Genomic DNA, 144,179 nt, shown 5'->3' on the forward strand with positions numbered 1-144,179 from the left:
GTCTTCACAAGGTTTTCACACACTGTTGCTGGTGTTTTGGACCATTCCTCCATGCAGATCTCCTCTAGAGCAGTGATGTTTTGGGGCTGCCGCTGGGCAACATGGACTTTCAACTCTCTCCAAAGGTTTTCTATGGGGTTGAGATCTGGAGACTGGCTAGGCCACTCCAGGACCTTGAAATGCTTCTTACGAAGCCACTCCTTCGTTGCCCGGGCGGTGTGTTTGGGATCACTGTCATACTGAAAGACCCAGCCACGTTTCATCTTCAATGCCCTTGCTGATGGAAGGAGGTTTTCACTCAAAATCTCACGATACATGGCCCCATTCATTCTTTCCTTTACATGGATCAGTCGTCCTGGTCCCTTTGCATCAAAACAGCCCCAAACCATGATGTTTCCACCCCCATGCTTTACCGTAGGTATGGTGTTCTTTGGATGCAACTCAGCATTCTTTCTCCTCCAAACATGACGAGTTGAGTTTCTACCAAAAAGTTCTACCTTGGTTTCATCTGACCATATGACATTCGCCCAATCCTCTTCTGGATCATCCAAATGCTCTCTAGCAAACTTCAGACGGGCCTGGACATGTACTGGCTTAAGCAGGGGGACACGTCTGGCACTGCATGATTTGAGTCCCTGGCGGCGTAGTGTGTTAATGATGGTAGCCTTTGTTACTTTGGTCCCAGCTCTCTGCAGGTCCCCCCCGTGTGGTTCTGGGATTTTTGCTCACCGTTCTTGTGATCATTTTGACACCACGGGGTGAGATCTTGCATGGAGCCCCAGATCGAGGGAGATTATCAGTGGTCCTCTATGTCTTCCATTTTCGAATAATTGCTCCCACAGTTGATTTCTTCACACCAAGCTGCTTGCCTATTGCAGATTCAGTCTTCCCAGCCTGGTGCAGGTTTACAGTTTTGTTTCTGGTGTCCTTCGACAGCTCTTTGGTCTTGGCCATAGTGGAGTTTGGAGTGTGACTGTTTGAGGTTGTGGACAGGTGTCTTTTATACTGATAACAAGCTTAAACAGGTGCCATTAATACAGGTAACGAGTGGAGGACAGAGGAGACTCTTAAAGAAGATGTTACAGGTCTGTGAGAGCCAGATATCTTGCTTGTTTGTTGGTGACCAAATACTTATTTTACCGAGGAATTTACCAATGAATTCATTAGAAATCCTACAATGTGATTTCCTGTATTCTTTCCCCCCCATTCTGGCTCTTATCGTTGAAGTGTACCTATGGTGAAAATTACAGGCCTCTCATCTTTTTAAGAGAACTTGCACAATTGGTGGCTGACTAAATACTTTTTTGCCCCACTGTACACATTCACAGATATACTCATTGATACACCCTCCCTTACCTCCTTAACTGAACTGCAGAGCTCTCGGTGCAGCTTGCAGATTTCCGCAGGGACGGCTGCTTCCCTGTGTTTCTCGCACTCTGTGCGAACAACTTCTATTGTCCCGCCCAGGGGAAGCAGGAACGGAGAAGGGTCCTGCGACGTGACATAAATTAACGTGACTCTGCTGGGTTCCTGCTTCCCCTGGGCGGTACAAGAGATGCTGCTCACACAGTGTGTGCGAGTAACACACGGGTAAGCAGCAGGGCCCCTGCAGAAGTGATTGCAGGCTTTTGCCCCCAGCCCGCCCCTGGTGTGTGTATGCCCATGGCACTGACATCCAATGGCAGAATAAGCCACATGTCCGGTGTCGCGTTACTCGCTCACAAGAGACTGCGGCCCACTTGACTTGAATTCCTCACATCCAGTCACTCACCAAATTAGGCCATGTTCAACTGAAAAACATCTCCAGAATCATTTCAAAATCCATTCCTCACACTAGAAACAGTCAAAATACAGCCTGATTAATCTTTCTCTGTGTTATGGCCTAGCTGCTTTTCTGCCGCATTGCTGGAGGCTAATACAGCCTGGCTGGGTTGCCATGGCTACACTCCTGTCACTCCTGGGACTCGGCCCACTGCCAGCCCCTTTTTGGCTATTTAAGCATCTAGACTTCACGTCCTCCTTGCCCTTGTGTTGTTTCCGGCTGCAAGTGCTATCTCTGTGTTCCTGAATTCCTGTGTATGACCTGGCTTTCTCTGACGTCCCTCCCGGCTCCTGATTTCTGGCTTGTTCCTGACTTCGCTGATCTCCGTATTCCTGACCCCGGCTTGTCTGAGTACCCGTCTTGGTTCCTGACCCCAGCTTGTCTTTTGGTATATGGTTTTGGATCACGATTTGGCTTTGTTCACTATTGTCATTACAATAAAGTTGATTGCATTTTACATTTTGTGTCCGTCTGGTTCCTGGTCCCTAACGCTCTGTCACTGTTCTTATCTGCCACTCCTCTGTGCCAATTACTCCACTGGCTCCCCATATCCTTCAGAGACAAATTCAAGCTCCTGACCCAGAGAGCCTTTAACAACTCTGCACCTCCTTGTATCTCTACCCTCCTATCCAAAATACATACCTAACCGCTCTCTTCATTCTCTCATGACCTTTATCAATCTTCTACCCTCATTACCTCTTCCCACTCCTGCATCCAGGATTTCTCCAGTGCTGTACCTCTTCTCTAGAATTCCCTTCCCCGTTCTGTAAGATTTTCTCCACCTCTTTCAAGAAGCATTCAACCTTTCCTCATAACACTCTTAGCCAACATCCTGTTTAAGCCACCTGAACAACCAACAACCTCGGCAGCTCATCCAGACTCGACCAACTCATCCAAGCAGTCATCTCGTAATGTTTCAATTTCCCCTCAACAGACTAGATTGTAATCTCCCAGGACCAGGGACCTCTTCTCATCTTGTACTAGTTTGTTATTGTTTATGATTTTTAAACATATCCTGCCAACTTTTGACTGTAAAGCACTATGAAATCTGCTGGCGCTATATACAGTGTAATGTGTAATGTATTATATATATAATTGTGGCAAGGTAACGGAGTCTGTCTATATCAGTGGCAGGTTGGAACGCTTAATATTCCCAGCATGAGGGGGTTAGTTGCTGGAAGTCAGCAGGTGGATCCAATTAACCTGCACTGAGGTGTTTAAAGGGCGGTCGTTAGAGGCATTAGTTGTCTGAAACAGGGAGAGAGGCAGTCAAGCCAGGGCCCTAAGACTTTATGAGAAAGGTATGGTCCAAACAAACTAGTGTTGTGCTGTTACTACTTTATGATTGGGACTGGATTAGCTGGTCAGTTGGTTAGTGAGAGAATAATTTTGTATAGGTAGTCTTTAAAATGGAGTAGGATTTTGTTTTTGTTTTGTTTATTTACACTGTGAAGCGCAACACTGTGGACCTGAAAGAAAGCTACAATAAACAACATTTTGCTTTTATTCTGCTGGTGTTTGGAGTTTCTTGTTTTTAACCGGGCCATCCTGCCACAATATATAATCTATGACCGGGATCGCCGAACAGTGTGTTGTCTGCCTGGCACTCGAGTTCGGCACGTCGCGGATCGGGTTGACAGATTACTGGAAGGGGCTGGAGAAGACCCAGCAGTCATGGTGCACATTGGCACCAATGACAAAGTGAGAGGTAGGCGGAGTGTCCTTAAAAATGATTTCAGGGACTTAGGTAGCAAGCTTAAGGCCTCCAAGGTAGTATTTTCTGAAATATTACCTGTGCCACACCAGAGAGTCAGCAGGAGATTAGGGAGCTAAACAAGTGGCTCAGAAGCTGGTGTAGGAAGGAGGGGTTTGGGTTCATGGAGAACTGGGCCGACTTCTCTGTCGGATACAGGCTCTACGGTAGGGACGGGCTGCACCTCAATGGGGAGGGTGCAGCTGTGCTCGGGGAGAAGATGGCCAGAAGGGTGGAGGAGTGTTTAAACTAGGGAAAGGGGGGAGGGAAACTACAATATAGAAGGGGAAGATAGTGTAGATAGAGAGCTGGGGCTTATAAATGTACCTGGGGGTGGGGTGGAGCGGAGGGAGGGGTTAGAATAGTTAATAGGGATAGGCTTCATAGGGAAAAAAACATACACCTCTAAATTGTATGCTTACTAATGCCAGAAGTCTGACCAATAAAACTGACGAACTGGAGTTCATAATGTCTGAAGAAAATACTGGCCCTATTACTGGACAGCCCTACTGGACTTAATATTAACCAACAGACCTGACAGAGTAACTAATATGCAGGTCAGGGGGCATCTAGGAAATAGTGATCACAATATAATACATTATAACTTGTCCTTCAATAAGGGAACTCTTAGAGGAGCCACAAGAACTATGAACTTTAGGAAGGCAAAGTTTGCTCAACTAAGAGAAGCCCTTGACACTGTAAATTGTGGAAAATGTCCTCAAAAACAAGAGTACAGACACTCAATGGGAGATTTTTAAGAATATCTTTGTGACAGAACCCTCCATCACTGGGGTCCCTGGAGAGGCCTGAGAGCCAGCCTCCTCCCTTTCGACTATGGGCCCAGGCCTTGTAGAGACTTCTGTGTGTGGATACAGGGGTTCAGTCTGCTGATGTACCCCATGTTTTAGTCTCAGAACTGTAACGTCAGCTGGACATCCTGTGGTAGGAAGAAGGCTGATTGTCTGTGCATTGTTAATTGTATAGGTGTGAAGTGTTTCCCCTGTTATTGTGTGAGTTGGCCCTTGTCTTAAGACCCCTTGTAGGTATGACTGTGTCACTGCTGCATACCTAATTATCAATTACATAACAAGTAGCTGTTAATCTTGTGAGCTCCTGTGATCCCTGTGTCCTGGCCATTTTCTGTCTTAAACCACGTCTACGTCCCCAATTAATGTAATTATTTATGTCTCATGTCATTCTGTCCTTCACCCGGGTATTGTGTTGCAGGATTTGATCTAATTACTTCCTTCCTGCCATGGTAATTAGATCATGTGATATTTGTCTTGCCCCTTTTCTGCTTGTGTGTGTATATATGTATGTATGTGTATATATATATATATATATATATATAGCTCTGTCTTTGGTTTTAATAAATGAGTCCTGTTTTCACCTCAACATGAGTGTTGCCTGATGTTTGGGGTGGGCTGTAGCCTCGCTGTGTAGCTAAGCTTCGGATAGCCACAGTGCAGCTACGGTGCAGCGACGTCCCCCCCTTCTATCTACAACGCTGGTTCTGCCTGGTGCTGAAGGGGTTACTTGTTGGTGTCCCGTCAGGAGGAAGCAACGTTTGGCGGGAGTACCCAGTCGGGGTACAGGTCGGTCCCGTCACAATCTTAAATTCTCACTGTGAAAGGTACATACCGCATGGGAATAAAAGAGTCAGGAACAAGAGAAAACCATGTGGATAAATAAAAATGTAAAGGGGGCAATAAATGGCAAAAAAAGGCATTTAAGCTACTAAAACAGGAAGGCAGTGAGGAAGCACTAAAAAGCTATCGGGGGAAAAAAAATTAAATATGTAAAAATCAGATAAAAGCAGCGAAAGTGGAAACAGAAAGACTCATTGCCAAAGAGAGTAAAACAAACCCCAAAATGTTCTTTAACTATATAAATAGTAAAAAGGTTAAAAATGAAAGCGTTGGCCCCTTAAAAAGTAATGAGGGAGAAGTTATAGACGGGGATCAGGAAAAAGCTAATCTATTAAATATATTCTTCTCTGCTGTATTCACAGAGGAAAATGAAATGCCAGGTAATATACAGCAGGATGAGATAAAAGCCCCAGTACATGTCGCCTGTCTAACCCAGGAAGAAGTGCAGTGCCGCCTAAAAAAATCAAAATAGACAAATCACCAGGTCCAGATGGCATTCACCCCCGCGTTCTAAGGGAGTTAAGTAATGTAATAGACAGACCCCTATTTCTAATATTCAAGGACTCTATAGTGACAGGGTCTGTTCCCCAGGACTGGCCCATAGCAAATGTTGTGCCAATATTCAAAAATGGGACAAAAGTGACCCGGGGAATTATAGGCCTGTTAGTTTAACTTCTGTTGTGTGTAAACTGTTTGAGGGTTTCCTAAGAGATGCTATTTTGGAGTATCTCAATGAAAATAAATGTATGACTCCATATCAGCATGGGTTTACAAGGGATCGGTCCTGTCAGACTAACCTGATCAGCTTTTATGAGGAGGTGAGCTCAAGACTGGATCAGGGTGAATCGCTGAATGTGATATATCTTGATTTTTCCAAAGCATTTGATACGGTGCCACATAAAAGGCTGGTACATAAAATGAGAATGCTTGGGCTGGGGGAGAATGTGTGTATGTGGGTAAGTAACTGGCTCAGTGATAGGAAACAGAGGGTGGTTATTAATGGTACATACTCTGAGTGGGTTACTGTTGCTAGTGGGGTACCACAGGGGTCTGTTTTGGGTCCTATTCTTTTTAATATTTATTAATGACCTTGTAGAGGGATTGTATAGTAAAGTATCAATCTTTGCAGACGATACTAAGCTCTGTAACGTGGTTAACACAATAGAGGACAGTGCACGATTACAAATGGATCTGCATAGGTTGGAGGCTTGGGCTGGGATGTGGCAGATGAGGTTCAACACAGATAAATGTAAGGTTATGCACATGGGGAAGAAAAATCCAGGCTGGGAATATGTATTAAATGGGAAAACACTGGGGACGACTGACATGGAAAAGGACTTAGGAGTTTTAGTTAACAGTAAATTTACCTGTAGTGACCAGTGTCAGGCAGCTGCTGCTAAGGCAAATAAAATCATGGGGTGCATCAAAAGGGGCATAGATGCCCACGACAAGGAAATAATTCTACCACTGTACAAGTCACTAGTCAGACCACACATGGAATACTGTGTACAGTGCTGGGCACCAGTGTACAAGAAAGATATAGTGGAGCTGGAGAGATGGGAGGACTACAGTACCCAGAAAGATTATCAGAATTACGGTTTAGTTTGGAAAAAAGACGGCTTAGGGGGGACTTAATAACTATGTATAAATATATAAGGGGGCAGTACAGAGATCACTCCCAGGACCTATTTATACCCAGGACTGTATCTATAACAAGGGGACATCCTCTACGGCTGGAGGAAAGAAAGTTTCTACACCAGCACAGATGGGGGTTCTTTACAGTAAGAGTGGTGAGATTATGGAACTCTCTGCCAGAGGAAGTGGTAATGGTAAACTCAATAAAAGAGTTCAAAAGGAGCCTGGACGTGTTTCTTGAAAGCAATAATATTACAAGTTATGGATATTAGATTAATAGGGACAGAACGTTGATCCAGGGATTTATTCTGATTGCCATATTTGGAGTCGGGAAGGAATTTTCCCCCTGGTATGGGGCAATTGGCATCTGCTTCATAATGGTTTTTTGCCTTCCTCTGGATCAACACAGTAGGGAAACAATATGTTTATAGGTTGAACTTGATGGACTTTGGTCTTTTTTCAACCTTATGAACTATGTTACTATGTTTCTTCCTCCCACTAGATCGATCTATAACTGCAGCCAGTTCTTGTGGATCATGTTTTGAAGATGACTACCTCTTCCGAGATGTTTCTATATAATAGGTCTGCTCCAAACTTTTGAAAGTTATTCAAAATAAACTTGCACATTGTCTGTTGGGATCCGAGAGATCAATCCTTCAGAGAAAAATCAAACCAATGTATGGAGTAAATTGTAATTTTAAGGGTGAACATACATGCTACTAAAGAAATATTGTATCCCCACCAATCTGCATAGTTCTTCTTGTGTCTAGTAATCACAGGAAGGTAATAAATTGAGTATGGTAATTTAGTGTTCTGGGTAAGTAAATCTACAGGGATTTGAATGAGGCGGATTGACACTTAAAGTTTGAATAAGGATTAACAAAGAACCTCAGATTTGAAATTATTGATTCTGAAACCAGACGGTCTTGAGAACTTTTGGAGATAAGTGAATAGGTCAGGGAGTGAGTGGTGTGGGGAGATCTTATGTATCATGTACTAAACTTATATTTCTCATCTCCTCTTTAATACCCCTGATTTTTTTTTTTCTTTCTCTCAAGATGACCACCAAGGGCTCAATGCTCAGAGCTTTATTTCTAATCTGAAATCTTTGAGATATTGCGGATCCTATGTCTATCTGACCAAAAGTATTTTTTGTACAAAGCTAGATTTCCTTAACAGAAATTGAGTGAAAAATAAGACCATAAATATAACCAATCCACTTCTAAAAATAGCATGCACCCTCTGTGTGTTGTTTACCTGTATAACATGCTCATACAATGTCCAGTTCCTTTTTTCCTGTATTGTGTACAGTTCTGGAGACCCCATCTCCAAAAGGATATAGACATTTTAGAGAGAGTTGAGTGGCTACTAAAATGATGAATGGTTAACAGGAAAAAAATTCCTCAGGGGAATCAGAAAAGACTACAGGACCAGGGTCTCTTGCCGGCCGTGTCCAGCTACAGGTCTGCCTTGGATATGTATAGCTTTTAAGGACAATAGAAAGAAAGCATGGATAATAGGAGCATTAACATTCACAAAAGGATTTAAAAGTACAAGGTATGAGAAACGTGAGGAAAATGGGTCATACTCTCAAGGTATGCGCAGTTCGTATTGCCTGATGTCCGGGAAGAGCAGTTCCAGGTGCTGGGGGGTAGTTTTTCTTTTTCATTTAGCCCGACCTGGATCCTTCTCTCCGCTGCCGGCACTTCAGCTGGTGCTCCAGCATAGAAGCTAGGCGGAAGTGCCGGCAGCAGAGGTTGTCTACGCGTATCACGCAGACGCTTACCGGCTGCGGCGCAGCACGTAGACAACCTCCGCTGCAGCCACTTCCGCAGGTGCCTCTCCATCACAGAAGCCCCAGCGGAAGGGCCAGCAGCAGAGGTTATCTGCGTGCATCGCACATACGCCCACCAGCCGGCCCCGCTAGACACGGAGTCTGGGGGTGCATTGGTAAATCGGGGGGGGGGGGGAGTGGCTCTTCTAGGAAGCAGAAGTGCCACTTCTGGGCATTTCTTGGGGGCATAAGGCATATCTGGGGTGTCAAGAGTGGCATATCTGGGGGCATAAAGCATTTCAGGGGTTATAAAGCATATTAGGGGCAGAGTGGCATATCTGGGGCAGAGTGGCATAACGGGTTATAAAGCATATCTGCAGGACAGAGTGGCATATCAGGGGGCAAAGAGGCATATCTATAAGTAAACTGCATTATGAATTAAGGGGGGGGGGACCTTAAAATGGCTATTGGCTTTCTGTTTATATATATATATAACATATCCCGACAAACTGTATAATAGATGTATGGCTGTTCATTAGATAAAATACTGCTTTGCCATTCAACTAATTTTGTATTTTTTCTTCAAAATAGCACCAAACTTTAAGGGTGCGGCCTATATTTGAGCCAATACGGTAAATAAATGAAAATTCTGAGCTCTCTGCTTTGTTTTTGTTTCATTGGGGCCCTCCTCATTTTCGGGCATCTGAAAACAAATGCACAAATGGCAATGTAGAAGTCTATTATGTACCATAAGATATCAACCAAACTTATACTCTTGCACTACTTTCACATCACTAAGCATACTTAAAACCTATTGACTGTCAAAGGCATATCACATACACAAACATGTGTATGCACATACATAGCACCTTAATTTCTTGCATGTAATAACATGATATTCATGTGACATGGGTATCCATATAGGACCCTGACAAGGACTGGTGTCGAGACAGTATCAGATTGGCACTGTACTTGCAGCTAATCCATGCGCTGCTGTAGGGACTGGAGACCCTATCTGTTGCTAGATGCCTCCTTTCCCAAGCCTGACTCTGGTCTCGTGTTCCTGAGTTTCTTCTCCATGTCTGTCTAAACAAGTATCCTCTCTCACCCTACTGCTGTCCTGCTCTTCTGTCCATATCCCCCTAGTTTCCATCTGCACTCTGGTCCATCTTATCATCTTCCTCCCTCCTTTACACCCCACTCACGTATTCCCAGTCAAACTCTCACTCCAAATCAATCCGTCAGTTGCAAATAAAAACGTGGTGTTTGTGATGTGCCGAGGTGTATAACGTGTCATTTGTTACACAATGCTCTCCTCCTGTACCCATATACCAGTGTTAACTCTCATTCTCACCTCCACTTCTTAGCTTGTGGTTTAGCTCAACAAAGGCCCATACACAGGCCATGGGCTAAGAGTTTTGCAGGCGTTTTATATAGTTTATTTGGAAGGGTCGTTGCCAGTTTCCTATCCCAGGGCTGGCTGTTGTTAGAACTCCCTATGGCAATCAGAATGCTCCAATGTTGTTTTGTATTTTCCTTTGATATGATTGGTGGTTAAGTGATTTGGCCTTTTTGCGCATGTTGTGGTGTGATTATATCATATATACACTTGTGGCTTACTTGTATTTTGGCTGAGAAGGTTGTTCGGTTTGTTTTCGTCAGGGGTATTTAATTGCTCCACACCATTCTGTACACAGTAGAACATTCTATATTTTTTTTTACAAAGACTAAATTTTGCCAGGTCCATTGACTCAAGGCTATTATATCAAACATTTTAAAGTGGCATTTTTTCAGTTTCAATCAAACTTGTCAAGTTTAGAACAGAGATTCAGAACTGTGTTCGTCTAGCACACCCCCAACTGCGTTGTTTTTTGTTTATTCATAAATAAGTACAGGTGATTAAGACAGCAGGGAAAAAATCAAACACTGACAGGTCAACATGTGGTCATTTGAAAATATTTTAAAACACGTATGCTTTTAGACATACTTGTTGACTGTATGATGTGAATGTGCTAATGTTGTCTTTCTTTTTGTGCTGTCCTCCCAAAACTATAGCTCACATGTGAGGGGGGAAAGGGCATTTGTTTTATTTTACATATAAAATGTAAATATGCAGTAATAATATTGCTAAATGTATCCTACTATAAGCTGTTTACTTAATTAACTCAGAATTTCCCAAATCTAGATAAATTAAAAACATATATTCCTTATTAAAAGTTCTAAGTTTTATTCAATTTACACCATAATTTCAATAGTATACCAATTTGTGCATTTTGAGTAAAAAACAGCTTGAATACATGTGGTAGAAAAACGGTAAGTCCAAACTGCTTACATATGCAATTTTCCTGAAATAACAAGGCAGAAATGTTTTTCTTGTGTGTAAATTGACAAAATTCTGAAGAAAAAAAAATAAAATAATCAGCTTGTAAGGGCAGAGGTTCCACATTATTTCAACTAGAAGTGTCTCTCCACGTAACTAATTTCGACGTAGATATACAAAAACATTTTCAAAAAGTGCTCAATGCTATTGTGATTAGTTTATAACGCCAAATCCTAAAACAGAAAGCCGAGAAGGATTTTGCCAGCAGTAAGAGTAGTGGACATGCTTGTATTGCAAAGAGACGTAAAGTATTCTTCGTAGAAAGAAATACTTTCCAATTATAAAGGTTGTCCACATTTCTGCAGATGAGGGTACTATTTTTGTCATTATAGTAATCTGTAGTTACTATATATATTATAGTATATATAATCTGGTCTTTCTTCTATGCAATCCAGAGTACTTGAGTCCAGTACGAGAAATGTTGGGTATTTTTTTTTTTTATGTTTTAAAAGGCATAAAAGCGGCGATGAGTGTTAATCTAATTTTTGATTTTTAGAATGCATACGGTACATTTGGGTTCAAATGCAGGAAAACATAACGTGTTTGCTGAATATCATCAAATCCACTGCAGTCAGTGGTAGGTAAACAAACGTTTCCTGAAGAAAAAGTGGACAGAATGTTTAAACGTGGAGGATAGCTGCCCCACAATCTTCTGGTTCTGTGTAGTATGAAGAATTTGTGTCAGAGTGATGAATTCCAAGAACTTCTTTACTGTCCAGATTGGGCTCAATAATTACAGTTTTTTCAAATATTTTCTTTTTACAAGTTTCTGGACAGTTCTGAACATAGATGACCCTGTTATATGCTTTTAGTCGTTTCCATAACTGTACGTACACCTTGCATTGCACATACATAAACAAAAGTCCACCAGTGAAGCCAATTGCAACTACCACCAATTTTGTCCAAAATGGCCATTCCAGAATACCTGGGAAAAAAGGACACATGTTTAAATAAACTCCATACATTTCATAATCAGGTATATTCTTCTACTACTTCACATCTACATCATGTGGTTAAACCCACTCTGCCCTTATAGTTTCATGCTGGATAGCCGGCTTTATTACCAATTGATATATAGTATATCAATAGATTTTTGGCTATAATATACCATATATTATATTAACCCCTGAATGACAAAGCCCGTACATGTGTGTCATTTCTTCAGTGTTGTCACATGAAAAGATATGAAAATATTTACAAAAATGTGAGGGGTGTACTCACTTTTGTGAGATATTGTATGTATGGGCATACATATTTAAGAATATTACCATACAATCTCAAATATACAACAAATCCTAATGTCCCCTTCATATATTTAATATAGTGTGTGTGTGTGTGTATATATAATATATATATCTCAGTGTGACGGAATCCTCCATTACTGGGACCACTGGAGAGGCCTGACAGCCAGTCTCCTCCCTACTGACTATGGGTCTTGACTTTGAAAAGACTTCTGTGGCTGTTGTCTCTGGGAGGCAGATTAAGGGAGGCGGTTTGCATCCCAATATCTTGTTTTATGTTAATGTGTGATTTACTGGCTATATCCAGCCCTTTGTGTGAAAAATAAATCAGTCTTTGTTTTGGTTATACCCTACACTGAGTCCAGGCTGGTGACTGGGAAACCAGGGAAACAGTGTGTTGTCCCAGGCTAAGGCAGCACCAGTCAGCGGAGGTAGTCGGTGGGACTATCCAGCTCTGTGACAATCAGTAATATAGCACACAGGTGGCCAGTGTTGCTTAAACACAGTGCTCTTGAATGCAAAGGAGAAAATAGCACCTTAATCAAAAATATCTGCTTGTGGTTCCTTAAATAACCTTTATAGAAATTACTACAAGATGTATTAATACATAAGTGTGTTCCCATTATAGCTCATATTGGTATTATATTGCTATTCTATTATCAAAATCATTTGAGTACTGGAATAAGTGATCACAAAACCTCTGAGAGCATATTCAGTTTAACAGATGGGCAATTTCTTTTTGTTAACACATCTTTCAATGACTGCAGCAAAAAAATAGAAAACCCACCTGTTGTTTGGCCCAACTTGATCTCCTCTGCTGTGCGGTCTATCAGTACATATAATGACCAAACCACACAGGTTATTGCGATGACATGGAATGTTACGGAACACAATATCTTCCTCCTTTCACTCGCTGTCATCTGCAGCTTTTCCCACTAGAATAAAGAGAAGCAGACAATGTTTACTATTCAGGCTGATGTTGGCATTCATGCAGGCTGAGCATTTTGGCAACTAAAAAAATAGTAGTCGTCTAGAGTATGTACTAAAACACTATTATTACACGGTACCATTTGTACTTCACAAATGTCTCAGTAATAGCAGTTTAGATGGATTTAATATTACACAAAAATTATGGCATGTCATTATAAATACAAAGAGGTTAAACAGCTTTTGTCTCACTGGAATACGACCTAGGCAAACCTGACACAATATCCATATCATTTATTTTAAAATAATAATACATTGCAAAATCTGTTTTGGTTTGTTTCTTTGGGACCCCTAACATCCTAGAGCTGATCCTTTCTTCAAACAATCAATAATTGGAACAAATATTTCCCTGAGATTCTGTTGTATCGGAAACACCTATTTTGCTTCAAATATTATAATGTGTTAAACTAAAAGGAAAACCGCATATATCCATCAAGAAGTCACCAAAAGGCATAACACTTCTGCCTCATCACAAAGAATGACTGCTTAAATACTGATACTGTTGTTTTTTTAATCTAGAAATTAACTACATTGGGAAAGGCAATTTGATCGAGTCAAATAAAACAAACAGAATGACCATAGACTAGTATAAAGCTCCCCAATGATGTGCTCCTTAATGCTTCACCCTCCTAAGAACTCCGTACCACTTACTTTTCTTAAAGGCTTCAGTTTGGTTTCCATGATGAACTCAAACTTGCAGAGTTCACAGCATCGTGTATCTGAGCTCTTGATCCATTGTTGTAGGCAGGCCTGGTGCACAAAGTGAAGGCTCCCTGTACAATGGCAGGGTGTAATCAGAGGACTCTCATCATCACCTTCACAGTGACATATCCTAAATTAAAGATAAAACATTCTACTATCAATAATTTCTGTAAAGATATAATTTAGGATATTAAAAAATATTCCTATTATGAAGCAATGTACCTACTGATGGCACGACAATGATGTCTCTAGGGCAGTGGATTATTGCAGATTTATATTGCACTAGAATAGAATATTTTGCATTCTTGGACATTCTTGGACGAGTGGGTTTACAACAATAGCATGCAGTGTATATACTTCATTCATTCTACATCAGTGTGTCTAGGATGATTGTGAGTGGTCACTAGGGTCTCACTTAATCATTATATTACTTATAACATAGATTTTAGTAATAATCATATGGAAGCAGTAGCACGTCCAGTAGATAACTCTACATGTTACAAAGCTCCCACAATGCTATTCAGTCAAAATGTCTGACTCCTCTTTATGGTATTTCGTTCAACAACATCTGGTGTTCAAATGCAAAATTGCTTGGTTTAATATTTTTGTATGCTTCCCAGGGCCTACAAGAGTGTATAAATGCTGTTCTTGTGGTATTTTCTTGATAATGTAGTACTATGTAGTACTGTGAAAAATGACATGAAAATAGCAAATAATAATAACTAACACATAAGGGCTAATGTACAAAGCATATGATAAAGACATACAACATGGTAATACAGCTAAATTACTGCAAATACACACATAAACCCAACACAGACTACAGCGAATAATCTAACAAATCAGAGAAATTTACAGAAATAAAATTGCAGTAGGTAAAAGAGAAAGCAGTTTTCTGCAACAGTTGGTGATAGAGTAAATGAGCAATTTATACTACTGATCAACCTCAAAATGTTTTTTTTTGTTTTGCCTTGTTTTATTTTTTTTGGGAGGAGGGTACATTTTTCTTTTCTACTGAATTCATCTGCATAGAGAGTTCCTGAATATCTATGTTTTTGTGAATATAATACCGTATTTGCTCGATTATACCCCTCGTCTAATATTCAAGGTCATCTTATATATACCTCAAATAGAGGTCTGACTACAAGACTTAGATCCAAATCCCCTGCAGTGCGGCCGTCACTTCCTCTGGGGTTTCTAAAACAGAGCTCCGGCGTCACATAACTTTCCGGTGCTCCATTACAGACGCCGATGGAAGTGCTGGCAGCAGTGGAGGTTGTCTGCGCACATTGCTGAAGAAGTCTGAAGAAGGGAGGACAAGACTAGGGATGCATTGGTTTAGTCGAGGGGGCTGAGTGGCATATGGGGGGTATAAGGCATATCAGGGGGCAGAGTGGCATATAGCAGGGTATAAGGCATCTCTGGGGGGCAGAGTCGCAAGCCGTAGGACAGATGTGCATAACTGGGGGGTGCAGGTTGGCAAAAAAAAATGTTTTTCTCAATCATAGTTTTTATTAAATATGAAAAAATAGTTTACATTTATTAATATTTACTAGTAAAACATTTTTTCCCTATATGGTTGTCTTATATTCAGCCCCCCCCCCCCTTCTAATCAGGGTTGTTTTATAATCGAGCAAATATGGTAATTCAGACTGCTGAGGAATTTGGAGTGTAAATAAGAGGAAATTATGTCTTTGAATTATGGATTAAAGTATACACATAATTTGACAGGCTTAAGTTAAAGAGAAGCTACGATAAGAAAAAATGCTTTGATGTCTATGTGCCTTAAATATATGGACAGTATTTGTCTATGAACAGAGCCACACATCCTCTACAAAATAACATGTATTCGGCTTAAGCCCACAGGTACACTTAGATTTTTTTGCAAACATGAAACGGGGCAGGCACTATGAAATTTTTTTTCCAACAAGTTTGTTTAGACACTGTCCTATTATCTTTAAGGGCAGTAAAGGAACATGAGTTTACCATACATGGTGGTGACTGTGAAGCTAAGACTTACACCCCCTGCCAAGTGGGAACCATAATATAACATTCTAGATGCATTATTATTTATTATAATTTTGGTGTCTATGACAGACATATTCTAGATGTATGATTATTTATTATAGTTTTGGTGTCTATTCCAGAAACGAAAGTTCCAAGGGAAGGAAGTACTGTTATATATCATCCACAGCAATCCGAAAAAATATTTTCCATAAACTCTGACAGATATTCAGGTGATAATCAAACTCTCTTTGTTCTGCACATGATATAGTAAACAAAAACAAAGGTTGATTGAATAAATCAGAAACTACAGCCCAAGAGATGCAGTCCTGTCATCACTAGCATCAATCACTGACAAGCATATGTGTAATAAATTACTACAAAAGACTAAAGCCCTAAGTGCTATATGGCATCTACTCTGAAAGGTGTTTATTCTGACACTGTAAAATATTTTATTATATTTACTTTAACAAGAAATAGATCAATGAACATCAGTATAGCATTTCTACTAAAAACGTAAGAGGCTCTTAGCAGGAAGTTGTAATGTATTTTGCATATGTGTCAATAATTCAGTTAGATTTGATGTGGGTCTGCATCTCTCAAGAGGGCACTTCTCCCAGAAACCAACCTGCATAAGTCCCCAGAAGCTGAAATAGGGGATGCTGGGGGCATTTTTTTTGAATAGGGAGAAGTACATTCAAGATCACTGTCCTCAACGGAACACAGCGGAGCTCTTTGTTCTTGAAGATTTTCTTGGAGAGATGCACTGTCCTCAAACACATCATCATCTCCTATATCATTAGAACAGAGGTCTGTGCTTCCCAAAAGCATACTGGAAAATGTACCTGCATGTAGACTTCTAGAGAGGCCATCAATCTGCTGGAACCTTTGTAAACTATGAGCACTAGAACTTGGAGAGAAAGAAAATATATAGTGCAGCAGGGTCTTGCTTTTAGAGGACTCGCTGTCGGCCTTCTCATCCATAAGAGGTATACATACACATTCAGGACTACTGTTCACTCCTAGGAAACTTAAGGTGGGAGAAATAGACCGTCCATGAGCAACATTAGAGTTGGTCAAAGTAATGGGAACAATATGCTTAGCTCCATTTTCCTGAAATCTGTTCATCTCGAGGCAATGATCTTTAATTGGAAGTAATTGTCCTTCCGAGGTAGTACGCTCCACATAATCACTGCTTTCAGATATATTCTGGGCTTTCTGGTCCACATCATTTAGTGATTTTGAGAAGGGAAAGGCCAGCTTGGCCTTAGATGATTTGAAGGGGCTACTGCAGTTCTTAGCATTAAGATTTGTCTTTGAAAAACCATCTTGCGATATTATTGTCACAGTGACACCTTGTGTCCTAGAACTTTGGCAGTGCGGGGTTTTCAAGAAAACTGCAGACTGTACTGGACTTTGACAACATTCAGAGAATACAGGACTGGAACTGCATGCAGAACAATGGGAGGAAAAAGCACAGAAAGTAAAAAAAGGAATGAAAACAACAGACATTCAATGAAGTAAAACATGAGAACAAACCATACAGTGACAAGTGGGCAATGAATCGACTGGATGTTATGAATAAAAGCTACTATCAGATTTCAAGTCTACATGTTTGTGCAAAATAATTACTAAAAAGTACCTGCAAATGTCTTGACTGGACGGAGTTACTGATGTCCGAGGAAAGCTGTTAGGAGCAGAAACTGAAGTTGGACTCCCAGCCTGTAATATCAAAATATCAGGAAAGGGTGACTAGTTAGAGAAGACAGTCAGAAAAAAGGGTGTAACACTAATGAGATTAAGAGCGCCACCACAAGGGAACTAAGAAAAATACCTGTACAGACAGAATACAAAATATGAATCTAGTTGGCAGTACAAGTATGAAAAAGCAATAAAACATGAAACGTTGAAATAATATCCCAAATTTCCCTATATCTCCTATAAATGCTGAGACACAACTCTGATAAGAGAGAGACAAAACAGTAGGCATAGCCAAAAATGAAGTCACAAGGTCAAAACACAAGCAGTCCTTGAAGAGCGCACCCATAGTAGCACATGTTCTCTTTAAACAGGCAGTCTTTCAGTCTGATGCCTTTTAAAAGGATGTCCTTAGTCATGTGATCCAAGACAACCAATGACATCATGCGTCAAAGGTATAAACTATTTAGTTTCTAGAAGGCAGTGGAACCTGAATGTGAACAGAGTACCTGTTCAGGAGGAGCTGTTGCTGTAAGTATTTAGCAGGTTTTCCTCTTATAGGGTTAAGGAGCTTCCCTAAGTAGCCTTCTGCTAATGCATGATGGGGCATCAGGAATAGCTGTCTTTGGATTTCACCCGGGACAAGTAAGGAGAGCAACAAGTGTCACAAAAACAACTCTCATGCCCTCTCAAAACTTAATGCAAAAGCATCTACCTTCCCTTACACAGAGGGTGACATACAGTCGATATTCTCCCTCTCAGTCACTCTGAACATGTTTAATAAATAATCAAGTTTACTTGGCTCTTGTCTATACCACCAAACACAGAAAGATGGTTTCTTTTAATGTTAGAAGGCAAGCAAAAGGAGTGAGTGAAGTGAGTCAGAACTGTATATTAATAGGTTGTCATGGCAGCATATGATTTCAGTGAACGCAGCAGCAATTTTATTTTTCCTTTTGATGGCAATGGTAGGTGTATTTTGTTTTGTTTTGTTTTGTTACCCACTGACGAATTTCTAAGGCATTTTCCAATTTTGAATGTACAAAATGTCAAAACAGTTTTGAAACATTTTAAACTACTGTTTAAAATGTTGCTCTTTTGTTGTTTAAAAGAACACTGTGCCCATACATATTTAAAAATATATATTTCTGATACCTATGTCTGTTATTTAAGCATACATAGATTTGCTTTTTACACCCGTTTAAAGTCGTGACTGGCCGGGCACGTCAATTGTCGCCAATGGGATGTTTTTCCGAGACGTGCCTGGCATGTCAATTGTCGTGAAGGGGTTAATTCCAATCATGTTTGGACAATTGTTTTTCACATCACTGTAGACCAGTATGTTTCAACATGAGAGTTATGTGAGACACCGTGACAATAAAAAACTGATTAGAATAAACCAAAATATACATTTGTCCATAAAAGAAATGGTGCATGTGTGTGAAGATTACTTTGCCATCTTTGAAGTCTGTCAAGTGACAAGGGCCAGTGGTCTAGGCAGGTCTCACCATGGTGGATGATACAGAGCCCTATCATAGCTGCTCATTTATTCGATGTAACAATATGTTATGTCATAAGATTCACATAGAAGAGTAAAAACAGAAAGAAAATCTCTTTAAGTGGCTGAGAGCTATAGTTATTTTGGGAATCCCTATCAGCTACATCAAAAGAATAGAGAATATTACAATTACTTAATACATCTTAAAAACAAGCAGAATCTTCCTACAGTTTTATTGCTTCAGATGTCAGTCACCCTCTTTTTTCCAAAGAATCTGTGCTTCGTGGGTCATCTCCTAAGTCTACAAATCTCGAGCACATACGTACTTTAACGTATGTTAACGTACTGTCACCCAGATGTAATGCTCAATGTTGAAAGCCATATGAATACCAATATGAATACCAATGCCATGGAGAAGAGAATTTACAAGTCACAGTAAATTAGAAGACAAAGTTGTAGTTGCGGGAACAAACCAGGCCTAGTACTGTGAAGCACACATAACTAAACATGCCAAATCAGGAGACAAGGTCACAAAAATGAAGCTGGGTCTAATACCGTTAAACACGAGTAACTGAACAAGCCGAATCAGGAGACAAGGTTGAGTTCACGACAACAAGCCGGGTCTAATGTAGTGGAGAATATAAGGCGCAAACCGGCTGAGAACACAAGCCTTACCAACGAAGAGCAAGGTAGGCTGAAGGTCCAGTGGTTATATAGGAACTTCCTGGCAGGAAGTAATGTCATCAGGGTCATGTGGTCAATATATAAACAAGGGCAACAGGAAGGTCATGCATGTGCATGAAGCGCAAAAGTTTGCCTACACGATGCTGTGCAGTCACTTTGAATTGTCCTTCTCACAATAGGTGCAGGATGAGGCAGCACTAGAGGTAGCAGGTCATTGCAGGGATCTCCAGCCACCATAGAGGTGAGGTCTGACACACACATGAGCAGAGGCATGTACATAATGTCAACTCCCGTCCTCCATGCTGAACATTATTCTCTATATGCTGCGAGTTCTAGGGCCATGATAACAGTCAGTTTCCCGGTTTTCACAGGAAAGCCAAGATTTGAGCCTCTGAGCCTGTCATCATATTCATTCTTATCAACTTCCACTGTGTATTCAATACAGTGCAATTGAAGTCTCTGGCTAAGGGTTGATATTTGCAGCATTTGTATAGTTCCCTGTCATTCCCATGGCACTGTATCTAATGAGATGCTGAGGTTTAATTGTTCCATAGAGGGAAGCGATACAAAACTGCCTACGGAACAATACTGCACTGTGCCATCTCACTTGTACTTTGTATCTCTTTGGCTCTGCAAAAAAAAGAAGTTGCTTTTCTGATAATTTTTTGTGCTAACAAAACATTTAAAAAGGTGAAAAATACCCTTATTATTGCAACCACCTGAAGCACTTAAAACTATTTGGCAGTAAGGATGGTATATAGCTAGTTTAAAACTCTCAACAAGTTAAATGAGAAATATATTGTTGTCAGACAATGGAAGAATATAAATCTGTATATGTTATCTTTTCTTAAATTATCTTTTTACCTGCCATTTATCAAGTCTAGCAATATTAAAAGAGCAATATTGCACAACAACTCACCTTGAGCCATATCATCAAAAAGAGTATAGGCTGTTACAGGATGTGAAATAAAATAAAAGATGCTGCAGCTATTCACTGAAGTTGTGTCAAAAACAGTAAAAATCAACTGAGGTATGTACTACTGTGACTTCAATGTCACCACATTGAATGTGACCACAAGAGTTGATAAGGTCAACTAAACAACACATGACAACTCACTAATGGTCACTTTGACTCAATTTGAAGGAAATCAACTATGAATCATGTTGTTTTCACAGATGAGTCACTTTTAATGGTGTCCGGATCCCTCCCCTTACATGTTTCTCAGAAGTATACAGCAACCAGTCATTGTAAACCTGTACTTCTACATGGTAGACCACCATTAAATTAAAATGAAAAAACAAAACACATAAGCAACAGTGCATGCGATGGAATTTCAATATTTTTATACTTTGTGGATTGTTAAATACCTTACGTGACACGTATCAATATAAACCAAATGTTTGCACCATTATACCTCCATTGTGGAATTAACCAACCAGCAGAGATCTGAAGTAAGCTGGAAAGTGATAATGTTTCAAGTTGGGTAATGTAAAAAACGAATATGGTGTCAAAAACATCTATATGGCTAAATTCCCATTAAGATATGTGAACCATGTAGATTTTTTAGTGTGGTGTAGAAAATAGTTTAGCGTAAATATTTTTCTAGCAACATCCAAACATAAATCATTTAGTGGTATTTGAGTACACTGCAGACTGTTTAGGCTCATTTGATATAGTTAATTTCAAACAATGCAGCTAAAACCTCCTAATGGACATTAGTGACTTTATTATAAATAAAGCTACAGGGAGGCTCGTCTTGCCTGTCTAGCGAGTGTCCTGCAGAGAATATAACATTAGTCGTAAAGTAATGTATAAACAAAAATATACGATCATTCTTTTTTTACCGGCAACATATACAACTTAAACAAATTTTTTGTTTAGCTTGCAATGATAAAATCTACAATAACGTAAAGAGTTATTATTAAATATTATTAAATATTTTTAAACTTTAATAAATTCTGACTTTTATAGTTTATAGAAGCTGACCTCTCTCAAGTGAACATGGTATTTGGCCACCAACAGGGCATTACTCCTGATCTACCACTAACTTCTACTAACCTAGAATCTTGCAATGCTTTTAAGTGGAAATGAGGGACAGAAGAATCAATATAGTGGGCAAGACATGATGAATTTAATACTACAGAAGGGAACAGTCCCTGGGTTGCGCTCACTTTAACAGTGCTGTGCAGGATAAAATAGGTAGTCTCAGGTGTATATATTTTCTGCCTCAAAATCTTGGCAAGTTTATACCAGCAGATGGACACATAAATGTTTAATTTATTTTGTATACAAAAAGCCAAAAGAAACAGCTTAACAAAAGTACTTTGTAAACAAATGTACTCACACTAAACAGCTATTTAAAAAATAGGCCAACACTAAAGCGTGGGCAGATTTATTTAATTTATGCCATGAAATCTTGCAAAGGTTTCATGAAGTTCAACACCGGGTATAAAAAAAAGGAAAATAGAGGTACTGTGTTGCATGTGTCCACTTCCACAAATAAATAAATTTAAAAAATGAACAAATAAAAGTTAATTTCCCCATGCTGTGCAATAAAGCTGCTGTCATTAAAACAAAACTTTGGAATAATTAATGTAGCATTGGTGTAGAGTTTTAGGATGTCATGTGTATATATCTTATTAGATTGTTGTAATAAAAGGCAATCCACTCTATTTACGGTTATATACTTATGCAATTAAATATAAATACACATAGTTGAAAAGATGTTAAATAAGCAGCCAATCAGGAAAGGGGAGGTAATCTGCCTACCGAGCTACACATTCTTAACGAATAAACGGGGCATGTTAGTGAAAATGTATTGAAAATATTTTTATAATGCAATACGTATTACATATTAATACATATTACTTCAGTGACTAATGTTAAATATGTTTTTGGCAACAGTGGCGATTGTTTAGGAAAAGAAACGAAAAAAAGACAGAGATAAAGAGTGGGAGACTGGACCGTTCTTTGTACAGGGCAAAAGTTGTTACATGAAGCCCATGGAGAAGAGCACTATGATTATTTTACTGCTTGTAATTTTAATTTTCAGATGCAAAAGATTTATATTTGATTGTGAGTTGCTGTCTCATCCTTAAGCACTGTCCCCATAGCAGCTGCGCCAAACTCCACAAAAGTCCATGCTACCCCTCTAGTATGATGCATTTAAGTGAACTGGATTTTATGTATTCATTGCTACACTATATGGACAAAAGTATTGGGACACCTTACCATTACACCTATAGGGACTTTTATGACATTGCATTCTAAATACATAGACATTCATATGTAGTTGGTCCCCCTTTTGCAGCTTTAACAGCTTCTATTCTTTTAGGAAGGCTTTCCACAAGATTTTGGAGTATTTCTGTGGGAATATTTACCCATTCATTCAGTAGAGCATTTGTGGGGTCAGGCACTAATGTTGGACAAGAAGGCCTGGCTCGCAATCTCCGTACCAGTTCATCAATGTTTGATGGGGTTGAGATTAGGGCTCTGTGCGGGCCTGTCAAGTTCCTCCACACCAAAATCATCCAACCAAACAAAGTTGGAAGCGTAGCATTGTCCAAAATGTCTTGGTATCCTGAAGTCATGCCCGAAAGAAAAAGGGCCTAGCCGAACCCCTGAAAAACAGCTCCATACCATTGTTTCTTCTCCACCAAACTCAGTTGGCCCAATGCAGTCAGTCAGGCAGGTAATGTTCTCCTGGCATCCGCCAAACCCTGACCCGCCCATCAGACTGCCAAACAGAGAAGGTGATTCGTCACTCCACGGAACACATTTTCCACTGCTACCACTCGTTCCAACTCTTGGCATTGTACTTGGTGGTGTGAGGCTTGCATGCACCTGCTTGGCCATGGAAAACCATTCCATGAAGCTCCCGCCACACAGTTTTTATGCTTATATTAATGCCAGTGGAAATTTAGAACTCTTCGGCTATGGAATCAGCAGAGTGTTAGCGACTTTTAAGCGTCATGCACCTCAGCACTTGGTGACCCCGCTCTGTGACGTTAAGTCGTCTTCCCCTTTGTGTCTGAGTTGCTGCTGTCCCTAAACGTTTCCACTTTCCAATAATACCACTAAGAGTTGAACATGGAATATCTATCAGGGATGAAATTTCACAAACTGACTTATTACAAAGGTGGCATCCTATCATAGTACCACTCTTGAATTCACTGACCTCTTCAGAATGATCCATTTTTTTCACCAATGTTTGTAATTGCAGACTGGATGGCTAGGTGCTTGATTTTATACACTTGTGGCAAAGGGTCTGATTGAAACACCTGAATTCAATAATAAACCCCTTCAGTCCCAGGGGTTTTTGGTACCTCAAAACCCGGAGCAATTTTGCCATTTTTGCAGTATGTCGGTTCAGAGATTATTCTCCTTTCCTGCAAATAGTGTACCCATGTAAAATATATATTGTTTTTTCAAGGAGAGATAGAGCTTTCTTTTGATACCATAGTTAGATGATTAGCTGAAAATTTAGGATGAGAAATTTAGTAAAAACTAGCGAGAATCATCACAAAATTAGGTAAAGTGATGGAAAATCCCCTCCAAGGTTTTCAATTCAGGTGTCCTGATTTCAGAAATACCTAATTTATATAGATTTTCCATACTTTCCCAGCACTTATAGGGAACATAATATAAGGTGTACATTATTCGTAGAATGTTTATGCTTATGGCTTAATGGGTTTGGGGGTTGTGAACGGGGGTTATACTTTAGATGTTGTGTTAGGGCAATGGGATGTAAGGGGTTTTTTTCTTTTTTTTATTATTATTATCTTTTTTATATATATATATTTTTTTATTTTTTTTTATTATTATTTTTTGTAATGCACTGTGGGTAACAGTGCATAAAAAAAAAATTATAATAAAAAAAAATACCTTACTGAGTGCAGTATGGTTAGAGGTCCTCTTAGGGACCTCTTGAACATGTTTTTCATGCCAGTGATGTCACGATGACATCACTTAGCTCACTTTATTTAAATTATTATTTATTGTATTATTTTTTTTTCTTCGTTTCATTTTTCAGCATGGGAGAAGAGTGAAAATTATAGTATGATTTATTATTGTTTTATTACTGTGGAGCTATACACACTGCACAAAAAATATCCACAATGAGAAGCAAACAATAACAAAACACAGATTATAAGGGACAGACAGATTTGACACAGTGGATACTGCCATTTAGTGCAATTGATATTACCTTTGAAATATTACTGGAACGGCTAACTGAACGCCCCAATGTCTTCTCATTCTGAAAAACAAAGAATATTACGGTAGTTAGATTTGTTAACACAGTGTTTACGCCTACAAAAACACATACAACCAGTTGCAGTGCAATCATAATATTTAATTCATAACATGTTACAATATAAATATATATTTATTTTTTTTTACTTACTTGCAAAATGCATATAAACTATCATTAAAATATTATTATTACATATTTTGTGAGCTATATATGTAATTAGGGAAAACAAACAAGAAGGACAGTGTTAACATACAAAAATCGTGTAGGGGGCTGAAAAACAAGAGAACGATGGGGCATTAAGTGTAATGGGCACAAAAATGTAGTGACCCTGGATTCAGGGCTGGTGCAAGGATTTTTGCCACCCTAGGCAAAACATAATTTTGCTGCCTCCTGGCTCCACAAGCCCCTCCCCTTTTGCCCACTCATCCCCATGGTGACTGCGAGCCGCCGCTGCGCTTCTAAGGAGTCTTGATTGCTGCACGACCCAATCCAGGCAGGGCGGGTGCCTACTTTGCCTATAGGTGGCGCTGGCCCAGGCTGGATTGGGACATGCAGCAATCATGCCAGGTGGGTAAGCACAATGAAGTGACACAAAACTGCATGCGCATGCTTTTATTATAAGTGTATTTGTCCAATACAGCATACGTATGGTTAAGCCTTGCATTGTACCATTCTAATATAATTGTAGCCCTAGCCCGGGAAAGTTCACGTGAGAGTAGCTTCAGTGCATTCCCACACAAGCTAAAGTGGTATATATGTTTGGAATGAAACCACCAGAGGGGGAAATCGATAATTGGTTGCAAAAATTTGCGGATCTTTATAAGCCTCTCAACGGAAGAATTACCAAAAATCATACCATCTTATAAAACCACAGGGCTCTGAAAGCTACTTCAGTCACTGAAAAGATGCTATCAAGTCAAGGCTTTTCTCTTCTGTAAAAATAATCGGTACACTTCTATGTAGCCACTGTTCAGACAGATCATAGTAATTTTCTTTTGATTCAGCAGGATAAAACCTTGTATAATTTGCTCACAAAGCCTTCGTTTTAGGTCTTAAAGTTCAAGGATCGGCCATTTTTCACATTGGCCACTTATTTCAAGAGCAATGGCCAGCTGTTAAGTGTAACGAGATTTAACTTCCCCAATCATTAAAATGATATACAAAAATATATATTACAGTCATAGAGAAAAGGTAGAAGATCACGTCATCTTCTACCTTGTTCCTTGTTAGGTGTCACCTCTGTGGGGGTAGCTGTGTAGCAGGAGGGACCAGGGCAGGCCCAAGACATAGTGCCACCTGGGGCGAAGTTTAAAATGACGCCCCCCTGCCGACGCCAGGGGTCATTATCTACCCTTCTCTCCCTCCTTATTATCTACCCTATTCCCCCCCCTTTGTACTTCACTTACCTTTTTAGCAGTCCTGTGGCGAATCTCCCTCCTCTGCCACGCGCACTGCTTTACTGCTGAGTGCCGGAAATGACGTCATATTCCGGCGCTCAGTATTACAAGCCAGCACCGAGACCGAGCTACATTCGCTGCATGCTTTGTTGTGTTATTTGTCCCACGTTTAAAAACAAACAAAATGGACATTTCTATTACTCAGCGTTCAAACCATAATGAACTGTTTCTTAGTTGCGGGTGGAAGCGAGTTTACATTTAATAGCAGCTGGCTTATAGCTAACACTGTGGGCTAAAAATACATCATGTTAAAGCTTTGTTGCCCCTAACACAAATGTTTAATTAAGCCTGTACTTTTTCATGTAGAATCAAATGCAGATGTTGATTCTTGAACGATGCTTGACTTACGCAACACATGCAATTAACCTTGGTTAAGCACATAATTTTAATATGCTTTTAGAAACAGGCTCAAGGGAATTTAACATTACAAAAGCCAACCACTTCTTTGCAGATTTTCCATATTGAATGGTTCTTATTTATATTACATAAAACAGCAGTCTTAAAACAACATGTCTTTTTAAATTATAATTAAAATGATTATTTCTAATAACTAATTTAGGCGTAAGAGCGAATAAGAAAACTGAGCCTGATGCTATGCGTCATTAATTAAAGAGCATGATTTGATAAACCATAAATGTGTTCTCTTTAAGTACGTAATGACCATACTTACCCCTGGTCCCAACCACACAGTAATAATTTGCTCTCTAAATAGGTTAAGCCGTATTAGTTCAGTAGACACGATATTGTATATATGTATATTTATATATATTGCAAAGCCAACCTAAGTCTGCAAAAATATAAATTTATAAAGTGACAGATACACTTGAAGTGGATCCGGTAAATTAACACTGCAATGTTATTGACTATTATCACCAACAGACATATGATAATTATTTGCTGTGAGTCACTGAAAGGTTACTTTTTTGTTTTTAGTGGTAACTAAATCTCTAAAAAGTTTTGTCTGTTATGCGAGACTGACCCGATGAAACTGCTGATGGACTGGTTTGTATAAACATGTTTTGCTTATGTAAGGGGAATATGTAACACACTTAGGATTCTCCTTGGATGACATTAAACAATAAATAACCTATTATTCACTTTTGTGATTTGACTATGTGAAAAACACAGGAAATATGTATATCCTGATCTACAATTAAGCTGGCTGCATTACAGACTTTCCGAGGCCTACAAAGACATGGTTATTAGTAAGTATGATGCAATGTTTTAATTAAATATTTACTATGTGTTGTTAGTTGACAATATGTACAGTACATAAAGGAAGGATGTAGCCTGCTTTTTAAATAAAGTATTTTATAAGATGGTAAACACATTTTTACAGTTTATGCAACGTATGCATTTTTCATGATTCTATTTCACACCTTGGATAAACTCCAAGTCACTGGTGACTGCTGGTGGTACAGATAACGCTAGTGGACTGGGAGGGGCATTTCCTATTTGGGTTCCAATTCCAATTCAATGCTTTCCAACTATTTGTTCAACAATATTAATCAGGGATTTAACCATATACTCTATAAATATACGCTGATCAGCCATGACTACTGACAGGTAACTTTGGCGGAATTTATTAGGCAGCATGTGAACGCCTTAAAGTTGATGTGTTAGAAGCAGGAAAAATGGGTAAGCATAACGATCTGAGCAACTTTGACAAGGGCCAAGTTGTGATGGCTAGACGACTGAGTCAGAGCATCTGCAAAAATTGTAGCTCTTGTTGGGTTTTCCTGGTCTGCAGTGGCCAGTAAAAGCAATCCAAGGAGGGGAAAGCGACGAACCAGTGACAGGGTCATGGGCAGCCAAGGCTCATTGATGCACATGGGAGGTGGTAATGTGGTCAAATCCAACAGAAGAGCTACTATAGCTCAAATTGCTGAAAATGTTAATTCTGGTTCTGAAAGGTGTCAGAACACACAGCGCATTGCAATTTGTTGCATACAGGGCTGCGTAGCTGCAGACCAGTCAGTGTGCCCATGCTGACCCCCGTCCACTGCCAAAAGCACCTACAATGGGCACATGACCATAAGAACTGGACCACGGAAAGGTAACCTGGTCTGATGAATCATCTTTTCTTTTACATTACGTGGATGGCCAATTGCGTGTGCATTGCTTACCTGGAGAACACATGGCATCAGGATGCATCCATTGAGGCCCCACCTTGTAAGTTACAGGATATAAAGGATCTAGTGCTAAAGTATTGGTGCCAGATACCACAGCACACCTTCAGAGGCCTAGTGGAGTCCATGCCTCGACAGGTCAGGGCTGTTTTGGCTGCAAAAGGAGGACCTACACAATATTAGGCAGGTGGTCACAATGCTATGGCTGATAGATGTATTTCTTGCCTTTGCAGTATAACGGTAAATGTTTGCTTGTTTTAAATGTGGTAATTTTATTGCACTTTATAGCCATTCAACAACATTTACAATTTTGTATGTAAGAAGCATACCTGTGAACTTCCCAGAGTAGGCTACCCAGAGCTCTCCCACTTCTGGGACGTGGAACTTGCCACATGTAGAGGCAGGGCTAGCCCTAGACGGCCTTAAGTGGGTGGGAAGTGGGAGGGAAATGAGCATGGCCAACCCAGTTACCCTGCCCAGAGAAAGAAGAAACTGACTAATTCATGGATTATATGCATAAAAGTGATTGCACACATAAACCAAAAAGGAACAAAAAAAATAAGGAATAAAGATACTCCCTGAAAACTGCATCTAAAACCTCAAAGACAAAAAACAACATAAAAGTCCATATACAAGGTAGTATATCCAAATGCAACGAGAAAGGCTGTCAAAAGATGAGAGACTCTTACTAAAAAAAAAAAAAAGCAGGCTCATCAAGGGTGTCCTCAAGACAAAATCAGAACTTTGTTCTACAGGTGGCGCTTTTGGATTATCCTTACAGGAAACTGGTGCCCACTTGGTGCTTGTAAGTAGAAAATAAATGTAGGCAGTGCGGAGCGTGCCCAGTTTAAAAGTAATTAAAGAAATAGTAAAAAAAACAACAACAAAAAGACAATCTCCATATAGGGCTAATAACAAAAGTAATAATGGAGAAGTCCCCACAAAAGAATCGCCGTACAGTGGTATCGGCACTGCAAACGGGTCTTCCTAGTTGTTAGGCTCCTTCCCTGACATCACAAGCTTAAGGCATAAAGACTTAAGTAAAGAAAACATTATCAAACAAAATCTTATATAGAACTTAATAAAAAAAAAAAGAAATAATTTAAATAATAATAAAAAAATTATTATATCTGTCTAAATATATGGAATGGTTATGCTTATTATACTATTTATCAATATTCATCAGTATTTTATTAAAATATTTAAACATTTTCATTAAGTATTTTAATTATAACTAGTACAGCTCACCAAGACACTTGACACACCATATAACAACAATTTAAATACTATTTTCAAAAGAAAGAAAACTATACGCGAGGCTTAAAAATTCAAAAGCTTAAACAACCACAACAGCAAGATCGTTTAAGTGAAGAAAGTGATCGTTGCTCACTTTCTAAGCTTGCTTAATGCCATGATGTGCCAGGCACGTCATTGGTCATTAACTGTTTTTGCGTGACGTGCCTGGCCCGTAAAAGGTCGCTAAGAGGTTAAAAATAGCTGGAGTGTTGTTTTAGTAACCACGGCTCTATATTTTTTCCTCATTGGCAGCATAGTTATTGAGTGAGTGTACCGCCTTTGTATTTACACAATTATTTTGCACACCGAGTTGTGTGTCACACAATCAGTGCCAGTGTCCAATCTCCAGCAGGCTTCCAGGGCACAACGATAGACCTAAAGAGTGCCATGGTGGGTAGGTGAGTACTGAAAATATTTAGGTAAGTAAACAATTTTTGGGGTTTAGGGTAAACCGTTAAATATATATATACTACTTACATACTATATGCTTTTTTAAGAAAAATATTATAGAGGATGGTGGGAAATTTAACCCCTTAAGGACCGGGATCGTTTTTTCTTTTTGTACCCTGTGGGGCCGAGGCTGTTTTGACACTTTTGTGGTGCTTGTGTTTTAATTTTTGTCTGTAATTTTCTCCTCACCCATTTAGTGTACCCACATAAGTTATATATTGTTTTTTTCAGGATAAGATGGGCTTTCTTCAGATACCATTATTTTGATCGTATCATCTTATTTACTATAAAAAAAATAAAAAAACATGGTGAAAAATTTAACACATTTTATGACTTTTATTTGAAAAATCTTTTACTCACCTAAAAAAGCAAGTAAAAAAACTAGCTAAATAAATTCTACTACTTGTCCTGAGTTTAGAAATACCCAATGTTTTTATGTTTTTTTGCTGTTTTTTGTAAGTTATAGGGCAATAAGTACAAGCAGCGTTTTATGATTTCCAAACCTTTTTTAAAAAATCTGGTCAGTCTGCCTCCATCTCCTCTTTGGAACATCTTTGAAGCCGGTTAACTCAATTTAACCCATTCAAACCATATATTTTTAAAAACTAGACACCCCAGGGTATTTCAAATGCTGTTATTTTAACCCTTTCCATGCAACAGTTATACAACTACACTTTGTCAAACTTTGTAATAGTAATTTTTTTTATTTTTTTTTTCACACAAATTGTACTTTAGTTATAGATATACAGGTCCTGGTATATGTCACTGTCAAACAACCCCCCAATATGTGTTCAGGAACATCTCCTGAGTACAGCGATACCCCACATGCATGGGTTTGTTAGATTGTTTGGCTGGCAAAGGGCTACTTTTGAGGCAACACAGACTTTTAGCATCTGGTCATTCTGCCTCCATCTCCTCTTTGGAATATCTTTGAATCTGGTTAACTCAATTTAACCCCGTCAAACCATATATTTTTGAAAACTAGACACCCCAGGGTATTCAAATTGCTGTTATTTTAACCCTTTCCATGCACCAATTATACAACTACACTTTGTCAAACTTTGTAATAGTAATTTGTTTTATTTATTTTTTTCACACAAATTGTACTTTAGTTATAGATATACAGGTTCTGGTATATGTCACTGTCAAACAACACCCCAATGTGTGTTCAGGAACATCTCCTGAGTGCAGTGATACCCGACATGCATGGGTTTGTCGTGTTGTTTGAGATTTAAAATGCCACATTTGGGAAGTGCGCTTTTTTTCTCCATTTTGGTCAGTCTGTACCTATGCCCTATCTTTGAGCTCGGCCACTCCAATTTACCCCATCAGCCATTTTTTTTTATATTAGACACCCCTTGGGTATTTGAAGCGCTTTTATTTTAACTCTTTTTTTTTTAGCACTTGCTCAAAATAATAAACTTTATTTTTTTATTTTATTTTTTTAATACTTTTTTTTATATTTTTTTACACATTTTGCTGGTACTGGATGGTTCATCTAGTGACATCACTGCATAATTATTTTTAAATGTTAGCAATTTTTATTTTTTTTTTCCCCCATTTTTTTATTTTTTGAATATTTTACTAATCACATTGTGATTAGAAAGCTGGGCTCCATTGACTTGCATGGTTGAGTGCAGTACCTGTATTCAACCTACAAGTGGAGCCAGAGTTCTCTAGAATATCTCTCTTTATTGTTTTTTTTCCCGGGCCGCCGCCATCTTGCTGATGGCGAAGATCACCGGCAGCTGCGGCTGTGACCGCTCTCCGGAGCGGTCACAGCCCATCCAGAGGTAAGTGTTTGGTGTCGCTGGATGCTTCCTGATCGCGGCATTCCAGCGACACCATTTAAGTTTAGGAGGCGATCGTTGATCGCCTCCTAAACGCTTTTAAAACGGGCGTCCGCCGCCATACAATGTATGGCGGCTGTTGACGCCCCGGGGAGGGGCCAGACATGGCCCCCGATGCCGATCTCGGCCTTGCTGAATGCCTCGACATCGAGGCATTACAGTAACGCCGTTTAAGCGAAGAAAGTGATCGTTGATCACTTTCTAAGCTTATTTAATTTTTTGACGGTTCAGGACCGTCAAATGTCATTAAGCGACCGTTTTTCCATGACGGTCCTGAACCGGCAAAGGTCGTTAAGGGGTTAAAGTACTCTAATTGGTTTTTTTTATATATCATATATTAACTTCTCATTCCATTGATTGTAAATGCTCTCTAAAAGCAATTTTTCTGCTCTGCAACTTTCCATGATTGAAAACTTTTGCAATTATGCTAGCTAGACACTCTGAAAAGCTGTATGTTTATATATATATATATATATATATATATATATATATATATATATATATATATATATAGCGCGGCATGCAAATAATCTAGGCTTACACGTGAGCGCTGTTACAATCCTTAATGTGGGTCACTGAAACTGTCACATTGATAAAGCAGGATTTCAATATGGACATGGTGATTTAATTGTCAAAGTTATTGTTTTGTGTGCATTAACCCACTGCATGCAAATTTACACATGAAATTATATCATTCAGATATGTAACAGAAGTATGTGGACACCTGGCCACCGCACCTATATGAGCTTGTTAGACATCCCATTCTAAAACCATGAGCATTAATAAGGAGTTCCCTTCCCCTCTCTTTGAAGTTATAACTGCCTCTACTCTTATGGGTACTCTCTCCACAAGATTTTGAAGTGTGTCTCTATGAACTGCTCCCCATGCAGCCAAAAGAGCATTTATGAGGTCAGGCAATGATGTTGAAAAAAAGCCCGGCTCACAATCAGCATTCCAATTCATCCCAATGGTGTTTAATGGGTTTAAGGTCTGAGCTGGATTTCTGCGGGCACCTGTGAACTCTCCAGGTTTGACCCAGAGATCGCCGGGTAAGCACTGCTTCTCCGGGTCAAGACCCGAATCCTCTGGGTCACGGGAGCGGGGTCTTGACGCTCCCTGCCCATTTTTCCTTTAAATGGTGGTGTTTCCCACTGCCATCAGCAGGAACGCCCCCAACGTCACGGGACCGCCCACTGTCATGGGACCGCCCGCTGACGTCAGTGTGCAGTCCTGGCCGCGTCCCGCAAGGGAAGGCTCCGGGTAGCCGGAGCCCAGAAGTTCCCAGGTATGGTTATGATGGAACAAGAAAAAGCCTTCCCCAAACTGGTGACACTAAGCATACAATTGTCTAAAATTGTCTTTGTATGCTATAACAGCAACAATGCCCTTCGCTGGAAATAAAGGGCCTCACCCAAACGTTGAAAAACAGCCCTAGACCACTATACCTCCTCCACTAAAATTTACAACAGGCACTATGCATTCGGGTATGTAGCATTCTCCTGGCATCCGATAAACTCAGATTCATCATAGAATGCAACATAGAAACTTAGCAAGTGACGGCAGATAAGAACCATTCCGCCCATCTAGTCTGCCCAACCTCTGAATACTTTCCTTAGTGCCTGGCTATATCTAGCCCAGCCTTATGCCTATGCCATGCTACTATGCCCTCATGTTGATTCCATTTAAGTATTTAAATATTTCTATCATATCCTCCATGTCATGTCTTTCTTCCAAGCTATACATGTTAAGATCCTTTAACCTTTCCTGGTAAGTTTTATCAAGTACAGATATGAACATTCTCCATTGACTACAACCCTTTTTTGACTGTCACTGCCACTGCCTAATCCATTCAACAATATTAGGATCTAAAACTAATAAATCTTCTATAGTGTCAAAAGCCTTACTGAAATCTATATATTTCAACTGCACCACCTTGATCAATAAGATTAGTCTAACATGATCTTCCTGAAGTAAACCCACATCTTGAAACTCAAGCGATTTTAGATGTTTAACAATCCTAATTTCCCCACTACTGATGTAAGACTCACAGGCCTGTAGTTGTTTGACGCTCCATACTGCCTCTCTTGTGAATGGGCACAACATTCGCTAATTTCTAATCTTCTGTGACTACATTTGTTAACAAGGATTGGTTAAATAAACCTGTTAACAGTTTTGCTAGTACACCATCAAGCTCTTTTAATAACTGGGTATATCCTATCAGGCCCCATGAATATACCTGGGAACTTCTTAGCTCCGGCTACCCAGAGCTTTCCCTTGTGGGACGCGGCCAGGACTGTACGCTGATGTCAGCGGACGTTCCCTCTGCTGTCAGTAGGCGTTCCCTCTGCTGTCAGCGGGCGTTCCCTCTGCTGTCAGCGGGCGTTCCCGGTGATGTCAGTGGGCGTTCCTGCTGACAACACAGGAAACACACACACACACACCAGGACAGGCTCTGGCACCCACATCTGAATGGGCTAAGCTACAACAATAAAAACAGCAATAACAAAAAAGAGTTGACCCCCCCTTTCGTGTTTTTGCCCCTTTGTGTATCACCCCCAGCCAGCACTATGTGTATTTATGCCCCCAGCCTTTTATGTAATGGCCCCAGCTAGCTGCCACCCTTGTGTATTGATGCCTCCAGCACAGATTAAATGCTGCCCTGCAACTAGCCAGATATGCATCCCCCATACTGTAGGCCAGCACCCCCTTGTGAATTAATGTCCCCATACCCTTGCATATTGCCCCCAACCTTAGTATCATGTCAGCCCTGGCATCCAGATTGAATCCACATGACCTGCCCAATACCTATATTGGAAGAATAGGACTTGCCATTTTTGCCCCCAAAGATGCCTGTGGCATCCTAGCCTCAAACAGCCACCATGCAGCATCCTAGCCTCAGACAACCTCACTGTGCCATGCTTTCCCCTTACACATCCATGCTATCACACACATATTCATTCATTTACTCATTCACAAACATTAATTCACTCATTCATATACTCATTCACATACACATTCATTCACTCCTTCATTCACAGATACTCCTTCATTCACAGATAGTCATTCATTCCCTCAATCATGCATATTTGTTCATACATACTTTCAGCATATGCCAGCCGTAGTCTGTGAGTGTGCATGGCCTACTGCTTACTGGCTGAGCTGTTGCTACTCCTAGACACTTCCACTTTACAACAATAGCACTTACAGTGGACAAGGGAAGATCTAGCAGGGCACAAGTTTCAGGAACTGACATGACAGTGCCACTGAGCACTTAAGTATGACTTAATCCAATGTTTGTCTATGAAGATGGCATGCCTACATATACATATAAGGAAATCAGGGTGTTTGGTTTGTAAATTACAATACAATAACAGAGCCAGAACTGATACAAATTGCTAATATGCAGCTGTGTGAAAGTATTATATTATGCACAAACTACAACTGTTTTAAAAAGAAAACAGCATAGTATCATTAAAAATATATTTTTATATACTTGATACTAGTAATAAAAATGGTGATACCCCCCCCTTAAAATATGCTGTGGTTTAGTACTAAACATGTACCCAGGTTAAAATCTGTGAGTTGCACTTTACTTATTATCGAATTACTGTACATGTTTAATTCAAATATTAGTAGTACAAGACAGAATTTAAAAAAATGTTACTAATTGACCTTTTGTTCAGTTTTCCCAGTGCATTTTTTTTATTAAGCTGCCTCATTATTTTATTAATCTTTAGGAAAATAGTTTTGCCCTTATTATTAAAGTTAATCTGTAATGCCATTATAACAATCATCTATTGATGGGTTAACAATTTTTACAATATGTACTTCATTTTGCTATAAGAAGGATCTATAAAACACAAATTTATATTTAGAAATAGAAAATGCAAAATCAGGAAAATTGGGCAGACTAGATGGGCCAAACGGTTCTTATCTGCCATTATTTTTATTTTTTTATGAATTCTCCTTAAGTTCACATAATACCTGTAGATAGGATATTGGATCCCCATGTTGCTCATGTACATTATCACTGGCGCAGTGTCCTGGATTGGATCCATGGAGTAATAGTGTGAGTTTTTGTGATTGATTAAAACCTTATTTGTATTCCTTGTCAAACAGCAATAAATACAAAGCTTTTCTTGCAATGATTTATCAGTTTGCATACACATTAAGGAATAACCCCAAAGTTCACTAAAACAGAAGTTCTTGGTTTTTGTACTTAGATATCTATTCTCCATTACTGTAACCAAAGCACATTACTTTGCACTTAGGCTCAATAAAGATGATCATCCGGTATTGATTTACCCATTTACAGTGCCCTTTGGAAAGATCTGTACATCCTTTTTTTGGTTTCGTCTGAAAGGAACACGTTTTGGGGGAATTAGTGATGACAGTGTAATTTATTACCATACCCAAAAGAAAATTAATGCAGTTTCAAACACTGACTCTTTTCAGTCAGCATTGTCTTGAATTACATCTAAAGTGATGTATTATTACAGTTTGACTACTACTGGCCCATTAAATTATACAACATTCTTTATAAAAATTGATATGTGGCTAAACAAAACTTCTTACTTGCCAACAATAAATTTGATTATGTTTTATGGTTTTTATGACATTATTTTTACGTCTTCTACTTCTTCCTCTGTAAACACAGCTGTTTTACATGTCATATTTCTCTTGGCTAACAAAGGTCCCTCACCTTCATCTTCTTCTATAAAAACAGAACAGAAGTATTTATTTAGGCAGTCAGCTAGATCTTTATCCTCGTTTATGTAACTCCCTTTATTTGTCTTTAGTTTAATTATTCCTGGTTTATGTTTTCTTCTCTTATTTATGTATCTAAAAAAGTTTTTATCACCCTCTGATAACCCAGCAATTATCCTCCTGTGTGCCTTGGCGCATCTAATAATGCGATTTGTTATTCCGTTCTATATTTGCTTGTTTAGATTTTTTCTATAGCTATACTGATCCCAACATTCCTTTCCCAACTTCCCAAAGCTAAGCCCTGCCCTGAAATTACTCTATCTACCCTTGAATGCTATCTTCACAACCCACACACTCTAGGTTAAAATCTCTTCCAACCCACTAATCATCGAGGTACAGTCCATGCCTGCTAGTGTCTGTAGCCGACTGCAAAGTCAGTATTATAGAGGTTACTCACCTAGCTGCTAGGTGAATCAGCCCGGTCTAGTAATGCCAGATCTAAACTATCCTTCCCAGCAGCCTCACATAAACAGGCAAACATATTGGGCTGAGTAAGTCCAAAACTAGCCTCCCTAAACCTATTGCCCCTACTTACCCAGTTTTGTGCTCTAGACGCCTTCTCTGTCCCATCTCTCCTCTTACCAGCACTGACCATAGCCAGTGCTTGCTCAGTGCTCTCTCCATAATGTTAATGTCAAGGTGTATGCAGTTTGCAAAAACAGCATTGGTTTACTGCAGGGAGATCTTGTTAAACTAACTTATTTTTGACTGGATAACTAAAATAATACACCATGGAGGAGCAACAGATATAAATGTTTTTCAGTAATGCATTTAGCACTGTCCCCCCATAAAAGACATAAATAAATTGCAGTGTTTGGATGTTAAAATAATTGAATGGATGAGACAATGGTTGAGTGATAGAGGACAGAAGTTTGAGGTTAATGGTGTATATTTGGAGCAAGGCCTTGCTACCGGTGGGGTACCTCAGGGAGCAGTATGGCACCCATGCATTTTTTATATTTTTATTAGCAATAATACATACAATAAATTGTACAATAAATAATTTTATTAGTAATAAGACATTCCGGGTTGTGTAAGGCAAATGTCAGGCAGTAATTAAGAAGAATGGTCAAGGGTGAGGCAGCTGCAGTTTAATGTTGATAAATGTAAAATAATGGACTTGGGACTGTTCTTCCCTTATCTATGGTCAAGCATTCTGTTAATGACCAAATACATTTATATTTATGTTGCTGTATTTTTCATTTTATCTTTCATACTTAATATTTCTTCCAGCTAATACATGCTTCATATACTATCCTAGTCCTCAAGTAAAGAGTAGGGAAAGAAATATAAAATTATTTGTTCTACAGAATATATTTATTTAGTGGTTTTACCTAGAGATCCCTCATCCTGAGATTAAGAAATAGATGTCTCCCTAGAGTACAACACAGACTGCAGCGTTACCATGGTAACTTCAGACCTCCGACTTAAGGAAAACAATGGTTTTTCATACTAAAAATTAAAAAACAAAACAGGAAAACAGTGTAAACACATCTTGGTATGTTGTGGAGCTTTTGGGTTTATAAGACATGGACATACTTTCAACTTTCTTAACAAGCTGACCAGGAGAATTAGTCCATCACAAAGACTGCTAAATGCAACAACCACTACATGTCAAGAGGTAAAAGTAGTTTGTACTCAAGCAAGGCTTTCAACTGTTCTGTACTAACTAGGATGCTTAGCTTTTGTACATTAGTATTACTGCGTTATGGGGATATAATTGCCTTCTAATATTTTGCATGGATAAGAGGGAAATACAGGTTGATTCTCAGGTGTGCTGATGCCCTCACCCTGCAGCGCTGCAAATTATGATCACCCTATATAATTTGATAAATAGTAACCCGTGTGTTGTAGAGAATTTGACTGTAACTGGAGTACGTGTCTACATACCTGATGCTGCAACTAAAACAACTTAAGTATAATTTTATAATGTGTCGCCATCTTGACTACCCATAAAATAAAGCAGTGGATTTAAAAGTTAGCACTTGCCTAAACATCATCATTTAACCTTCAGAGCTACTTGTATCCCATGAGCATTTGTGATTCCCATAACATGTTTCGGTTGTCAGAGCAAAAGCAGTCAACTGAACGCTGTGAGTGTGTAATGTGAAGTCTCAAGAGCTGCAAACACTGGGGCTCACAGTTAAACAGCATTTTGTCTGGAAGGTTTAACCTTCATACTGCCTTTCCTTGTTTCAGGTGTTCTTTCTCCCCTATGCACACACTATTGGCAGTTCTTACTTCTGTACACAACATTAACTTATAGAGTCATGGTTTAAATGTTTGGTTTCTCAGGGCAGGGCATACATCGAAGGTCTAACTATAGTGCACTTCATTTTACGCCCATCCAGTGTGACAGTGAACAAAACTGGTAAAGGAAAATACATTTACTGTATGTCCTTTTCTTGCGTGTTGGATTTGCCAGTAGTCCCAAATGGACAGGCTGCTGGACTGCCTCAGAATATTGATCACTGATCACTGTTTTGGACTAATTGTTTTTGTGCACAAGTAACAATAAACAAAAGGGTATACATAATACCCTCTATTTCATTGAAAGATAAAAGTTCAGACTGAAACAATATCTTCTGTATCCAAGGGAAACTAGAATGGATGATTTTCCAATTGCGGGATTAAGGAGTCTAAAATTCTGGAATTCAAGTGCTTACTATAGAGGCTTTGAACATAACTGCAATGAGCCACCTATATCTTCTGCCTTTTAATTGTCATATAATTGGACCACTGTGTTGTTAAAATGGACACAGGCATATAGCTGTAGTTATGCAACACCTACAAGCCACCCACAATTACTGTGTAGACAGGTAGGGGTGAACAGGTTTGAGGATATAGAAATTACACTTTCATTCAATGCATGAAATCATTTATTCATTTATTAACCGAAACAAAATACATGGAAAATAACCAGCTGAAATACGAATAAACAGATTATGCTTTACATCCCTTCCTGTACTGGAGACCCTCAAAGCTCTGCTTCACAGTGCGAGACAAGCTGCAGGGCTAAACGGCAAGCACCATCCATTGATTCGAGTCTCGACATTGCTGGAAGGGTCCCGCTTATATATCTTTTATTAATACCTAAAACCATATTTAAGGGTAACCGTTCCGTAAGTATTCATTCAGAAACCTTGAACCTCTCTTTCTCTACACATTCCAATTCTGCCAATAGGACACTAAATAGAGGGCTTACAGAGAAAGCACTCACCTCCGAGCCAACTGCCCTAGCCAAGACTTCATGAACATTTCAGAGAGAAGTGAGAAAGTTGGCCATAAGTATCTAAAAATCAGACACTGCTTTTGTAAGAACAGTATTTATGCTGTGCTCTATAAACTGCAGCACATCTACACCGCCTTTATGGAAATTTGGACATCTTAAAATATAGTGTTAGAACTCTTGTGTTTAAAGGTTTTTGTCTCTCTGTGTGTATATAATGATGGACCCATGGGTTCCCAAGCTAGTGTGTTCCTTGGTTAATAATTTTATTTTTGTCTTTATCTCAAATACCACTTTCTGCAAGACAGGAGGAGTCACAGTTTTACTGCATTACGGCCCTAAGACAAATGGGTCTATGGGATACAAGTTTGCAGGAGACCTGATGTTTAAATTCCCCCATTTTACTATTCATTAAGAAAGGCCAACACTGGCAGGTTCCTCCTTCTAGAAGACCTCTACATAATGCAAAGAGACTTTCGAGAAATGTTGATGAACTGACACCGCGCCAGCCAAGCTCTTCCTGTAACAGAAGCTTATTGGGGATTGGCCTTCATACCGTATACCGTATAATGGAGTCAAGAAACTGAAGCCACATCTCTCGTACCAGTTCTCCTCCTATTAAATAAACCCCAAACATGCTGTACCTAAATATCAATATGTAACAGTTTCTAAGGTTTATTCACTAATGGGCATTGTTACAATTCATGTCACCAAGTTAATAATGCATCAGGGTACCACTGACAGGGTACCACTGCTTACAATTAATCCGTTCTTGGCCACTCACCAAGCCTGTCAGCAAGAAATCATAATGCAAGCTCTTGAGGGGTAGCTGATGTGAAGCAGATCAACTTAGGGAGAAAATTTGTTGTGTTTTACCCATGTTTATTTACAACATTGGCATCTAAATACTAGAAACTCACTGTATAGTGCTACCAAACATATCAGAACTATAGTAACAAATGATCAGTTTTGATATTTATATATACAGAACTAGTAACTGAGAAAAAGGCACTTCCTGATCACAGCTCTCCATCTTTCCCAATCTCCATCACTGCTATCACTCTTACAGGTCTCCATTTCTCTCTCTGTCTCTCGCTCCATGACAGCTCTCCTACTCCTCCAATTCTCACAGTTTACCCTTTTCTGATCTCCCTCTATCACAGCTTTCTCTATGACATCGGTCCTCCCCTTCCTTCTCCCTTTTACCTCCCGGATTATGTGACTCTGCTGGTCGCCTTGGTTACCAGGGCAACCGGGAGCAGGAGTGGTGCAGCATCGACCCTTGATTCAGGCACGCCAGGCAGCTGCCTAGATCACCTGGTACTGTGACCAGCCTTGTGGGTTTTAAACTCTTGATTTTAAATATGATGCCTAGTAGCCTGAAATGTAAATTGCTATGGGTAGATTGCTTATCAGGACATCTGACCATGATATCCTCAAGGTTAAAGGTACACTTCAGCCATCATATACATTTTAATGCATATGATACCCGACTGTTACCGTATAATTTATGTTGTGTTTATTATTTGTTGTTTTTTTTCCTCTAAGCATTTGTCATCCATCTCTGCCCCTCAGAAGATGTATGTGTGCAGTATATGCATGCCAGCTCCAGTGCTGGCTAACCCGAGAATTCCAAGGGAGTGTGACAAGACTGCATGACATCAATGGGAGAGCCTTCCTTCCAGCGATAGGCTTTTTCGGGCAGCCAAGACTGGCTCAAAATGCAGACAGCATATGTAGTGTTAGCAAGGTGTTTTTGTCTTCTTTACCAGATACAACAATGCATATAAAGTACTGTCAAAGTACTTCAATACATGTTCTTTGTTGGTAGGAACTAAACTGTAGAAGCTAAAATATTTATCATTGCTGGGGCACTAAACTCTTCCTTTAAAGTAAGAAAAACAATGCCATAGAACAGATATGTTATGCTGATACCAATGACCAACTTAGCAGCTGAACATGTTAATGTTCAAATTCTCAATATTAAACTGTGAAGAAGGTCTAATGGTTATACTGTATGCAAGTATATATAAATATTTGTGTGTGTAATCCATTAATGTAATAGTTATGCATTTGTGCATTATAGAGTGACATATTTTAGTTAAATTATTGATTATGTGTAACTTCTGAGGAAGTTGCAAAATAGAATTGAGGTCTGGCAGCACTGATTGAATTTGGCTGATAAAGTGGATGCACGTTTCTGTGAAATTGTTTTTGTCTCAGTCAACACAATGAAATGCATTTTTATTCAGCGCATCTATGGAGTGCCATTGTCCTAAAAAGAATAGGTTAAGAAAGAATGTGAGACACAAATAATGTATAGTATCTTCAACTTCATCTGTCAAGTCAAACCATAAACTGGATTTTAAATTGGATTAATTAGATGGTGTAAACCATAATCTTGCTTGTAAGATACAGGCTTACATAGGAACAACTAATGTCAGTGCTAAATACAATACTTTAGTACAAAGAGATAAAAACCCATATAAAACCACACTTGAATTAGTTTTCCTTTGTCCATTGTCTTATACCCAATGGTGTCTCACAGATTCAAGACTGACTGCATTGTTTGCGTCACGGTATTGATAAATTAATCAGCCATATGTGGTCCATTGAAGAACCTCACGCATACATTGACCAAAGGTTTATACAATATTTACTTGACAGGAACTCAAAAAAAATGTGACATCACCACAACTTCATCAAATATGGGATACTTGAGAAACCTAATTAGAAATGTTTGCATGTTTGTAACGTGCCTGTTTACCATAACAGGAGATTGACTTAACTTTGTTTTTACTGTGGTGTGAGCCCTTTAATGTGATTAAGTCTCAGGCTTCCCCTCCTGTGGCAACATAGTCTCGTAAACTCTGAGTAGTACTCCTTACCTGAATGTAAATAGCTAGGAACTTTGAAACAGTGGTTTGAGAATGGGGAATACCAAAACTTGTCAAGTCGAGGAACTTGTCTGAACCACCATGTCAATAAACCTATGCACAGTCATGGTCATATTTATGATTTAGAGTGTCTTTTTTTACTATTTTACACATCCACAAAAGGTTAATTTACATAGATTGCAGTATCTAAAATCAATGCTTTGTTGCGTGAATTGTTGCAATGTTTGTCAAGCCTACTGTAAACTGCTTTCTAGGTAAACAATGTGTCAAACACAGGAAGCACGGTTGACAAAAAGTTGGGATTGCATATAATATAATGGCGGATCAGATAAAAATCTAGCTATTTCCATTTAAATAGGTAAAATCAAGCACACAAGTGGCATTGTACAATTTACTAGCACCCTACCAGATGAGGAAATCAGAAGCCATTGCAAAGTTAAAACCCAGAATTTTGTGTGCCAGACACATGTTTAAGTAACAATGTCAAAACTGTAATAGGATGAAGGAGGAAAGGAGACACAATGCATGAGCCGTGCACAGTACTAATGCTGTAGTCTTACTAGTGTTGTCACAATGATGCATTCTGCACATAACACTAATCCCCACCAGGCCATGTGATCATCAAGCCTTTCTCTCGGGGGATTTAACACAAAGCTAACATGTTTTTTTTTTCCATGCTGCAGTGATGTCATTATTTTTCTCCTATACTGGCAGCAAATAAAAGAGAAACAACAAGTCCATGTTCCACCGGGTAAACACAGTACATGTCTCCCAGTGCCATGTCCAAAACATGTTTGGTTTTTTTTTCCTTTTTTTTCCAAATGTCACCGCCTGCATGAGCCGGCAACCCCAATTAATACAAGAAAAGGGAAAAAAAACCACAAACAAAGCAGGCAAAGATATTTCTCTCAGCAAATGTGATGTCTGTGCCGAGTCTAAGCCGCCAGCATGTAACATACAAACACAGAACAAAGAGCCTTTGTTTATACGAAGAGATGTAAGGATTTCAGGGGAACTCATTTAATCTCAAAGTAGCGTTTCACACAAATCAAAATGTCATATCTACTGTACTGGCTCAGAAAACATGATTTATAACATTAACTGCAGGTGGTACTAATTATATATATATATATATATATATATATATATATATATATATTGTTTATGATTATGGACACAGATATACTAATTCCTAGTAACAAAAATATGCAGGAAAAATTGTCAAAAATAAAAAATGTTGTTCACCATTGTAAATAAATACCTAAATTAAAGTACTGACCTTTTAGAATATTGTGGCACTGTTTGCAACCAGCAAAATTCTAGGCCAATTACTTCAGCAAGTGCTGGGAAACAAATTGCATTGTTCTCTTTAACTTAGCAATATCTCTGCCAGTTAAATAATAAATCAAAGATTTCTTTGCTGACAAAGCATTGCCCTACCTGAAGCTTCATTTTCCAGCACGGATGCATTAGTGTATCCTTTTTAGAGCCTCCTCTTCTTGCATGACTCCTATAATCCAGACTAAAGAGATGAGGGTTATCCACATCTGCTGTTTGCTTTGCTTGTATTTGCTACAGAGGAGAACTTGACTTGCCTGGGCTTGTTAAAGCCCACTAAGGCTATCATGGGGAGAGTGTCAGGAGAAGCACTTCCTGCAGCTGATTCCAAAGAGAAGCAGCAATGGATGAATAATTTATATGCTCTTCTTTATCCTCCTTCAAGCCCTGCTGCCCCCGCCTCCAACTAGAGATCTCAAACACTACACAGAGCTACAGAGAACCATGGAGTTACCTCTAGCCCCGTGCTAGAAAAGGCACTATAAACGTACTGCAAGTTTAATATAATACATATAACTCCTATAAAATACATAACTCCTTCACTGCCATGGACATAAGCGTCAATGGATCACTTGTTAAATTGTTAATAAATTGCTAATGCAGAAATATTTAAATGGCCAAAATGTATTTATGTCCTTTTTGTAACCCACATTTAGGAACCCATCAGTATAATATGTTCATATGTACAAATATTAAGACATACTTGTATTTGGCACTACACAACACAAACAGAACAGAACTGTGCAGATACTACAATTATGATGTGGAAATCAGTTGTCTCCTAATAACACTGCAAGGCTCTAGTTGTCCTTGTAGTAGATGCCAATATCCATCTAAATTCTGTCTGTATGGCAAGTAAATGGGCAATGATATTCGAAGATGATAAAATGTTTGAATGCAATGTACAATTGTGCCAGGGGTCTCTTTCAAAAAATTTGTTGAAGAACATGATTACATTAAATATACTACATCAAATTGTAAAACCTATATTTTTCTGCAGGTGCAGGTACACATATAGGGAAGCTATGGCCTACAAGATTCTATACTCTGCTAGAGGATATCTGAAACATCTGGCAGCCTTTTCTCAATCAGCTAAAATGGCCAGTAAAAGTCGGTGTTTCCTTTACAGTTGCTCAGCCACTGTTTTAACGTGAACACCATTCAGACATTTGATTAAAACAATATTAGCCAGTGGCAAAGGATGTGCGTGTCAATTCTGTCTGCCACCCCATCACCATGTTTGTTGTAATGTGAGCTGGAACTCACTAGCCAAATCCTTGATTTGAGAGTACACGGATACAAAAGCCAGCAATAATGGTTAACAGAGACACCAACAGAAACAATGCAAACATACTAACCAAATGTTATTTTGGGGTGCACATCACAGGGAAGTCAAGCTGTCTTATAGCCTCTGCCATTATACAAACAACAAAAGAGCTTATTACCACTAGACTTGTGATGGGCACTTCTTCTTCGCTGCTGTTACGACACTATAATGAAGCTTTAAAACAAAGCACTGTTTCGTAAAAGGACAGTGCTCCAGTGGAGTTCCAAACAAGAGGTTCCGTCTTATTGTCAGAGAGATGTACATAAGGCTTTGCTTACATTTCCACAAATAAAATGTCTTGTGTTACTGTGAATTAAAACGTAAATGATTATAAACCTAAGCTTTTGACAAATCATACCTAGAGTAGTTCAAATACATTTGTAAATATTACAGGGATCTGGTATTTTTAGCTTTTTTGTTCTGCTTTGTAAAAGACATACCAGTAGTTTCTTCTTGTCAGGTCATTTTCTGGTCAGTAACCATCATTTGAACTCTATCTGCTCTACTGAAAACCCCAGGACAACACTGTTGTAATGCAGATATTCTTGCAGCAATAAACAGGTACAACAGTCAATCTTATACCTTTTACATGTCTATATGAACTTCTCTTTGTGTGATATTTTATACAAAAGTAATCTCAATAATAAGACAAACTTGAGCAACTAAGTAACGCAATATGTAATTGCACCGTTTTCAAACCGAAGAGCTCAGTAATGGCTTTGGCTTCTTAAAAAACTAAATTAACAGCCAAATTAAAATGCACTGTTGAAAATAATTGACAACCAGTGTCATGCAATTTTACCGGCAATCTCCCCTTACATCCTTGAGCCAAATGTACCGGCATTATACCGCGATTAGCCTTTAAAGCTAAAAATATTTGGTTGTAACTACATACCGTTGTTTTAAATGTCAGGTTATCTAAATGATTCAGAATCTGCGGCCATAGACACTCTTGGTTACAGTTTCACGGATACCATGTCGATTGGCACCCCCAGATTTTAATTTCAAAACAAAGACAATTTCCAATACATTTACATTTTGAAATGAGCATAAACAAAATTCAGACTTTAAGTAAGGTTGGAATATATTTGTCCCATGGACAATTATATGTCAGCTTTCTAGAGCCACAGCTGAGAAGGCAGTCAAGGTGAAAATTCTTCATACTCTCACTGAGGATTGCTCGGTACCCTCAAGTACAACAGTTTACCCCAAATGGTTACAAAGAGATTTTTGATAAATAAGAATTATAATCCTGTCCACTCCATCCACAGTACCATGTTTTATTTTATGGTATACAATAAATCATTACTGCCATTGTAACATAAACACAAGAGGCATATTTATTAGTTAAACTAGATTTAAAAAACTATACTAAAATAGAAAACAAAAATCAATTTGTATTTTTGCTTAAAATTTCTTTTACACTGTAGGTGCCACAGCTGACCCAATGTACAGTATGTTTAGCAAAATCTACTGATTACAGTCACACCTCCCATATATTTATTTTTATATAAATAAAGGGCCAAATCCATGCTTTACCCTTAATCACATGCTTTTTTAAATACTATTGGCTTAAGGGGTTTGGGGGTAAACTGTTGAATATAGCTCAAGATCCCTCTGGGAACCTCTCATACATTTTTAATCTCAGTGATGTCATAGTGATAGATAGGACTTGCCAAACTTGGTGTACTTTGACGTATTGGCGGGCTAAGTAATTTGTGGCCATATAGTGCAACGGAATCGACAATATTTATGCCTTAGGTAGGTGATTTTTGAATGGTATTTGCTGGGTATGCTCTGAATTGTTTCTTTTATTATGTAGTTATTGGTCAGTATAATTCTTGCAGCAACCCAGGAATTTCATTGTGTATGCCTTTTATGCTTTTTAGGTTGTGCACTCCCCTATTTTGTATATATTTTTTGTGCTGTGCTTATTTGCCTCCCTCCTGCCACATAGGTGCCTCATTAATGTTGTCCAAAGAAGGCTTTAAATTGCTTGAGAGTCTTTATTAAGTTAAAATGCAAAGCAGTCCCGCTGATTCAGCTCCTTGGTAAGCAATAAAGCCATGAAAAAATAGACAGAACTTGCCAAACCTGGAGTACTTTGATGTAGTGGTGGGCTAAGCTATATATGACCATATGGTATGACTATAATCCTCAATATTAATGCTTTAAATAATTCTTGACATTTGTCCTGCCCCTCTCACCCTTACCTGCTCTTCACAGCTGTCCTCCGTCCCTGCAGGCCCTCCTAAAGCTCTGCGGAGTAGGCCGAAGCCGCAGCCTGTAGTAGCGGCATCTACCCGCGATCGCGGTAGCCCAAAACCACTGGGCAAAAGGTCCAGCAAACCCAGGGAGGACTTCCAGGTGTTGCCCAGACATCAGCATAATGTTGCACACCTGTGGAGGGGAGGTGAAGCCTGCCTCCACCATCAACTATCCACCAATAATGTTCACACACATAAACAATGAACCAGGTGCTTTGGAATCACTCCCCTCTGACAACCAATCCAGTGAGGAGCTTGTTCAACACAGGGGAGAAGTAGATACCTGCAGCACTAAAAAAAAAAACCCTCAGACTGTGACCACTTTACTCCAATGTTCCAGAACTTTGGTTCCTGTAGGTCCTTGGACTCCAGATTCTTGTTCTTCTCCTTCCTTGCTACAGACCCTTTTTTGGATTCTCTGTTATTTGACCTCTACTCTCCTCTAGGACCACCCGGCTTGTCTGTTTCCTGACCCTAGCTTGGACTAACGTTTTATCTGCTGATCCAATGTTGTGTGTATAAATATCTGTGCTGTTTCCAATAAAGTCGGTTCCTGTTTTACCTCAATAAAAGTTCTGTCTTGTTATTGGGGTAAGTCTCGGTGTTGTATTTCTGGTGGCTATGGGGAGAAGGAAGCAGCGTCTCGCAGGTGTACCTAGTTGGGTTACGGGCCGGTCCCGCCATACTAATTGCCGCATTTACTACAATAAATTTGCAATTTGTACAAATCTGAATGCACAAGTTTAATAAAAATTACGAATACAAATGATCATTACAGAAACAGGGCACTGTGTTATCAAGAAATGGATTCACTTTCATGGGGTCCCAAGGAGTGAGCCCACAGTACCTGATGCCTAGGTGTCGGAAATTATTTGAGGTCCTCCTTTTCTTTTACCCCACAACATTCTATTTCCAGGATGCCTGAAGAACCCATTACCTTGAAAGCTTACATTCAGATTCTACTTAAAATACACTCACTTTATGTATCTCCAGCCTCTAACTCCTTTATCTACCCAAAGTTCATCTTCTTTTTCTTTCCATAATTCTGTTTCATGGGTTGTTCTATGTATTTATGTTTTTGTACTTTTCCACTAGTGTCCTTGCAGCTCGCTAGAATAGGTTATGCATCTCTGTTACCACTGCATTTTTCTTACTCTCTCTTTTATATCCCCCCAATCAATTTCTTTGTATCCCTTGGTCTCTTTTAGGATAGCTTCAAGTTAGTCCCATATATGTTTAAATTTCCTCACTATACTAGCCTCTACCACTTCTGCTGGAAGGCTTTCCCACTTATCTGCCATAAAGTAAAACTTCCCTATATTACATAATTTTCCACCATCTACTTTGTTTTTGTTTAGCTCTTTTTCCCTGCTAATGGCTTACCTCTCTCATCCTCAATATCTTTCCCTCAATCTTCTTTTCATGTCTTTTCTTTGATTTTTTTTCTCCCATCTATCTTCTCTGCTATATACCCAATTTGAAATGGCTACATCCCCTTTGCCTAGATTATCTTGTATAGCAATGTATAGCAAACCTAGACCACCAGAAGGGTAGTCTCTAGTGGAGTGGTCTGTGCGGACCTTCACCTTGACCATACCATGGCAGGTAGAACTGGTTTGGGAGAACTAGGGGAAGCTTGCCTAGAGCCTCATTATTAATAAAAACTTCCCTGTTGCTACATGTCAAGCCTTAGAGCAGCATCATGTCAAGGTTTAGGAAGAGATCCAAGCTTGGTTCCTCACTGCAGAACCATCAGCACCAGGAGCAGCACTGAACCAATGAATACACACATTTCCAAGAATTACATCATTTTAATGAATTGATCCCCCATAGTAAAAATTGTGATAAGGTGGCAGCAGCAGCACTAATAGTAAACAGTGATTAACCATTAAACATTGGCAGAAGACACACATCCTAACTCATGTGAGTGGTCATACTGCTGGGAATTGCCTACTCCTGCATCTCTACTTAGCTTGGCATGCCCCAACTGTGCTGCATTTCATGCACCCTATGAAAAAACATGAACCTCCAAGACTACAAATTAATTTTGGTCTTAACCTTTGTGTCACAAAGCACAGCATGTACCATGATGTGTCCATGATGGCTTGCATGCGACCTGTCAGCTTTTCTATTAGCCTTCTGATCAGCTTTTCAACCTCCATGTGTAATCTGCAGCCCAGGATGACCTCATTTTGTTCCAGGAAGTCATGCATGGTGAAATTTTATCACCAATATTTTTAATGATTTATTGTATATCTGTCTCCTTTGTTTTTATATATTATTTTTAGCTAACTCTTCTGCTTCCAGATCACATGGTGGGAGGTATACACCATAACGTTCTGAAGAATCCATAACTTAAGTAAAAGAGGTTTATACCTCATCAATGGAAAATATCAGGTTGTTATCCTATTTATTTATAGATTCATCATTTTCCTTGCTTGTACATCACCTGTTGCCCGGTTGCAGCTGTGGAAACATGCCAAAAGCATAGACCATTATGAAGAAGCTCTCTGCAAAAACTTTAAACATTTGTATCATCTACTGTTCTTCTAGCACAATAGGGCTTACCATATGTATATTAACGTATATATAAAACTCTATGCAGTCTCCACAGAGATGAAATATAATACGTACAGCGACAGCAAAACACAACAGGAATAAGAGAACAATACTAATTAGCATCGCTTTTAACAATTCAAAGCAACACACACTCGTCTGGTGTATCGCTTATCAGTATTATGATGCACTGATGTGGCAGTTCTATGATGTGCCTTACTCTGCTATAGTTTTGAATGTAATGCATTAAGCAGTAGGGTTTTGAGGTTTTAGGTATGGGACTAAGCACCCTATGTAAACCTTGGTAAACGTGACCATGGGGATGTTTAAGATACCTTTATATTAACATCTTGAATTACAGAAATGATGACCGGTGAGACAGCTTTATAAAAAAATTATAGTTCATTCATTCAAAAAAGTCAAACAAATAGCAAATATTTACCAAAATATGTGGTCTCTCTGTCAAATTGGGGACTGTATTACATTTAGTGAGATTTCAAGTGAAGTTGTTTACATAAAGCATACATAACCTATAATAATAGGATGACATTTTAGAACATCTTACTATTTGACCTGCCTGTATGGTAAATACCACAATTAGGTCTATTCACTAAAGGGTGAGTTGGTAGAAGAGATTTAGCTTTCACTTCCTCACTTCACTATTCATTAGGAAGTGCCAACAATGACCTGTTTCTCAAGCAAGAAGGGATGAGATGGGGCCGTATGCTGTATAATGGGATAATATGGAGATTTTGAAGAAACGTCACTGGTTTAACTATGCACTATACAGGGCCAACCAAGATCTTCCTGCACTTGATGTCTCATACCAGCTCTCCATTTAGGTTCCAATTATATTCTACATTAAGATAGCATTTTTCCATTGAGGAGACACTGATGTAAATCGTAATAAACACATTACATTTTCTTATGTTAATGTGTTCAGATACAGATTTAGATGTGTCTGTTTTGTTCTCCGTTATCCAAAACGTAACAAAAAAAAAAACAACAAACAGAAAAAAAAACAAAGAACATTCGGCCATCTCTGTAATTATTCAGCTGATTACATACTCTGATGATAGTTTCTCCCATATGTTGAATATAATAGTTAATGGATAGGGAAGGAGTTAGAGCAAGATGACAAGGAGGAGCACAGAGGAGACAGAGATAAAATCCACTGCTATTTCCAAACACCAAGCCTCCAAATAACAGCAGAGTTTTCCGTAGCCTCCAGAGGACACACTGAATATTAGATTGATAGACAAATTATATATACATACAGCTGTATGTAAAATATGTAATATTATTATTATATTCTAAATCTAAATACTTCAGCTCTTCTACAACCCACAGCCTCCAGATGGACAGCCTTTGCATTATTGTCATTATTTAAAAGACCAGGTGATTCATTAGTTATAAACTACAGCATATAAGGATTTAATAAATACTACTTAGCAGTGGCGTCGCTACAGGGGGGCAAGGGGGGGCAATTGCCCCCCCTAGGTTAATCCTTGCCCCCCCTGTTGCCCCCCTGCCGAAATTGGAATAAAGTCGCAATGCGACTTTAAATCCCGTCTTTTTTTTTTTTTCTTTTTTTTTTAATGTGGAGGAGAGAGAGGGTGCGGCCCGCGTAAGATCGGCAGCCAGGGCAACCGATCTTACTTGGGCCGCACCTCGAGCCCTGCTACTTACCTGTGGGAGGGTCTTCTGTACTGCAAAGAGGAAGCGGAAGCTAGCAGAGAAGGCAGAGGGAGGCCGCGCCCCCTGCTGAAGTCTGTCAGCGGCATCGAGGAGCTGCAGTGCAGGTAAGGGGGTGGGGAGGGAGTTTGAATGAGAATGTATGATTGAGGGAATGAATCTGTGAATGAAGTGTGTGATAGCATGGATGTGTAAGTGCTGGAACCTAGGCATGATGGGACTGTGATTGCTGTTAGCAATCACACTCCTATCATGCCAAGTCAGCCAGTACATGCTGAAACCTGGCCAGCTGCCCCCCTTGTGTAGTGATAATGCCAGCAGTATGGGGTCTGCACTTACAGCCACCCTGTACCAGCATGTACTGGCTGACTTGGCATGATAGGAGTGTGATTGCTAACAGCAATCACAGTCCCATCATGCCTAGGTTCCAGCATTTACTGGTTGGATGTGTAAGTGCTGGAACCTAGGCATGATAAGACTTTGATTGCTGTTAGCAATCACACTCCTATCATGCCAAGTCAGCCAGTACATGCTGAAACCTAGCTAGCTGCCCCCTTGTGTATTGATGCTGCCAGCAGTATGGGGTCTACACATCACTTACAGCCACCCTGTACCATCATGTACTGGCTGACCTGGCATGATAGGAGTGTGATTGCTAACAGCAATCACAGCAAGCACAGTCCCATCTTGCCTAGGTACCAGCATTTACTGGTTGCCTTGGTATGATAGGAGTGTGATTGCTGTGTGGGCAGTGTGGACGCAACTTGTGATCTATGCCTGTAATTTAGGGGGTTTTAAATATACCTTTTAATGCCGTGTTTTTATGTGAATTCCAGTTGATCTATGCCTGCAAAGCTGGGTTTTTGCGTTATTCTGTAGAGCCATATCTATATATTTCCATACATTATTTATGTATACCTGCAAATACAGGGTTTGTATGTCTTATTCAGTTGATTAATACCTGCAATGCTGTTTCCATGTATTTATTTGATCTATACCTGCAATGCTACGTTTCATATATTATTATTGTATACCTGCAAATACAGGATTTGTATGTCTGATTCTGTTTATTTGATATATACCTTCAGTGCTGAGATCACAAGTGAATATCAGTTGATCTATACATGTAAAGCTTGGTTTGTGTGTTAATGTGTTGATCTATACCTGCTATCAGCAACTGGGGCTAATATTAATATATATATATGGGCAGCAGAGGCATCAATACACAAGGGGCAAAAACACTAAGGGGGGTATAAACGACAATGCAGTGTGAAAAATCCATCCTGATGTAGACGTCTGTGACGTAGATTGTGTCCTGCTGTTTGTGTGTTTTTGGTTATCAGTGTAGCAGAGCCTGTCCTCGGGTGTGTGTGTATAGGTGTTGGTGTGGCAGAGCCTGTCCTGGTGTGTGTTTGGGTGTTGGTGTGGCAGAGCCTGTCCTGGTGTGTGTGTTCAGTTGTCAGTGTGGCAGAGCCTGTCCTAGGGTGTGTGTTTGGGTGTCAGTGTGTCAGAGCCTGTCCTTGTGTGTGTGTGTTTGTATGTGGGTGTGGCAGAGCCTGTCCTGATGTGTGTGTGTGTTTGGATGTGGGTGTGGCAGAGCCTGTCCTGATGTGTGTGTGTGTGTGTTTTTGGTTGTCGGTGTGGCAGAGCCTGTCCTGATGTGTGTGGGTGTCTGTGTCGCAGAGCCTGTCCTTGTGTGTGTGTGTTTGGATGTGGGTGTGGCAGAGCCTGTCCTGATGTGTGTGTGTGTTTGGATGTGGGTGTGGCAGAGCCTGTCCTGATGTGTGTGTGTGTGTGTGTGTTTTTGGTTGTCGGTGTGGCAGAGCCTGTCCTGATGTGTGTGGGTGTCTGTGTCGCAGAGCCTGTCCTGGTGTGTGTGTTTGGTCATCTGTTTCCTGGCACTTAACTTACAGTAGGAATTATTTAATTTATATTTATCCAGAGATAAAATGCCCTCCTGAAGTTGTAGTGACTTCAGGGGACAAAACGTTCAAGGCCCTGAAATCATTTAGTGGAAAAGTTATTTATTGTGTTATAATATTTATTTCAAGGTCGCACTCAATTGTGGCTTCAGGCTTCCCATGTTGAATGATCAAGTATTATTTTAGCCCAATAACAAAAGTATAATTCCATAGCACATTACTTTTGGAAATTATGAATGCCCCCCCAGTTTGACTGTGATATCTTGTGTGCCCCCCCTATATATTGTTTCTAGAGTCGCCACTGCTACTTAGGGAAATTGAACCCATCCAAACAGGAAAACAGTTATGTGTTTTAACAGAGTAAAAATGTATTGTACAGGGGAGGCCTGGCATCTTCTGGCATTGGGCAGGTAAAGATTACGTGGCCCCATCAGCCCCTTGTCCCGTAAGGTAAATAACATACACGCTGGCACACATATTTACACACACTAACACACAAACACATATACACTAATGCTATCACACACACACTTACACATACTCACGTTGTCATGCAAAATGAATATGTTTAAGGGTTAACAAGAAACCTTGCATAAGTACTACAAATTGGAGCCCTTTCTTATGCTAGAGCCTGCCATAAATACCTGGAAACCTGGCCAGATCGCATCATAAAACTAGCAGGGCAGGAAGGACATCCAAGCAGCGCAACTTATACTTGCTGCCATAAAATCTTACCAGGCATTGGGGTCAGAATGGGGACGCAGTAGAACCTAATATAAAGATGTTCTGCAAGCCGACAGTGTGACCTTCAGAATAATAGGAAACATGGCAGAAGGGGGCTAAACAGGCCTGAGAAATAAGCATTAGTCACCAAGTTATCCAGTAGATAGGTGGTGTTTGGTACCCATATGCAGGGATTTTTTTAGGTTTTATGCTGCCCTAGGCCTGACTAAACTCACGTACCCTCTAATTTTACTTGCCCCACCATCCCTTCCTACCCAAGCCACACTTACTTACTTCTATATTGTTACCTACATGCCTGACCTCCAAACAGCTCCCAGCAACCACAACAGCCATAACCGAGGAGAGGGAGACCCTCTCCTGGCTCCTAGCAGCCACCACAGAGAAGAGGTATACCGTCAGCCAGCTCCCGCACCCCTTTTTTAGTATTGCAAGTGCAACCAGTTGCATCTGTTTACAGCAGCAGATTACGACCGCAAGAAATACCGCGCCACACTCAAGGTGTACGGATGGAGGCTGAGTGACGGCACAGGTTACAATTCTTGGTGCATATTCAGAAATTTGTGACTCATAGCAACTCTAGCCTATATAAACCCTTAATAGACTACAGGACGTTGCTGTTCTATGGTCGTGCCTATGTTTCCTAGTGGTTCCTCCACAGTGTGCATTCTAAGTAGTGAATTCTCGTGTTTGACCCTGTTTATCCAGATTTCTGGTTTTCTGACCCTTGCACTTTGTTTATCCTGAACTCCATTATCCAGACCCTAGCTAGTTACATGACTTTGTTATAGCTTATCTCTATTTGTCCTACCTTGTAACAGCGTCTCCACCTTACGCTGTGCTTTACATATATATTATTTTTTGTACACTGTTTCAAATGAAAAGTGGGCTGATAACGATCAGATCACTCCTGTGGAATAGGAGTGATCTGATCATTATAGCAGCCCCTGGATGATCCTGACCTAGAAAGAGAGAAGGGTCATCTAAGTTAACAATGAACCCCCCCCAAAAAAATTATTAATAAAAAATATGTAATTATTACCTGATCACTTGTCTCTCCCTAATCCATGTCAGCGGCCTTAACCTGTCACTTACATATAAAAAAAATGTTTCAAGTTTGAAAACTGAAATGCTCATGTTCCAGTTTTGACTCCACAGTATTCGAGAAACATGACGTATCTATGCATTTGGGGTATTCTGTTCTTTCACATATCCACTCAGAAAAATAAACACGGTGAAACTGCAAAGTGGATGGAATTTTTTTCTTTTTTGTTTGTTAGACAAACTTTGGAAGGTGCTGGTGTAGAATCAGCTGCATGGGACAGACCAATATGCCGCTAACTAGATTCCCTGAACTGTCTTTTTTTGTGGAAATATATAGTTTTAGGAGGTTAAAATTAAATATGGGACCTCTACCGTCTCTCAAATAAGACCTGAAACCAGCAAACGGATCTGCCAAAATTCCATGTTTCAAAACTATAATGCGCATGTTCGAATTGTGAACCCACAGTGCCGTAGAGACATACCTTACCCATGCATATGGGGTATTCCTGTACTTGGGGGTGTTTTTGAATACAAATCACAAGTTGTTTTAGTAATTTCATGTACCTAGGGAAACAAATTTACTGAAATACAATGGGTTTGTTAGAAATGAAAAAAATTATATTTTACTGCAATGTTTAGGACAGACTGGCATTAAAATAGTTAAATCAAAAGTGTTAAAATGCCCCTAGTAAAATACTTTGGGATGTCAACTTTCAAAAAATATATACTTTTGTTGAACAGTTTTCTCGCCCAGCATTCCACATTTTTAAATAATCTTGTTTAGAAACAGTGATGCGCGTTATTCATATTTAACCCTGTAAGTGCCAAAATAAATGAAAATACCAGCCATATGTGGTGTTTCCAAAAACAGGACAAATACCTTAATACACTTTTGGAGTGTTTTGTCCCATTTACACTGGTTATATATAGTTTTTATAGGTGAAACTGTGACAAATGTCCTTTTTTCCCTATTTTTTCACACACGTTTAGATATTTTTCGTACTAAATGATGGTTTATATATATATATATATATATATATATATATATATGTATAAGAATTATTTTAAACGAAAGCCCTACTTGTGCTTAAAAAAAACAATATATAATGCGTGTGGGTGCACTAAATAAGTTAGTGGGCAATCAGAGTTGCATAAAGACATGGCTAAAGGACAAAAACTGCTCTGGACATTGAGCGCAAACATGGTTTAAAAAAAAAACCCTGATGGGGTTAAAATAATTTAATGGACAAACTAGGTGTTAAAAACAAAAGGCAGAATAAAAAACGTAAAATTTACATTAACGTGTGTGACAAGAACCCAATCGCAATATTTCTCAAACTAGGTTTAATACCTAAAACGTTTTACTAGTAAATATTAATTCACATATAAACTGTTTTTTTCATATTTAATAAAAACTTAGAGAAAAATGCATTTCTTGTTTTTATTTGCTTTTACTGGCCAACCTGCCCCCCCCCAGTTATGTACATCTGTCTTGCAACTCTGCCCCCCCAGATATGCCTTATACCCCCTGATATGCCACTCAGCCCCCAGATATGCCTTATACCCCTATATGCCACTCAGCCCCCAGATATGCCTTATACCCCTATATGCCACTCTGCCCCCAAATATGCCTTATACCCCTAATATGCCACTCTGCCCCCTGATATGGCACTCACCCACAGATATGCCACATACCCCCCCCTCCCCAGATACGCCACTCAGCCCCCCCAGACTTACCTCCGTCTTACAGACTTCCTGGTGTCTAGTGAGGACTTCTATGACTGAGCACCTGAAGGTTACATCACGCCAGCGTTCCGTCATAGAATCCCCGGCAGAAATGTCATGTACCAGGCACCAGGCAATACGAATTGCGCATCCCTGGTAATATTGAATAATATATTTATATCCCTTTGATGTTGCACTGACACTTTCATTCAATTCAGATCAATGTTGTAAACATCTAGGACTACAGACTCAAAATAAAACAAACATACCCATCAATGTATGAAAAGCAATATAGAATTTAATAAACAAGTATCCTTACATATTTAACAGGAGTCTTCCACAGGGTTAACTCCAATGAATGTGTTGTGGCGATTACAGTATTGTGGCTGATGAAATCAAAGGGAACAGTTTGAAATGTCTGTGAACCTTCTACCTGACGTAACACCATAGGCTAATTAAAAAGTACACCAGCAGATGGAATAACATCTACCCCTGTTGCAAAAGAGGACGTGATACAGTACAATTACAATGAAACGTTTCAGTTCCCTATTAATGACTAGCACGATATATTATTGTACCATCAGTCACATTAGTAATCATATGTATTACTGGCATCTATGGGAAATGGCCTTTGTTTTTGAGTTTGTGGTTTGTTTTAGCTGACTTCTGCTAGTAAATCAGTAAATAGTCATGTTCTTTCATTTGTACACTTGGGTTTCGAAAACTAAAAAATATTTACTGGTCAACAGGTCTACTATAATTATTTTAGTAATTATTTTGAGCGCTTCACTATATGCACTGTGTCTTACTTACCCTTTTTGTTAACTAAAATCATAAGTTCAACTTTCACTTTCATCACTTCTAGAGCAAGCCGAAAAGTGGAATAAGTTTCCTTAGGAGTTACCACATAAACCTTACAATTTTGCCCCATTCTACAGTAACAAAAAAATACGGTAAGAAGCAATCTTCTGACATTATATTTCCTTAAACTCTGCATGCTTTGTGAAATCACAACTACATAGGTGATGTAAACAACTCTAGACACATTTATTTTTTGCTGGACTTCCCAGGGTAAGGGAAGTGCAACATTTTTCAGATATGGCCTAAAACAATTTTTTTTAACATATTGCTAAATTGGGACCTAAGTGATATGATTTCACAGTTCATATTGCAACAAAATTAAGTCAAGTGTTAAAATAGTGAGGGTGTGCAAAATAATAAAAACAAAGTAAAGATATTTTAACTTATCTTGTTTTCATAGGACACAATGAGATCAACCACAATCTCATTGTGACCTACAAAAAAGAGAATTTAAAATATTTTATTACTTATTTTTGCACAACCTCACTATTTTAATACGAATAAATTGGAGTCATTTATAATATGTAAAGTTGTGAAAAACTTGTCCCCCCTACTTATATTTTAGTCCTCATGAATATTGGGTTATATGTATTGTAACGGGTTCACCAAGAGAGCTGTAGTAACTCCCAGAGATCACCCAGATGTATCCTCCTGTTGTCCCCGGATTCACTTCCAGCACCAGTCAGCATGCGCACCTTGGAACCCTGCTATGTGTACCCAATAAGTAGACACCTTGTAGTAAACTACCTTGAGTTGAGTACAGCAGGAATGAACATTTTATTATTGTAAAACATAGACTCATACATCCACATAACTGCATTAACATAAATTAACAGATACATGTATTCAACCTAACCTTTAATTCCCCTGGCAGCAATCCTATTAATGGGATTAGTTAAACAATGGAGGTCCTACCTGTGCTATCTTTGTTTGACATCCAGGCTGGAGCCATCTCTGAGTACCTTGGGGCCCTGTTTGACAGGTCATTCTGTCACATGTATGAATATGGTTTTGAAGCAAAGTATTATTGGGGCTGAAAATTGTATATTATTTGGGTATGTCAACTAAATGTGAAAAGAGGAAGTTATGGTTAATGAAAGACATAGCAAAAGTACTTAAAAAGTTTACATCCTCAAGTATACATGTAGGTGAGCATGCACAAGCAAAGCATGTATAAGTGGAGCCTGTAACAGGAAGAAAGCCAATACAGATGCTAAGAATGAACAAAAACTCTGGTTCATTCCCTTATCATTTCCAGTCTCGACCATTGCAACACTGTTCTGGCTGGCATTCGACTGTCTTGACTCTCTCCTGTCCTAAATGCTGCTGCTAGGCTTTTCTTCAGTGCACGCTGCTCCTCTTCTACTTCCCCACTCTGTGAAATCCTCCACTGACTCCCTATTATCTTAAGAACTAATTAACATATAAGGCCCTCCACAACACTGCTCCTCTATATATTTCTGCCCTCATAAAAAAATTACTCCCCTACTCAATGTTTATGTTCTTCCCACGGGCTAAGGCTCTCCTCCTCCCTTATCACATCTTCCTTTTCCCATCTACAAAAGTATGACAAAACTAGAATGGAAAAACTAAGACAAATCTATACGTTAGGTAAAGAGAGCCCTGCTCGCAAAAGTCACTGTTGTTGTACTCATATATTTTACCCAGAGTTTCAGGCTTCCAGGCTATATAAATATTTGGAGTCAAAATTCATGTTTTAGCACTGAAAGAGGAGATAGATTTTAAGGAGGTATATTTTATATACTATCATCGAAAGACAAAAGTAATATTTAGTTTTTGCAAAGTTCACAAGATTTGTTTCAAACTTAAGAATAAAAATGATAATAAATAAAATAGAATCTATTTATTGCATCTATGATGCTGTGAACTTTTTACATAAAAGGTATTTCATAGCCACAAACAGAAACAAATTTTCATGCTGTGCTTCTGCAAAGGTTTTATAGAACTGACAATGCTAGATTTATTAAGGTAAACATTCTCATCACTTGCGAAGCCATCGTCTGCCCTTGATAAATAAAGTAACAGATGCGTCCCAGTTTTGCATCCATGACTTTGATAAATAACTCCTTGGGTAAAAGTAGTAAAACAAAAACTCTAGAACTGCTGCAACCAGGCAGCATTTGTAAACAAAATTATATAGACAATAGCATCATTGTAGAAAACAGATTTGCAGTGACAAAAATGGTTAAGATATGTCTTATAATGTAATTTAGCTTCAGCCTAATATCTTATCTTGTCACATACACATCCTTACAGAGAAACGCATGCTACAAAACACTATAACATGATTAAATAATAGGCACAACGAAATTGTGCAGATGGGCTCATTTACTGAGACACATCCACAGATCTCCTTAGGTCTCAACCATGCCATCAGAAAACCAATAAATGTCTGGAAACAGGTCTAGACAAACCACAGGAGCAAGGTAGCCATGGTTTCTAAAATTCTAGTTGTGGCAACTAACCTGCCTTGATTTTTACGGCTACATTCACTGCCAAACTGAAGATGACGAGGCTGCCATGGGACTTTAAGGGCAGTGGCCGTCTGACGTTGTCAAGTGTTAATTGCAGCCGAGGGCTGAATATGTGCGTCCATGCGTTACACTTTTATGTGCATGTAGTGGGGCATATCCAACCAGTGGCCCCACACACTGCTGCACATGATTTGCCACCGGAGTGGCAGAGCCGATTAGCATGGGACACTGTTGGCCAGTAAAACACCAGGTGTTTGCCCTGTGTACCAGATGTTCAAGATGGGCCGGGCTACATTCCTTCCCAACCCTTTACAAAAATCAATCCAACATTTATTCAGTCACTGAAAAAAACACTCCTCCTGATGTTGAAATATTACATAATCAACACTGAGTGCAGCTCAATAAAATGAGAATGGCCCAATAAAATGTTTCAAGAAGAATCTTCAATTATCCTAGTATTATCAAACATGGAAAAGCCATATATGAAAGTATCATGCTGAGCCCCCCCCTCCCCCATGTAGAACCATAGATTCATGTAGTATAATCTATGAAGTCATTACAACTTCAGGAGGGCATTTTATCTCTGGATAAATATAAATGAAATAATTCCTACTGTAAGTTAAGTGCCAGGAAACAGATGACCAAACACACACACCAACACAGGCTCTGTCACACCGACACCCAGACACACACCCCAGGACAGACTCTGCCACACCGACAACCAAACACACACACACACACCAGGACAGGCTCTGACACACAGACACCCACACACATCAGGACAGGCTCTGCCACACCCACATCCAAACAAACACACACACACACACACACACCCGAGGACAGGCTCTGCTACACTGATAACCAAAAACACACAAACAGCAGGACACAATCTACTTCACAGACGTCTACATCAGGATGGATTTTTCACACTGCATTGTCGTTTATACCCCCCTTAGTGGTTTTGCCCCTTGTGTATTGATGCCCCTGCTGCCCATATATATTAATATTAGCCCCAGTTGCCGATAGCAGGTATAGATCAACACATTAACACACAAACCAAGCTTTGCATGTATAGATCAACTGAAATTCACTTGTGATCTCAGCACTGAAGGTAACATAGTAACATAGTTCATAAGGTTGAAAAAAGACCAAAGTCCATCAAGTTCAACCTATATACATATTGTGTCCCTACTGTGTTGTTCCAGAGGTATATATCAAATAAACAGAATCAGACATACAAATCCCGTATTTGCAGCTATACAATAGTATATGAAACATAGCATTGCAGGTATAGATCAAATAAATACATGGAAACAGCATTGCAGGTATTAATCAACTGAATAAGACATACAAACACTGTATTTGCAGGTATATATAATGTATAGAAATATATAGATATGGATCCACAGAATCATGCAAAAACCCAGCTTTGCAGGTGTAGATCAATTGGAATTCACCTAAAAACACGTCATTAAAAGGTATATTTAAAACCCACTAAATTACAGGCATAGATCACAGGTTGCACACCCCAAAGCCAGCCCTGGCATCCACACTGCCCACACAGCAATCACACTGCTATCATGATGGGACTGTGCTTGCTGTGAATGCTGTTAGCAATCACACTCCTATCATGCCAGGTCAGCCAGTACATGCTGGTACAGGGTGGCTGTAAGTGATGTGTAGACCCCATACTGCTGGCAGCATCAATACACAAGGGGGGCAGCTAGCTAGGTTTCAGCAAGTACTGGCTGACTTGGCATGATAGGAGTGTGATTGCTAACAGCATTCACAGTCCCATCATGCCTAGGTTCCAGCACTTACACATCCAACCAGTAAAAGCTGGAACCTAGGCATGATGGGACTGTGATTGCTGTTAGCAATCACACTCCTATCATGCCAAGTCAGCCAATACACGCTGGTACAGGGTGGCTGTAAGTGATGTGCAGACCCCATACTGCTGGCAGCATCAATACACAAGGGGGGCAGCTAGCTAGGTTTCAGCAAGTACTGGCTGACTTGGCATGATAGGAGTGTGTTTGCTAACAGCAATCACAGTCCCATCATGCCTAGGTTCCAGCACTTACACATCCATGCTATCACACACTCATTCATTCATATACTCATTCATTCACAGATTAATTCCCTCAATCACGCATACTCATTCAAACACCCTCCCCACCCCCTTACCTGCACTGCAGCTCCTCGATGCCGCTCACAGACGTCAGCAGAGGACGCGGCCTCCCTCTGCGTTCTCTGGTACTGCACAGAGGAAGCAGGACTGGAGCAGAGTCATGTGATGTCACGTGAACTCTGCTAGGTTCCGCTTCCTCTATGTAGGCCCGGACTGGCCATCGGGCACACCGGGCATTTGCCCGGTGGGCCGGGCCGCGGCAGGGCCGGATTGACTTAGTGGCTGATGGAGCTGCAGCTCTAGGCGCCTACCTTAAAATAGGCCCAGTCAGGACCGGACTGACTGGGCCTATGCGGCCTCTACGGCCGCATTAACGCAGGTCATAAGGGGCACCTTCCCCTTAAGCCCGCCGCAACTGCGACCGGGTCCGCCACTCCAAGGGGTCGGGAAGCCCCCACCAGGGCCGGCCTTACGGGTGTGCGGCCGCACAGGGTTTAAATTAAAACATCGGATTTTTTTTTTTTTACTTTATTTAACATCCTCCATGTTAAATAAAGTTTTTGTTAACTTTATTTAACATGGAGGATGTTAAATAAAGTAAAAAAAAAACCCCGATGCGGCCGCAGACCCCTAAGGCCGGCCCTGGTGGGGGCCTCCCGGCCCCTTAGAGTGGCGGATCGCAGTCGCAGCGGGCTGCTCTGGCTTAAATGCCCGGGCCTATTTTTTGTCCCAGTCCAGGCCTGCCTCTATGCAGTACAGAAGACCCTCCTACAGGTAAGTAGCAGGGCTCGAGGTATGGCCCGTGTAAGATCGGTTGCCCTGGCTGCCGATCTTACGCGGGCCGCACCCTCTCTCTCCTCCGCATTAAAAATAAATAAATAAATAAAAAAGGACGGGATTTAAAGTCGCATTGCGACTTTATTACAAATTCGGCAGGGGGGGCAATTGCCCCCCTGTAGCGACGCCACTGCAAATGATCAATAGGAATAGCAACCAAAAAGTGAAATTAAATAATTTCATGGACTACATTGGGGTAATTAACTTTTACAGTATGAAGTCTTTCTTGGCACAGTTGTTTTTAGTGCACACAGCTGAAGCATTCTTATATCTCTGGATGACCAATATAAAGTAGGTGGTACATATACACATACAGATGTACATGGCTTCATTTCATTTTTATGTAAGCCTAAATCTCAATACAAATAAGCCATTTACTTTATTGATTAATGTAGAAATGAATTCCAAACGCCAACCTCTGACCCATAGCACACTAGTTTAATTATTATTAACATAGAAACACAGAATAGAAACTAAGAATTTGATGGCAGATAATGAGCAACTGGTCCAACTATTTTTCCTGACATAAAGACTCAAGCTTTAATCAGTGTTTTATGGTGTATGCATTAATGTACAGTATATCAGATAATTACTGTTACACTCGTCAGCAGTGTACATTCATGCCATGTCTCTTTAAATGGAGAGTTTTATTAATTTGCTGTCAGAAACAAGGCAACACAAACAATGACTTCTTTACAAAGTCCATAAAGCAATCAAATAGGGCAATACTGAAGCAGCTCTTTGGGGGGATGAGCTAAGTAAACTGAGAAGGAGGTTTTATTATCTAAGAAGCCACAATAATAATGGTAAGCAAATTAGCGGAGAAGCCCTGTGCCAGGGACACAGCTGCTTCTCTTTGTTATTTTGTAGATGGAGACAAAAAGTCAAGTGACAAAGATTTGCAATTAACTAAAACAATGGTAATCATTAATAATGCAGCACAGTGTAAAATCACAATTGGTATTCAGTAATTATGGCTGAAAGACAAAGTCCATCTGAGTCCTCTATAAAACTTCTAAACTGAGTCCATTACTGGATCTACTGGGTGAGCAGCGCAATGAAAATAAGGAGTGTGAGTTTTAATGCGTTGCACTATGTATGCAAAAGAATCCCAGTTGTCTTCTATAGAACAGAAGTGGTTTTTTTTATCATGCTAAGAGCAATACACATCATAAATAATGCTTTCTGCGTCACATATCTTGCAAGACATTTACAAACAGAATTATAACAAGTGGCATTATCACCATTTATAAAAGAAGCACCTGTGTGCACATGGCCCCACTTCCCCATGTTGATATTCTTAACAATATATTGCAAGTTTTGTATTGCTGAAAATTAAATACTAAGGCCAAGTCCTAAGGCAAACAATCTGGTGAACCAAGGGAAGATCACCATACTGTGGCACTGCTCGATAGGCTGTTTACAAGAGAATTCTCTGATCTACCAACTGGCCCATTTAAACTATAGAGGGTTTTGTCAAGCCATCAAAGCCTCCATAGTACAAGGCACCACCCTTCTAAGCCCGGTCCTATCTGTTCCCGGGGGTTACCGTTAGGGAGGGGGTACTGTCACGAACAGAGTACTCACCGTAGAGGTTCTAGTGATCTGGCAACAGGCTAGTTTGTCTCTAATAGCGTCCGAGAGACCCAGACGGAATTGATCTGTGCATATTTGTTCCACTTGGTATCAGTGGCAAAGCACCTGAACTCCATAATATACTCCTCCACCGGTCGATGGCCTTGGGTTAGAGCTCTAACGGCTGAGCAGGCGGAGGAATGACGGTGAGGATCATCATACAAAGAGGACAAGGCAGCCACAAAGGAGGAATAGGTATGAAAGATAGGATCATCCGTCTCTAACAGTCTGTGGGCCCAATTGGCAGGTTCACCCTCCATCAGGAGGATCATAGAACGGACATTAACGGTGTCTGTGCTGTACGTGCGTGGTTTAATAGAAAACATGTGTTCACAGTTTGTGACAAATCTACGGAAAGTCTTACGGTCTCCGGTGAACTTAGATGGTAGTGGAACGTGTCGTTCAAATGAAGGGCTTGGTTCTTGTTTGGCAACAGCGGGTGCAGGAGTAGCGTAAACTGCCATTCTGCGCCTGCATATCAATCATTATTTGAGCCAATTTCTCCATCTTTTGATTCATACCAAAGAGTGTGGCTTGAAGACCTGCAGGAACCATGGTGTGGCTCAAGTATACTGTCACGGCTCGCTGTGAGCTGGGGAACCGGTTGGTTCCTATTCGCAGGAAACAAACACACACGCAGAAATCTGGGCGAAGTACAAAAAGGATAATCCAAAGGCAAAGTCAGGTCACAAGCAAAGGGTCAAGGTAGGCTGCAAAAATCACTGTTAGGAACCACTGTTAGGAATCACTGGATAAGGTCTAGTACACGAGTAGGCAAATCGGATAACAACACTTGGGTATAGGGTAAAGACCAGCTGATACCTGAGCAAAGGTTTCTGGGAGGTTAGGCCTTTTATTATTTGAGTTTGGCGCCAAAGTGACGTCATCGGAGGAGACGCGTTTTCATGGCAACGCATGTCCGCGTCTCCTTCCCTATCGGCAGAGCCGGCCTTAGACGTTGTGGCGCCCTGTGCGGACTACTCCTCTGGCGCCCCCCCTCACTACCCCCCCCCATGCCCCTTCGAACTACCGCCCCTCAAACTACCCCTTCAAACTACCCCCCCTGCCCCTTCAAACTACACCCCCCCCTCTGCCCCTTCAAACTACACCCCCCCCTCTGCCCCTTCAAACTACACCCCCCCTCTGCCCCTTCAAACTACACCCCCCCCTCTGCCCCTTCAAACTACACCCCCCCCTCTGCCCCTTCAAACTACACACCCCCCCTGCCCCTTCAAACTACACCCCCCCCCTGCCCCTTCAAACTACACCCCCCACTTACCTTGTTGCCGGTCCTGTGGCGAGAGCGGGAGGCATCCGACTTCTCTCTCTGCCGCGGTGCCGGCATTTCATGTTGAGAGCCGGAATAGTCCGGCGCTCAACATGAGATGCCGGTACAGCGACGGAGTCACGGAGAGTAAGGGGCGCCGAGCGGTTGCCGAGAACTTCACGAGCAACCGCTCGGCGCCCCTGACCGGGACTTAGATTTAAGCATCGTTTTTTTTTTAAACTTTATTTAACATGAATGATGTTAAATAAAGTTTAAAAAAAAAAACACAAAAAAAAAAACCGATGCTTTAATCTAAGTCCCGGTCAGGCGCCCCTGCAACCATGGCGCCCTGTGCGGTCGCACAGGTCGCACACCCCTAAGGCCGGCCCTGCCTATCGGCAGAGTCTCCATGACAACCTGAAAATGCGGCAGCGGAGGGGGCGCATTTCCACGGAGACCCTGGGCGCTTCTGTGACAGCGAACAGGGGAGGGGAGGAGAGGAGACGCTGGGATTCATCTGCCCGTCGCCGGAGAGTACTCGATCCGTGGCACTCAGCAATAGCCTAGGAGAAGAAGCCTCATTTAATGTTCTGAAAAGGTAGCTGACATGGAAGGTTCATATAAATTCATTAAAATTAGTTCTCTGGAGCATAGGAGAGTGGAACACTCCTATCATGATTTGGCATGATAGGAGTGTGATTGCTAACATCAATCACACTCCTATCATGCCCAGGCAACCAGTACATGCTGGAACCTGGGCATGATAGGACTGTGATTGCTGTTAGAAGTCACACTCCTACCATGCCAAGTCAGCCAGTACATGCTGAAACCTGGCTAGCTGCCCCTTGTGTATTCATGCTGCCAGCAGTACGGGGTCTGCATAGCACTTAAGACCTCCCTGTGCCATGCCCCCAGCCCCACTTACATATCCATGCTATCACACACACATTCATTCATATACTCATTCATTCACAGGTCCATTCCCCCAAACACACACACTCGTTGTTCATATTCTCCGGGGCAGTTAGAATGCATTCAGGGGTGGGTTTTCTGTGTCGCTGAATGCCTCGCTATTGAAGCATTTCAGCAACATTGTATTGCAGACGTTTATGCCTGGGGGAGGGGCCACATGGGGCTCCTGTTGCCGATGTTGGTGTTGCCTTGACATCTAGGCATTACAACAACACCGTTTGGGTTAAGAAAGTGAAAGTGATATGCCTGGTACATCAACTGTCCTAAAGGGTCTAAACTAAAATCAATTCTGATATAGCCGTTTCGCTAATCTGACAAGTTACTACTCTAAAAATTTAATCTTTATCTTGTTGCAAATATGGAATATTATAACTACCAGTAAGAATGAGTCTTTACATTTGCCAATCATAATTTTAATAGACTTGTGATTTAAACTGTGACTTGATTGAAATCAAATCCACCCTGACAAAAAAGATAAAAAAAACATACCAGTCTATGCACATTAACGTAGATAAAATGTATCACTGCTTTTTTGATGTAATGTTATCTAAACTTTTGTTGCAAAGTACATACTATAGCAGCAAAGCATTTACATTTAAAATTATATTAAGTCACATAAAAGAAATAAGGGCACAAAACAAAAAGATCATTTGTTTAGTTCGGGTGATCAAACTAATTTTCACATCACATTTTAGAGGGAAGGTATAAACTTGCCATTAAGCTGTTATGCATTATGCAGGAAGAGCTTTATTTTCCCACCCACTGAACATGTTTTGTTGCCTTTATTCACTTTCACATACAGCAGCATGTACTAATGTAACCCTTCTATAATAATGGTTGTGTTACAGGAGGATGTGAAATCTGCCATGAAAATGTTGGCAAAAACATTAAGTTGCTATCACGACAATTATTCATTTGCAAAAAAAAATAAATTATTTTTTAATTGTATTCACTTCACAAATTGGCATTTACAAAATTCAGAACAAAAAATAAAAAGGCTTTTCACTGAATATAGTTAACCAGTGGAAAAATACACAATATTGCTTTACATGTAACCCTTCTCCAAGTCACACATGCAATAGCTGAATACTCCCTCTGAAAATAATAGGCTTATTAAACACTGTTTTAGTTCTTCATGTTTTTAAGTATAGTGCAAATTGTTTTATTATTATTTTGTTATGCCATTTTTAAACAGTTTCTGATTTTTTCAGTTATGCAGAACCACTAATTATTTCAATATATAACACTATTTGTATAATATTGTAAAAATATATGTTTAAGACAAATGTCCTATCATAAGACGAGCTGTGTAGGAGAACAAGAAATCTTTTTCCAATATCAAAATTTTCCATTGTGTTTAAACCTGTACATGAGAACTTCTATCAATGTAACAGATGTTTTATACACAATGACGGGTATTTCATTAACAAACAAAGTATGGTATTTTTAGGTGGCATGTGTCAGAGGCACATCAATATCTAAAATTTTATGTATTTGGAATATACACTGTATAAGGTATATAGAAAGCTTTTGTTTGAGAACTGTGTCTTCAACAACACAGGCGAAAAATACCATCTACCATTTATCATATTTGGAAAGACAGGCAATTGACTTGAGCATGAACCATAAAATCACAATGAAACCAGCAGATAATCGTGGAGCAGTAGTGATAATGAACACCACAACTACAGATAAGTAGGACCTTCTATATGCTTAAAAAATCCACAAACCAAGAAACCCAAGCAAACCAATGATAACAGTTATGGATACAGAGACAGAACAGATTTCTGGCATGATTCATATTTTGTATACCGTATTGGCCCGATTTTAGGCCGCGCTTTTTGCCCCACTTTAAGTCTTTACAGTGGGAGCGCACAATTCCTATCGCCAAGACATGCAGTTCCGGGCGCCGGGCAGGTGTTTTTTTTTTTAATTATTATTTTCTCTTTCATTTAACAGCAGGGTTAGAATCCAGATCCCCTGCAGCGCTGCAGTCTAAAGGTATGTCCTTCTCGGTTCTGTGTTTGGATTCAATGTTTAGTTTATTAGTAATTCAGTAAGCAGGGTTTAGCGTTAGGACCCACCGAATATTTGAGTACTTTGATGTAGTGGTGGGCTAAGCATACTATGGCCATATGATGTGACGGAATCTCCAATTGTTATCTTATAGTCCTAGGCTAGTCCTGTATCCATGTGTGTCTGTATTTTGTGTACTTTTGCCCTTCTACCCTGAATCATCTCAGGATTTTGGTTCCTCTCTCCTCTCCCCTTGTCCCAGTTAAGATGTCCTATCCTTGCTTAAAGGAGAAGCGTCTGAGGATTCCGGCTCCTCAATCCTTCCCCTGTGTTCCTTGCCTTGTTCCCTGTCCTTTATTGTGCCCTGTATCATGTATGTCTTGTCTGGTTATGTTTCTTGCTTGTTCTCCCTGTCCTTGCTTGCTATGTTTCCGCTATATACTCTGCTTAGCTTCCCTACTCCCAGCCTGCAGCATAATGCTCATGATTCTAGTGCTATGTTTCATGCCTGCCCCAAGGTGCTTGCAGGATATCTCCAAGTTTTGTTTCGGATTTCCACATCCAGCCAAATTTAGTTTTGCTTTGTTCTGGACTGCTGCTATGTCAGGGCCCTGGTATGTGGCCGCAAAACCCTAGATGCCCACCAGGAGAGTGCAGTCTCCCTGCACCAGGCCCTGTCCAACTCCACTACTGCGTAATACCTCCTGAACTCCATCTTTGGGCGCTCTGGGTTATTACTGTTGTCTGTATGGACCCAGTTCCTGACAGGCTTCGACAAAGGAGCGCCGACGTTAAATGACCTTCCGGTGCTCCACCATAGAAGCCCCAGCGGAAGTGCCGGCAGCAGCAGAGGTTGTCTGAGCGCATTGAGTTGCATTGGTAAGTCTGGGGGGGGGAGCAGAGTGGCATATCTGGGGAGCAGAGTGGCATATCTATAAGGTGCATTATGAATTAAGGGGGAGACTTTAAAATGGCTATTTTTTTTTGTATATAACCTCTGCTGGCTAATTTCATTATAGATAACGAAAATGTTAAAATACATGTATTCCTGTTCAATAGAAAAAATACTGTTTTACCCTTCCACTCATTTGTTTTTTTTTCTTGAAAAATAAATTTTTCCTTAAAATAGCACCAAACTTTAAGGGTGCGGCCTATAATCGGGTGAGGCCTATAATCCAACCAATACAGTAATTATAGATGTTTTCCTGTATACAGTATCTCACAAAAGTGAGTACACCCCTCACTACTTTACATTGTAACAGAGTATCATTTCTTCAGTGTTGTCCTGAACCCCCCCCCCCTCGGTTCTCCTACAGCCATAACTTACTTTAAATTTATTTAAAGCCTACTTACTACAATCTAAAGCCAAGCACCAGCTCCAGCTTTTACTCATCCCACTCACGGTATTATTTACAGCCAAGCCATCAGATAACATTGCAATAAGCAGCTGAATAAGCAGCTGAAAACACTATTGCAGTCTTTCAAACTAGAGGGCTTACAAAACCAGGATAATTAAAAAAGAAAATTAAACCTGCATTGAGAATACCCAAGAACACCTACTACAATACAGGATACGAATACATGCAAGGGACTTACAACTACTACTTAAAGAGAAATATTCCATGAACCACTTATCTTGGCTTTCCAACAACAAGCGGCTGTCCTAGGGGGGTTGGTTTGCTGGCGGTGCCATGAAGATCTATTTCATTGGGGACAGTTACTCTTTACAGTTACTTCCCACTTTGCCATGGGTTGACGCGGGTTCGTAGCAGTAAGCGTGCTCCACTTTGTTCTGCCCTCCTGCTGTCTTGATACTCATGCTTCAGCCTGCCGGCTTCTTCCACCATCAGAGGTCACCTGTTTCTCACCCAGTCTCGGACCTCTGGTGCAGCATGATCTTAGAACTGCTCAAGGAGGATTAGTTGTAAAGCATCTGGCAGTCCTATATCCAATTCTGCCCACTGCATGCTGTATGCCCATGCGAGTCTTTGCTCCCCTTTCGCAGGCCTCTGAACCTTCTCCATTAGGCTTCAGGGATTACGCCCTACAGTGTGTAAGAGTCTTGGAGGTAGCCCTCTCAAAATTTACAAAATCTTGAAGGTAGCCACCAATATCGTCATCTCCATCCAAGAAGGTCTTAAACACGCAGTAGGGCAATTTCTTCTGACCTCCTCCCGCAGATCCTTGCAACGATACAACTTCTGTTTGGTGTGATGGGGATCACCAAAACGAGCCCAGACTCTCCCTCAAAACAGACAAAAACTAAGCAAAAAGTTCTGAATTTTGGTCTGAAATCCACGGGCTCTTGAACTTCCACTTTCTCTGAATGTTTCTCTATCTTCTCTGCCAATCACTCTGCCCTGCTTCCATGTCTCGCATTTTGTCTATTCTTTTGTCTCTTTTCTCTCTTTTTTCTTCTCTCCTCACTCATCTCCGCAGACATGACCTCCCAGTGGTATTCTGCCAAAACTGAGGGCCAGGATAGAGGATATCACTGGAAGCTCCACCATTTTGCCCTAAAATAACCCTATGTGCATGTTTGCCAATATTTAGAGAGCGAGAGTAAACATGGGTGTCAGACAACAAATTTCGCTTCTGATTTTCATGCAAAAAAATGGGCAGGAAACAGACTTTGTTGTCTAAACAAGAATGGGCCAAAGATGAACTGAAAAATGAGTCTGAATTGTTTTTGGCCCAGTTGCACATATCTAGTGTCTACACATCTCACATCTTTAATGACAACACTGCCCATCACAACAACAAAACACACATCATCAAGGGAACATCATGCACATCTGCAAATGTTGTGTAGGGGAACTTCAAACACAGAAAAGACAGAAAACCATTTAAAATAAGGATGATTAACCATTTAAACAATAAAGGACACTGGATTAGACATAGGATAACTATTACATTATCAGAATTCTATATGACATTTCCTTGCTTTCGTTTTAATGTGTGCATTCGCCTCATTAACCACACTTCACTTTGTTTACTTCTCTAAAGATGTATGAGGTTTTGTTTTAGTTTTTTTTTTTAATGCCATTAATTTTGTTAAATAATACTATTCCAGAAAGAATATATATCCTGTTATATAACAATAAACATGTCAATATTATTTTTAAATATATTTTCCACTAAACACCATCAATTCTTAAAAGGCACAGTGTAGACCCCAAAAATTGATTTACATTTTTAAAAAATATTAAAGTACTATTTGCGTTGACTCCAATGCATGCAAACTTACCTTGTGATTTCAATCACATCTGTTTGCCTGTTCAGACTAATTGCCTGTGATTGTACTACATGGGATCCTAGCTAGTCTAAAAATTGTTATCTGGGCTCTCTTGGTGCTTTACAATAACCAGTGAATAAGAATGAAGTACAGTAGTTGTACAAAGCCAGGGTCTCAAATCACTGAGAGACTGTATAGGTGGAGAAGCCACTCTAAAGTTAAGGTATGACCTTACCATTGAGTCTTAATCACACACACACATCAAATGCAAGAGGCCTGGTAGAAAGAGACCAGGCTCATGGGTGAACAAGAGTACCCACAGCCAGCGTTACAAATAAATCGCAAGTTTGTTATAATTCATATGCATACCTGGGAACTCTCCGGGTCAACATCCGAATCCTCCGGGTCACGGGAGCGACACACCCTGCCCATTTGCCCTTTAAATGGGGGTGTTTCCCTGCTGACATCAGCGAGAATGCCCAAAATGTCAGAGGCACCTCCCACGATCAGTGGGCAGTCCTGGCCCCGTCACGCAAGGGAAGGCTCCAGGTAGCCAGAGAGAAGAAGTTCCCAGGTATATTCATATGTTGGAATTTTGATGGAGTGAACATTAGGAATATGAACAACAAGGGCTCTGCCTACAAAGCGTCCTTTGGGACAACAGACCATTTGGCTCCATTGTTAATCCACTCATTGGTTCTCAAACATGATATAAGCAAAATAAAAGTCACAATACCAACAACCCTTACCTGTTCTTCTTTTTCTTTTGCTTTATTTTTCTGTATTCTTAAGGAATTAATGTCTCGGGGTGGAATGATTGATATCTGATGCATGTTCATCAAACTTGTATTTAGTCCTCTTTAGATAGAATGCTTTCCATGTTGATCTGTTGACTTGGCTTCTAGATTTAAATACAAAATATGGCTATCATTATTGTAGCAATAAAACACAATTTATGTAATAAATACACCAAAAAAGCAGATTTTTGTTAATTACTGTCAGATAAAAAAAATTAAAATTCTATTTATCAGTGTTTTGTTTTATTTTAAATTTTTCACACTAATACCAGTTTATTAATACCGTAGTTTAAGCTTAAAAAAAGGGCCTTGCAAAGGAACAAAGTAAAACACTATGTGTGTTTTTACAATTCTAACTATATTATGCATCTATATTAATAAACTATGTATAATATCCAATTTAATTATATTTTATATTTATCCATATGGTTAACTTGTCTAAAGAAGATACATATGTATTAGATATGTTTGCATTGAGAACAGGTTAAGCTGTTCATATATTCTTAGTTTAAGGCAACCCACACATCTGACTACATGATATAGCGGTAAACACCTCTCACCCAAAATCATATTTTTTCCCTGTTATTTACCCAAGAATTCTAAACCAAGTGGTAAAAATAACAGAAACAAAATTATTTTGTTAAAAGCTCCCAGCTTTTTAGTACATTTATCTAATAAATATTACGATATGATGCAGGGTAGGCACATAAAGGGTTAAAAAAAAATCAGAATACTCTAGTGTCTAAAAACAAAACTGTGTCAAAAGAAGAAAAGGGCTATTAGGCTAAAGTGAAGGAAATGCGTTATTCTGGATTTTATTGTATTCAGTATCTCACTGTTCAAATAAACCTACCAGTAAAATTATAGACTGATCATGTCTTTGCCAGTGGCCAAATGTAAAAAATCAGAAGGGGATCAAATAATTTTTTATTTACTGTAACTCAATCTGTACAAGATCACCAAGCTTAAAAACTAAGCGTTTCATTCAAAAGCAGCACATAGAGGGTACAGTCATTGAAAAAAGAAAGTACACCCTTTGGTTTTACATTTTAGGACAAGATATACAAAAACTTTGTTCCTTAGCAGGTCTAAAAATTAGGTAAATATCTCAGATGAACAACAACACATGACATATTACACTATGCCATGATTTATTCCCCAGAAATAAAGCCAAAATGGAGAAGCCATGTGTAAAAAACGAAGTACACCTTATGATTAATTAGCTTGTAGGACCACCTTTAGCAGCAATAACTGTAATTGTTGCTTGTGGAGGAACTTTGGCCCACTCTCCTTTATAACGTTGCTTCAGTTCATTGAGGTTCACTGGTTATTCAGAGCTTTCTTAAAGCCCTGCCACTGCAGTTTAATTGGGTTGAGGTCTGGGCAATTGCAACACCTTGATTCTTTTCTTTTTCAGCCATTCTGTTGTGGCTTTGTGCTTGTCCTGTCGCACAGATGGCCTTACATTTGACTCTAGAATACTTTGGTATAAAGAGGAGTTTATGATTGACTCAATGACTGCAAGGTTCCGAGGTCCTGTGGCTGTAAAACAAGCCCAAATCATCACCCCTCCACCGCCATGCTTGACAGTTGGTATAAGGGGGTTTTGTATTGATATGCTGTGTTTTGTTTTCACCAAACATGGCACTGTGCATTATGGTAAAAAATCTCAACTTTAGTCTCGTCTGTCCAAAGGACATTGTTCCAGAAGTCTTGAGGGATGTAACTTTGCAAACCAAGAGGCTTTCTCCTGGTAACCTTTCCAAACAAATCATATATGTTCAACCTTTTTCTAATTGTACTGTCATGAACTTTTTCTGCAATTTCTCTGAGCATTGCACGGTCTGGGATGAGTTTGGCAAATGTATCACTGTAGAATGATGGACTGTAAATGGTTTGGAAATGGCCTTACAACCCTTCCCAGATTGATGGGCAGCAACAATAGCTTCTCTAAGACCATTTTTGATGCCTTTCCTCATTAGCAAACTGCTTTTATAAAGGTGGTCACGCTGGTCCAAAATGACCAGGTAATGTAAAAACTCTCCCTCTCTATCGGGAGAGTCTTGCTATATAAAGTTTTGCAGTGTGTGGCCAAGTATATCCTGCTGGTGGCTGCACACTAAAGGATCATATCTGCTGCAATAAAGGTATGTGTGAGGAGCTATTGGACACAGGCCCACTAGAGCCTTTCTTTGGTTTTCATGATGACCAGTCGAAGCCTGGACATAACAATCAGTGTTTGACCATTATGTACCTGTGAGGGACTGCATTACTTTAACTAGAATATATTTAAAGTGCCCCAGTTTTGAGCAGTATAACTGAGTCTCAGTGCCCTAATAATAACTGTGCTGGTTATTATGCCCTGGTGCCTACTAGCAGCTGAATCACCAGTAACACTACTATTAACAGAATGCCAACAGGCTCTGTTGGACCATTATTGTAATGGAGAAAACACAATTACCAACAAAATAAATCCGGGGTGTATACATTTGGCTAGAATTTTGGAGCCACACAAAAAATGTAGGAGTTTTTATTTTCTTTCAACAATGCTAATTGATGGAAAGGCGATTGATGGAAAGATGGACATTTTGGGAGAAAAGATGGGCAGTGGGATCTGGAGGAGCACATTTGGGAGGTATTTCACTGTTTTGTAACTAATAATATCTGGGTTGCATAGTATTAAAGAGCTAAGAATTGCAAGACCTTTAGTATAGAAGTACAAATGTCATATAACACATACCATTTTATGCAAATTGTCTATGATTCTGAAATTGAAATGCTATTAGTTGCAGCAATTCTATTTGTATAGTCATGAAAAATTGGTAAATACAATTAGTTACTACTGTTCAAAATACTGTTCTCAACATCGCATCTGCCATCACGGCAATACTTATACCGACCTTACCATTAATTGTTCATAAAGAACTCCAACACAAATTTTATTATGTTATTAATACTCATTTAGAAGACATGGCATCTCTAGGAGAAAACCCACAGCAGTGAAGAGTCAAATCTTGTGTGATTCAGTCACCTTTTCTGTCCAATAACGGTTTATAAATAGCTAGCTTCTGATTTAACAAAAGCCAAAATCCGAAGCCGCTAATGCAGGTGAACATAGGATTCATTATAGGACAAATCTCCAGGATTACTTTGGTTTGAGTACACTGCAGTTTAACTAAATTCATACTACTCAGGTTATCGTGAAAAAAATTACTTAAAATAAGAATTTGTTGTAGAAAGCTTTTCATTATTGCACTGAACACAGCTAATTTCATAATTAGAAAAACATTCATATGGGCTGCACCAAATGGTGATGGAAAATGAATATATTAAATGCCAAGGGCCTGTGGGCATCTTACTTGCTACATTGCCAGCACTTCGTACAGATTTGGAATAACGTTACATTGCATGTTCTCAACCATGGGTGATGCCCCTCAATCATGTGATTTCCTTACCATTATACGTTTGTAATACAGTGTCTGGCAGACACAGAAAGGGCAGCACCAGCATTGTTTTTATAACACTGCTCCATTATTTTTATACTATATAATTATTGGCAACTATTTTAGTATTATATTTCCTTTTAATATTTTGTTTATTCATGTATATGAATAATTGTACGAATTGCATGGTAGTTATGTTTATTTTAAAGTCTAGTGATGATGTATATTACGATGGGAATGACCTGTACCCCGACTGGGTACACCCGCCAGACGATCCTTCCTTCTCCACATGGCCACCGGGGACACGAAAATTCAACCGTCAGGCATTACTAGCATCGAAGACAGCAGGAAACATAGCTCTTTGGGAACCTCGGCGGCACCGTAGTATACAGAAGTATAGCAATACAGTGCTTTACCGCCCTGACAAGGGCAGCAACGAGGCTTACCTCAATAACAAGACAGGACTCGTACTGAGGTATAACAGGAACTACTTTATTTGAACCAAACACAGAACTATATATACAAGTAAGAAAGGGGGCAAGACAAATGTCACAGGATCTAATTACCATGTCAGGAAGGAAGTAATATCCGGGGAAGGACAGACATGACACATAAATAATTACACTAATTGGGGAGGTTGACATAGAATGATGACAGACATATAATATATATATGAATTGAAATAGACAATTGCTAGGACATAGAGCTAATGTGGACAAACAGGATTAACAGCTACTGGCTGTGTATTTAGTTATTATATAAACAGCAGTAGGGGGTACACAAAAGACAGTGAATGGCAGTACTAAAACCTAGCACCTGACACATGAATACACATTTCTTCACAACCCAGATAATCACCCTTAGACCAGGATGTCCTGTTGGCATTTACAGTTCTGTGTGGGAAATGTGGTAAAACATATAATAGGAGAAATCAGTAGAAAGTGGGTCCCTGTACCCAATTCCCCAAGAACAGAACCCCTTCTAATGTCAGGGCCCATTGTCAGCAAGCTAGCCATCAGTCCATTTATTTATTCTCTCAATTCACACAATTCATCCACACATTACTTCATTTATTATCTTACTCATTCTCACTCTCTTTCAAGATTCTTACTTTCTCCTTTCTCACGATCTCTACCCACTTTCCCATCCTACTCACTATCTACCCCCTCTAATACCCTTCTCAATATCTACCCTATTTTCACTATCACCCCCCCCCTTTGCAATTCACTTACGCTGGTGAAGTCCTGTGGTGGGAGCACACAGCTTCACAGCTGAATTGTTAGCATGTGTGTGGGTGAGTGTTAACATATGGCGTTACCAAGAGTGTGTGTGAGCGTATGGTGTTAAGGTGTTAGGGGTGAGTCTAGGGTTAGTGTCGCCTGGGAGAGAGAGAAGTAGCAGGGGTGTGTGTGTATGTACAGGGTTAGAGTGACTAAATGTTAGAGCTAGTTCGCACGTTAATATGTATGTGTGTAAGTTACAGAAAGCCATGAAAAAATACAGCACTCAAGCGCCACAAACACTAGGCTTGTCCTTGCTCTTGTAAGGTGTGCTCATGGGAAGATCATAAGACAAAATCATGGGTGAAGCAATGGGTAGGACAATGGGATGGACATGGGACGGGCTGATAGGTGGGGAGTGGGGGCCCAGGCATTAGATCTATACTGGGCCCCAAGATTTTTGATGTCGGCACTGAAATTACTTAATCACCAATCTGATAAACATAAACAGACGTCTTTACAAAGCCAGGGCCCATAGTCAATAGGGGCACCCGGAGAACGGAAGATGTTATGGTCCAAAAAGTGTCGCAATCTCTTGTTGGGACCCTGAGCGACAGAATTGGAAACTTCCCCCGGAATAGTCCACGTGGCAGCCGGGCCAGGGTTCCATAGCCCCGGCTGGGTAAACCTCAGACCTAATAATTGGTAATAAAATCAGGGTTCCCAAGTGAGCTCCCTTTCTGTAACCACCACTGAGTTTTGGGAGTCTGGATAGTGCAGACCAGACACCCACCAATGAGCACAGGGTTACTTAGACATAAAAGGGGACTAGGCAGGCAAGTAAGGAACTTCCCCAGGAATCTACCAGTACCCCCTCCCAAACTCAAACATACTCCCATGGGTCCTCAGCCTCAGGGGGTTACCGTGACAACTCACGTGATAAATTGCCCAGTATTTTTTTGTCCACAATTTAGAAACACCCCGAATTTCCTCTGCAGGTTAACTATTCACACGTCTAGTTGGTAACTGAATTCACATGGATGGCTGCAATATATGCTATGGGTTAGCCTGTTTGTGTGATGTGTGACACCTAATGTATGTGTAATGCTCATTTCAACAAGAAACCAGCTTCCTGTTAGGAGAACTACAGGGCACAAATACTTCTGTTTGGAATTTCCCAGCCAGACAAGACAACTCAGCATTATACATAACAATGGACTACTGGCCATTAGCCAACAAAGTGCACTTGAAATACATTTTAGCCTTATGTAAAAAGAGTTGTATTTCATTTCTTATGTCATGTTAACCCACAGATTTGCTAACAGAAAGTGTGATCAATTATTTTAAGGTAGCTGCAGAAGCAATCAGCACAGGCAACAAAATTAATGAGGTGGTTGTGAACTTTAAAGTTTTTTCAGCGCTTACTGTAACTTACACGCATACATGTTAACGTGCAAACTAGCTCTAACATGTAGTCACTCTAACACTGTACACTTACATACACACACACTCCTGCTACTTCTCTCTCTCTCCCAGGCTACACTAACCCTAGACTCACCCCTAACACCTTAACACCATACGCTCACACACACTCTTGGTAACGCCATATGTTAACACTCACCCACACACATGCTAATACTTAATCCTTTAAATCCTGTAAATTGCAAGGTGAGGCCTCCATGTAACGTGCACATTAATAATTATGATAGAAGTCTTGCTATAAGGAAAATAGACCAATTTTCACAAAATAATAGCAATTTCTCTTTTACCTTCTCTTCTCTCAATAAATAACAGTAAAGCAGAATTAGTGGTAACTGTTGTAAAACCTTTGTGCATCTAAGTATTATTTTCCAACAGAAGGGGGCTAACGTGGCAGGTGTTTCCAGAAATAACAATTTTGCTATTTTCAGTTTCTAAATGTTTGGATGTTACCAGACGATCCTGTGAACGAATAGCAACATTACTTGTTTTTCTGGTATTTTTAAAGAGATGTAAAATAGTTTATTTGAAATAAAATGTATTGCTTAATGCAGTCATTAAATGGCATTTATTTCCTTGAGTTCACAGCTGAAGAAAAAGCAACATGATAAATCTCAGAGTCACAATCTTACAATCTATGGTTGTGTGGGAGACATGGAAATGTAATGGTTCATTCAGTAGGGGTTATATATGTATTTTCATGTTACAAGTGTAACCAGTAACGTACCAGAGAGCAGTGGCCGCTGAAGGATCAGCAGAAGACACTGCCCTATGTCAGGCCTAGGGCAGAACCAAAGGTCAATATGCCTCTGAGTGTAACTACTTATTACCAAAGACCAAATCAACCCTCTTATCCTAAAACAATACCCAGACCTGGCCTTTGAAAATATTTCTCCTCGTCATAACATATTGTTAGTAAATAAACCAATTTAACAGCATGTAATGGGGAAGTATGTGAACCTAATGTTAAATAGACATGGGTTTACTGAAACAACCAGTAATTATCACTGCGGAGTGTCTTGGTCCCAAAAAACACTGCCCCGTTACCCACCTATCCATCATAAGTGATTGCTTCTGCTGTACATTTACGTGGCTGTACATTTAACTAATTATAACATATTTTGATGTAAACACACACACTTACAAGTGTGTTATAAGTGTGTCACTTAAAGTTTGTAACTAACTATAATTTTTGATAAGCCAAATTTCATTAAATAGTTCCTCAAGTTCATGTTTATTGTGCCAGATCCTTGTTCTTGCTTCATGTAACTGCTTAATTTATTCTCAATCACAAAACACCCAAGCTACTTGTCCTCGGACATGTACCATGTTGAGCTAGAAGCCTAAAGAACAATAATGTACTAGGAAATGGTACATAAAAGTTGATGTAACATTACATTAAGTAGCAATGGCCAACCTTTAGATAAAAGCTGCAAAAGGAATAGAAAAATCCATTAGATTCTATGACATTTTAGGTTCTCCTCTTGACCACATACAGTGGCGTAACTACAGAGGTCACAATTACGAAGGGGCCCATCTCTATAAGGGGCTAGGGCAACCCCTGGAACCACCTGTTCATGTCTCCATGTGCTGGTTCAAAATTCCTCAGAAAGACCTGTGGTGACACTGAGGCTGCTCGCACAATGTGTGAGCAGCAGACAAAAGCTGCAGGAGAGGTAAGGAGTTACGGGCGGAAGGAAGAGGGTATGTTTGTATGCATGTGAGCATGGATGTGTATGTAGAAGTGTATGTGAGCATGAATGCCTATGTATAATTGTGTGTGAGCATGAATGTCTATGCATAATGTGACAGAAAGCAGGGGATGATAATGGAGGGAGTGTACTTATCCCCTTATATTTTGCAGGGTGGTTACCCACAATAGTTTCTACTAGCCCCAGCGAGATGTATTGTTAAGAATGTAATTGCTGATGTCTGTTATTTGTGTATTTTGGGTCCTGGGGTGGAGCATTTGGAGAGTAGGGCGGGCCAGTGCTCCACTCCACATTTTGTGAGCAGCAGGTGAGAATCCAGTCCGGAGATTCACAGAAACTCTCCTGGAACTACCTGGTTCCACTAATTAATGGGAGAGGCAGTTAAGTAGCCTCCTGATCTGAGAGCAAGAGAGATCATTTGGCTCCCTGAGTGAGAGGGAGAGAGCAGCTAAGCTACTGAGTGCTGCCAATATTATATACAATTTGTTATTTTGTTTGTTGGGAACGGATAAGCCGTCCAACTGCAGCTAGGCTGGAGAACTGTGTATTAGTTAGTGCTCACGAGAGCAAGGCTATTTATTTTCTGTAATGCCTGTGATGACAAAATAAAAACAGGCCCAGCCTTTTATTTTACCCTCCCCGTGTCTGAACCGTCTCTGCAGCCTGGAAGACTGTGTGTAAGTAAAGATTCCCAGACAGAGTACCAAGTGAAGGGGTATTGTGTCACAATAAGTACATGTGGACATGGATGTCTATGTATAAGTGGTCTCATTTATAGCTAAATTTCTAATGAATGCAACACAATGAGTTCCAGTTTTCCTTCTGATAGTATCATTATCAAATTATTATTATTTTGTTGCTGTCTTCAAGAGGTATAGACACATATACTGCTGATAAACCTGGTGGACTTGTTCCTTTTTGCAAGCTAATAAGCAGTATAGCAATGCAACATGTCAAAGATTATTATTTATAGTATTAAAAGATGAAGAGCTATTTAAAATATCTTTAAAGCAATGTATGAACAGTCCTCTCTACAAATCAATAATACATTTTTATGTGTTATGGCCACTCTACTTTTCACATATTCTCTGTTAGATATGATTTTTTATTTAAAACTTTCCAAGGAATTCGGCAGCAGTGCTTTTATGGCATCAGTCATTGCTTATTTTCACATATTCCAACCAATTTTTGGTTTGTCAATTTTTCTTAAAGTAATATTTTCCAACTGAGCTATCGTGACAATTTTCAAAAATCCTAGCATTTTGAAAGACAAGATGGAAGGAGCATTTTGGTCTAGTTTCGATTCATTTTTGGGAATGAAAAAAGTATAAAGTGGTGGACTGATTCTATGACCACAATCATGCAAACACCATTGCTTTATAATGGCTTATGCAATTTTCTTTGAAATTACATAATTTAGTCAATTCTTAGAGAAGAGTAGTTAGCACAATGAGTAGCATTTATCAGTTGAAATAGATGTTCTTACTTTTTCATTTTGTTCATTATTTCATCCATTTTCATTATTTGTTTCGTTTTGCATCAATAGCATGGCATGGTCAAGAAAATGGGGCAAGTTTTCCTTAGCATGTTCCACTTTTTTATATATATTTTTATATATGTTCTAAAAATAGACTAATAGTAACAAAACTACTCAGTAGTAGAACTAAGAACAGCCATAGTACAAGCAATTAGATTATATATTCAGTCTCTAGTGCTCCAGGTGATTTTCACAGTCCGCTCAGCTGTAAATATACCACGGCTATGGATTAAAGGAATGAAAAGCTACAAAATTAAATCTTTCCATTTGAAGAATGGAATGTTAAAAATAATATTTAAATATTTATATTATCTTTTCTTTATATAGCACCAACAAGTTACGCAGCGCTTAATACAATACATATATTCAAGGGGTCTGACAAGACTAGATCCCGACAGACAAAGAGATACATTAGGTGGAGAGAGCCCTGCTCGCAAGCTTACAATCTTGAGGGAATGGGGTGACAAACATAAGGCACAGAGAAAGGGTGAGAGGTAGTGTGGTGGTTGTATCAGTGACAAGGAAGTTCTAGCAGCTAAGATGGTATGCTTCTCTGAAAAAGTGGGTTTTGAGATGTTTCTTGAATGTTGGGAGGGAGGGTGAATGCTGAAGGTTTGGTGGAAGTAGATTCCAGAGATATGGGGCAGCCCAAGTGAAATCTTGTAGAAAGGAAGAGGTAATAAGTGAGTTGGAGAGCCTTAGCCCATGGGAAGAACGTAAGGATCGAGTAGGAGAGTATTTGCTTATGAGTGCAGAAATGTATGGAGGAACAGTGTTATGGAGGGCCGTATATGTTAGTACCAGGATTTTAAATTTAATTCTAAAGGTAATTGGGAGCGAGTGGAGGGTTTCACAGAGTGGGGAAGCAGAAGAGGAGCGGTGGGCAAGGAAGATAAGCAGCAGCATTTAGGACAGACTGTAGAGGAGAGAGTCGAGACGTGGCAATAAGTGAATGAACCAGAGTTTTTGTGGATTCTTGGGTGAGGAACAGGCGAATGCGAGATATGTTTTTAGGCGCAACTGGCAGGATTTGGCTAGGGACTGAATGTGAGGGCTGAAGGAAAGGTTAGAGTCAAGGATGACCCCAAGGCATCGGGCCTGGTTTGTAGGAGAGATGTGATAGAGAACTCAGGTAGTGGAGTGGAGATGGATGGAGGGAAGATAATGAGTTCGGTTTTAGAAAGATTAAGTTTCAGGTACCATGAAGAAATAGCAGACAAGCAATTAGCAATACGGGACATGACAGATGGAGAGAGATTGGCAGAAGACAGGTAGATTAGGGTATCATCTGCATATAGATGATACCGGAGGCCAAATGAGTTGATTACATTGCCAAGCGATGAAGTATAAAGAGAGAACAGCAGAGGGCCAAGGACTGAACCTTGGGGGACACCCACTGAAAATGGAAGGGGTGCTGATGTCTTGCCAGAGAAGGAGATCCAGGAGAGAGCTGTATCTCGAATGCCTATAAAAGCAAGTGAGTCAAGAAGAAGCTGGTGATCAACAGTATCAAAAGCAGCAGAGCAATCCAATAGTATTAGAATGGAGAAGTGACCTTTTGCTTTAGCAGAAAGCAAGTCGTTGGATACTTTTGTTAGAGCTGTTTCAGTAGAGTGAGGGGCTTTGAGACTGTAGAGGGTCAAGGAGGGAATTAGAGGAGAGGAAGTTAGTAAGGCGATTGTACACAATCTGTTCAAGCAGCTTAGAGGTAAAAGGAAGCAGAGAGATAGGGCTTTAGTTAGTCAGACAGATGGGATCTGAGGAAGGATTTTTTAGAAAGGGTGTGATTAGCGCATGCTTGACGGCTGCTGGTACAGTTCCAGATGATAGAGAAAGATTAAATAGGTGGGTAAGTGATGTACCAAGGGATGGACATAGAGACTTTGTGAGGTGTGATGGGGTCAAGGGGACAGGTTGTTGGGTGAGAGGAAGAAAGATGTGTGGCTATTTTTTTCTTCGGTTGTAAGGAAAAAAGCAGTTAGTATGGGATGAGTGGTGGGGGGTGGTGTAGGAGGGGGCTGTAAAGAAGAGAGGTCTAATAGTCTCGATCTTTTCTTTGAAGTGGGTAGCAAGATCTTGGGCAGTGAGAGAGGTTTGTGGTGTGGGTATGGATGGACAGAGAAGGGAGCTGAAGGTAGAAAAAAGTTGTCGGAAGAAATGGAGGATTTGAAGAGTACAGAAGTAGAGCTGTTTTGCTAGAGAGAGAGAGGGCAGAGTTGTAGGTGCGGAGCATGAATTTATAGTGAGTGAAGTCTTTGCTGGATTTGGATTTTCTGAAGTAGCATTCAGCCGTGCGGCAGCACTTCTGAAGAAACCGTGTGGTTTTGGTATGCCAGGGTGGGCGTTTCAATTATCAGGGGAAACATTTAGTAATTGGAGCTATACTGTCGAGGGATGAGGCAAGTATATTGTTATAAAAAGAGGCTGCTGCTTCTGGGCAGGAAAGGGTTAAAATGGAAGGTAAGAGAGGGTCTAGTGAGGCTAACAGTTGGGTAATGGTATTATCTGGTAATGGCCTACAAATATTGAGGTAAGAGCTGTAAGTTTGTTAGGTTAGGGGTTAGCACTGGAGAAAACATTAGAAGGTGGTGGTCAGACAGAGGGAAGGGAGAGATGTAGAAATCTGAAAGGGAGCATGATCTGGAGAAAACCAGATCACGTGAGTGTCCCTCAGTGTGTGTAGGGGAATTAGTCCATTGAGAAAGTTGGCCATACCGCTGGAACTCACTAAGAAGCACTGGCAGCGACATACAAGGAGTCGTGAGTGTAAGCACCATGTCGTCTGCAAAAGCCAACATTTTATGATGCAATCCACCACTCACCAATCCCGTGATATCCGGGTTCATCCTTATAGCCTCCAAGAAAGGCTCCAGAGAAAGAACGCAAAGCATGGGAGACAAAGGGCATCCCTGCCTAGTGCCATCGGTTATAGGAAATGAGTCTAAAAGCGCAACATTAATGCGAACCCTAGCCGAAGGCCGAGAATACAGGGCAGACACCCACCCCATCATATGAGGACCAAAACCCAGTTTCCTAAGCACTGCAAGCATAAACGTCCAGTCAAGCCGGTAAACCGCTTTCTCCGCATCAGTCAAGAGCAAAATAGCCCTGGAACCCATACGCTTAATCAAATGAATGAGATTGACTGCACGTATAGCGCCATCTCTGCACTCCCAATCCGGCACAAACCGCAACTGATCCGAGTGGATCAGGTCTGGAAGAAACTGCAAAAACACAAGAAAAGAAAACACACACCACTAGTGTAAATAAATAAGTTATACTTTCCCTAATTAGGCAGCAGCACCCAAATAAGCGTTCCTCCAACACTTAATAATCTACACAATTCTTCCAAATGAGGCGCACATCCACATAAGGGAAAAAAAGATTTAAAAAAAATATAGTGTAACTCTGTATGCAAATAAGGCTTCTGCAATACTGCAAGTAAGTAGTGCACTCACATTTCCAAGGACATAAATGCGCTCATCATAAAATATTCTTTAATTCTTTGTGGCTAAAAAATATAAAAACACAGCAACAATGGCACAGTATCACTTGGTCATGTGGATAAGGTAAAATATTGCACTTACAACAGACGAAGTGTACAAAAGCGTGTACAAGGTAATCAGATTTTAAACCAGGCACAGGAAAGTCCACCGTCCAGCAGCAGGAACTTTCCCAATATATCCCTCTCTCTCAACGCGTTTCACCGGACAACCGGCTTCCTCAGGAGATGAATCAGGATTTTCTTTTGCAGCTTGCCCAAAGATCTAACATAGACCACCTTCCTTGTAACTCAACAAATCCAGAGTGGTTCAAAATTTCAAAATTGAACCACTCTGGATTTGTTGAGTTACAAGGAAAAAATCTTTTTTTCCCTTATGTGGATGTGCGCCTCATTTGGAAGAACTGGAAGAAACTGCCCCAAACGCAAGGCGAGGATCTTAGAAAACAACTTCAAATCCACATTCAATAGTGAAACGGTTCTATAATCGTAGAGGCCAATGTACATGGGTGAAAAGTTCGTCCGTCAGGTGGGGCCCTAGAGTACTGAAAAATGTTTGGAGAGCTTAATCGCTACGTACAGTTCCCTGATGGAAATCGGTGCCTCCAACGCCTCAGAGTCACCGGGGGACAATTTACGAGTCAGATGCTGAGACAAGTAATGTCGGATAGCCAGCTTGCGGTCGTCTGCAACGTCAGGTAAGTCATGAGTGGGGGAACGATTATAGAGGTCGAAGTAAAAGATAAACTCTCTAGCAATAGCCGACGCAAGGTAGAGCGTGACACCATCAGAAGAACGTATTCTAGGTATGTATGACTGCTTCCTCGGTTTGTTACCATGTTCATGATAAATGGCTTTAAGCCTAGCGCAATTCCTTTGGGCCTGACCATTAAGTATAGTAGTGACCTCCCCACGAAGCACAGTTAATCGAGTAAAATCACTATCCTGTAGGGTGTCCTTGTCAATCCTCTCCAGACCCTCTATTTGTTTGTACTAAGAACTAAGCTTCCGGGTAGAGGGGCTCTTCCTCTGCGAACCCAATATAATAAGCTGACACCGGACCACATACTTGAGCCTCCCAAACCGTAGGAAGGGGTACATCCGGCGTCAGATTGGTCAAAAAGTAATCACGGAGAGACGCCCCCTAGATTAGAATTGTGATTTTCTTCACAGGTTTCTTTGCTATATCCCCAGTGTGTAAAACTTGGAATTTTACTGTATTTAGGTATATTCTGTATATACACAGACCTTATTTTTTCAAAGAAAGTATCTTACTTTTTGAAAATGTTACAGTTTAATACACAGGAATTTAGAAAAGTCATCTTATGTCAACATTCACAAGCATCTCAGCCCCCACAGAGTAAAATATGCCCTTATTATCTACAAAGAAAGAGAAGTGATTGTAATAAAGTCCCCTTTATGTTTTTTTATATGTTAAAACCAACATTCATCATTTTTATTCCATATTAACACTACTACTCAGCTGAATGTCCTTGCAAGTGTTGTCAGCCACTGGAGCTTTACCTCTGCTGGTGAAAGAATGATCTCTAAAAATACATGGATAATCATCTAGCATCTCCAAGATGATCATTTAACTTATCCCTTCTTGTGTACATATGGCAATTCTAAACTTTGTGATACAGCCAGTCAGAATCCACAATCTACACAATGTGACATGAGACATACAAAAAATGAGAATTATCTTGCCTAGAATCATACTGCATTCAAACTTGCAGAAAACCATTTAAGCATATATGATGATCTATAACATTTTCATAAAGCAGATAAACAGTTATGTGACAATATCACAATTTAAATGGACAATATTTTACTTGCAAATTAATACAATTGCAATATATTTGAATATTTGAATCAATATTTGTATGCAATTAAAAGCAGTTAGTAAATGGCTTTATCATCTGTACAGTAACAATTGTACAAATAAGTGCTTTCAGAATAATTCAGTTTAATGAACCTCTCAGCACATTTCTAGGAAAAACAGGAAACTACTCAGACTGTCTGGCTATACATATCATCTCATTTATCTAACAAGGAATTATCCTCAATTCAACAAAATGTGCAATAATGCTTCTGTGGAAATGGGTATTGTGACTTATTATTAGCAACTTGTATTTGTTCCATTTAGAATTCAGATACTTATTTATCACACTAATTCTAACACCATACAGGGGCATACACTAATACACACAAACACTCTAACGCTGTAATGCCCAGGCATACCAGTACATGCTAGACCCTGGGCATGATAGGAGTGTGATTATAGTAATACTGTTGTGGATTGTTTTGGTCCAATTTTGGTCTGTTACTTACTTTTAATAAGTGTGTGTGTGTGTGTGTGTTTTTTTTTTTAAAAGGTGTGGGGGCAGCAGGGGCTAATATATTGGCAGCAGTGGCTAATATTTATATTTATATATATATATATATTGGCGGCAGGGGTTAATATTAATATATATCGGCGGCAGGGGCTAACATTAAAGAATATTTAAGTTAAGTTATTTTGAAATCATACTTCAATATATATAAGGGGTAGTAGAAGTATTATTAAACACTCATCTACAGACACCAGACAAGCCAGAAGGCTTGTTTTTTCCTCAGAAATCTCATGGCGCGTCCACAACCACATGGGATTCTGGGTAGGCACATACAAATAAGGTTAACAATTATCACCTTTGCCTCTATATCCACTTTATACATGGATCCCTTGAAAGTAATTGCCCGCTGTACAAGACAGCCTTTAGACAAAACTCGGGAAGAGGTACAATAGCCAGATCACCACTCATGGGCAGCTGTTTCGTCCTTCATGGGACTCGTCAGCATGAGGTTGTGATACTGGCTTAATAGTTGAGGCTTGGGGTAGCTAAGAAATACCATTACATAAGTTATATATGTCCCTCCATGAGCCCCCCTAAATATGTAAGCTGGAGATGCCACTGAGGGTGAATGCTGAAGGTTCGGTGGGAGTAGATTCAAGACATATGGGGCAGCCAGAGTGAAATCTTGTAGACGGGAAAAGGAAGAGGTGATAAGCAAGTTGGAGAGCCTTAGCCCATGGGAAGAACGTAAGGATCAAGCAGGAGAGTATTTGCTTATAAGGTCAGAAATGTATGGAGGGGCAGTGTTATGGAGGGCCTTATTTGTTAGCACCAGGATTTTAAATTGAATTCTAAAGGTTATAGGAAGCCAGTGGAGGATTTCACAGAGTGGGGAAGCAGGAGAGGAATGATGTGGAAGGAAGATAAGCCTAGCAGCAGCATTTAGGACAGACTGCAGAGGAGAGAGTCAAGACAGTGGAATGCCAGATATGAATACGTTAAGTACAAAAATATCCCTGCATACACTGAAGGTTCCTGCTCTTCAGAACATTACTTATAAACAGGAATATATCTGTATCAAAAATGGAAAGAAAAACACTTTTCCTGTGTAAACATCTTCATGGGGGATGGTTTTGAATTGCTGAAGTTATAATAATATTGGTTGACTTCCTAGAGGTTGGCATTACATAGGTGCCAACTAGGGAGTGCTACTTTCATATATGTAAACATAAACAATGTAATAATCCAACAGTAAACCTTAAAAAAGATTTCAAAATCAGACAAATCTCCTGCTAACCTCTTTGTTAAATACACACGGTAACATTTATAAAAACACAATATTGCATTGTATATTACTAGAGTACTTAATGTATGTGTTACTCATTTTATAAAAACCTAAAATTAATATATAGGCCCCATACGTCTTATGCAAGTAACTCCTGCTAAGCAATAAGGAAAAAAATAACTGTATCAAAGCTATGTCTAATTAAAAACAACATGAACACATCAGATAATGGCTTCCAACTGATACAGGGAATCAGCAGTGCATCTCAAAGGATATTAATGAATCAAGATGAATATAGTCAGAAGTAATAAACTGCATCTTAGTAGCCACATTAAAATATATTAGAAATGAAGTATTAAAATATAATCTGATATTTGGGTTTCTAATAAGTGACTTATAAAGTGCATCAAAACATTCAAGTATGGTCAGAAAATATTAAACATTGTTAATGTGAATAATGAAGAAATGCAGAAATTAAGTCTGTCCTGAAGTGATAAGATCCGATCTAGCAAAGCAAAATTGGTTTTTCGCTGTGTTGAGTCTAGATTTTAAAACAATACGTAGTTCAGATCATGGAACATCCAACCTATGTATGGCTCTACTTTAGTGATTATTTATGATGATCTGGTGTTGTAAGATATTAGCTGAAAATATTAAGTCTTTGTAAACCAAATTTGTTTTTGGCTCTCTCAAGCAGCTCACTTGCCATAATTATTTTCATGGAATATGTATTGTTTGTTATTCTACTGAAGAGCACTAAGAAACGTGTTGGCATGGCTTAATGAATGAACGATAATTAATAAAAAGCACAGCTGTTTTGGAACCAACTTTAGATTTGCTGAGTCATATATCTGGCTGATAAGCTGCTTAGCAGGTCTATCACCTTCTGCCTAATACACACTGACAAGAATTACAATGTCTAGTTAATTGACTTCAAAGTAATTTTAAGTAAACAGACTCATCATCAAAAAAATCATGATGCAACAACTATTAGTCAATCATTTTATATTGTCTAAGATTGGGCCAACAGTATATATTTAAAGATTAATATTATTTAACTAGGTAGATACAGCAAGATCTACATCTTAACTAGAACATCAACAGAGTTCCAGAAAAACACAAACGCAAGTTCTCTAGGTTTTCATATACGTCCCACAAACCAACAACTTAGTTTTGCTATTAACGGTTAACAGTGGTGCTTGACATCTTTTTTATATTAAAGTTAAAATTAAAAGTTAAATGTGTAGCAACTTAAAGACATCTGAGATGTCAGTTTTGGACAACCATGAACCCTTCTCTGAACTGATTATAGCTTGAATGGCGCTATTTTTAGAGGCGTATGAGGGAATACTGGAAACGATGACAAATTGAAAACTTTGATTTAAATTTTTTGTCTAATGAAAATTTGCCGATAGGAATAAGGAAGGCAAGTGTAATAAAGGGGTGTTTTGCAAACTCCTGAAAGAGGAGGAGGTCTACTGCGTCAGGATCTGAAAAGGCCGTTAGTGGATTGAGGAATTCTAGAGTATCCTGTGGGAGTGCTACAATCCCTGTATAGAAATCTGATGATAAACCAGAATTTTAAAAAATCACCAAATCTTCAATTTCTCCAAAAGGAGTTATAGGTGATATAGGTAGTGAGATAAGAGCTAAAGGTAATATTTTGGTAAAATTAGATATACTAAACAGGTACCTGAGGTTTCCAATCCTCGATAGTGATTGACTGTGACCTTACACATACCTTAAGTAAAATATATTGCTCCAGGTTTACATACATAAAACCGGATGTATGAACAAGTAAGCAACCCCCAAACAAGATGTACAAATTCCAAGGCATAATACAGTATAGGTATAAATTACTACTGCAGTAATATAGTGTGTGTGTATATAATATATATATATACATATATATATATATGTGTGTAAGAGTATTGTTATGCCAACTATGAACACAAAGGAACGTCATAACATGGATTCAGAAAAGGATACATAATAGTATTAAACAGACTGCCTTACATTATCTGAGTATGTATGAGGAAGAGTGGAGACCCCACTCGAATTACCAAGTAACCTGACTCTCGGCTCAGCACGGATTGTGATTCGGATCCTGGACGTGTCCAGGGTTAGGCAAATTAACTTTTAAAAGTGCAGAAACGTCACTCCCAGAACAGCGTCTGAAACTGCATCGTTGTTGTTGTTGGAGGGAGAGCTGCTGGTTAAGTAACCAGTGCCCCTCCCATGAATAATTTATTAGCCTTAAAATACACAGGTCTGCAAGAATGCTTTCTAATTCTTTTTATAATTCAACAAAATGCAAAGAGAGTGAACAGATTTTTTTTTAAATCAAATCAATATTTGGTGTGACTAGTCTTTGCCTTCAAAACAGCATCTATTCCTCTAGGTACACTTGCACACATTTTTTAAGGAACTTGCCAGGTAGGTTGTTCCAAACATCTTGGGCTATTAACCACAGTTCTTCTGTAGAACTGTCTGCAGCCTCAGACAGACTTGATGTTGAAATCAGGACTCTGTGGGAGTTATAACATCTCTTCCATGACTCCTTGTTCTTCTTTATACAGAAAATAGCTCTAAATGACTTTGGCTGTATGTCTGGGGTCATTGTAATGCTGCAGAATAATTATGGGGCCAATCAGATGCATCATTGATGGTATTGCATGGCACCTGCCTATATTTCTTAGCATTGAGGAGACCATTAATTCTGACCAAATCCCCAACTTAATTTACAAATAGCCTTGCTTGCACACTCTTTCTTGTACTGCTCTCCAGGCATTTGGCAAACAAACTTCTGCTACAGCCAATTATTTAACATTTTGACTCACCAGTCCAGAAAACCTGCTGGGTTTGGTGGATGCCTGGAGAACATTATCTGCCTAACTGCATTGTACCAACTGTAAAGTTTGGTGCAAGAGGTATAACAGTATCGGGCATTTTTCAGTGATTGGGCCCCTTCCTTCCTATGAAGGAAAATCTTAATGCTTCAGGGCATTGTGCAGGCCAGTCAAGTTCTTCCACACCTTTAGACAAGCATTTTGGACAATACTAAGCTTTCAAATGTGTGGGAACAGTTTGGGGAAGGCCCTTTTCTATTGCAGCATGGCTGCGCCCAGGTCACGAGCATGTCACCAGGTGCAAGCCAGTACATGTTGGGCTGGCTTGCACAGAGCCCTGACCTCAACCCCTTCGAACACCTTTGGTATGAACTGAAATTAAGTTTGTGAGCCAGGCCTTCAGGTTCAGCATCAGTGCCTGACCTCACAACTGACCTCTAATGGATGAACGGGCATAAATCCCCACAGAAACACTCCAAAATATTGTGGAAAACCTTCCCAGAAGAGTGGAAGCTGTTATAGCTGCAAATGGAGGACCAATTACATTTTAAACTGTATGTATTTATAATGCAATATCATAAAAGCCTCTATTGGTGTAGTACTCAGGTGTCACTACTTTTACCCATAAAGTGTACATGAAATTCTGTCTACAGCATGTGGAATGCGCATGTGTCCCTAGAAACAAGTAATTAAATTAATTATTGCTTTGTTTACTGCTGCTCCATAAGTGGTTTTATTTACCTCTTGTATAAATTGCTGCATAGAAAGTTCATAGCAGGAGGACATTTATGAGATACTATAAGCAAGGTCAGATTGCCAAATAGAACTGAAGTGACAAGGGAGTGAGTTTTCATCGTCAAGACACTCCAGTCTCCCTTAGCCTAAAAGTTTTAAAGATTCTACTATTTTAAGTCCAAAGGCTATTATAGTTGTCAAGAAAAGTTATAATGCCTGAATGGATAAAGTATGTGGAGTACTCTTAATTCACACTGCAATAAGTCAATTCACCATATAAGAATTTTGCACATACTTTCTTTTTCACACCTTTTGTAATATAAAAATGGTGAGCAAGGCAAACGTGATTTTCATAGACCCTGTTGATAGAACAGCTCTTGGCATGGCTGGGCTAATAGAGTATCCCTTGAAGCTTGGCATCCTAGCTAACAAGGTTTCCCACATTTAGGCCACAAACCTTGTGAGAAGTCCTATATGAAGCACTGCAAACTAGCATGTTTCTACCAGTAAGCCATAAAACATAATAATTCTGTGGACATGGTCAGCATACCTGGAAGCTTTCTAGCACCTGCTACCCGGAGCCCCCTCCCCCCCTTGCAGGATGCTTTAGGAGGTCCCCCAGATGTTGGTGGGCGGTCCAGTTGACGTTGAGGGACACACGAGTGGGTTGAGAGTAGAGAGTGGCACAACGCCACTCTTGCAACCTGGAGGTATTTTGGTCAGTGTTTTGTTTTCCAGAAAGTCTGAGACCCTACCTGATTCAACCACAGCCCAGAGTGCCATTTTCACCACTGTGCACAGACAAAATCCTGGGATAAAAAAATAAAAATGGAGGCTTTTACATTTCGATTGAGATAGTTATAAATTACCGTATTTGCTCGATTATAAGACGAGGTTTTTTTCAGCGCAAATGCTCTGAAAAATAACCCTCGTCTTCTAATCGGGGTCGTCTTCTAATCAGACCTCAAATAGAGGTCTGATTATGAGACTAAGATCCAGATCCCCCGCACCGCTGCAGGGGACCTGGATCCTCCTGTCTCCCCCCCCACACACACACACTTACCGGTGCTTCCTGCTGTATTGCCGGGCAGCGGGTTGACGTCTACGCGATCCACGTAGACAACGTCCGCTGCAGCCGGAAGGAGGTGTGGCTAGCAGCGGGGGTTGTCTGCGTCCGTCGCGGATACCTTCCCCGACTGGGGAACTCTGATCTCTGACAGCCGGGGAAGGTATGCGCAATGGACGCAGACAAACCCCCGCTGCCAACTCCACCTCCTTCCGGCTGCAGCGGAAGGAGACGTCAACCCGCTGCCCCGGCAATACAGCAGGAAATAGGAAGAACCGGTAAGTGTGTGTGTGTGTGTGTGTGTGTGTGTTAAATGGGGGCATAGGGCATTTCTGGAATGCCTTATACCCCTATATGCCACTCTGGCACTTAGGGGGTTAAAAGGCATATTATGGGGCAGAGTGGCATACAGGGAGGTATAAGGCATTTCAGGAGGCAGAGTGGCATTAAGGGGGCATTTAATAGAGCACTCTGCCTCCTGAAATGCCTTATACCTCCCTCTATGCCACTCTGCCCCATAATATGCCTTTTAACCCCCTAAATGCCAGAATGGGATATAGGGGTATAAGGCATTTCTGGAGGCAGAGTGGCACATATGGGGTCAAAAGGCATACCATGGGGCACAGTGGCATATAGAGGGTTAAAAGGCATATCATGGGCCACAGTGCCATATTGGTGTGGCAAGCCTGGGGGCAGATGTGTGTAACTGGGGGACAGGTTGGAAAATACAAGGAAATAAAAACAAAAAAATTATTTTTCTCAATCATAGCTTTTATTTAAAAAAATAGTTTACATGAATTAACATTTACTGGTAAAACTTTTTTCCTTTAGGGTCGTCTTATATTCAGGCTTTTTCTTTTTTTTTCCTAAGTTAATATTCAGATTTTGGGGGGTCGTCTTATAATCGAGCAAATACGGAAATTAAATAGGAAACAGGCCAAGACTGATACAGTATGTGGGTAAACAATGACAACTGACATATCCACTTAATCCTTAAATCACACATTTCTTATAGATTTCCCAATCAGGGTAATGTCTGCTTTCTTGAAACCTACACTGACCACCACTGTCTCTGTCCACAGAGTAGGGAAACAGTTAAGGTTCTACTTTTTATTCATAGAACTGGGTCAAGCAGAAGAAATGCGATAAAATGAAAAGACTGTCCTCATGAAACATTTTTTTCAGTATAAAAGCAATGCTGCCAAATGTTACTTCACAATACTTTGGAACCCTCTAGAAACAAACCAGAAAAAATCTGGGCACATGTTTTTATAACAGATTTCATCAACAGATTATCCAGCTTTTATCTGACATTTAGTTAATGTTGTTTTTTTTGTTTTCTTTTCTTTTAAAGGGACAGTCGAACAGCCCTACTAATCAAGAATGCACATAAACTAATTTATAAGAACCTATGCAAGAGGAGGTTTTACCATTTTTATTAAGAGTTTTAAATAGTACTGTGCCATTTTGAGGGGTGCCGGCACGCCTCCGAAAACGATGCGCACGGCAACTGTGGCTGTGCGTCGGGACTTGATGTCAAATCCCGGCGCACAACACTAAAGCCACGCCCACCGTCTTCAGCACACCGGAAGGACAGGATACAGAAGAGGAAGAATGAAGAGGAGGAGGAAAAGTGACAGTGCCAGAGGAAAGGTAGGAAAATATTAGTAAGTGTGTAAGAGTGATGAATGTTTGTGAATGAGGGTTTCAGATTGCATGGAAGTGTGGGGGGATAGCATGGCATAGGGAGGCTGTCTAGGCATGATAGGGGTGTGATTGCTGTTATCAATTTTTTATTTTTTTTCGTCCTATAATTCAATAACAGCATTAATAGATATATATGGTTGCAAACAGCAATCAGCCAGTACATGCTAGAACCTGGGCATGATAGGATTGTGATTGCTGTTTATTATATGTGTATATATATATATATATATATATATATATATATATATATATATATATATATATATATATTTTAATATTGTTATTGATTTTTTGTGTTACTTTTAATAAAGTATTTTAAACTGTTTTTTTTTCGGTTTTGGCCAAATTAATGCTGAATTTTCAGTTTAGGTCCAGAATTTTAATTTCGGTGCATCCCTACACCACATCAATGTTTGGCTTAGTATATAGTGATAAGGGTTGTACTGCAGTATTGTCAGAGTCTGGCTCAATGTATAAGCACACATTGACAGTGGTACAGCGTAATCCCTAAGTATATAATGATAACAGTTATGCTGTACCACCGTCAATGTGTGCCTCAGTATACAATGATAACAATTTTGCTGTACCCCTGTCAATGTTTGCCTAACCATAGAAACTATGCAGTTTTCAAGTGTGTGTGTGGGGGTGCCACATACAGAATCTGCCAGAGGTGCCAAATACTCTAGGTACACCCGTGCATCATGCAGCAGTCAGACCCAATGGCCATTCCTCAGCTCTTCGTCCCACGTCTTAAAAGGGGTGGGATAAAGATCTGAGGCACGGCTATTGGGCGGCGCGGTGCGCTTTGGTGGCGCAATGGGCCACTTGACTAGACTTGCCCCCCAGGCCTTAGGCTGCCAGCCCTCCCCTGCCTGATCCCCGGAACTCTTGTCCAAGCCTGCGTTGACTGGAGGAGAGTATAGTTCTGACCATTTCCTTCAAGCCAAGCATCTGGGGGGGGGGGGGGGGGGGGAGAAGTGCATAAGGAAAGAGTCTGCTGAAATCCCTACATATATTTGCAAAAGGGAGAAAATAATAAAAGTGCATATGATGGACGAAGGGTCCCTACAATGCTTCACTTTGAGATTTGTGATCAAGTCTGACATAGAGTTTACATAGATGGCTATACTTCATACAGCTTGTCATGGAAATACTAATGAGGTTAATCTAGATAATAAAATGTATTTAGCTACCATATATGCTAGGTTTTTTCAGAGCAAAATGCCCCTCATCTTAGATTCATGGCTGTCTTATAATCAGACCTCAAATAGAGGTCTGACTAAGACTAAGGATCCTGGTCCCCTGCAGCGCTGCAAAGGATCTGGATCCTCCTCCCAGGTAACCTCCACTATAGGGGGTTAAAAAGCATTTCTGAGGGGATGAGTGGCATAATGGGGGTTAAAAGGTGTTTCTGGGAGGACAGAGTGGCATAATGGGGGGGTTAAAAGGCATATCATGGAGGCAGAGTGACATAAAGGCAGGTATAAGGCATATCTGGGGGGATGGAATAGCAAGCCGTGGGGCAGATGTGCATAACTGGGGGGCATATACAATGAAATAAAAACACACAAAAAAATTCTCATAGTTTTTATTGAATATGAAAAATAGTTTACATGTGAATTAATACTTACTAGTAAAACATTTTTCCTATAGGATAGTCCTATATTCAGGCTTTTTTTCCCTTAAATAATATTTAAATTTTGAGTGGTCGTCTTATATAATTGAGCAAATACCGTATTTATTTGGCTGATTTTGTGTGCATATTATTATATGCCCCTGCTAAGTACTGCATTTAATAAAAGTGAAAAACTTACTTCCCTTGTAAAACACAGTGTTTTTGGTAAACCTGGGAACAGTTCTAGGGCTCTACGACAAATTTGGTGTTTATAATTGCTTGTCTTTATTTCATATGCTGTGCATTGTTATCAGAATATATACAAAAATAACATCATCTCAGATGATGCAAAACCAGGTTCTTTTTATTAACCCCTTAAGGACCAGGCTGTGATTTACCTTTTGTACCCTTTGGGACCGAGGCTGTTTTGACACTTTTGTGGTGCTCATGTTTAGATGTAATTTTCTCCTTACTCATTTAGTGAACCCACACAAGTTATATGTTGTTTTGTTCAGGACAAGAAGGACTTTCTTCAGATACCATTTGTTTGATCATATTATCTAATTTCTCATAAAAAAATTTACCCCATCAAACCATATATTTTTTTTAAACTAGACACCTCAAGGTATTTCAAATGCAGGTATTTTAACCCTTTTCATGCACTAATTCTACTACCACCCTTTGTCAAACTTTGTGGTAGTAATTTTTTTTGTGTTTTTTTTTATCACAAAAATTGTGATTCAGGTATGGATTTACAGCTCCTGCTGTATGTAACTTTCAAACAAGACCCCAATATGTGTTCAGCAACATTTCCCAAAAACAGTGATACCGCCCATGCATGGGTTTGTTGGGTTGTTTGGGATGTAAAATGCCACATTTAGGAAGTGCAAATTTTTTTTTTACTTGGGACTTTTATACCTGGTCCTACTGCCACCATGCCATCTTTAAAGTTGGCTAATTCAATTTACCCCATCAAACCCTATATGTTTGAAAACTAGACACCCCAGGGTATTTTAAATGTCGGTATTTTAACCCTTTCCATGCATGAGATTCTACCACCAGCCTTTGCCATAGTTGGGAGTAATTTTTTTTTTTCACAAAAATTTTATCAAAAACCCCCCCAATGTGTGTCCAGCAACATCTCCTGAGTACAGTGATACCACCCATGTATGGGGTTGTCTGGTGTTTGGGGGCTAAAAGGCCACATTTGGGATGTGCGCTTTTTCCCCATTTTGGTCAGTCTTTGCCTATGCCCTATCTTTGAACCTGGCCACTCCAATTTACCCCATCAACCCATTCATTTTTTTAAAAAAATTAGACACCCCTTTGGTATTTGAAATGCTTTTACTTTCACTCTTTCCGTGTGAAGATTTTTGGGAAGTTACAGCGCTAGTTTTAGCCCTTGCTCATAATAATGAAAAACTCTCTGGAGCAGTCACAGCACGTCCTGGGGTGGGTGTTTGGTGTTGCTGAATGCCACGTTATCTGACCGTTTGTGTCTGACGTGCCTGGGCTGTTATTGGACGTTAAGGGGTTTAAAAAAAGGAAAATAGTTACTTACCCACAAAGCTACAGCTCCTGGCGTTATTAGTTATGGGGTGGGGAAAAGCAAACGCTTATGGGGAGATTATGCAGGATCCCCCCCATCGATTTGCAAGGAGACACAACGTAAATGTATGATGGCTGTTGGGTCAGACTTTTTTTTTTTTTTATTAACAGAACAAATATATGCTTCCCCGCTTTAGATGTGCTGGTCAATAATGGCTGATATTATGAAGCTAGTTCATGGAGGTTTGTGGGCATTTGTTTATGCACAGCTCTCTTAAGGTCCTGCCCCAGCACTTCAATCGAGCTAAGGTTTCAACTTTGAGTGAGCCATTAAAACACCTCCATTCTTGTTCAGCCATTCTATTGTAGATTTGCTGGTGTGCTTGGTATTATTGTCCTGTTGCATGACCGCTGTCCGACAGATGGCCTCACATTTGACTCTAGAATACTTTGGTATACTGAGGAGTTCATGGTCGACTCAATGACTACAAGGTTCCCAGGTCCTTTAGCTGCAAAACTAGCCCAAGTCATCACCCCTCCACTACCGTGCTTGACAGTTGGTATGAGGTGTCTGTGCGGATATGCTGTGTTTTGGTTTTCACCAAACATGGCTCTGTGCATTATTGTCAAACATCTCCACTTTGGTCTCATCTATCCAAAGGACATTGTTCCAGAAGTTTTGTGGTTTGTTCACATGGAACTTTGCAAACCTAAGCCATACTGCCATGTTCTTTGGAGGCCTTCTCCTGGCAACCCTTCAAAACAAACCAAACCAGCCTTTTTATATTTTTACTGTCATGAACTTTAACATTTAACATGCTAAGGCCAGTAGAGTCTGAGATGTAACTCTTGGGTTTCTTTGCATTTACTCTGAGCATTGCACGGGTCTAACTTTGGGGTGAATTTGCTGGTACATCCACTTCTGGAAAGATTGGTAACTGTCTTGATTTATTTCTCTAAGATCATTGGCAATGTCTTTCCTCCTTGGCATTGTGTTAACACACATCTGAATGCTCCAGACCAGCAAACTGTTTAAACTTTGTCTTTTATAGAGATAGTCACACTTTCTATTGCTGATGATCAATTCAATAGCAGCAATTTTCTGCTACTTAGCATCTTATTTCATATGGAAGCAGTAAGAGTGTACTTAGTTTTTCACATATGGCTTCTCTATTTTGACTTTATTTGTTTTAATAACTCATGCCTCAGTGTAATATGTGACTGCAGGGAGGGACTGGGAGAAAAGGGGCGGGACCAATCATCAGTGTGACTGCAGGGAGGGACTGGTAAGTAGTAATTGAGTCACACTGAATGAAACAGATTATAAAACAAGGGGTATTTTTCAGACCCTCATTGTATAATCGATAAAAATCGATTCAACTAATCGATAATGAAATTCGTTGGCAACAATTTATCGATTAGTTGTTGCAGCCCTAGTAGTTTCCATTAAAAAAAACCATAACATAGTTTAAACCGTTTCTAGCTTAGTCAGTACAAGAACAAATATTTAAAAAGTTACTTAGTATTTCCAAAATGTTACATTTAAGAGTTTATGGAGCAGTACAATTTGCCTCAGGATATCTACTAAGGACTATTTTTTACAGTGCAATTATCTCTCCTATTTCCTCTTAAATTCCAAATTATGTTTGAACGGCCAGTATGTATTCATGCTACAAACTCAATACACCTGAAATCTAAAAATAGAGGTTAAAGAAACAAAACTGCAAACAGCAAGCAAAAGCAGCAATTCTCTGTGGCTCAAACATCCCATAGGAGCCCAGAGATATGACCCTTATGCCTACAGAGATTGAAAACCCTAAAATGCTACAGTTCAAATTTCTGGATGATAGAGTTATAATTCAGTGAAAATGCATGGTTTAAAGTTTTGTTATTGTAACTCCAATATTAACCCCTTAATGACAAAGCCCGTACATGTACAGGCTCAAAATGCATTGTTTTAAATGGGTTAAGGACAATGGGGAGTCCCTGAAGGGGTTAATAAAATGACAAGAAACAAAGAAGTGCACAAATATTTAGCAATTACAATGCTAAACTATAGCAAAGCCCCGTTTCACATATGGCTTCGGCAATCATTTTCCATTCTCACTTCCTGTTTTGTAAGTCATTTAAAAAATCTGAATTTTAAAGTTAGAGTTAAAGTGGGTACTACAGGAAGCAAACAAATACCATAACAATACCATAACATTATACCATACAAACAATAAGAAACATAGCTAGGTATTTTCAAAATGAGCAATATTTCAAAATATCAGTCTTTAAAGGAACACTCCAGCTGAGTATCGCCTTTAAATTAACACTTAACTTGCAAATGCATGAAGGGATTCATTCGAACCCCCTCTTTGTCCTCCAAGTGTTTGACTTCAAAAGGATGCGTTGGGTTGAACGCAAATGCACATACTCTCTGTTATTCAGCACAAGAGCTGGCTTCTGTAAGCTTGGGCTTCTTTCTAGTAATATGATGCCTTAAGAAGCTAATACTGTTATATTTAGCAGAGCATGCAGGGGTGGTATGGTACAGTTTTGGAGCTGCAGCTTCTTCTAAATATGTATTATTGTTTTCCTTCTTATAGGTGAATAGTGCACATTAAAATACAAAGTAAGTCTTTGAGGGACATTGTAATGTCCCTGTAAAATATTTTTTTATATTTTTTTTTTTACATTTTAAATTTGGGGTTCCCCACAGTCTCTGTGTTTCTGCATAACTACTCCATTTTTACTGATCAGTGCCATAGCCTGTCTGATGATGGGACCATTGGTTGAGAGGGTCACTGATTTCTTGTTCTATAAGTCTTCTATATGTTCTCTCTTCCTATATGGCAGTAGTAGTGGTACTCCATAAGATGCATCTAATGGGAGTACTTGAAAATACGTTGCATTTCCTTAGCTAAAGAGGGTCCATGGTTAGAATACATGGGGGACTAAGGGTATTCAGCTGGACAAGGCTGTGAAACACTATGGGCTGGGTCTAAATTTGTTGATTTCTAGCTCTTGGGGCTTCCAGGACGCTTTGAACAAGTTGATTGTAACCCCTAAGTGATTCAATAAGACTGGAGAGGATGCAAGGAATCTAATACAAATTTCTCGTTTGACAACAAATTTCTCCTTTGATATTTTTATAGATTTCTAAACCCCTCTTAACAATATATGAACTTTTCAGAAGAAGCTCTTCTATAATTCAAGACTACAATGTATATATGTAATTGGCAGATGCAACCTCTCAACCTCGCAACCTTAGCTATAGAGCAAAACTTAACAGGTCTACCCCAGCACCACCGCTGACCCTCTGCAACGAGGTCCTTAATGCTGTGCGCCACACCAGTCCCATGAGCAGTGGTGCTAGAGGTGAACTGTTATGCAGTATGCCAGAATATGCTACCGACCCCCAATAGTTTCTCTTAGCATCCCAAGTATTTTCTGATTTTTAATAAAAAAATCTAAGTCTGCTATAAGGCCACTGTTCTAGTGTTCCATGCATGTGCAGAACCATTGAAGACCATTAAAATGCATATGATGGCTACAGTGTGCCTTTAATAATAGTCTTTTTTTGAAACGGAATACTTACTAAATTTTTAATGTATTAAAGAATACATTTTAGTTACATACAAACTGTCAGGACCCGGGCGAGCAGGTCTGGTAGGAGTCCATGTGCAGGGGATATGGGGGACTCTGTCTGTACTCCTTTATGCATGGTGACAAAGAGATAGATACAGACAGAGTAGCAGAACTGGAAAGGACGGGAGCTGAGGCAGAGAGACGGGAGCAGAGGAAGGTGCAGGCTCGGGAGCTGAGGCAGAGAGACGGGAGCTGAGGCAGGTACAGGCTCAGGTGCAGGTGCAGGTACAGGCTTGGGTGCAGGTGCAGGTACCGGCTCGGGTGCAGGCCCACTGGCAGGTAAGCCCACAGGCAGGTTCAGGCACAAGTTCAGGCTCGGGTGCGGGCCCACTGGCAGGTAAGCCCACAGGCAGAGGCTCGGGTGCGGGCCCACTGGCAGGTAAGCCCACAGGCAGGTTCAGGCACAAGTACAGGCTCGGGTGCGGGCCCACTGGCAGGTAAGCCCACAGGCAGGTTCAGGCACAGGTACAGGTGAGGCCCACTGGCAGGGCGGACGGGAACGGAGGCCCACTGGCAGGGCGGACGGGAACGGAGGCCCACTGGCAGGGCGGACGGGTACGGAGGCCCACTGGCAGGGCGGACGGGAAAGGAGTACCGCTAGGCCAGGCACGGGTACAGGTTCATGCACGGGTACGGACTTACGCTCGGGTACTGGATCATGCACGAGTATCGGCTCAGGCACGGGTACAGGAACGGGCACGGGTACAGGAACGGGCACGGGCATGGGTTCAGGCACGGGCACGGGTTCAGGCACAGGCACGGGTTCAGGCACAGGCACGGGTTCAGGAGCAAGCTCAGGTACAGGTAGCGGCTCAGAGCAAAGGCAGTCCTACAACTACAATGCCAAGGCCCTGACTGATGGGCAGGGCAGGTCTTATAAAGGCAGGCTTCACTCAGTTCATGAGGCGCAGCTGTACCTGATAATCAGGTTCAGATCACTCCAGAGGGAGGAGGGTGGCCACTAGTGGAAGCAGATGTATTAGCATGACGTATGATTCAGCCATGGTTCAGGCAGCAGAGAGTGGACCCTGACACAAACCCTTGCACAAGTAATTAAAAAGCACATTAATTACTAATAGTACATTTGATTTTTATTTCCCAGGTTACAGAGCGGAGCACAATATTTAATCATTTTTTAAATACCTATATACATATTACAATATATTTACCATTAGTTTATACACAGCTAACCCTAAAGATCAATAGGCAATTGAAATACCTATGCTTTCTTCTGATACTGTCTACGCTAAACCCACAAAAACATAGCTGATTGCACAGCCAGAAGGAAACAAAATGTATAATTTTAAACTGCAATGTCATTACAACAAAAAACGTACCATCTATTACTCACCAATGTGGAATTGGCATTACTAGCCTTTATGGAAGGTAATTATGTAGGGGTTTTCTTTTTTGCATTATTGCAGTTTTTCAAATTTGTCCCTATTTTCATCTTTATAAGTTTGAGTACTACTATTAAGGGTATGGCTAAAGAAATTTTACTTCATAATAGGCTACACTATCGGGCCTGAGAAGCAGAATGGTAAGCAACTTAAAAAGAAATTTTATTATACAGTGAACCCTCTAGCTTGATGGGTTTGACTGAGAAAAAAACCCTAAACCAGGAATTTCCAGGAAAGATGAATACTTCAATACCCTCCATGATGCACAGTCAAGCCAGCACATTGAAATGTCAATCTCTCTTACAAAATTATTAAAACCCAGACACTGGATAAGCGACCAAATATTATTTGCTTAATAAGAAATAAATTTTCCATTTAAGTAGTCAATGAGACTATGCATTCAACAGAGCTACACATTAAAAAGGAGACTCTAATGTTAACTTATGTGGGTAGTCAAGTACAGAACAGCTAATTCCACCCACTTACACTCCATAGCTCCAGGAAGTCCTAACAGTGTAATTACACACTTATAGCACATCATTCTATTCTCTAGGCACCTAGTTACCACCCTTTTTGCTCTGGGCATAATAGGAGTATATATATATTGTAGGGGACAGCTCACACATGGGGCGGCAATGACTGTATTCACACAGGTTTCAAAAGTCAAGCGTGTTTATTTAGAAGATGTAGGCACAGAGCACCTTGAAAACAAAACAAACTCTAAGCCTGTCCGGCTCTAACTAAACATTCGGATACCTCTCTACAAGCCTAAGGTCTGGCAAAGTAACAGGTTGTCCCTGGGTAAAGCTTCATACCTGGTGAGCTGCAGCGCTGGCTGTAGCTGCTCCCTGCCTCAGTCCCTCCTCTCCTTTGCAAACCCAACAGCCCTCTCTTTTAAGGCTTCCTGGGTTTACTACCGTACCTGGCTGAGGAAACCAGGTGAGATATATATCCCATCCACCACATAATTATATATATATATATATATATATATATATATATATATATATATATATATATATATATGTATATATATATACTTCAAATTGTTAACAGCAATCACACTTCTATCATGCCCAGGCAACCAGTACATGCTGGAATCTGGGTATGCCTGGGCATGATAGGAGTGTGATTGCTTTTAACAAGTATATATATATATATATATATATATATACACACACATACATACATCTTAATATTGTTATTGATTTTTTAGGTCCAACTTTGGTGTTACTTTTAATAAAAGTGTGTTTTTGTTTTTTTAAAGGTGGGGGGTCATTGTCGGTTCCGGTTTTGGCCAAGTGAATCCTGAATTTTCCGTTTCGGTCCAGAATTTTAATTTCAGTGCATCCTTAGTGTAGCCATGGCTAAGGTATTTATATTATACTGCCATTCTCCGTTACCTGCACTAGTGATTAATGCCACAGAAAGTTTTTTTGTTTTTTCGAGCTATATAATGTTCAACCAAGTTAAAATTAATTAGTCTATACTATTTCCCTCTACCTTGAACAATGTCCAAAGGCAAAGAAAAATGAAAACTCAAAAATAGACTGAAACAGAACGTTGAGTAGTCCTGAGTTACACAAGGAAGGGAATCTCAGAGAAGTAAAGGCAGCGCTTGGTCTCCTGAAGTTTTGTGTTTGTGCACAAAGAGTATTTTAAACTTGTTGTTTTGTTTTAAAATATATTTTATAATATCTCAGCATTACATTGCAGCTAGCAAGTCTTGTAACATTTCACTGATTAAGGACAAAATAAAAAAATCAAACTGATCTCATCTCTTAATTTAAGAGATTACAAGGGTCCAATTAACTACCAGAGAGACTGGGAAGCAGGGATGGTTTAAATTAAAAAGAAACTATTTAGTGTGTGCAAGCATTAGGCAGGAGGTAAATAACAGCCATTTATTGCAGAGTCCTCCAAATTCTGAGCTGCCTGGAAAGTACCACATTTGTACCACACATGCTTCCTGGTAGAGATAAAACAAAGTATTTCAATGTTTGTGTGGTAATGTATTCTAAGGTAGTCACACTGCCCCAAAAATGTATTCTCTGTGCAATAAGCTCCAACCTGGTTTATAACATAGAAGAGCCAGACTGTATTTTATGTTATCTGACTAGAATACACATCTGAGAGTTAAAAAGATACTAGAGACAAAATGGACTTTGGGAGTCTGTATTTGACCAAGTTAATGGATGTACAGGTATTATTTTTAAGCTAAACATGAAAAGACACTGAAGATCCTGACAGAACCACACATTGAAAAGTACAAAACAATTATGCAATTTGCGATTGAAACAAATCACACCAATATGTATTATTAAACCATTGCTGTAGCATTTAAAACGTGAACATAACTCTGGATGATGGCACTGCTTGGGTGTGCTAATGGATCTGTTTTGAGCTTTTACCTTACTAATTGTTCCTTTTAAGGTTATTGTAAGGCAGTCATAACTTCCTGTCTCTAGACCTCACTAGGAATGATGCTTCCAATTGAATGCAATCTGGCCAAGCTTCAAAATCATAATAAAACTTAGAATAGAATAATAAAAAAAACTTACCTCATTTAGAGACACAAGAATTTAAAAAAAACAAAATTGTAAAAATTATATTCACTATTTAAAACGTATTCAAACTTCTGGTAACCCACTTTATCTAGATTGTGTGTAGATCGAAAGCACACTAAAAGCTCTATGCCACAATATAGGCCTTATTTTGTGTTATCACACATATGTTTTTTAGATACCCAAAGTTTATGTCTGTACATTGAACACTATTGTCCTGAGAGTAAACTGAGGGCACTATGGCGGTGCTTGCGAGGTGATGTCCTCTCCACCGATTGGAGGACCGGCATTTTGGCAGACGTTGCCGGCTTATGTCTGCGGAGATGCAGACAAAGAAAGAAGTTACCAAATTAAGGATGGAACATTGAACATAGCAGAGAAGAGAAGGGAAATATAGAAGATGAAGGTGAATGAAAGATAGAAGAAAGAAGATGCGGAAGAAAATGTGGAAGCAAAGTGCTCGGCAGAGAAAGTAGGGAAAAATTTAGAGAGCGGGCAAGAGAGAATAAACGAGAATGAGAGTGTGAGAGAGTGAATGTGGACCCACGTCCAATTTGTGGGGTTTCTGGACTCATTTTCGGGGCTTCATACGAGTCGCCGCATTTACAAAAATTCAGTAAATTTGCAATACATGATTATATACAGTAATATATATATATATATATATATATATATACACACACACACACACACATACATACACACACACATTAAATTCCATAATTCCATTTCTAAGGATGATTAGGATTTTATTCCCATATTGTTAAATTGTTGACATAAGAAGAAAGTAGATAATTTAGGATAGGGAATTGATCTAACATCCTATACATTGTATCACATCCCCTTAAAGGTCATAACAAATACAGCTGTGACATGAAAGGTCAATTCTAATGATTTTTTTCTTAATTTGGAAAAATCTCTTCCTATGTTTGGCAGCAATTGTTTGTTTGTTGTGCTTCTGTGGATCTTGTATAATTGGATTAAGAAAATAAGAATACTAAAAGGTACAAATTCTGAAGGTCACCAGGACACATTGAAAAATCTAAATCCTGTTTTTGCATGCTTTTTAAACTATTTGTGTACATATCATATGCTTTGTTATTTGTTTTTCAGATGGCTGGTTTTCACATTTAAACCATGTAAAATCAAGTTCTTGTCGTCCTGTCGATATAAACAGAATCTGGGAAGGAAGACTTCAGCTTTAACACAGAAGTATAATCTAATGACATGTATTGACAACATATTCAGGTTCATAGTTTCCCTACAGATTTTCGCTGTTGGAGTAAAGAACAATTTGTTACATCTCCAATCAATTTAGATATGAAGGACAGCAAGGGAAGTAGAAACCAGATATTTGCAGGTACTCAAGTACCTCCCAATTGAATTTGTGGCAACCTACATTTCAATAATGCAATATAGTAGATAAAACAAAAATATGTTACTGCTCTTCTGAGAATTTCAAACATCCAATTACAAAGTATAAGGTAATCTGATCTTATAGCTGTTACATCTACATAATATCAGGACAGGTTAGAGGCTGTATTGATTCAGCGAATAAAAAAAAAGGTATTAAACAGCTGTGAACGAGAATTCACTGAAATTGGCCCTAAAAAGCCTATCTGTTATTCTATGCTTCTAATACAATAGATGGACAAAGAAAATAAAAATAAACTAATGATTTGTACCTTCCTTAGCAAAGGCAGAAATCTAAAGTATATGGACATTGAGAAATAAGGAACAAGGGCTTTCTTTGATATAGTAATATATAAATTTGAATTTAATTGGCAGAACCACCTCTCTCTTTCTGCTACTAATATATATATATATATATATATATATATACATACATATACACACATATATATACACAATCCAATCCTCTGATTGTTTTTGGTTTTTCTGCGATACTTTATTGCATTGCTTGCTTACTTTTAAGTCCTCAGAAATAATTATTACCAATATCCTTTCTTCTGTCGTCACTGACAGAACAGTGCTCCCTAATGCTATATTCTGATTTGGGATTTAGTACACTAAACATTTATCAACATTAAACTGCAGCCGTCACATTCTCAACCATTCTTCTAATTTACTAAAACCATTTGCCGATTGGTTTGGTCAACGAGGAATGGGTACGCTTAAGCAGACCTCTGCATCATCTGTAAAGACATAGAGTACCTTACCATTAAAGACCTTTTGCCAATATTTTGCCCCAGTACTAACAAGACCTTCTTCTGAATATATACCACTAACTAGACTTGTGCATTCGTCTTCGGGCGAACATGAAAACGAACACGAAGAGTGTTCCGAAGACACGCCGAAGAGAAGACAGCGGCGGTAAAACGTAGGCGAAGATGAAGACACACACCACGAAGATCTTCGTGATCGTCTTCGTCTACCACTCTCCCCGGTCCCTTCCCCTTCTTACCTTGGCATTGCGGCATCGCGGCAGTTCACGGAAGCGGAAATCCGCAGGTTCGCCGTCACGGGTTACAGGGCAATGCGAATGAGCCTATTGGTCGCCTACAGGGACCTCCTCTGGCATCAACCAATTGGTTGGTGACCAATAGGCTCACTCGCACGGTCTTTGTAACCCCTGACAGCGAACCTATGGATTTCCACTCCCGTTAACCCCTTCGATGCTGCATTAGATAACGGGAGCAGAAATCCGTAGGTTATAGGGCCGTGCAAGCGACCAATAGGCTCACTTGCACGGCCCCTTAACCCCTTAAGGTGCAACAAGTGCACCAGGAGCCTAAAGTTAAAAGTTAACCCCAATGCTGCAACTTACCCGGCAGATCCCACTGGTCTCCCTGTTCTATCAGTTAAATGTCCGTACAAGCGACTTTATTGGTCTTTCGTACGGACATTTAACTGATAGAACAGGGAGACCAATGGCATCTGCCGGACAAGTTACGGCACCAGGAGTTTAACAGTCTGTACGAGCGACCCTATTGGTCGCCAGCAGGGGGCTCGTCTGCCATCAACCATTGGCAGACGAGCCCCCTGCTGACGACCAGTAGAGTTGCTCATTAGGACATTTAAACTCCTGGCGCCAGAGCTGCTGCGGTACGCGTTAACCCCGTATTAACCCCTTAACCGGAAAAAAACGAACACGAAGAATGTCCACAAATATTTGCCCGAAGAGAAGACAGGAACAGGCGAATATTCGCGGAATACGAAGATTTTTTTTTCCCGAAGATGAGCACGAAGACGAACACGAACATCCCCCTGGTGCCCAAGTCTACCACTAACTACATCCTTCTGTTTAACCCCTTCAATCCCCTATAGACGTACCGGGACGTCCAAAAAACGCCCACAAAGAAACCCCTATGGACGTCCCGGTACGTCCAGCCCTTCGTGCAGCGTCAGGGACAAATCCCTGCCGCTGCACGGGAGACCAGGCTGTCGTTTGACAGCCTGGACTCCCCCCTGGCAGCAGAAGCCGGAATCGCCGGCTTTCTGCTGCCCGATCTCCCGTAACAGCTTCCGGCATGAAAGCCGGTAAGCTGTTACAGTTGAAAGTGCCCGATCGCGCAGTTGCAAAAGGTCATCAGAGGACGATTAAAATCAAAAAAAAAAAAAAAAAAAAATATATAAAAAAAGATAATAAAAAATGTATAAAAAATTTTTACCTAATTTTGTGAGGATTCAGAGGGAAAATGTAAAAAAAATTTTATTTTTCTAATCTCATTCTAAATTTTCAGCTAATCATCCAACTATGGTATCAAACGAAAGCTCTATCTCTCCTTGAAAAACCAATATATAGTTTACATGGGTACACTATTCACAGGAAAAGAGAATAATAGCTAAACCGACATACCCCAAAAATGGCAAAATTGCTTTGGGCTTTGAGGTACCAAAAACCCCTGGGATTGAAGGGGTTAATATCACTCAACTATTGACTTATCTACTGCACTGCAACAAGACATGATAGTTCATTCAAGTGTTTCAGTAGTTAAATATCTACTGCAAGATGTAGTGCAAAGGATATTTTGTATCTAAAGAATCTCGTTCAAAATCAACCCAACCACTATTTTTTCTTGCAAGATGACACAACAAAAAGCAGCTAAGCCTAAACGACCTGCGTTCTACAATTGAAATCCCTACTTTCTAAGCCCAGAGGAATTGATTGACTTTCCTTTACCATTGATATACATATGTCCTGAGGAAAGTCAGCAATGACTGAAACGTCGACTTGACTTTGAATAAAGAGAAATTGTTAATTTAAAGACCTGAAGTGCTGACCATCTTTTTTAAGATTTTAAGATCTAGTGATTTTGCTTTTAATTTAGTAAATTCAGTAAAATGAGCATTTACATAGACGTATATATGTGTATATATACACATACACGCACAGCATCAGCGCACACCTAGCAAATACTGTTTAAAAGCATAAATATTAGGGATTCCATCACACTATATGGCCATACATCAGCCATAACATTATGACTCAAATGTGAACGTGTGCAAAGATATTGTGAACACAAATATCAGACGTGACAAATGCAAATAATTTCTTGGTAAACCACAGCTTTCCACTGATGCACTTTTCCTAAATGCCAAAAACAGTAAAAACTAAACCGAAAGGGGATGGCGGAGGCACACCAAGACAATAACTAACACATAAGTAGTTTATTAACATTATAACCACCTGCCTTGCGTAGGTCCCCCTTTCGCCGCCAAAATAGCACTGACCCATCGAGGCATGGACTCCACTAGACCTCTGAAGTTGTGATGGACTCCACTAGACCTTTGAAGTTGTGCTGTGGTATCTGGCACCAAGATGTTCGCAGCATGTCCCTTAAGTCCTATCAGTTGCGAGGTGGGCCAAAATGGATGCATCCTAGTGCCATATGTTCTCCAGGTAAGCGACTCAAACTCACCCATGTAATGTGAAAGAAAACAAGATTCCTCAGACCAGGCCACCTTCTTCCATTGCTCCGTGAACCAGTTCTTATGCTCACGTGCCCACTGTAGGCACTTTCGGCAGTGGACAGAGGTCAGCATGGGTACCCTGACTGGTCTGTGACTACACAGCTCAACGTGCAACAAAATGTGACGCACTCTGTGTTCTGACACCTTTCTATCAGAAGAAGCGTCTACTTTTCCAGTAAATTCAGCTGCAGTAGCTTGTCTGTTAGATTTGACCACACGGGCCAGCCTTCGCCCCTCAAATGCATTAATGAGCCTTGGCCGCCCATGACCCTGTCGCCAGTTCACCGCTTTTCCTTCCTTGGATCACTTTTCATAGGTACTGCAGACCGGGAACACCCCACAAGAGCTGCAGTTTTGGAGATGCTCTGACCCAGATGATTTACTCTTATTGCTCCAAAAAATGCATAGACTGAATGACTATTAAATATCTGTAAGAAACAGATTCCAAAATAAAGATTTAACTGTCAGACTCGATGGAGAGACAAGCAACTGAGGCTGCCTAAATCCACAGAAGAACTGTGGCATTTGTGACAATATATTTTAAAATCACTGGTTTCCTTTTGGACGGTCCTGGTCTATACCGCATACATGCACATTTTTGCAACAAACCAATAGCCTTTCATGAAACTGATAAAATGACAGATGTGGATGACTATAGTTTAATGTATACGTTGTCCACAACGTGTTCGTGTTTTTCATAATAACAAAATCAGTAGTATGGGGCTTGAGTGTACCGTGACATCCGCATACAGACTGGTCATTTTCGTGTGGCTACTGAAACTCATACGTTTTGAAGCATGAATATACATAAATCAAGATTTGTTAAGCTTCCCCGAGGACTCAATTATGAACCACGGTCTTATACAATATACATTTAATAATGTCAAAAAAACAAGCCATGTGGATTATCTTCCGCTAGTTGGCAATCATAAATTACCAACTGGTCTGGTATCACATTTCATTTACTGGAACCTTGCACAAGGAATCCTGCTTTGATTTACCAAGTAAAAGGTAGATTCAAAAATATTTAAAATAAAAGTCAAAATATTTCTCTCTGGGGTCGCAGTTTCACAAACTCATTTCAATGCAAAGCAAAACACTGAAGCATATAACATTTTCCACAGGCATTGTAATAAACAAACCATCCCTGAAGCCTTCTTAAATAAACAATGGGTTCAACCCTCTCCCCTGTGTTCTAAAATATTTTGATATACTGCCTGAAGACGTATCTACTGGAAATCACACAAAAGGAAGCTATTTTATAGACGCAGGCTGCATTTTGAGTAAATAATGCATGGCTAACATACTCAACATACGAACGAACGCATTAAACAGATGATTTAAAAAAATACTATGGATCAAAGATGATATTCAATCTACCTAAATTAATTTTTATTAGGAACTGCATATAAGTGCAGATGTTTTAATCAGACGTATTTCGTGGGAACACACATTATTATTATTATTATTAGTGTCACCACTTGCACGACTTCTGCAGCAGAAGGGAAAGGAGAAGTGGAGAGCGTTGCGGCGCGTTTTTAAAACCTCCTAGTATATGGGAAATAATATTTTTTTTCTCACACCTTTCAGATATTGATGAGCGAAAAGGGTCCGATCGCCAGCGCTGTCATCTCATCGAATTCAGGGAGCGATCAGCTGCTCGCGAAGGCACGAATCCACCATGTCCGTCTGTTGACAACTACGAAGCAAAACTTCCGTGTTACAGGCCACGCCCTCTGATCGCCATCCAATCAGATTCAGAGTTTCCACCCTGCTAAAGCTAACGTTGGGGTCGCTGTCCGAATAGCTTATTTTCAGCACAGAGCGAAAATATGTCGAATTAGCTATTTAAGTGATATTAATTATTGAAAGAGGGTATGTTCATGTAAATGTTATTTTTAAGCAAGCAAATGTAAGTTCTTTAAAACAGACCAAATTATCGACTGGTCGAAAAAACCCTCAGGTGTTCTGATTATATCAAATGATGTCTATATGATTACATATGTATGTATATGACATACAATTGTAATCATATGTATGTCATATATGACATACATATGATTACATATGTATGTCATATATGATTACAAACATCGTGTGTTTTTGTCTAATAATAAGTTCTGTAGTACAAAACCACCTATCCACAACAAAAGAATATATATACCGTATTGGCTCGGATGTAGGCCGCCCCCGTATATAGGCCGCACCCTAAAAGTTTGGTGCTTTTTTAAAGAAAACGTTTTTTTCTTTAAAAAAGCACCAAAAAAACATGCTGCCACTCTGTTTCCCCCCCCCTCGAGATATGCTGCCACTGTCCTCCTCCCCCCCCCCAAGATATGCTGCCACTCTGCCCCCCCCCCCCCCGACTTACCAGAGCAGGCTCCCGGGTGTCTTGCGGGGCCGGCGGGGGACATCTACGCAATACGCGTATACAACGTATACAACTGAGTGCCGGCACCGGAAGTTGTATACGCGTATACGCCGGCCCCGCAAGACACCCGGGAGTCTGCTCTGGTAAGTCTTGGGGCAGAGGTAAAACGCATCGTGTGGACGGTCACCGGCTGCGGCGATGCGGGGTAAACAACCTCCGCAGCCGGTGACCGTCCGCACGATGCGCTTAGACAACCTCCCGTGCCGGCACCCCCCCCCCCCCCAGTGGGAAGTGCTGGCAGGGGAGGCTGGCTGAGCGTATCGGGGAGTAGGATGCAGGTCCCCTGCACCGCTGCGGGGGATCTGTATCCTAACCCTGCTGCCTGCCCGGCGCCCGGGACTGCATGTCCCGGATGTCGGGCGCTAGACCTCAAATATAGGCCGCACCCCCACTTTAAAGACTTAAAGTGGGGGAAAAAAGTGCGGCCTATATTCGAGCCAATACGGTATATATATGTCCAAATTGACATGCGCTCGCTGGACTTCTCAAAGTAAACAATAGTTTACATACAAAAATATATGGAAGCCAACTATAAGCAGGAGACGCATGACCACCCCATAGGGGTGTAGCTTTAGCTTTAGCCTTAGCCCATCACCATAGTAACAAGTGAAACCCATGAGAAAGATATTTATAAGTGCAGCAAAGAAATGCACAAAACTACCCGTGAAGAACCAATAGCCTATTCATTGTAAACCCTAAAGCAGGCATGTACAAACTTTTTTTGAAGAGCGCCAGATTTGATGAAGTGAACATGTGCGAGGGCCGACCATTTTGCCTGACATTCTTAGAACCCTTAGAATTAAATGCAAATTAACTATTTTATGCAAAGTTTATTGAAAATGACATACTTTTCATTTTGTGACTTGGATGACAAATCTAAACAGGTGTTAAATCACTCTGCTTTTAATGTAAAAAAAAACATCTATATTTGGCCCTCGGGCCGGACTTTGGACATGCCTGCCCTAAAGATATAAGTACTATTCACTTATAACCCATATCCTAAATTTGGCATCGTACAAATCCCTCTGTGATATATCCTAATGCTAGGGGAAATCAAAAAAGGTGAGCAGATGAAAAATGCTATGAAAGCGAGCTATATTAACCAGATCCTAAAAATAAAGCGAACGAAAAATGTTCATTAAAGTCTTAATCCAAAAACACTCCCGTTGGAGTAGGAGTTTCGATTGATTACCCCCAAGAGGCAGAGAAGGGATGTGATAAATCAAACTGAAACGTAATTGTGCCAACCGATTGAAGATGCACGTCCTCTCATACAGTCACACAATGTCAAATCAGTTTTATCCACGTAAAATCCCGCACGGGCGTGTTATCATGTGAATAACAAATTCACTAGTGCATTTAATCCGAGTTGTAGCTGATTGCATGGTGTGCCCGTCGTAACCCTGTAATCCTTGACATTGTATCTTGTCACAATTATTTTGAATTGTCCTTAAAAAGTGAGAGTAAGGGAGATAATTTTTTCATGGCTGTAGGGTTGAAGCTGGTGGCATGCAAAAGGCTATTATGACCTGTTGGTTTACGAAACAATTTAAGCCCAAATTCAGTTGAGAATGAAATAACTCAATATGTAAAAAAAAGTATAGACATGGGAAAACTTAACGGTAAATCTAATTGATTCAGCTTTTTAACCATATTAAGCAACTTGTCTGTTTGCTGTCAAAATGAAAAATATGTCACCCACAAACTTGCAATAGCATAGTTGACTATACTTCCGTCAAATGTCTTCTCGTTCGTAAATATACATGTACATGTTGGTGTAAGTAGGGGCCATTGAAGTGCCTGTTTTTTGGTAAAAAATAAGTACGTTTAAGCAGGGCCAGCCCAAGGCAAAATGGCACCTTGGGCAAATATTAAAATGCCGCCCCCCCCTTATCTACCCTTCTTCTCCCTCCATCCCTGCCGCCCCCCCCCATTATCTACCCCCCCCCCTTATCTACCCTTCCTCTCCTTCCGTCCCTGCCGCCCCCCCCCCATTATCTACCCCCCCCTGTACTTACCTTTCAGCAGTCCTGCGGAGAGTCTCCCTGTTCGGTCTCGGTGCCGGCTTGTAATGCTGAGCGCCGGAAATGAGGTAATCTTCCGGCACTCAGCATTACAAGCCGGCACCGAGACCGAACAGGGAGACTCGCCGCAGAGGGGAGAGAGAGGGGCGCCGAGCAGGTACTGACAGCTTGGTAAGCGAAAACCACTCGGTGCCCCTTTCTCTCTCTTTCGCTTTAAAAAAAAAAAAGCGCTTGGGGTGGCAAAGTGCCACCCCTTCAAAAGTGCCGCCTGGAGCGGTTGCCCTACTCTGCTCCATTGTCGGGCCGGCCCTGCGTTTAAGCCTAAAAACAATTGATGTCAACGCTAGATGTAACATTTGTAGCAAAAAATTCTATAGGAGGAACCTTGATCCTTCTCCGATTCCATTAACACAGTCTGTTTCACCTGTATACCTGCCAGATGAGGAATAACAGTCTTTAGGCCAGTGACATCCATGGTCACTTCCCATATTTCAGAAACCACTAACGTGACCTGTTTTACACCTGAATGTATGCTGAGTGCTGTATTTTAGAGGTGAACAATTGATCCCACAGTTTAGGAAAGGAGAAAGAGGAGCAGTACTACAACCTCACTCACTTAAAATATTGAGTGTTGGGTAACCTAATTTGGATAGGTTTACACCCGAAGTGTGAGAAAAGCTGTGTGTCTCGCTTTGATACTGACGCATGAGCATGAAAGCAGCTGCTACGCCGAACATTTAACATTTCCTGAAATTTTTGGCTCATTCCTTTTTGGAAAATGAATTCAGTTTCCTGCCCTTGCAGTTAAGACTAAAACTGGGGGCCTTTTTTTTATAGGGAAAAGTCTCGTCCTGTTTTTGTGCATCCCCTAGTACTGTCTGTTCACCCTCCACTCCTCCCTTGCCTTGTATCTACCCCCCCACTTACTTTCTCCAGCAGTTTTCATGGTAATTGTCATTTGAATATTAATTATGGTGCTCCAGAAATTTTTGCTTTTGTTCAATGTAATAATATTTTACTTAATGTAAGTAAAACTTAGTTTAATAAGAGGGTGATAGATATGTTAAAACAGCCTCCCAAACGGAAGAAGCTTTAGGTCAAGAAAACCCCTGAGATTTGTTCTTCTATTTAATGTAATAAAGTCTTACTTAATGTAAGGAAAAGTTACTTAACTGAGGGGGTGGTGGATATGTGGAAGAGCCTCCAACTGGAAGCTAAAAAGCTTGAGGTTCACAGACTCCCTGAGATTTTTACTTTTATTTAATGTCATAAAGTCTTACATAATGTAAAAAAGATTTACTATACTGAGGGGTGGTGGATACAGCCACCTAGCAAGTAACTTGAGGCCCCCTGAGATTTTTATTTTCCTCATATTTGCACAACTATATTTTATGTTTTTGTTGAGAGCTTTAAAGATATAATTTAAAGTTTAGTTTTAGAGTGATCGGAGGTAGGAGTTTTTCAGAAAATATATCTCTGACATAGTTAACTATAGACTTTTTTCTTCTTATGAATGTTTAACACATGTACCCACTTTGAACATTATCCACATTTTCTTAGAATGCTACCAAAAAATGCAAATTATTGCTTGTTTAAGCCTGCCTGGCCCCAGAATATGTAACATTACTGTGAAGCATGCCAGGAAATGTCCGAGCGGGAGAGATGAATCACATTTAGCAAGCAAACAGTATCTCGGCTGTTTTGCCATTCATTTTTGTTTTGTTCTTGTTATCTGAGATTCGAAGGAACCCAGGACACAGGCAATGTTCGTTAAAAAAACAAACTTGTTCAACTCTAAATGCACAAGTCTAATCAATAATGAACTACATACACCTTCTCCCATACACCCCACCCCAGTAAATTTTCTTCCCTCTACTTTTGACATCTGCAGTATGGTAGACGAGCCTCAATACTGTCACTGACTCACAATTAACTTTTATCAGTCTGTCAACTGCCACTGACAAGTTAAAATGGTATCAGCACACTTATATGTCTGTGTTTGTCCATTCCACTTTGTATGTATATACACCGATCAGCCATAATAATATGACCAGTGATGAGTGAAGGGAATAAGACTGATAATCTTGTTATCATGGCACTTGTCAGTGGTTGATCCGGATATATTAGGAAGAAAGTGAACATTTTGTCCTCAAAGTTGATGAGTTAAAAGCAGGAAAAATGGGCAAGCGTAACAATCTGATCGACAAAGGCCAAGTTATGATGGCTAGAGGACTGAGTCAGAGCATCTCCAAAACATGTGGAGTGTTTCCAGTCTGCAGTGGTCAATACATATCAAAAGTGGCCCATGGAAGGAAAAGCGGTGAGCCTGCTACAGGATCATGTGCGGCCAAGGCTCACTGATGCACGTGGCCAAATCCAACAGCCGAGCTACTGTAGCTCAAATTGCTAAAAAAGTTAATGTTGGTTCCTATAGAAAGGTGTGAGAGCAATCAGTGCATTGCAGTTTTTGGCATATGGGACTGCATAGCCACAGACCAGTTAGGGTGCCCATGCTGACCCCTGCCCACTGCCAACAGTGCCTACAATGAGCACGTGAGCTTAACAACTATACTTTGGAGCAATGGAAGAAAGTGGCCTGGTCTGATTAATCACATTTTCTTTTACATCACATGGATGGCCGGGTGTGTGTTGCTTACCTGGAGAACACATGGCTCCAGGATGCATCCATGGAGGCCCTTTCAGGATTTAAAGAATATGCTGATCTTGGTGTCAGATACCACAGCACACCTTCAGAGGTCTAGTTGAGTCAGGGCTGTTTTGGTGGCAAAAGGGGGACCTACACAATATTAGGTAGGTAGTCATAATGTTATAGCTGATCAGTGTATACTATCTAGCAAACGTATTGGGACACACCTCCTAATAATTGAATTCAGGTGTTTCAATCAGATCCATTGACACAGGTGTATAAAATCAAGCACCTAGCCATCCTGTCGCCTGGGACGTAAAAGTCGCCAATGCTCTGTTAATTCCGTAGATAAGACTTCCAAACTTCCACTTGCATTAATATAAGCACAAAAACTGTAAGGTGGGAGCTTCATGGAATGGATTTCCATGACTGAACAGCTGCATGCAAGCCTCACATCACTAAGTACAATGGCAAGCATTGGATCGAGTGGTGTAAAGCACACCGCCACTCTACTCAATGCCGCCACTGGAGCAGAGGAAAGGTGTTCTGTGGAGTGTTTAATCACCTTCTCTGTTTGGCAGTCTGATTCGAGTCTGGGTTATCTGCCAACGGTTTGGTGAAGGAGGGATAATGATATGGGGCTGTTTTTCAGGGATTGTCCAAATGACACATTGTTTTTGGACAATGCTGTGATTCCAACCTTTGATGAAGGCCCTTTCCTATTCCAGCATGACTGTGCCCCAGGCCTTCTTGTCCAACATTAGTGTCTGACTTCCCACAGAAACACTCCAAAAAGAAGAGTGGAAGATGTTATAGCTCCAAATGTTTCCATTTTGTCCATTTGTCCTAATAACGAACGATGGAACATTGGACAAAAGAAACGACAAATGTATGTACAAAAATCTTGGCGTTTTGCCTACACAGCTCACTCCTGCCACGTCATGCTGAGGGCTTGTTCAATGGCTGAACTTCAAAGGAAAAAAAAGCAGATTTGTAACGAATAAAGCCTATATAGGAGCAGAGCAGGCATGAGATCTGTTCATTTCACTGTTAATTACACTGTGACTGCATTATGTGACACTAATGTGCTGCATCTGAGCATCTTCTGTGGGAGACTTGGTGAGCCTCAGCCTGACATTTCTGACAGTGTCTAGTGACTCCCTAAAGTTTTGATTTATTTAAGATCATTAATTGATTTATTTAGTTAGTCCATTACTAGCCAAATTCTAAGCTAATTTTGACCCTCTTCCTTCATCCATTGAACTTAAATTCCCTATTTTCTACACGTTTATTTCTTGTTTCCATGGCAACTGGACAAACGAATGGCATGTCAGAAAACGAAAATGTTGGACGAATTTCATTAAATATGAAGAGAGACAGGAAAATTTTGTTGAATACAAAGAAAATGTTGCATAGTGTAACCTCAAATGAGCAACGTGGTGGGACAACAGGTGTCCGTAGCGGCGCAGTTCCAATTGTTGGCAGCGGCTTCTAGCCATGTGCCGTTTCCAAAGTAACAAACAGTCATCTACGTGTTCTATATTATATGTGTAATCTATGGAATTGTGCCGGGTCTCTAGTAGGAATTATTGAAAATAATTTGACTTGGTGAGATTAGTTGCTAACAACCAGTGTCTAGTGTAGTTGTAGATTTGTATTGGCTGTATGTTGGCAGTCAGGACATTGGGCAGCGGGGGAAGTCTATGCGGGAAAGAGAAGCACAAACTCCAAAGACAAATGTAAATTATTTTCCCGGGAGATCATCACCCTCCATGGATCTAGCTCCACCCATTCCTGAAACCATACAGCGGGGCGCTGGCCAGGGTCCATTTTATCTAGTGCCCATTCTTGAACAGAGGTGAAGTCCCCCCAATGACTAACCTAGCGTCAGAGAAATCAGATAGGACTTTTCTACGTTTACCGTAAAAGCCAGCATTTGGGACATCAGGAGCATACAAGTTTACTAAAACATAACACTGATCAAAAATTTACACATTTCATACAATAAATCATCCCTCAGGATTCAATACAGTAGAATGTATGTCATATTGTGGTGATTTGTGTAACAGAAAAGCCACACTCCTTGACCTGGAAACATGAGAGGCAATAATACATCCAGCTGTTCCCATCGGCAGCTTGTTGTCTCCTGTAGGTCTCCTGTAAAAAGACTGAAATTTGAGTTGCCTCAGTTTTGCATTTTACCGGGTTGTTCAGTCCCTTGATGTTCCAGGAGAGAGACCGTGTGTTACCTGTCTTGTGTTGGGGCAAAGATAAAGGTATGTACCGTACTTTACACTGGGGTTCTCTGTGAAAAATCTATTCGCTAAAGTAAACATTTGCAATAGAGCTGTGTTTCAGTTCCCTGAATATACTGGTTTTTTTTCAAGGGAGCTTCTTCTGCTTTGTATAATACATAGTAAAATCTGTGAGATATTGTCACTTTTTGCCTTATGCATTAGACAGGACCAGCAAACCCCCTGCAAACTCTCCGTAATGAATAAACCTCAGACGTGTAAGGGTCTGTTTTTCAAGGTTGTACATAATAGCTCACCTCCATCAACCAGTCGTAGACTATGACTACATTTACACTCCATTGACTTCCATAGTGACTCCATGGAGCTTGATTTTTATGAAAACTTTTTCCTATAAGTCAAACAACTCATGGAAAGTATAAGAGGATTTGAGGTTGAGAGATGTTGGTGAGTGTCTCCCTCAAGAAGAGTAGAGTTGACCTGTAACATCTCATTGAAATACACAACAAAATAATACATTCATTGTTATTTTAACATAAAACATGTTGTTAATTCTGATATATACTGCAATACAGATACAACAGACCAATATATATTAAATTCTACATTTAGCTCCGCATGTTTTTTGTCCAATAATATCCAGTGTGAATCTACTGCTGTATTGAGAAATTGTTAACCTGAAAAAGGAAGCATGTGAAATAACATCACTGAACTTTCATCGTCCTTTGATAGGACAGGGGTCAGCATACCAGAATTTACTTTATCACCCCTAAAGCCATAGTAGATCTAATATCACATTGTGCTTCCAGTATGAAGAAAGAGTAGCACAGTAGTGCCATCTATTGGTCCATACGGAGCGTTAGGTACTTCACTTTCCGCAACAAACATACAAGAATGTAAAATTGGGTTTTCAGTAAAGACATTGAAGTTGCCCAAGTATAACATACTTACAAGACAATCAATTATGTTTTATAATGGATATTTTTTTTTTTGTCAACCTCAGGCCTTATACTTAAATATCCTGCACTCATCAGTTCAACTCGCATAAATGCAAGTTGGTGTCTTATAGAATTGGATATGAGCACAACTGCGCATTTACAATTTGAACCGACGTGCTACTTCTCCTGACAGACAGGAGAAAAAGGGATCCCTTTTTTTATCTTCCATCCAGAATTAATTTTTGTGTCTATTTCCATGCATGGTGCCCATGTAAAATGGACTTCCATGGGCATTTTAATTGTGTTTGCAAATGTATGTAAGTGTAATAAATGCTGATCTCACAGTCAACAAGAACTGTATCATTCTACTGAGGTTTTATGTTTAAAAGGGAAGTAGAATGTACAAATTACACAATATTTCCCTTAACCAAGAAAAACAGGGGAAGTCTATTTGAATCACCAGTGAGATTAAATCCTTTAGAACCGACTCACCGATATGTAAATTGTGGCTTTTGCATTTCAATTAATCCTAGTCCCAATGGCGGCGGTGTAATATATTTAAACCTGAATATAAGGATGCTTGCACAAACTTTTTAAAATACGTAACTGTCTGAGAAGGAACCTATGTGCCCTTGAAAACTAGTCCTTGAACATGAGTTATACAAAAAGTTATCACTATCCTCTACATATCCCGTCTTCTTTGTCCATTTACTTGAAGAATTAAAACTTCACGATTAAGCAATGCATCATGCCTTACACCAGCTGTGTTTTTGCCTATGGCTATGGGGGTGGACGTAGTTTTCTCATGTTAAGGAATGATTTTCCTAATCAATCTGTAAGGGTCCCCTTTGGACCACTGGAGACCCCATGTAGCTGCCTAATCTGCTTCTAACGTAGCTCCACACCAGGATTTGGAGATGTTACATATACTTTACTCCAGAAACGGCAGCTGCTACCCACCTTGTAATCAGCTTCCACTATGAGAAAGGTGGCAGCGACTGCCAGGGACAGTACGGATGCAGTGGCTCCCCAGTGAAGTGGGCAGGACTGAGGGCATTTGATTTTAACAGTCCCTGCATGCTGGAAGGGTGGCTCTTGATATAACAGTGTCTGATTCCTGGGCTATAGCAGGCATAAAGCGATTATTCCTGAAAGCTGATCTAACAGATGTACTTTAATTAGACAAAATATTACCAAATGCTATGTGCAATAAACTAATGGAGAAGCTGTAACTGAAACATCAGCAGCATTATCTCCTGCCTAAACAGAACCACACTAGAGGTTAAATGTATGTAGCAGGTTTATTTATCAAACAAGCAGTTGCAACATATGAATTCACCGGCTTCACTATGTTTTACGAGCGGCCCATTCTAATGAGCTTCTGCTGGTGGCACGCGTGGAAAGAAATCTCCAGTTAACCATAGTAATGTTTTATGCAGCGAAGACTGAAACAACATGGCATGTTCAGATCTCGTTTGATTTAAGACAATTAGTTCTTATTAGACTAGTGCAGGGGTAGGCAATATTCGGTTCTCCTGATGTTGTGGACTACATCTCCCACAATGCTCTTACAGGCAAGGGAAATGTAGTTCACAGCATCTGGAGAGCCGAAGGTTGCCTACCGCTGGACCAGTGCAATCGTATTCAGAACACAAATGTTGCATTTTCGTTCATCAAACCAAAACAAAGGAATATGACGGTCGATAAACATGCACAAAGACGCGCGCCGCACAGAATCCTTGTTTCCTCGTGCTTGTATCTATACTAGGCTAGCCTATTAGTTAAGACAAAACCCCTAAATATCTCCTAGCTAATCTCTCTGCCCCCCCCCATGTGTCACTGACTCTAGGCTATCTTACGTCTTCCATAGTATAGCCGGGGGTTAATACGGGAATGCACAAGGGAGAAAAAGCTAACTGTTTGAGAAAAATAGGTCCCCAGCATTCTAACCCGAGTTCAATGCCTGCGACCAATAGAGTCGCTCTTAACGGACCTTTAAATCCTGGCTCTAAAGCTGGGTTTCCTGCTTGGTGATTACCTGCCCTGATGAAGGAGAGATACATCTCGGCTAAATGAGCGCCAGGTTAGCGTGCTAGGGATCTATTTTTCTCACACTATTATTCATCTTATTAAGGCGAACATAAAAGACTACGCCGGCGCCCAAACCTAGTAGTAGGAGGATGAAGGGAAAAAACAGACTCTGATGACACCTTTCTTACTTTTAAACCAAATATCTTCAAAACAGTAACTTTTTGGACAAGACTACCATTGCTGCGCACAGCGAAGATAAAAAAATTATTAGATCCCCCGCTGATTTTGTACATTTGACAAAGACATGATCAGACTATAATTTTGATGGTAGGTTTATTTTAACAGTGAGAGAGAACAAAAACAAAAAATCCAGAATAACGCATTTCAAATAAGCCAAAGACACACGGTCAAAGCAACAAAGGAGGGGCTCAAGAAGAAGGCACTCCTGAGATGTCTGCAAACCTGGTGGCCAACTACAAAACACGTCTGACCTCTGATTGCCAAAAAGGGTTTTGCCACTAAGTACGAAGTCATGTTTTACAAAGGGGTTATAAATGCAAATCAATTTATAACATATTTGAAATGTGTTATTCTGGATTGTTTTGTTGTTATTCTGTCTCTCACTGTCTAAATAAACATATATAAAATTATAGACTGATCATGTCTTTGTCAGCGGACAAACGTACAAAATCAGCAGGGGATCAAATTGTTTCCTTCACTGTAGATACTTCACAATAATACACATTGTGTATGAAAAGGCAATATTTATTTACTGTATTTTTATGACAACAAATGAACTAAGGAATGAAATTTGATAAAATGCAAAATTACAAAATAAATAAAAAGTTAATGTTACACTTAATGAAACTGTAACAGAAAACATCTTATTACAAATCATCGTGTGCAGTGGTCGGTACTGTTATATGCATGTAGTCATAATTTAGATTAAAATTAATGTTTTTTTTAATAACACCTGGAAAAAAGGAAACAAAACTTACATGGCAAGTTAAGAATGGCAGAAATAATTTAACATAAAAAAGAGATTGATAAACATGTAAAAATGAATACAAGACCCTTATTATCATATCAGAATATACAGTAAATATTCAATAAAGTGCATCTCTGAAAGACTTGTCAGGCAAAATAGTATATTTTGTCCAATATAAAAAACACTTAAGAAGAGGTGTCAAGACAACAAAAAAAAATCATTGCTGTGAAATATCTTTAAAAAATCTTTAATCATTCAATAAAAAGGATCATAAAGGTGATGGTCACAATAACAAACTTCTGTGACTCGGTAAATCCTCTGTGTTTTAAAACGCTAGACGTCACGACGTGATTTGCAAATCCTTCGCTTGGTTTCGGTATGAACCAAACCAGTCAAATCTTCGGAAGTTTTGATGCAGTGATGACAGGGTTTGCTTCTTCAAGATATCTCCTTCCTGCTGTCTTGTAGTCATATGAACAGTTGTGAGTTTCAGCATAGCGATGCGTGGCGCAGAAGTTATTCCCGCATCTACAAAAAAAAAAAAAAAAAAAAAAAAAAAAGTATATTATTTATAATTACCGGTAGATATTCTAAAGCTGGGCTGGGCAGAAAGTGGCCACCTCCATTTCCCCATGATGCTCAGCTACCCATAAAATGACCACCTGTAATCATTTAAATAGATTTTCAGAGATACTAGATATATTTTTTTTTTTAACAAAAAAAACCCCAAAAAAAACAGCCTATTATAAACCATATTTCTCCCATTTCATGTTACCACAGACAAAGATTGGATCACAATAAATAGTCATGAATCTTAAATAATCTACTACACACAAATAGTTACCTGCACTCAAAACTGGTCACCAATCCAGTTTTCTTTCTACAAAAGAAACAGTGCTTTGTGGTCTTCTTCTTGATGCAAAGAGTAGATTTAACAGGAGGTAAGATATATGGGGCTTCAGCTGTAAAACAGTAAAGAACTTACAGTTTAGATTGAAAATAATGTTGTAAATAAAGGTGAGCTTTTTCACAGTGTCCCTGCACTTAGCATAATTAAACAGTTTTTTCACCAAAACGGTGTTGCTGTAATGCCTCGATGTGGAGATCGGCATCAGGGACCATGTCTGGCCTTAAGGGGTTAAGTAAATAGACAACATGCTGTATTCGAAGAGTATGTTGCAATTAAAAGCATTTTCTTGTCTATGTTTGTTGTTATTTACAGCATCAATCAATGAAGTTGAATAATGCGTCACGTGCGATGCCATCTGTGCTGTGTTTAGCTCTTGAAGAGGCTTATCGAATAGTAGAGGATCATGAGTAGGTCTCAAAATATTACTTGTGGGAGTTCCCCTTTACAAATGACAAAACAAAGCAAAGTATTTTACCTATGACTTTTCCTGTAGCTGCGTTGTTAATGCTCACTCCATGAGGACGCTGAAGGAAAAAAAAAAAAAAATGTCTTTAAGATAACATAGCCATTTTTTAAATCAACCGGTTTCCTATAGAGACAACTAAAAATGAAAGTCTGTAAAATGTGTGTTATATTATCATCGTCCCATTGGCAGTGAAAGTGAGATATATAGATCACTGCTTTGATTAATCAGTCTGAATTTAGTAATATATACAACATGCAGGTTTGACAATTTGTAAAAAAAAAAAAATAAATAAAATAAAAAAAAAAAAAATTGGAAAAAGAAGCCACTGATTATGGAGCGCTTAATACGGCAATATATTTCCAATTACTCTAGATAAATTGCTGTCTCTTGGATAACAATGCAGTATTTCATAGTTCTAAACATAGCATCAGTTTAGCTACTCACCATGAACAAATCTGCATTGTCATTAAAGGATTCCATCCTTTTAAAGGTCTCTTCTTGAGTATACTGTTGGCTGGTAGAATGAGCAACAGCAGAAGGCTGAAGTGTGTCTGGGTTACTGGAGCGCTGAAAACTGTCCCTACTTGTGCCTCGAGCCAGCGAAGCAAAGAACTCCAGATTTTTTAAAGTGCCCACAGGTTCTTTGGAAGCCCTGTTGGCCAATTCTGTCATGTCTCTGGCTTCCATTTTGGAAACAACATCTGATCTGTTGCCTGGAGTATCAACTTTAACACCTCGAAATCGTGTAGTCCTAGAAAATGAAGGGTCGTCCATGTTGTGAATTTCTAAAGAACGAAACAGGCTATGTGATGCAGTAGGTCTTAAGCTGCCAAACTCAAAACATCTGGGCTGATGGTGTGAATCGGAGAAGGAGTTACGGCTTATCTGCGCAGGAAAATGTATGGGCGATACAAATTTATTCCTTGGAGTACTTAGCTCCTCATTGCTGATAACTCCACTTTCCATTGCTTCAGAGTTTAAAGCTGTGGACAGAGCTTTACGACGAGTCTCTGCGGTATGAGATTCTTTGTGTCCTTCAGCGCTTCCAAAGTCAGGTTTCGCTTTTCCTAAGTTGTACAAGTCTCCATACTGTTCAGAAGGTCCACCTTCGGTTACCAAAGCAAACGAATCAGCAATGGGTCTGGTCTTTTCTTCAGCAGAGAACACGTTTATATTCTGATTAAAGATGGTGTCCTTCTCTGTTGTCAACATGTCTTTTTTAGGCAAAGGTGAAATAGGAGGGAGAAGAGTATTCTTGCAGGGCCTGGTGTTTTCCAGTTCTACTCTGGAAATTTTGGGTGGTAAACCAAAACTATTAAGTGGGGGAGCCAACACAGAAGTATTCCAGGTGTCATCTTCTGTTAAACAGTCAGAAGTAATGGTTGGTATTGTTCTACTAGCAGCCGTTAGCGTAGAATGGGAACACTCTGAGGAATGTGGTTTTCCAAGAGGCAAGCAAGACTCTCCAATGTGAGGAAGAACTCTTACTCTATATTTGTGCCGCACAGTTGTCATGTTGCTTGAGGCACGTGGAACCACCGGAGGCCTTGGCTTTAACTTCAATGTAAAAAAAAAAAAAAAAGAAAGAAAGTGTAAAATTACAAGGTAGCAGGACAATAACTAGAGGAGAAAGATGGCTATGATTTTTCCTCAATTCAATACAGGAACAAGTGTTCAACATAGACAATCAACTACAAATCTAGTATTAACAAGTTTAAATGAGAGTTTAAACCCCTAAAAATATAAAGTTGCATTTTATTTTTAATAAGTCATTTAGACTATGAGAGATTTTCCAAAATGGCTTTAAAAACCTTTTTATTGAGGTTCATGTTCTTCATCTTCGATTTTAATAACTTCATTTTGTTCATGGTGATTGAATTCTCTTTTAACTGTTGGACAGACGGACACGCCTCATCGTCATCTTCAGGGTATAAGTTATAAACCGAACCTCCACTACAAAGAAGACGCAGACATTTCTTTTAGTGCTTGAACATTAGCTCATGCAACATACATTGGCAAAAGTGCGGTAAACTAATGCTAAAAGTAACAGTTAAACAGAGGTGCAAGAATTGAATGAAAATTCATAACCCTCTGCAATTGAGTCATACATGATTATTCGCAAGATTATTTACTGATCGATTACTTAATACTTACCTGGGTGACTCAGATAACGGAGTTAGGGTGCCATCGCCTCTGTCTACGACACGGAAGAAATTCAACCGATTATCTTCTCTATGAACCAAAAATGTAACCGGCTTATTTGAGGGGCTTTTGTCCCACATCTCCTCCCGTAAGGGATCCATGTGCTCTGACATTTCTCTGATGGAGTCGTCAAGAGGTACTGCATTGAGAAAAAAAAACAAGGCTAACATTAAGATATTACAGTACAAGAAACAAAAATATATCTTAGCAGGGCAAGCAAAGGATTTCCCATAGAAACAATTTGTAGGGCAAAGGGAAGCTGCTGAGGGGATTTCACTCGCATAAGTTTTTGAGTTCCAAAAATTTTTTGGAACCCAAACCCCAAAGTCACCAGTGATTTCTCTGCAATGCCACTCCTATAAGCAACTCTCCCAAAAAAAGAACTGAAGACGCTAAAACATATCACTGTGTATTCCTTGTGTATCTTCAAATGCAGTTTTTTTCCTCCAGACAACTCATTTTACATATATTTAATTTCATTCCCATTCACAAAACACATTTTAAAGACTACAGCCTCCAAATTCACCTACCTCTGTGAGTAGCCCAAGAGCCGACACCGCCTAGGGCAGAATGTAGTATTTATGAGCATACTCATAACCATATCTTCTTTATAAAAAGTGTTCATTTTGTATTACAGGGGCCACAATATTCCTAAAAAGGTTCATTATAAAAGCTTTGTTCTTAAACACTAGTCAGGTAGTTTGCAGAACACCATCTATGTTTTACATTTGGTGCAAAACAGGCATTTAGTAGTAATTACATCCCCAATAGTTAGAATGTCCCACAAAGGACAAGAAGGAAGCTGGCTAATATATACTTACAAGAAATGCAACAAGAAAGTGCTTTATGCGGCTTAAATAGATTTTAAAAAAATTCCATGAGAAACCAAGCAAAAATTAATCTTGATGGCAATCCAAATTTTCAGTTTCTACTCTTTACAGAGTTCTCATCTTTTTGAGAAAACTGCTCATGCCAAGTATGCTAAAACCCGTTTACAATTATTTTTTGAATTTTTAAAACATTTCCCAAAGAAAAAGAAAAAAAGAAGAAGGTTAATGATAATTTTTGAATTAAACACGGTTGTCTCTGGTCTGCGTGCTGAAAGTTTACTATTCAAAATACATACAATGACCGTTTCATACCATTGGCTCTCGTGTTATGATGTTCTACACACAGAACAAGATACACGTTACCATCTCCCACTGTTGAATTATTCGAGACTACCTATTATCTCTGCTAATCAGCTTCACAGTTTTCCCGCTGTACCCTGAACTAAACATGTATAGTCAGCAATATAGTCAGCAAGTCCACAGCAATATGGGACTCAAAATGTCTCACTGCACGGCAACATTGTTATAAGCATCAGAGTCATTTTGTCCTACTTTTGCATGTTTGCTATGATTTGCTAGTGTCAGACACTTTGTGTATGTTTAAACTGATGGAAGTTTAATATGTGTGTATTTACACTTAGGGGTGTACTCACTTTTGTTGCCATGGTTTAGACATTAATGGCTGTGCGTTGACAGTAAATTTACACTGTTATACAGGCTGTACATTCACTACGTTACACTGCAGCAGAGAGTCATTTCTTCAGTGTTTGGGCTATACTCGCTTTATAAGACTACCCCTCTACCCAGCATACAACAACCAGCCAATCACGGCAAGCGATGTACCTTACCGGTGATTGGCTGGTTGTTATACAGACATACATACATACATACATACATACATACACTACCCTTACACACACATATATATCTACACATACGCCTGTCCATACATACACATTTATACACTGCCCTCAACACACACACACAAGCTTACAAACACACACTGACCATCTCACACCAACATACATACACTACACTCACACCCCTTTCTCCCCATCTCTTACCTTTCTCATCTTCTATCTTCCATCCAGTTGTGGGAGCGTGAGGTCTGTCATTTCAGACCTCTACTTTACTGCTCCCTCATCACAACGCGCCGGAAATTGCAGAGCGCCGGGATATGACGTCATCCCCACGCCCGGCATCAATAGCCGGCGCGTAGTGATTAGGGAGCAGGGAAGCTGAGGTCTGAAATGCCAGACCTCGAGCTCCCTAATGCTGGGCTAGTTAGAGGGAGGTCGTGATCTCCCCAACCAGCCCTGCTGATCGGGCGCCTGCTGATGAGGGCTAGTTGGGGAGATCACGATCTTGCACCTACCTCGGCGCGGCCCTGAAGACCGGCCCAGGGGAGGCGGCTTCTCTGCTCGCCCCTCCCCTAGAGGTTCGTGGCTTCGTGGGAATCTCCGGCTCGGTAAGTACCTGGTTAGTACCCGGCGTATAAGACGACCCCCGACTTTTGAGAAGATTCTCTGGGGTTAAAAAGTCGTCTTATACGCCGGAATATAAGGTAATAAAATATTTACAAAAATGTGAGCGGCGTACTCACTTTTGTGTGTTACTGTACGTACGTATGTATATTTGAAGACATCACAATTTAAATGGTGGCGTTGGAAAAAGAAGTCTTATTATAGCAGTTCTACATGCGTGGACTTCAACAGAACATCTATTCAAATAATTCAGTCTACATTTTCACCTTCCAAAATACAAGTGATGACAGATTCTTCCGCCATGGGTACTTACCCCTGCGTGTATTAATGGGACCACCTCTCATTGCCAATACCAACTTCAGAGTGCAGCCTTCAGAGATGCTATGTAAGAGAACAGATTGTGCATTGTTAATTGTGTTAATTGTGAAAATAACAAAAATAGAAATAGTTCCTTGAAGCAAAGCAAGTACGTAGCAGATACTCACTTGTATTCATTTAAGCTACACTTATCCTCTAGTTCTACACTTTTCCAAATTAAGTGCTGCTGTGAAACTGGAATGCCTAAAACCAAAAATAAACCACGAGAACATATTAATGCAAATAAAACACACTTTACGTTCCATGAATTAATCTACTTTTTTCTCTGTTTGTTTAGACAGATTAAAACAAGAACAATTAGAATGGCTGAAGAACAAAACACGTGATACGGGCAGGACCCAGTTGTGCTCAAGGTGAATGGATTGATAATCTGACATTTTCTCAGATACTAAAGTGAAAATTATGGTTCCTTGAATGGCATCAAGTTGTCCAGGTTCTTATGGAGCAAAGCTTCCCCAGCCCTATGATGACCATCACCATGCTATGAGTTTTTTTTATTTATGCGACATAAGTAGGCCTGTGTTCTCCAAGCATGTTTTGACTCTCATATCTCGAGGAACATCCAAAGCCACATGGCAAGCGCCTAACAAGCATCCGTGCTCTTATTAGACAGTGGTTCAAGACTATTTCAGTGGCAAGTAATAGTGGTCTTTAGACTTGCTCTTTAACCTCATCGCTGCTGAAAGTATTTTTGGTCTTTATTTCTCCTCATTAACCCCAGCATTGCTGACTACTTTCCTGAACTTTCATCTACTTGCTTTTGCCAGTAACGTAACTTATTGACATTGCTGGCGATTTCCTGCATCTTGATTTCCTCACCGTTGATCCTAACACATTACCTTTAATCGCACAACGTTCACCAGTGGACAATTATGTTGTATATGTTATATGTATTGTATTATATGTTGCGGCAGATAACATGGAAATGGTAGGCAGCCCCCATCATTGGCCACCATTGAAAATAGGCATATTCCCTGTTGGTTGTAGGTTATATGTTGAATTATCTAGCACACAGAACAAGTAAAGCACCAAACCTTGGTGTTAATTGTTATTGCAGACTAGATTTTAAATACTTAAAACCCCCAAATAATCTGCAGAAAATAGAAAATACTTGTTCACGCAGCTACTTGGTATTGTCTGATCATTGGATTATCCTACACGTCCTTCAGAGAAGCCAAATAATGCCTTACTGGAATTTGTTACCTCCTGCCAAGCTCAAAACATTGAATTTACTAAAGCAGGCTTAACCGGAAGTATCAGGTGTTTACAGAGCTCACCATAGTGACGGTACGAAAACTGGGGCATGCGTATGAACGTGCAAAACAATGCAGAACTTGCAAGGACTAGAAGACAGGCGATACCGTTGAGCTAATGCTTAGGTATTCATGTAAAAAGAAATGCACAGTAAGACTGGGTCTGCTTCTGCAGAGAAGAGACAATCTAGTGTATATCGCAGGCTTTTTGGAATGAATGCAAACTATTTAGTGTATAAGGCAGAGGTCTATACATCTTCCAGCATCGAACTCCGACAGCTCACTCATTTTTGCTCTTTGTAACTCATTACCGCGGTAGAATTATCTACGATATCCTCACACATAAGTAGCTCAAGCTGCTGGTGAGAGGATCCAGAAAGCATTTAGGAGCAAAAAATAAATAAAATAAATAAATAAATAAATAAAACACCTACTCTCAATGCAAAAGTTTGATTTAGCTTTTACAGTTTGCCTTAAGGGTTAGAATTTTAAAGTTTGTGTTTTCATGACATGCCTGAATTGTCTTGAAAGCATACACTCAGTCCCCATTATTTGCAGGGTTTAGGTTACTAAAAAAAAACCCCTGTGAATACGGAACCGATCGTCCTATGGGGAAAAGGGGGGTTAGCGAGGTTCCTCAGGACCCTGTTTACCATACCCTTTTGGTATTGATCGCCAAAAAAAAAAAAAACCTCATCATTTCATGTATTGTTCTTGTAAAATAATTCGATACATTTATCCTATCTGCTGCATTCCGCAATAGGTATCTCACAAAAATAGGTTACACATCATCTTGCACAAATAAGCAAATCGGTGGATACAGAACACAGCATGGATTTACTTAACAGAAAAAAAACAAAAAACAAAAAACAAAAAAAAAAAAAAAAACTTAAACACACTTTAGGCCTTTAAATAAACTTGTCGCTACATTTTAGGAGTTTGGGACCTGAAACAACCAGAAGGGGATGCACAATGCTCGTGCTTACGCTCAAGAGGCAATGATGGGCAACAGACAACGAGAGTTAGCAGTGCAGGTACCATGACCTCAAGTATTAGCAAGCACTACATTTTGTTTCTCTGTTTCACACAGGTCGCTTCTGATGGAGCGTTTGACACATTTACATTATATCTTCATAGTTGCTAATCAGAAAGTGTAACTACTGTCCTGCCGGAATACAGAACAGGCAGGCATCAAACAATCAGAAAAACATAAAACTCAAGAGTTTAGTAATCTAATTTCAACAAACACAAACCCATATACAGTTTACAATCTTTTGTAAGGTAAGATAAGATTACCTTCTAATCGCTGAATTTTGGCTTTCACAGAAACCACGGTTTCAAAGGGCGACACTTGCAACTCAAAGCATGTTCCTGTAAGGGTTTCAATGAAGAGTTCCATTGTGCCATAAAATGGAAGTTTGTAGCAAAGTGATCCACAGTTCTCTTTGTTAAAAAAAAGGAGGATCCTTCTTATTTGCCATCGCTAAAAGTCGAAGGGGGGAAAAAAAACAAGAACAACGTTAAAATTAGGACATCTTGCTTTCATGTTGAAATCTAGGAAGATAAAAGAAAGAGTGCCTGTCAATTTATACATGTTATAGTTCAGAACACTAATGGTTTACATAATAGCATTTATAGTTAAAAATGATAAATATTAGACATCTAATTAAGAGTATACCAAGGGAACACCAATAATAATATACTTAGGGATTGCTTTAATGCACCTCTTTTCACCAGCCTATCGCTCCCATTGGTGAAAGAACACGGATACACCCAAAACTGATTAAACTGTCAACGTAACATGGCACAGATTTCAAGCATTATCTAAATAAGAAACACGCGCTTGATGCGTGCATTTCATATGTCTCTCGCTGGCTTGAAATTAAGTCGGTGGGACACGTCCCACAAAAGCCCTATATATCAAAAGTCAAGGCAATAGTTTTCATTTCGGCGTATTCTTTAATACGTTTGAAAGCCAAACCAGACCGCAGATCTCGTTCTTTGTAAACTCAGGACACGGAATGTCAATAAAAAACTAAATTAGAGCAGGGAAGTCCAAACAACGCGGGCTCCACTACTGATCTTCTGTGGTCTGCACGCCCAAGTTCAGTCCCCATCAGAACCGATGGAGACAAAAACCTTCTAAAGCAGATTGCAGAAGCGAGGAAACGCAGGTGAACGGGAAGATTACAGACAGCAAATCTCCCCCTTCATGTGCTGGGGGGGGGGATTAACTCAAAAGGAGAAGTGATGTTTGTCCCGGGTCATTGGATTTTGTAAATATGTACAACGTGATGCGTAACATATACAGTAAATCACAAAAGCAAGTCTTGGTCTTTTGTGTCTATTTCCTACACTATTTAAGTATTTGAAATACTTTGATACAATGTTTTTACCGACAGAAAAGAAATTTAGTAAGATGAAAAGATATCAGTCATCTATCATTAAATATGCATTATGCAGGGTCATCTGTGCTCTTCTTGCAGGAGAAGTCCTTTATAATCTGTAGTTAATGATTTCAGATTATTTAATTGATTAGTCCATCAGCACTGACAGATATCCTAGTTTTTGGTGCCTGTGAGGCACGGTTACCTCCTCCTAAAGCCCATCACAGCGCCGTCGCCAAATAATATATATATTAGAGCACTTTTTAAGAGCTTCAATATGCTGCAAAATGAATGAGTAAAGCCAGAGAGCGTCATCAACTAAATACACCTCTGTACGAAGACATGGGGGTCTCATTATTATTTATTGTTTTATATAGCAGCATCATACTGCGCAGCGAGGTACAATGGATAGATAATGTATTCTTTATTAAAAAGACCAGAGGATCAAGGCCACCGTCTTAAAGAGTAGTACAATTTTTTTTATTTTTTTTTTATAAATAAAATAGCCCCCAAAATATTACAGGTTCCCGTTTATTCCTGTGCACAAGGCTATAGGGGTTTCAACTTCAGTGATGGGACAAGCAAAATATGCAACTCCTCAGGTTGGGGGGTAGAAATACGGTTTTGGGGACACCTTACAATACAGGGGGCATGGGTTTAACGGAATCTCATACAAATATTATCCTCATGCATTTTCTGCAACATTAACGGCATTCTTGTGTAATAAATTGTGTAGCATTCTCTCTAAAGTAGGTGCTTAACATACAATAAACGGCAATAGAACAACAGACCTTAATATAAGCTTGCAGAATAACCGAAGTTGTGTACAGTGCAGGCAGTCATCACACACTACGGGGCCAGTTGTTTTAAACACTCGTAGGAGATCTGGGTACTGATTTGATTGGCTAACAATACGAACCCCTTGACCCAAATTGAGGTCATGACCTACCTCAGCATGTCAGTCTGCGTATCACTCGGCATAGGGCAGATAACCGAGAGGTGACAATGGGGCTGGATAGTAGGGGCATCGGGGGCACCTGGTGGGCTCCCCTGACACGAACGCCACCAAGCTCGCTCTCCTACAACCCGAAAGGGCGGTTGTAATCAGTCGCGGTAACCACACATCACGCCCTACCCTCTCCAGAGGCAATCCAGCCGGATAGGGAACCACACTACCTCCACCATGTACCCACCGACTAAACAGAGACTCCGCCTGCAATCCACGCCTCCCCTCTGCGACGCCACACAATCTGACAGAACAGACAGCCAATCAGCTCCAGCATAGACAAATGAGTCCCGACAAAACGAAAACAGGGCGGGACGCTACGCGAAGCAAAGGTGGTAGTTATAAGGCAGAGCAGCAGCGGCGGCGCTACCTCGTCTTGTTGTTGTTACGGGGAGTCCTCGACGTTAATACTGGCCCTTAACAACGGCAGTCACGTGACGCGCTTTCGCAGTCACGTGATCCGTTGGAATAAAGATGTCTGGGTTTGAACATTCGTCGAGGTATATTTGATGCACCAGGCAGTTAATATACACATCACGAAGGGGTTAACCCTCTGTAACTCCTTCATGACCAAGGGTATTTCTCACACACACACACACACTTTAATGCTCCCTTTAACACACCGACCTCCATTGACTTCTGTTAATCTGATTTATCCATGCATATATTAGGTTCCCTCAGCCCAGTATTGTTCATTCATATTCATCGTTCATTCATATTGTGTTTTTTTTAAATTGTCTGAGCAGTTTTACATGCACTTTTTAAATGACATTCTTATTTATTATTTAAAACACAATATTCAGTGAGGCAGTCAGCTAGACTTTTACGCTCATTTACTTCCTTTGGTCTATTACTTTTTCCTCATTTATCTAAATATACCCCCTTTTTAATTAACCATGTAAACGGGCAAATAAAAACGAATAAAAAAACGTAAAGGAAACTAACAAGGAGCTGCAAATATAAAGAGCCTTCCTTCTAGGTATTATGGCCTCTTGGAGTAAAGAAGAGATGTGGTACAAACTTAACACCTTAATGACAATTGATGTTCCTGGCATGTCATGGGGTTAAAAACGAGCTTAGCAGGCGATCAATGATCGCCTTCTTTATTCGGCCAATGTTGCTGCAACGCCTCGAAATGTAACATTCAGTATTGTGGAGTTTGTCTGCAGTAAGGGGTTTAGGAAGCAATCAACCATCGCCTACTAAGCTCAGCATCCAGTTCCAAGAAAATCTGAACAGCCCCAAAACGTCTGGCATAGAAAGTGTTAAAAAGCAATGTTTTTAATACCCAGGAATGTCTAGTTTTCAAAAATATATGGATTTATATTATATATATATATTCAATATATATTGAATTCACCGGTTTCAAAGACATCCCAAATTGGACATGGGCTCCAAGTTGGAAAACTTAATTGCGTACGCCCCAAATGTGACCCAAACAACTAGACAAACCCATGCATGGGTGGTAACACTGTACTCAGGAGATATTGCTGGACACATATTAAGGTGTTTGACAGTGACATACCAGGTGCTGTTAATTAATACCTAAAGTATAATGTATAGGGGGGAAAAAACCCCACAAACTTTGACAAAGGCTGGTGGTAGAATTAGTGCATGGAAAGAGTTAAAATAGCACCATCTGAAATACCCTGTCATCTTGTGTTCCAAAATATATGGTTTTGTGGGCTAAATTCAATGAGGCACTCCAAATAGGACATGGGCACAGTATGATCAGATATGGGAAAAAATGATTTTGAAATAGCAACACACCACTTGTACTTAAAACATAAAACAATGGGTATTTCTAAATTCTGGGCAAATATTAGAGTCCACGTAGCAGGATTTTTTTTTAGCATTTGTCGAGGAGTAAACATTTTCAAGTAAAGGTCAGAAAATGTGCTTTTATTTTCAATTTTTTGCCATATTTTATTATTTTTTATTGTAAACTGGATGATATGATCAAAGAAATAGCATCTAAAGAAAGTGATTCTTGTCCTGGGTACAGTAAATGGGAAAATTACAGCTTGCCACAAAGGGATTAAAGTGATTTATCAAAGTGCAGGTGGCACATAGTGTTGGAACAATCTAACATTATAACCCTTAAAACACCAAGTGAGATTTAGTATAAATATCCACATGAGGACTACATCCAGAGTGTAGAGTCAGATATGTCTACAAGCATATTAACCCATAGAGAACCAGGTCTATTTTATACTATACTAGCTGAGCATTTTTTGTTTGAGTTTTTGCTTTATTAGACAGCCCCCCCCCTTTTCTTATTTAGTGTACCCACACAATATTATATTTACATTATATAATATATATATTGACTCACCCCACATATGTATTCAGTTTCACAAAATGATACGCAGCTAGTATACATTGGGAAAAAATACCAAAAATATATGGTACTTCATTGGTAGTGTGTGTGTGTGTGTGTATTATAAAAATTGTTACCACTTAACTGCAGTTTCATTTGTTATTACCTCAATTACCTTATTTACGCCAAAGTAAAAGACCACACAAAATTCATTACAATAAGTTTTAATTAGTTTCTGTAACTTAAGAGTTAGAAACAGTATACATGTTTATTATCGATACATTATGTATTTGTAAAGTTCTTACTTCTGACTCTCCTATACATTTTCAAAAATGTATTCGACATTTTTAACCATCTATTTCATGATACACAAAAACGTGTACAAAAGAACGAGTAAAAGCATTTTAACTCATCATCTTCACTATGCATTATGAAGGGCAAAACCTATATTTAAACCTGTGAAATACATTAGGTGTTTTTTTTCCCCATACCATCATTTTTGTAGCGCAGGGCCAATCCAGCCTTTTTTTGCAGGAGAAGCTAACAGAGGCTGGCCCATCATAATGTAAAGGAAAGTTGATCATTCAAACCGTCTTACAAATTGCTAGTTTAGTATATTATTGTCATTGAAAATCCAGAAGCTTTACTACTAAAACTGAATTAGCAGTTTTATTAATCACCTATGTCTGCGCTTCCAAAGAAATAAACAAGTGCACAACAGTTAGGCTGAAAGCGGCCATTGTCCTCAAAAAAAGGGATCCTCTGCTGTAAGACGTTTAGTTCCTGGCATTTGGCACAGTTAGCTATTAAGTGCATATAGAAATACAATGAGCTTGTAGCTCGCGTTCCAGTAGATCACAGAATGCTCTTGAAGAAAAAAAGTAATTACTGCTAATTGGCTTGCTTGGATAGCACTGGAATAACGATGTCAATCTCGATAAAGCTCCATATTCCGTCTAGTTGCCAAATACATTTAAAGGATCATCAAAAATGTTAGAGGTTTTGCTATCTGATCTCGCCTCTTCTGTTGGCTGGGTTGGCTTGACTTTGGGTTTTGCTTTTTTCACGCTGGCAGATGAAAATATGTCATCTGAGAAGGAAAGAAAAATAAAGTCATATGAGGCTCACAAGAGGAAAGAAAGGACAGTGTTCATAATACACGATGTGAAAAAATAGATCATCATGGCAAGTAGCATGCACTGACCGAGAAGACAACTGCAATTTTTGGAGGTACAGGGTTCCGTTTCCTACATGGAACATTCATATATAGTCACACTCAAAAAATGACACCATCTGCATGGAAAAGCTCTAGGTGTAATTAGCTCATTAGCCTAACGAAGAGCTGGGTTTACAGATACCTCCTAAACCTTACAGAAACAATGTCCACCTTACCCAAGGTTTACAGTGGTAATTTGCCCATGGCATACAGTTAATGTGGGTCTCTCTCTGGCTAGTATATTACCAAGGATGAACTAGACTGGTTGCCAGGGTTAAATACAGTATACATTAGCTTAGAAAATGTATACTTGTCAACAGTGCAATATCTTTGTATGGGCTGAAAGGAATATAACCATTACTGAAGGATGTACATACCCATGTCATCATCAAATATGGACTTGGGTTCTACTTTTTTCTTAGCTTTCTTGTCCTTAGACTTCTGTGAGATATCAGCAAATAAGTCTACATTATCATCAAAAAGATTTGGCTCTGTTGAAGGCTTCTTCTCCTTTGTCTTTTTCACCGGCTTGGTGGACTCAGTTGCAAAGATGTCATCCTTAAATAAAGAAGAAAGAATATATCATGCATGCCGATGTTTAGTGTCCAATATGGCTGTGTAGACCACATTCCAGGATAATGTACTTTTATTATCTTTTTGTTTTAGGTGTACAGTGGAAGTATTTTATTTCGTGAGCCTAGATTTTGTCTCTGTAAAAACAAGCATGTGTGATATATATATATATATATATATATGTAATTATATATATTATGTAACCGTTCATTTCAAGTGAAACAAAGAAATTGTATATGATGGCTGAAGTGTCCCTTTAACAGTCTACTTGTCCATAGGTCAGGTTTAAAAAAAAACAAAAAAACCCAAAACATTGCTACAGAAAGTGTAGCCACTGAAGTTACTGAAACACATAATTACTAGTCCAGTGACAGAAAAGAAGTGACATGATAAAAACTACTAAAAAATGACGACAATAGGGACTTTTGTTTCATACCTCAAAGATATCACTGGTTATGGATTTATCTTCTTTAGGTGCCATATGTTTCACCTCAACTTTCTGACTTCGGAAAAGGTCCTCGTCAGGCTCATAATCCAGAGAGGTGGGTTTTAGCGCTTTTTTAGTCTTCTGTTTGGCAACTTGGAAAAGATCATCATCACTTTCATCCTCATTCAACACCAAAGCCCGGGATTTCTTTTCATCCTCTGCAACAGGTTTGTGAGTAATTTCTTTACTGTTTACAGAGGCAGGAGGGTTAGATGGTTGGCTTTTTGTAAATATATCTGAACTAAGCAAGTTGTTTATATCAGGTGTCAGAGGTTTAATGACAAGCTTTGCATTGTTATTGGATTGTATGTCATTTTCTGAAAGTGATAGTTTCATTGTAGAAATAGGCTCATCTTCAATGAATCCCACACTCGACTGCAGAGATCCGGCTTCTGGTTTATCGGATGTTCTGGAAGCAGATGATGCCCATGCAAAGTCTTCTGCTTCCCCAGAATCTTGTGACGCAAGCCTTCTGCCCATCCTTGTAGGCGGCCTTCTTTTCCCACCGACCTTTGCGCGGGTCTATTTAGTAAGCAGAGACATCAAAGCAGGTATAATAGAGTTTGATGGTGCTTTTCTAAAGTTTCTGTGAAATGCCACACTTTCAAAACTATTTTGCACACTAGAGTCCTAACGCCAAATACTTAAACACATACAAATTGTTCTTGAATAACATTACATAAGAGCAAAAGAGTTTTGTGCTGTAGAAGTGTATGTATTGTCTGAAGGAAACGCCTTTATTCAGTTATTTAAACAAATGTTTTATTTTTTTTAATTTTTCTTATTTTTAAAATGGTTAGACGTCCTCTTAGGGACCTCTTGAACATATTATTAATGTCAATGATGTCACAGTGACATCACATAGGTCACTGTTTTTTTTAAATAAATTATTTTAGTGATTTTTATTTTTTTTTTTTAATCACTTACAATTTTCTTTTCTTTGTTTTGTTTTTCTCACTCTCCTCCCTGCGATCCCCCTGCACTGATCACACCGTGATCTCTATGCAAGTCCCCGCAGCTATTGACCCCTGCAATGTATAACACCATCGTGGCACTCAATGGGTTAACACTGCACGATCGCTCTTAAAGGAGCAATCTGACAGCAAGGGAGAGTTGGGGCTGGTCTCCACACTCATGTGTCCCTCTCTCCCTCTCTCTGTCCCTGAAGCTGCCTCCGGCAGCTGGGACACAATCGCTGGTAAACTGGTGATTGCAGGGAGGAGTCTCTTTGTCCACTCCTGTAGGAGTGACCAAAGGGCTTGTGGGGGCTCTTTTTAGCGATCGTGGCACTGAAGTGGTTAACGCTCTCACACTGTGTTTGAGCCTACGGAATCGCTCCGTGGGAGTGTTCGAAGGCTCGGGGTGGCTGTGCTGGTCTCTGATGTTCCCCTTCTTTCTTCTTACCTCACAAGGCTCTTAGAACCACCCGGCACTAAATGATTTAAGTAATTAAAAAGGGTTTTTTGGATATTTGTTTTAATTATTTATTACTTAATAATCCTGTGTTTGGAGCAATGGAGTTTAGTTTTTTTTTGGGGGGGGGGGGGGGGTGGATATTTTTTGAATACAGTCGCTGCATTACCTTATTTGCATTGTGAAGCGTGTCAACACGTGCTGGGTTTTCAAAGCTCACTCGTTCTCCTGCATCCTGATCGGCAGAGTTTCTGGAATCAGTCACATGGGGCGCCAAGATGTCATGTCCCGGGATCACACATTTTGCACCCGGCAGCTTGGGAACTGCACCCGGCAACATACTGGCAGGATTAATGAGCAAGTTAGCCTGCAAAGAAAGCACGTTAATGGTATTATTATTTCAAAGAAAAATGCTCATTAAAGAGCCAATTATCATTAAAATAGCTCTTGCTTTGTTTATAGCACAAGAGTTTCTTAAGAAGAAGCCCTTGGAATTTTCAAAAGATTGTTTTTTTACAACTTGTTCTTTCACAACCTACTCCAACTGGGTAAAACAGATAAAGAAACTAAACCACGTCGGGACACTTTTCGCAAAAGGTCGGCCCTAATCTTAATTATTTCTCTTTGCACTCAGGTATTGAACATTGCCTTTGTTAGACATCGGGGTCAACATATGATGCAGGTTTTAAATTTTGAAGTAAGTTTTAAAATCAGATATCCAGAGTCCAGGGAGCATGCTACAAGTTCCTAACTGAGCTCATGGTAGGACTGCAAGTCAGTATTAAAGACTGGGACAAAAATGCGACAGCTTCGCTAAGTAAATACAAGGCTTAATGTATTAAATGTCTAAATATTTTGGACCTCTCTTATGATGCACTTAATGAGACTCTGCTGATCAGCCATGCGAAGGAAGAAACCGGTGTGTATGTTTAAAAGGTAGACTTTAAAATTCATAACATTCCAAGGCATACTTATAAATATGCTCTTCATTTAAGAAGCAAACATCAGTTCTTAACTTAAATAGATCTTGAAGGGAAGAAACATTATAGATGTAGATAGATTTAGAGATGCAGGTCCTTCAGTAGCAAAGGGAAGTCAAAAGAACGGTTTTGGAGAGACGCTACATGCGGAGCCAAAACAGTTAAAAAGAAAGCCATAGCAGCCCAGTTTTGAGCACCAAGGGGAGAAAAGGGAGAAAGTAGCATCAAAAGCATCAAAGGCCAATTCCACCGAGGGTCCAGAAATAAGTATGATAGTCATTCAAGAAAAGGAAAGAAAAAAAAAAAAAGGTTCAGTGAGTATCTTGAATGTTATAGTTACTTGTAGTTTTCCAATCCGAGACGAAGGGCTTTTTGTTTTAAT

General features: G+C 39.8%; 3 protein-coding genes across 3 annotated transcripts in view; all 3 read right to left on the reverse strand.

Moving 5' to 3' along the window:
• Positions 1-11,633: 11,633 nt before the first annotated feature.
• MARCHF8 (membrane associated ring-CH-type finger 8) lies at positions 11,634-74,060 on the reverse strand. The gene is made up of 6 exons (XM_089499386.1): positions 73,971-74,060; positions 25,035-25,085; positions 17,590-17,669; positions 13,893-14,073; positions 13,042-13,189; positions 11,634-11,938 (listed from the first exon to the last, which is right to left on the reverse strand). The coding sequence occupies exons 1-6, from the start codon at positions 74,058-74,060 to the stop codon at positions 11,634-11,636; spliced, it is 855 nt and encodes a 284-aa protein (XP_089355512.1).
• A 52,224-nt stretch (positions 74,061-126,284) lies between these two features.
• On the reverse strand, positions 126,285-134,896 carry LOC149281350 (AN1-type zinc finger protein 4-like). Its single transcript, XM_089499395.1, is given in 10 exon segments — positions 126,285-126,420; positions 126,737-126,854; positions 127,278-127,326; positions 127,713-128,825; positions 129,071-129,221; positions 129,423-129,609; positions 132,098-132,165; positions 132,270-132,345; positions 134,712-134,871; positions 134,873-134,896. Coding segments are annotated over 10 exon segments (2,082 nt in total).
• Positions 134,897-140,084: 5,188 nt separating this feature from the next.
• Positions 140,085-144,179, reverse strand: part of LOC149281351 (WASH complex subunit 2-like) — a 24,610-nt gene continuing 20,515 nt past the window's right edge. Inside the window, exons 23-27 of the mRNA XM_089499396.1 lie at positions 144,138-144,179; positions 142,987-143,184; positions 141,354-141,926; positions 140,722-140,902; positions 140,085-140,218 (exon numbers count right to left, since the gene is read on the reverse strand). The exon at positions 144,138-144,179 is cut by the window's right edge and continues 21 nt beyond it. Coding sequence (XP_089355522.1) covers positions 140,085-140,218; positions 140,722-140,902; positions 141,354-141,926; positions 142,987-143,184; positions 144,138-144,179 — 1,128 coding nt within the window. The remainder of the gene's footprint in view (positions 140,219-140,721; positions 140,903-141,353; positions 141,927-142,986; positions 143,185-144,137) is intronic.

Source organism: Sceloporus occidentalis, unplaced genomic scaffold (assembly GCF_023333645.1).
Source record: "Sceloporus occidentalis isolate IW3139 unplaced genomic scaffold, rSceOcc1.0.p SCAF_134, whole genome shotgun sequence".
Taxonomy (NCBI): Eukaryota; Metazoa; Chordata; class Lepidosauria; order Squamata; family Phrynosomatidae; genus Sceloporus; species Sceloporus occidentalis.

Bases quoted from the DNA above. Each gene is read 5' to 3' on its own strand.
- MARCHF8 (XM_089499386.1), bottom strand. From the start codon at position 74,060: ATGAACATGCATCAGATATCAATCATTCCACCCCGAGACATTAATTCC. The intron at 17,670-25,034 runs GTAATATCAATT...TTGATATTACAG, and splicing joins GTTCCAGTAATATTTCAAAG to GCTGGGAGTCCAACTTCAGT. The intron at 11,939-13,041 runs GTGGGTTTTCTA...CTTTTTTCCCAG, and splicing joins CAAGTTGGGCCAAACAACAG to GTATTCTGGAATGGCCATTT.